We start from the raw sequence: 144,179 nt of genomic DNA on the forward strand, positions 1-144,179 counted from the left end.
TGTTGAGAGGAGGTCCTATAGGGGATTGGGTCAATGCTGTAGAGAGGAGGTCCTATATGGGAATGAGTCAATGCTGTAGAGAGGAGGTCCTACAGGGGATTGGGTCAATGCTGTAGAGAGGAGGTCCTATAGGGGATTGGGTCAATGCTGTAGAGAGGAGGTCCTATAGGGGATTGGGTCAATGCTGTAGAGAGGAGGTCCTATAGGGGATTGGGTCAATGTTGTAGAGAGGAGGTCCTATAGGGGATTGGGTCAATGCTGTAGAGAGGAGGTCCTACAGGGGATTGGGTCAATGCTGTAGAGAGGAGGTCCTACAGGGGATTGGGTCAATGATGTAGAGAGGAGGTCCTACAGGGGATTGGGTCAATGATGTAGAGAGGAGGTCCTATAGGGGAATGAGTCAATGCTGTAGAGAGGAGGTCCTATAGGGGATTGGGTCAATGCTGTAGAGAGGAGGTCCTATATGGGAATGAGTCAATGCTGTAGAGAGGAGGTCCTATAGGGGATTGGGTCAATGCTGTAGAGAGGAGGTCCTATAGGGGATTGGGTCAATGCTGTAGAGAGGAGGTCCTATAGGGGATTGGGTCAATGCTGTAGAGAGGAGGTCCTATAGGGGATTGGGTCAATGCTGTAGAGAGGAGGTCCTATAGGGGATTGGGTCAATGCTGTAGAGAGGAGGTCCTATAGGGGATTGGGTCAATGCTGTAGAGAGGAGGTCCTATAGGGGATTGGGTCAGTGCTGTAGTGGTCTGCTGGTAATGGTGATGTCTGTTTCTACTTTGGTTATTTTCCCTCTAGACCACCAGATAGTGGGTTGGGACATATGGACAGGGATGGACCACCAGCTAGGCACCTTGCTTATGATGAGCCCCAAGGTCTCTGTGTGTGTATGTGTATGATCCCTCTGAGGACAGAACTGATGTAAACATAAAAGGATTTAGGAAGGAAGGAAGGAAATATTGAACGGAAGGATTATATGATTACGAAGTGGCCTAGAGGAACGGCTTTATCTCCTGATAGGGTTCGGTGACCCAATGAACTCTAGGAACTCCTGATGAATAGGACAGGAAGAAGAAAATACTCACCACCGTTAGTCCACAGCCATGTACTGGTGTCCAGTGTTAGTCCACAGCCGTGTGCTGGTGTCCAGTGTTAATCCACAGCCGTGTACTGGTGTCCAGTGTTAATCCACAGCCGTGTACTGGTGTTCAGCGTTAATCCACAGCCGTGTACTGGTGTCCAGTGTTAGTCCACAGCCGTGTACTGGTGTCCAGTGTTAGTCCACAGCCGTGTACTGGTGTCCAGTGTTAATCCAGAGCCGTGTACTGGTGTCCAGTGTTAATCCAGAGCCGTGTACTGGTGTTCAGCGTTAATCCACAGCCGTGTACTGGTGTCCAGTGTTAATCCAGAGCCGTGTACTGGTGTCCAGTGTTAGTCCACAGCCGTGTACTGGTGTCCAGTGTTAATCCACAGCCGTGTACTGGTGTCCAGTGTTAATCCAGAGCCGTGTACTGGTGTTCAGCGTTAATCCACAGCCGTGTACTGGTGTCCAGTGTTAATCCAGAGCCGTGTACTGGTGTCCAGTGTTAGTCCACAGCCGTGTACTGGTGTCCAGTGTTAATCCACAGCCGTGTACTGGTGTCCAGTGTTAATCCAGAGCCGTGTACTGGTGTCCAGCGTTAGTCCACAGCCGTGTACTGGTGTCCAGTGTTAATCCACAGCCGTGTACTGGTGTCCAGCGTTAGTCCACAGCCGTGTACTGGTGTTCAGCGTTAATCCACAGCCGTGTACTGGTGTCCAGTGTTAATCCAGAGCTGTGTACTGGTGTCCAGTGTTAGTCCACAGCCGTGTACTGGTGTCCAGTGTTAATCCACAGCCGTGTACTGGTGTCCAGTGTTAATCCAGAGCCGTGTACTGGTGTCCAGCGTTAGTCCACAGCCGTGTACTGGTGTCCAGTGTTAATCCACAGCCGTGTACTGGTGTTCAGCGTTAATCCACAGCCGTGTACTGGTGTCCAGTGTTAATCCACAGCCGTGTACTGGTGTCCAGTGTTAATCCAGAGCCGTGTACTGGTGTTCAGCGTTAATCCACAGCCGTGTACTGGTGTCCAGTGTTAATCCAGAGCCGTGTACTGGTGTCCAGTGTTAGTCCACAGCCGTGTACTGGTGTCCAGTGTTAATCCACAGCCGTGTACTGGTGTCCAGTGTTAATCCAGAGCCGTGTACTGGTGTCCAGCGTTAGTCCACAGCCGTGTACTGGTGTGAACAACTTGTTGATAATGGTTAGGCTGTGCAGATGAGGTGGTTATAGGATTTGTATTTAGATGCACAACTTCTTCATAAAAGTATTGTTTTACTCTAAAAATAAGAAACCGTTTTACCCAACGTGGCCATATATTAAGACATACAGTACATGATATGATTCATATATGATAAGATATGTTGTTTTTTACAGCAAGGTGATGGAAGACAAATGTAACAACTGACATGTATTGAGTTAGACTTTATTGACAGTCTTTTCAGCTGATATTTATGTAAGGGATTTCCTCCTCTTCTTCCGAAGAGGAGAGGCGAGAAGGATCGGAGGACCAATACGCGGCGTGGTAAGTGTCCATGGTTCTTTTAATAAGAAATACTACACATGAATAACTGAATACAAAAAACAATAAACGTGGAATGAACGAAACCCAAAACAGTACCGTGTGGTGAAAAACACAAGCACGGAAACAAACACCCACAAACACACAGTGAAACCCAGGCTACCTAAGTATGATTCTCAATCAGAAACAACTAGTGACACCTGCCTCTGATTGAGAACCATACTAGGCCGAAACATAGAAATCCCCAAATCATAGAAAAACAAACATAGACTGCCCACCCAACTCACGCCCTGACCATACTAACTAAATTCAAAACAAAGGATATAAAGGTCAGAATGTGACAATTTAGAGAGCGGCCTTTTGTATTGCGTTAGTTAGTTTCATCGATAGCTGTGCGTACAGCTCTTTGTTATCCTGTCTGATAATCTACTTTAGCCTACCACAGTGATATTGATATTCTTTAGTGTTTTCTGTTTTGGTTGTTGAACTATGGCTCATAGTGAGTCACTCCTCAGATACATATTTTACGGATTTCTTCAGATATGATTGTCTCTCTGTTGCAGCATGCATGTTTAATGATTTATTTGTTTTAGGTTTAGGTGCAGTTGTATGCATCATCCACAACCCAGAGTCAGAAAGATTCTCTCTGCCAAGGGTGGTCACAGGTCAGATGTCACACCAATTGCGAGATTGGCTCACTCAACTGCTGTAACTAAAACTACACGTAATGGGGTCATTTTTAAAAAGTACCGGTTCCGTTTTTGGCAAGCTCCCTGTGAAGTGAGTGGAATCTTTGACTGGTGCCACTGTCAGGCTCACACAGCAACACTGTGCCAGTTTGTCTGGCACTTGAAAACAGCTTGATATGTCTTAAGTGTCCCGGGTGAACACATCGATCAAATGACAGCATCACCATCGCTCCGCCTTGCGTTAGAGCTTCTCACAAAGCCAGAGAGAACAGGAACAGGCCCAGATCAATCACTCTGAGTGGGACTTGACTTTTGTTTTCATTTGACTTCATCATTGTTCAGCGTGTCAAGGGGATTGCTGAAGGAATGGCCCATCTGTGCCACTCTGTTCTCTTCCATAGCGGTGGTTTGAGATGATCTCATGGATGGAGAGTAGCCCATTGTTCGATGACAATCCTCTTGCCAATAAAGTCTATTTGCTTTCATCAGAGTGAATGACTCTTTGTTCGTGAAGTGTTCTGAAATAATCCATTTTAATATTCTGAAATATTGGCTAGAGTACGATGGATAAAAGACGGTAATATTCTCCGCTCAATATGGCCAGTAAGAAAACGTGTTGAGGACAGGACCCATTTCATTAGTTATTTTCCTAGTGTGTTAATAAATGGTCAACATTTCCAAACCACATATATAGATTATTTGATTGCTTGTTATCATTGACTCCAGAAACGTGTCGAGACTCACCTCTAGCTTTAAGACACAGTTTGAATAACCAGGGCAGAAATTAGAACGAGGGTCAATAAGAAAGAAAAGACAACAGATGTGAAACTTAGTCTCTGCCAGATCAATGTGATTACTGGCACTTCAAAAGGTACAAGCAGCCAGAGAGACACAACAGGACATTACACCAGAGGAACCAGAAGATAATAACTGTGACCTGCTGCAATATATCATAGGTTTAAGGAGGTGGTTTAATATTATAGTGTGGTGGTTTAATATTATAGTGTGGTGGTTTAATATCATAGTGTGGTGGTTTAATATTATAGTGTGTAGTGTGGTGGTTTAATATTATAGTCTGTAGTGTGGTGGTTTAATATTATAGTCTGTAGTGTGGTGGTTTAATATTATAGTCTGTAGTGTGGTGGTTTAATATTATAGTGTGGTGGTTTAATATTATAGTGTGGTGGTTTAATATTATAGTGTGGTGGTTTAAGATTATAGTCTGTATTGTGGTGGTTTAATATTATAGTGATTTTTTTTATTTTTATAAAGACATCTGATTTACAGAACAGTTCAGAGGGGTGGGACAAGACATCTGATTTACAGAACATCAGAGTGGTGGGACATACCATTTGGTAACCTAATAACCTAATTTTACCCTTTTATGATTCCGGTTGGAATAATGTCTGTGTTGTCTGACAAAAATTACAACATATATCTTCAGCACACCTTTGAAAACCCATCTTTCAGTAATCTAGTTATTTTTCCATCAGCGAGAGGACAACATTGTTTAAAAAACAAGGTTAGAAGCTTAGCCACAAGCCTTTTTAAGAGGACAAAAGGAGTAATGTTGACGACTGTACCACTCCCCCAAAAAATTCAAAGTCACTGTTAATATGGATGTGAGCCTGAAAGCCCCTTTCATGATGAGACAGAACTAATCAACATGCTGCTACTCCCAGGGCTCATGTTTTAGACAAGCAAGACTAATCGCTGTCAGCCCCTAATCTCCCATCCCATCACAGGGTGAAGTAACAGCAGATGTCTCTGACATGGGAAAACACAGATGCGGGTGCTTTTACATGTTCTGATATCAATTTAAAAAGCAGATTTTTCACAAAAAAAGGGGATTTTATTTGTTATGCACATGAATGGTTACGTTGAAGTGACAAGTGTCTTAGGATGTACCAAGTACATGTAGCGTATACATCTATACCTGACCATAACAGTATACAGCTAAGAGTCTATACCTGACCACAACACTACACAGCTAAGAGTCTATACCTGACCATAACAGTATACAGCTAAGAGTCTATACCTGACCACAACACTACACAGCTAAGAGTCTATACCTGACCATAACACTATACAGCTAAGAGTCTATACCTGACCATAACACTATACAGCTAAGAGTCTATACCTGACCACAACACTATAAGACTAAGAGTCTATACCTGACCACAACACTATACAGCTAAGAGTCTATACCTGACCACAACACTATACAGCTAAGAGTCTATACCTGACCACAACACTACACAGCTAAGAGTCTATACCTGACCACAACACTATACAGCTAAGAGTCTATACCTGACCACAACACTATAAGACTAAGAGTCTATACCTGACCATAACACTATACAGCTAAGAGTCTATACCTGACCATAACACTATACAGCTAAGAGTCTATACCTGACCACAACACTATACAGCTAAGAGTCTATACCTGACCATAACACTATACAGCTAAGAGTCTATACCTGACCATAACACTATACAGCTAAGAGTCTATACCTGACCATAAAACTATACAGCTAAGAGTCTATACCTGACCATAACACTTCACAGCTAAGAGTCTATACCTGACCACAACACTATACAGCTAAGAGTCTTTACCTGACCACAACACTATACAGCTAAGAGTCTATACCTGACCACAACACTATACAGCTAAGAGTCTATACCTGACCATAACACTATAAGACTAAGAGTCTATACCTGACCACAACACTACACAGCTAAGAGTCTATACCTGACCAAAACACTATACAGCTAAGAGTCTATACCTGACCACAACACTATACAGCTAAGAGTCTATACCTGACCACAACACTATACAGCTAAGAGTCTATACCTGACCATAACACTATACAGCTAAGAGTCTATACCTGACCATAACACTATACAGCTAAGAGTCTCTACCTGACCACAACACTATATAGCTAAGAGTCTATACCTGACCATAACACTATACAGCTAAGAGTCTATACCTGACCACAACACTATACAGCTAAGAGTCTATACTTGACCATAACACTATACAGCTAAGAGTCTATACCTGACCATAACACTATACAGCTAAGAGTCTATACCTGACCATAACACTATACAGCTAAGAGTCTATACCTGACCATAACACTATACAGCTAAGAGTCTATACCTGACCATAACACTATACAGCTAAGAGTCTATACCTGACCACAACACTATACAGCTAAGAGTCTATACCTGACCATAACACTATACAGCTAAGAGTCTATACCTGACCATAACACTATACAGCTAAGAGTCTATACCTGACCATAAAACTATACAGCTAAGAGTCTATACCTGACCATAACACTTCACAGCTAAGAGTCTATACCTGACCACAACACTATACAGCTAAGAGTCTTTACCTGACCACAACACTATACAGCTAAGAGTCTATACCTGACCACAACACTATACAGCTAAGAGTCTATACCTGACCATAACACTATAAGACTAAGAGTCTATACCTGACCACAACACTACACAGCTAAGAGTCTATACCTGACCAAAACACTATACAGCTAAGAGTCTATACCTGACCACAACACTATACAGCTAAGAGTCTATACCTGACCACAACACTATACATCTAAGAGTCTATACCTGACCATAACACTATACAGCTAAGAGTCTATACCTGACCATAACACTATACAGCTAAGAGTCTATACCTGACCACAACACTATATAGCTAAGAGTCTATACCTGACCATAACACTATACAGCTAAGAGTCTATACCTGACCACAACACTATACAGCTAAGAGTCTATACTTGACCATAACACTATACAGCTAAGAGTCTATACCTGACCATAACACTATACAGCTAAGAGTCTATACCTGACCATAACACTATACAGCTAAGAGTCTATACCTGACCATAACACTATACAGCTAAGAGTCTATACCTGACCATAACACTATACAGCTAAGAGTCTATACCTGACCACAACACTATACAGCTAAGAGTCTATACCTGACCATAACACTATACATCTAAGAGTCTATACCTGACGATAACACTATACAGCTAAGAGTCTATACCTGACCATAACACTATACAGCTAAGAGTCTATACCTGACCATAACACTATACAGCTAAGAGTCTATACCTGACCACAACACTATACAGCTAAGAGTCTATACCTGACCATAACACTATACAGCTAAGAGTCTATACCTGACCACAACACTACACAGCTAAGAGTCTATACCTGACCACAACACTATACAGCTAAGAGTCTATACCTGACCACAACACTATACGACTAAGAGTCTATACCTGACCATAACACTATACAGCTAAGAGTCTATACCTGACCACAACACTATACAGCTAAGAGTCTATACCTGACCATAACACTATACAGCTAAGAGTCTATACCTGACCACAACACTATACAGCTAAGAGTCTATACCTGACCATAACACTATACAGCTAATAGTCTATACCTGTCAACCTGAATACTATACAGCTAAGAGTCTATACCTGACCATAACACTCTACAGCTAAGAGTCTATACCTGACCACAACACTACACAGCTAAGAGTCTATACCTGACCACAACACTATACAGCTAAGAGTCTATACCTGACCGCAACACCAAAAGACTAAGAGTCTATACCTGACCATAACACTATACAGCTAAGAGTCTATACCTGACCACAACACTATACAGCTAAGAGTCTATACCTGACCATAACACTATACAGCTAAGAGTCTATACCTGACCACAACACTATACAGCTAAGAGTCTATACCTGACCATAACACTATACAGCTAAGAGTCTATACCTGACCATAACACTATACAGCTAAGAGTCTATACCTGACCATAACACTATACAGCTAAGAGTCTATACCTGTCAACCTGAATACTCTAACCTCTGTATACAGATACAACATACACTCACTATTGTCCTCACCCTCTCTCTCTCTCTCTCTCTCTCTCTCTCTCTCTCTCTCTTCTCTCTCTGTCTCTCTCCCCCTCCCTCCTTCTCTATCCCCCTCTCCTCTCTCTCATGTTGCTCAAGCCTCCCTGTGCAGTAGTTACATTTTTGTTGTTCTCCCCAACCCCAGCCCTTCTATAGGTATTCTGTTCCAATTATCCTAAGTGTTAACTCCTACCGCCATGCTGGGGAATATTCATATTTGATATACCTCATTAAACATGGTGAGCTGCTTGCTTCTTCTTCTTCTATGGTTTCTCAGCTGCTTAAGCTCTGCATGAACTCCCACTGACTCCCGTTTTCATGCTAAAATAGCAACTCTTTATTGGATTGTCTTCTATGGTCTGTGAATCAAGCTGGCAGAGAGTGATCTTTTTCTCTGTATTCAATAGACTGTGGTGTTACAGGCTTTGTCCCCAAGGGTTAAAACTAGTGCACTATATAGGGAAAGGTTGCCATTTGGGACACAGACTGAGTCATTTCACAGCAGTGTGCCTTTCGGAGTGAACGTTGGATTCCATCTCAACCGCCTTCAAGGGCTCTGGGAACAAAAACACAGACGCTGTGATCGAATGAAAGAACGCGATATACTAACAAAATAAAATGCTTAGGGACAAAAACGATCAACATTCAACCACTAAGAGGATGATTTCTAGCCAGTGAGGGATTGTTGTATTATGAACAAGATGTGGTAGTGTAAAGCTGGTTTAAACACGGTGGTTGTCTGAACAACATGGCTCATACACCAACACGATGCAGCAGTCATAACTGTGTTTTGTGTCGTTTTTCTTTCATCACAATGATAGAAGAGGCTATAATCAGCAGGTACCAACCTTTACAACTGAACAAGGCTGGCCTGAATGACAGAGGGAATGACAGAGGGCATATCCAACAGATTATTGTCTCGACTGTGAATCCTCCTCTCTTCTGTCCTTCTCCTCATATGTCCTTCTCTTACAGGTGACAGTACTTTAGTTCATCGTTAGCTCATCAACCAACCTTGTATAATACATGTGTATTAACGTTGCATTGCTAGTTGTCCTTCAGCTGAACAAACAACAATGATAAATGTTCCCTTTCTACATAAAAAAAAAACTTTTAACGATCCATTAATTGGATGATAATTATGGGCTGTGACGATGAAGGCATAATTAATGGAATATTGTCATAGTCATTAGCTGGCCCTAATCTGTCATTAACTCAGTAGTAGAGACAACAACAAAAAATAACGTTCTCCCATCTCAAGAGGTTACATTGCAAAAAATTACCACAGTAACTGCCTATTATGTGCAAATAAAGTAACAGGGTTGACCTTAACAGGGTTGACCGTAACAGGGTTGACCGTAACAGGGTTGACCTTAACAGGGTTGACCGTAACAGGGTTGACCGTAACAGGGTTGACCGTAACAGGGTTGACCGTAACAGGGTTGACAGTAACAGGGTTGACCGTAACAGGGTTGACCTTAACAGGGTTGACCGTAACAGGGTTGACCTTAACAGGGTTGACCGTAACAGGGTTGACCGTAACAGGGTTGACCTTAACAGGGTTGACCGTAACAGGGTTGACCGTAACAGGGTTGACCGTAACAGGGTTGACAATTTCTTCTTCAATCAGCCATAAATCCCCTTGTGACAGGGGGAGTTGAAGCTTGTTGTGAGCAACAGCGAGGGACGGGCAATTTAATGCAATTTCTAGCCTGTCTATCTATGGGTAACATGGTTGACGAGTCAGGCTCGACCCACTCAGTTTCCCACCACAAAACTCCAGAAAATGGCCAAAAAGGACTAGAAGCAGCTCAGCTGATTTTACACTATGATTTGACTATTAGATGTTCAATGTTTCCTTTGAAAAAAACAAACATCTAAAAAGAAATACCTTCAGCATATTAAAATGAGAGTTTAGTTCACGTGACAGGATCTCCTTAAAATGAGGGACACATGTAAATGAATCACTACATGAAATAAGTCATAATCTTCAGAAGTGACAGGGTTGCTGAAGGGACATGTCAAAATGATGAATTTTGGCACTTTAGCAAACCCAGATTTATTCAATTCTCCACGTGGTCTATATTAAAGGGCACTTCATTTTATATTACAGGCTTTTAAAATGCAATATTGGTGCACAACTTCTACTGAAAATATCAAAGGGACATAAAAGGCACCCATTTTGTGGAAGGACCCAATTATAACGGATGACATCGGCTTGAAATAAAACAAATCAATTAAATGTATAGATGTAATGTGTACTCAATATGATTCATCTCTGTCTCCCATTGCTTATAGAAAGTGACCCAGCAACACTAACTCTGTGCCCTTATCTGTGGTCATTTCGGATGGTCTCCACCCCGTTAGGTCAGAATTCAGCTCACACCATGAGAACAAGTCCATCCTAATTGGCTCAGCCACATTCAAGTCTTCAGAGTGTTGTGTTCTCATTATGGAGCCCATGGATCCTGACCCCTGGACACAGAAAGACAACCGGGCTGTCACTCTCTATGACAGTCTGAGGTTCCCCGGATAGAAGACTGAAAAAAAACTGTTGAGCCATCTAGCAATTACAGAGAGAGAGAATAGTAATAATCTTCTTGGCGTGGGCTTCGTCTGTGTCCTCATCAGTTCTTTCATGCCCTTTTCACACTACTGAGTCAAGCCGAGCTGAACTCTGCGCTGTCCAGGTCTCGAAACTACCATCGTTCGTATGATATTAGGGTCCCCATTAGCTGTTGCCAAGGCAGCAGCTACTCTTCCTGGGGTCCAAACTGAAATAAAACATTACATCATACAAAAACATTGTGCATCATACACATTTACATTGCTCCATTATTACATTACAATTTTACATTACATTACATTACTAAGAAGAATGTGTGTGTGTGTGTGTGTGTGTGTGTGTGTGTGTGTGTGTGTTGTGCCGCAAGGTGTTGTTTTATCAGATTTTCAAATCTGATTTTATTGGTAGCTTGAGTTACCTGAGGTGGCAGAGAATACCATGTAGTCATGGCTCTATATAGTACTGTGCATCTCCCAGGCTCTGTTGAAGAGACCGCTTGTCTTGTGGGGTATTTATGGTTATCTGAGCTGTGTTAACCGATTGAACAGACAGTTTGCTACTTTCAATATGTCAATACCTCTCACAAAGGCCTGTAGTGATTGTCAATCTCTCCTCTACTTTGAGTCAGGAGAGACTGACATGCCTGTTGCTGATGTTATCTCTCCTCTACTTTGAGCCAGGAGAGACTGACATGCCTGTTGCTGATGTTATCTCTCCTCTACTTTGAGCCAGGAGAGACTGACATGCCTGTTGCTGATGTTATCTCTCCTCTACTTTGAGTCAGGAGAGACTGACATGCCTGTTGCTGATGTTATCTCTCCTCTACTTTGAGTCAGGAGAGACTGACATGCCTGTTGCTGATGTTATCTCTCCTCTACTTTGAGCCAGGAGAGACTGACATGCCTGTTGCTGATGTTATCTCTCCTCTACTTTGAGTCAGGAGAGACTGACATGCCTGTTGCTGATGTTATCTCTCCTCTACTTTGAGCCAGGAGAGACTGACATGCCTGTTGCTGATGTTATCTCTCCTCTACTTTGAGTCAGGAGAGACTGACATGCCTGTTGCTGATGTTATCTCTCCTCTACTTTGAGTCAGTAGAGACTGACATGCATGTTGCGGATGTTATCTCTCCTCTACTTTGAAGGGCCAGACGTGCATGTTGCTGATGTTATCTCTCCTCTACTTTGAAGGGCCAGACGTGCATGTTGCTGATGTTATCTCTCCTCTACTTTGAAGGGCCAGACGTGCATGTTGCTGATGTTATCTCTCCTCTACTTTGAAGGGCCAGACGTGCTCTGTTATGGCCCAACTGTAATATGTCTATGTTCTCCTTTAGTAGTTTCTGTAACAGCGCTGAAAGGACATTTTGAAGAGAAGATATCAGAGGCAGCACAGTGGGTTTGGGCCGGCACAATAGTATGAAATGAGTTCAGTTCACAGAGCCTTACAACAGAGCCTCCTGTCACAGCGTCCATTCAAACACCTTTTTCAGCTGCATGTGAACCATTCACTTTGCTCTACTGTTCCGTCAGAGGTTCAAAGAGAAGCAGATTAAAGAGAACCACAGTACCAGGGGTTTCATCAGTGTCTGATGGATTCACGGTAGCTAGCTACGTAGTTCAATTCAACTGTTGGAATTTGAGTTTGAATGAGACAGATCTGGGTAAGAAGGGAGACAGAGAAAGGGTGTGAAGAGTCAAATTCACATTTTCAACCCAAATATCCAACTGGGAGTGGGGCCAATCAGAAGCTGGGAGTAATGGTTAATAATGACCTGTACAGCCGGTCTCTGAGGGTGGGGCCTCACTGTAAGAGCCAATCAGAAGCTGGGAGTAATGGTTAATTCTGACCTGTACAGTCGGTCTCTGAGGGCGGGGTCTCACTGTAAGAGCCAATCAGAAGCTGGGAGTAATGGTTAATAATGACCTGTACAGCCGGTCTCTGAGGGTGGGGTCTCGCTGTAAGAGCCAATCAGAAGCTGGGAGTAATGGTTAATAATGACATGTACAGCCGGTCTCTGAGGGTGGGGCCCTCACTGTAAGAGCCAATCAGAAGCTGGGAGTAATGGTTAATAATGACATGTACAGCCGGTCTCTGAGGGTGGGGCCCTCACTGTAAGAGCCAATCAGAAGCTGGGAGTAATGGTTAATAATGACCTGTACAGCCGGTCTCTGAGGAGTGAGTCGGTAAAAGCTTTCCATATTTTCCATTTCACATTTGTGTAACTGTAGTTAAGTACTGTACCTGGTATATTTAAGCAATAAGGTAGGAGGGGTGGGGTATATGGCCAATATACCACGGCTAAGGGCTGTTCTTAGGCATGACCCACAGCCCTTAGCCGTGGTATATTGGCCATATACCACAAACCCCCGAGGTGCCTTATTTCTATTATAAACTGGTTACCAATGTAATTAGAGCAGTAAAAATAAATGTTTTGTCATACCCGTGTTATACAGTCTGATACGGTCTGATAAAGCCAAGGCTAGCTTTTTCAAGCAGAAATTTGCTTCCTGCAACACAAACTCAAAAAAGTTCTGGGACACTGTAAAGTCCTTGGAGAATAAGAACACCTCCTCCCAGCTGCCCACTGCACTGAGGATAGGAAACACTGTCACCACTGATAAATCCACTATAATTGAGAATTTCAATAAGAATTTTTCTACGGCTGGCCATGCTTTCCACCTGGCTACCCCTACCCCGGTCAACACCACTGCACCCCCCACAGGAACTCGCCCAAGCCTTCCCCATTTCTCCTTCTCCCAAATCCAGTCAGCTGTTGTTCTGAAAGAGCTGCAAAATCTGGACCCCTACAAATCAGCCGGGCTAGACAATCTGGACCCTTTCTTTCTAAAATTATCTGCCGAAATTGTTACAACCCCTATTACTAGCCTGTTCAACCTCTCTTGGATTGGAAAGCAGCTGCGGTCATCCTCCTCTTCAAAGAGGGGGACACTCTTGACCCAAACTGCTACAGACCTATATCTATCCTACCCTGCCTTTCTAAGGTCTTCGAAAGCCAAGTCAACAAACAGATTACCGACCATTTTGAATCCCAACATACCTTCTCCGCTATGCAATCTGGTTTCACAGCTGGTCATGGGTGCACCTCAGCCACGCTCAAGGTCCTAAACGATATCTTAACAGCCATCGATAATAAACAATACTGTGCAGCCGTATTCATTGACCTGGCCAAGGCTTTCGACTCTGTCAATCACCAGACTCGATAGCCTTGGTTTCTCAAATGATTGCCTCACCTAGTTCATCAACTACTTCTCTGATAGAGTTCAGTGTGTCAAATCGGAGGGCCTGTTGTCTCTATGGGGGTGCCACAGGGTTCAATTCTTGGACCGACTCTCTTCTCTGTATACATCAATGATGTCGCTCTTTCTGCTGGTGAATCTCTGATCCACCTCTACGCAGACGACACCATTCTGTATACTTCTGGCCCTTCTTCGGACACTGTGTTAACAAACCTCCAGACGAGCTTCAATGCCATACAACTCTCCTTCCGTGGCCTCCAATTGCTCTTAAATACAAGTAAAACTAAATGCATGCTCTTCAACCGATTGCTACCTGCACCTGCCCGACCGGCTAGCATCACTACCCTGGATGGTTCTGACTTAGAATATGTGGACAACTACAAATACCTAGGTGTCTGGCTAGACTGTAAACTCTCCTTCCAGACTCACATCAAACATCTCCAATCCAAAGTTAAATCTAGAATTGGCTTCCTATTTCGCAACAAAGCATCCTTCACTCATGCTGCCAAACACACCCTTGTAAAACTGACCATCCTACCGATCCTCGACTTCGGCGATGTCATTTACAAAATAGCCTCCAATACCCTACTCAATAAATTGGATGCAGTCTATCACATTGCAATCCGTTTTGTCACCAAAGCCCCATATACTACCCACCACTGCGACCTTGGCTGGCCCTCGCTTCATACTTGTCGCCAAACCCACTGGCTCCAGGTCATCTACAAGACCCTGCTAGGTAAAGTCCCCCCTTATCTCAGCTCGCTGGTCACCATAGCAGCACCCACCTGTAGCATGCGCTCCAGCAGGTGTATCTCTCTGGGCACCCCCAAAACCAATTCTTCCTTTGGCCGCCTCTCCTTCCAGTTCTCTGCTGCCAATGACTGGAACGAACTACAAGAATCTCTGAAACTGGAAAATCTTATCTCCCTCACTAGCTTTAAGCACCAGCTGTCAGAGCAGCTCACAGATTACTGCACCTGTACATAGCCCATCTATAATTTAGCCCAAACAACTACCTCTCCCCCTACTATATGTATGTATTTATGTTGCTCCTTTGCACCCCATTATTTCTATCTCTACCTTGCACATTCCTCCACTGCAAATCTACCATTCCAGTGTTTTACTTGCTATATTGTATTTACTTTGCCACCATGGCCTTTTTTGCGTTTACCTCCCTTATCTCACCTCATTTGCTCACATTGTATATAGACTTATTTTTCTACTGTATTATTGACTGTATGTTTGTTTACTCCATGTGTAACTCTGTGTTGTTGTATGTGTCGAACTGCTTTGCTTTATCTTGGCCAGGTCGCAATTGTAAATGAGAATTTGTTCTCAACTTGCCTACCTGGATAAATAAAGGTGAAATAAACAAAAAATACAATAATATACCACGTCTGCCAGCTAATCAGCATTCAGAGCCCGAGCCACCCAGTTTATATAATATATAATATAATATTACCATCAGGTAATCATTAACAAACCTTCTTCCTATATGTGTCATGTATTGTCATGTTGTGTCTTTCTGTCCTTTCCTTTCACCCTGTCTCCCTCTGCTGGTCGTATTAGGTTACCTTTTCTCCCCCGCTTTCCCCCAGCTGTTCCTTGTCTCCTCCTAACTACCCATTCACCCCGTTTCCCACCTGTTCCCTTTTTCCCTCTGATTAGGTCCCTATATCTCTCTCTGTTTCTGCTCCTGTCTTTGTCGGATTCTTGTTTGTTGTGTTTCATGCCTGAACCAGACTATCGTCCTGTTTGCTGTAACCTTGTCCTGTCCTGTCGGAATCTGCCGGTCTGTCTGAACCTACCTATGTTTGGTTATTAAAGAAGCTCTGTTAAGTTAATTCGCTTTTGGGTCCTCATTCACTCACCGTGACAGAAGAATCCGACCAAGAATGGACCCAGCGACTTCGGATCCTCTCCACTCAGCCGTCGAGATCCAGGGAGCGATGCTAGGCAGACACGAGCAGGAATTGTCTGCTGCTCGACATGCCGTTGAGACCCTGGCCACCCAAGTCTCCAACCTCACAGAACAGGTTCACCATCTCCGCCTCGATCCACCGGCCACTTCCAGGGCTTTCGAATCTCCGGAGCCCAGAATCAATAACCCGCCGTGTTACTCTGGGGAGCCCACTGAATGCCGCTCGTTCCTCACCCAGTGTGATATTGTGTTTTCTCTCCAGCCCAACACTTACGCCAGGAGCACTGCTCGTGTCGCCTACGTCATATCTCTCCTTACTGGACGGGCTCGTGAGTGGGGCACGGCAATCTGGGAGGCAAGGGCTGAGTGTACTAACCAGTATCAGGACTTTAAGGAGGAGATGATACGGGTTTTTGATCGATCTGTTTTTGGGGAGGAGGCTTCCAGGGCCCTGTCTTCCCTATGTCAAGGCAATCGATCCATAACTGACTACTCTATTGAGTTTCGCACTCTTGCTGCCTCCAGTGGCTGGAACGAGCCGGCCTTGCTCGCTCGTCTTCTGGAGGGTCTCCGCGCAGAGGTAAAGGATGAGATTCTCTCCCGGGAGGTTCCTTCCAGCGTGGATTCCTTGATTGAACTCGCTATTCGCATTGAGCGACGGGTTGATCTTTGTCACCGAGCTCGTGGAAAGGAGCTCGCGCTCTCCGTTGCCCCCCTCTCCGCATCACTACCATCTTCCTCTGCCGGCTCGGGAGCTGAGCCTATGCAGCTGGGAGGTATCCGCATCTCGACTAAGGAGAGGGAACGGAGAATCACCAACCGCCTCTGTCTCTATTGCGGTTCTGCTGGTCATTTTGTCACTTCATGTCCAGTAAAAGCCAGAGCTCATCAGTAAGCGGAGGGCTACTGGTGAGCGCTACTACTCCTGTCTCTCCTTCAAGATCCTGCACTACCTTGTCGGTCCATCTACGCTGGACCGGTTCGTCAGCTTCCTGCAGTGCCTTAATAGACTCTGGGGCGGAGGGCTGTTTTATGGACGAGACCTGGGCTCGGGAACATGACATTCCTCTCAGACAGTTAAGGGAGTCCACGGCCTTGTTCGCCCTGGATGGTAGTCCTCTCCCCAGGATTCAGCGTGAGACGCTACCTTTAACCCTCACTGTTTCTGGTAATCATAGCGAAACCATTTCTTTTTTAATTTTTCGTTCACCTTTTACACCTGTTGTTTTGGGCCATCCCTGGCTAGTTTGTCATAATCCTTCCATTAATTGGTCTAGTAATTCTATCCTCTCCTGGAACGTCTCTTGTCATGTGAAATGTTTAATGTCTGCTATCCCTCCTGTTTCCTCTGTCTCTTCTTCACAGGAGGAGCCTGGTGATTTGACAGGGGTGCCGGAGGAATATCACGATCTGCGCACGGTGTTCAGTCGGTCCAGGGCCACCTCTCTTCCTCCACACCGGTCGTATGATTGTAGTATTGATCTCCTTCCGGGAACCACTCCCCCCCGGGGTAGACTATACTCTCTGTCGGCTCCCGAACGTAAGGCTCTCGAGGATTATTTGTCTGTAGCTCTTGACGCCGGTACCATAGTCCCCTCCTCCTCTCCCGCCGGAGCGGGGTTTTTTTTTGTCAAGAAGAAGGACGGGTCTCTGCGCCCCTGCATAGATTATCGAGGGCTGAATGACATAACAGTGAAGAATCGTTATCCGCTTCCTCTTATGTCTTCAGCCTTCGAGATCCTGCAGGGAGCCAGGTTTTTCACTAAGTTGGACCTTCGTAACGCTTACCATCTCGTGCGCATCAGGGAGGGGGACGAGTGGAAGACGGCGTTTAATACTCCGTTAGGGCACTTTGAATACCGGGTTCTTCCTTTCGGCCTCTCTAACGCTCCAGCTGTCTTTCAGGCATTAGTCAATGATGTCCTGAGAGACATGCTGAACATCTTTGTTTTCGTTTACCTTGACGATATCCTGATTTTTTCACCGTCACTCCAGATTCATGTTCAGCACGTTCGACGTGTCCTCCAGCGCCTTTTAGAGAATTGTCTTTTTGTGAAGGCTGAGAAGTGCACTTTTCATGCCTCCTCCGTCACATTTCTCGGTTCTGTTATTTCCGCTGAAGGCATTAAGATGGATCCCGCTAAGGTCCAAGCTGTCATTGATTGGCCCGCCCCTAAGTCACGCATCGAGCTGCAGCGCTTTCTCGGCTTCGCGAACTTCTATCGTCGTTTCATCCGTAATTTCGGTCAGGTGGCAGCTCCTCTCACAGCCCTTACTTCTGTCAAGACGTGCTTTAAGTGGTCCGTTTCCGCCCAGGGAGCTTTTGATCTCCTCAAGAATCGTTTTACATCCGCTCCTATCCTTGTTACACCTGACGTCTCTAGACAGTTCGTTGTCGAGGTTGACGCGTCAGAGGTGGGCGTGGGAGCCATTCTTTCTCAGCGCTCCCTCTCTGACGACAAGGTCCACCCATGCGCGTATTTTTCTCATCGCCTGTCGCCGTCGGAACGTAACTATGATGTGGGAAACCGCGAACTGCTCGCCATCCGGTTAGCCCTAGGCGAATGGCGACAGTGGTTGGAGGGGGCGACCGTTCCTTTTGTCGTTTGGACTGACCATAGGAACCTTGAGTACATCCGTTCTGCCAAACGACTTAATGCGCGTCAGGCGCGTTGGGCGCTGTTTTTCGCTCGTTTCGAGTTCGTGATTTCTTATCGTCCGGGCTCTAAGAACACCAAGCCTGATGCTTTATCTCGTCTCTTCAGTTCTTCAGTAGCCTCCACTGACCCCGAGGGGATTCTCCCTGAGGGGCGTGTTGTCGGGTTGACTGTCTGGGGAATTGAGAGGCAGGTAAAGCAAGCGCTCACTCACACTCCGTCGCCGCGCGCTTGTCCTAGGAACCTTCTTTTCGTTCCCGTTCCTACTCGTCTGGCCGTTCTTCAGTGGGCTCACTCTGCCAAGTTAGCCGGCCACCCTGGCGTTCGAGGTACGCTTGCTTCCATTCGCCAGCGTTTTTGGTGGCCCACCCGGGAGCATGACACGCGTCGTTTCGTGGCTGCTTGTTCGGTCTGCGCGCAGACTAAGTCCGGTAACTCTCCTCCTGCCGGCCGTCTCAGGCCGCTTCCCATTCCCTCTCGACCGTGGTCTCACATCGCCTTAGATTTTGTCACCGGACTGCCTTCGTCAGCGGGGAAGACTGTTATTCTTACGGTTGTCGATAGGTTCTCTAAGGCGGCTCATTTCATTCCCCTTGCTAAGCTTCCTTCTGCTAAAGAGACGGCACAAATCATCATCGAGAATGTTTTCAGAATTCATGGCCTTCCGTCAGACGTCGTTTCGGACAGAGGTCCGCAATTCACGTCTCAATTTTGGAGGGAGTTTTGCCGTTTGATTGGGGCTTCCGTCAGTCTCTCTTCCGGCTTTCACCCCCAGTCTAACGGTCAAGCAGAACGGGCCAATCAGACTATTGGTCGCATCTTACGCAGTCTTTCTTTTCGCAACCCTGCGTCTTGGTCAGAACAGCTCCCCTGGGCAGAATACGCCCACAACTCGCTTCCTTCGTCTGCGACCGGGCTATCTCCTTTTCAGAGTAGCCTCGGGTACCAGCCTCCGCTGTTCTCATCTCAGTTCGCCGAGTCCAGCGTCCCCTCCGCTCAGGCTTTTGTCCAACGTTGCGAGCGCACCTGGAAGAGGGTCAGGTCTGCACTTTGCCGTTATAGGACGCAGACTGTGAGGGCTGCTAATAAGCGTAGAACTAAGAGTCCTAGATATTGTCGCGGTCAGAGAGTTTGGCTCTCCACTCAGAACCTTCCCCTTAAGACGGCTTCTCGCAAGTTGACCCCGCGGTTCATTGGTCCGTTCCGTATTTCTCGGGTCATTAATCCTGTCGCAGTTCGACTTCTTCTTCCGCGATACCTTCGTCGCGTCCACCCGGTCTTCCATGTCTCCTGTATCAAGCCCGTTCTTCGCGCCCCCGCTCGTCTTCCCCCCCCCCCCCCATCCTTGTCGAGGGCGCACCCATCTACAGGGTCCGCAGGATTTTGGACATGCGTCCTCGGGGCCGTGGTCACCAGTACCTCGTAGATTGGGAGGGGTACGGTCCTGAGGAGAGGAGTTGGGTTCCCTCTCGGGACGTGCTGGACCGTGCGCTGATCGAGGATTTCCTCCGTTGCCGCCAGGTTTCCTCCTCGAGTGCGCCAGGAGGCGCTCGGTGAGTGGGGGGGTACTGTCATGTATTGTCATGTTGTGTCTTTCTGTCCTTTCCTTTCACCCTGTCTCCCTCTGCTGGTCGTATTAGGTTACCTTTTCTCCCCCGCTTTCCCCCAGCTGTTCCTTGTCTCCTCCTAACTACCCATTCACCCCGTTTTCCACCTGTTCCCTTTTTCCCTCTGATTAGGTCCCTATATCTCTCTCTGTTTCTGCTCCTGTCTTTGTCGGATTCTTGTTTGTTGTGTTTCATGCCTGAACCAGACTATCGTCCTGTTTGCTGTAACCTTGTCCTGTCCTGTCGGAATCTGCCGGTCTGTCTGAACCTACCTATGTTTGGTTATTAAAGAAGCTCTGTTAAGTTAATTCGCTTTTGGGTCCTCATTCACTCACCGTGACAATATGAGGTGTGATAAGTATGACTGTGTGTTTTGACATGTGGAGGCTGATATCCCATAGCTATTCATTTACCTTGTCGACTGTAGTTTTCCCTGTTCATTTGTTCACACACTTCCAATAAATCCTGACAGACAGACTGATAGACAGACTAGGTAAAGTGGGATTGGGATGGGGGTCGGGAGCGTGGGGATGCCTGTCCATTTAGTGATAGAGAAGATCAAAGGCATCCCATCCAATATTAAAAGCATTAGGAGAGAGAGAGAGAGATCCCCCCCCGTCCCTGTCAATCTCCTCTGTCTGTCTTCAGTTCATGAGAGATACCAGACACACCCCAATGCTGGTCCATTGAACATGACATTACCTCAGGTAAGTACTGCGTCTTCCTCTCCTGCCTCTCTCTCTCTCTCTCTCTCTCTCTCTCTCACTCTCTCTCTCACACACACACACTCTCTGTCTTTTTTTCTCTCTCTCGCTCCTGCTTTTCTCTCTCTCTCTCTCTCTCTCTCTCTCTCTCTCTCTCTCTTTCTATCTCTATCTCTATCTCTGTCTCTCTCTCAATTCAGTTACGATTTAAGTGCTTTATTGACATGGGAAACATATGTTAACCTTGCCAAACAAGTGAAATATATAATAAACAAAGTTAAATTAACAAGACAAAATTAACAGTAAACATTACAAGTTCCAAAATAATAACGACATTTCAAATGTCATATTATGTCTATATACAGTGTTGTTAAAGTACAACATTGTTAAAGTTCAAAATTGAAAATAAATAAACATAAAGGGCTCCCGAGTGGCGCAGCGGTCTGAGGCACTGTATCTCAGTGCAGAGGCTTCACTACAGACCATGGTTCGATTCCAGACTGTATCACAGCGGTCTGAGGCACTGCATCTCAGTGCAGAGGCTTCACTACAGACCATGGTTCGATTCCAGACTGTATCACAGCGGTCTGAGGCACTGCATCTCAGTGCAGAGGCTTCACTACAGACCATGGTTCGATTCCAGACTGTATCACAGCGGTCTGAGGCACTGCATCTCAGTGCAGAGGCTTCACTACAGACCATGGTTCGATTCCAGACTGTATCACAGCGGTCTGAGGCACTGCATCTCAGTGCAGAGGCTTCACTACAGACCATGGTTCGATTCCAGACTGTATCACAGCGGTCTGAGGCACTGCATCTCAGTGCAGAGGCTTCACTACAGACCATGGTTCGATTCCAGACTGTATCACAACTGACAACTGTCATTGTAAATAATAATTTGTTCTTAACTGACTTGCCAAGTTAAATAAAGGTTAAATAAATAAATATAGGTTGTAATTACCATGGTGTTTGTTCTTCACTGGTTGCCCTTTTCTTGTGGCAGCAGGTCACAAATCTTGCTGCTGTGATTGCATGCTGTTACTCTCCGTAGCGCAGCCAATAGTAAGTCAGTCTGATTCAGTGACAGTCAGTGGCAGTGGAAATGTGGAATTGTGGCACACAGTATTATTCATGATTCATCCCCAATGTGCTACCAAAGATAATTGAATACATTTGGTCTGTGGATCAGGATCTGTCACAGTCCAGAAGCAACGCCTAGCCAACCATTTACACAGACCAGAAGCAACGCCTAGCCAACCATTTACACAGACCAGAAGCAATGCCTAGCCAACCATTTACACAGACCAGAAGCAACGCCTAGCCAACCATTTACACAGACCAGAAGCAACGCCTAGCCAACCATTTACACAGACCAGAAGCAACGCCAAATGGTTGGACTGTGGCTACACAGTCCAGCAGCAACACCTAGCCAACCATTTACACAGACTAGTAATATGACTGCTTCATTCAAATCCTTCTGCTGTCAGTAGATAGGGCCAAATGAATCAGGTGGAGAATTTCCAAATCCAATCTCCTTCAAATCTAAATTTGAAATAGAGAAATATATTAAATAAATACAAATTCATCCAAATGCAACAACAACAACAAAAACATTAAGCGCTTAAAATGTCAACGATAATGTGGTGAGAATACTTTGTGACATTTCTAAATGGAAGCAATCTGAGAACAAGAGGTTGAGAGCGTTGGGCTCAGTCGTTCTTTCTCCCAATCCTCAACCTCTCATAGAAAGACAGTTTCTATCTAATCTAACCAACATCCACTCCAAGGTGACTGACGGAATGACTCCTCTGTTGCTGACGTTCTCCCCTTCTGGCTCCAATATCTCTGTCAGAATCAGCTGAAGGATGCTGTGACCTGTAGAATCTCTTTAAAGGAGACCAACCACATCAGAAAACCAATGACCTTGTGTTGGACAGCCTGTGTACTCACAGTACGATGCGTCACAAGACAGAGTTCAGACTCTGAGCACTGACGTGAATAAGCATGCCGTTCAGAGCTGGGCGGCGAGTGGCTGTAGCACTACAGAGAAAGAGCGTTGCTCTATTTCAACCGTCAGTGTTCTGTCAACAGAGGATTCAATGAACCTCTTAGAAGCCTTTTACTTGATGCTCTTTCTGTCACGAATTGACTGTGACTTCTGAGTAGTCATTCATCTATAATTCTGTAGATTGTGCCAGAAAGTCTTGGTGTTTACTCTCTAAATGTGTATTTATATCCATGTGCAGTATGTATCATATACAGAATAACTCACTTCTAACAAATAATTGACTTGAATTGATTTATATCTACGTGAATACAAGAAGCATACACAATGAGGTCACTTCCTGGCATCCTGATCATGAAAGCCATAATATTTTCCTCATTTTGTTACTGAAAACCAAACACACACCACCAGAACTGATTCTGAATGCCTTCTATTCTTCCACATGATGCTGGTGTGTTTATCCTTCAGGTGATGTGAGACGCAGCTGCTGCGTTTCAACTGCATAATGAAACAGCTTCCTGGTGCAACAGGGACACTGAGCAGAGATGATAGGGTCATGATATTACTCTGACACTTCCTGGTGCAACAGGGACACTGAGCAGAGATGATAGGGTCATGATATTACTCTGACACTTCCTGGTGCAACAGGGACACTGAGCAGAGATGATAGGGTCATGATATTACTCTGACACGCATGTCAACCTCCATGTTTCAAACGTGACGAGAACGGGATACATGCCAGTGCTTTTGAGCCAGAGGCGTTTGCAGGGCTTGATGACTAGAGCTGGTGGAGTTTGTCCCAAAATGGCTGACTGACCTCTCATAGCAACGTTATGGATGAAGTAGGTGCTGAATGAGATGTGGGACGATGCTGATTGACCTCTCATAGCAACGTTATGGATGAAGTAGATGCTGAATGAGATGTGGGAGGATGCTGATTGACCTCTCATAGCAACGTTATGGATGAAGTAGATGCTGAATGAGATATGGGACGATGCTGATTGGAATATTATGACGTGGAACCAGGAAATGCATCCAACCAACCACAATACAACAATTTGTTTCATAAAGATAAACAATAATTTATTCACATTTCCTTTGCAAAAATCACAATTAGCACACATTGACCTGCCTATGAAGTTACCAACTACCGATTACTGGAAAGAAGACGATAAACACTGAGCAAAGATAGAAGAGCCGTGTACAATGAAAAGCACCCGTTTGAAGCCCCACCAAATGCCAGAAAGGACTGTTAGGTGAAATATAATGCGTTAGAGACAATAACTTGTGTTATTTTTGACAATACAAAGAGATCTTCAGACAGGTCCGAAAATATGCAGAATATACTAATAAATGTACACTAATTGAAAATAAGCAATACAAAATAATAAATATGTTTTGTATTTATAAATTACATTTAATGTATTCGGGGAACAATCAAATCACTTGAATTAATTATTTAATCAGTAAGAAATGCACTTTTTTCATTAGTGATACTGAATTACCATTGATGAGAAACATTGAGATCACTTTTGCAATGAGATGTTGGGGAAAAACTGTTGACTAGTGAACCCCTCCTTCAAGACTGTTTTAAACTGAGAAACTATTGACTAGTGAACCCTTCCTTCAAGACTGTTTAAAACGGAGAAACTGTTGACTAGTGAAACTTCCCTTCAAGACTGTTTTAAACTGAGAAACTGTTGACTAGTGAACCCTTCCTTCAAGACTGTTTTAAACTGAGAAACTGTTGACTAGTGAACCCTTCCTTCAAGACTGTTTTAAACTGAGAAACTGTTGACTAGTGAAACTTCCCTTCAAGACTGTTTTAAACTGAGAAACTGTTGACTAGTGAACCCTTCCTTCAAGACTGTTTTAAACTGAGAAACTGTTGACTAGTGAACCCTTCCTTCAAGACTGTTTTAAACTGAGAAACTGTTGACTAGTGAACCCTTCCTTCAAGACTGTTTTAAACTGAGAAACTGTTGACTAGTGAACCCTCCTTCAAGACTGTTTTAAACTGAGAAACTGTTGACTAGTGAACCCTTCCTTCAAGACTGTTTTAAACTGAGAAACTGTTGACTAGTGAACCCCTCCTTCAAGACTGTTTTAAACTGAGAAACTGTTGACTAGTGAACCCTTCCTTCAAGACTGTTTTAAACTGAGAAACTGTTGACTAGTGAACCCCTCCTTCAAGACTGTTTTAAACTGAGAAACTGTTGACTAGTGAACCCTCCTTCAAGACTGTTTTAAACTGAGAAACTATTGACTAGTGAACCCCTCCTTCAAGACTGTTTTAAACTGAGAAACTGTTGACTAGTGAACCCTTCCTTCAAGACTGTTTTAAACTGAGAAACTGTTGACTAGTGAACCCCTCCTTCAAGACTGTTTTAAACTGAGAAACTGTTGACTAGTGAACCCTCCTTCAAGACTGTTTTAAACTGAGAAACTGTTGACTAGTGAACCCCTCCTTCAAGACTGTTTTAAACTGAGAAACTGTTGACTAGTGAACCCCTCCTTCAAGACTGTTTTAAACTGAGAAACTGTTGACTAGTGAACCCTTCCTTCAAGACTGTTTTAAACTGAGAAACTGTTGACTAGTGAACCCTCCTTCAAGACTGTTTTAAACTGAGAAACTGTTGACTAGTGAACCCTTCCTTCAAGACTGTTTTAAACTGAGAAACTGTTGACTAATGAACCCTTCCTTCAAGACTGTTTTAAACTGAGAAACTGTTGACTAGTGAACCCTTCCTTCAAGACTGTTTTAAACTGAGAAACTGTTGACTAGTGAACCCTTCCTTCAAGACTGTTTTAAACAGAGAAACTGTTGACTAGTGAACCCTTCCTTCAAGAAAGACTGTTATAAACTGAGAAACTGTTGACTAGTGAACCTTTCCTTCAAGACTGTTTTAAACTGGGAAACTGAAAGCCTCTGAGACACCACTGAATTATTGACATTCTCAGGACTTCAGAATTTTCCAAGAGAACTCTGAGTTGACATTTTCAGAAATGATGAAAGCTCCTTCAGAGATTTAGTGGTGTTTTGACTCACAAGGCCAGCTTGGCATATTGAATGGGTCTTAGAGGGTTGTGCAGTTATATGGTCGATCCTCAGTAAAAGACAAGGAGGATTCTGCACAAGAGTCCAGTGTCTGTTCTCAGGTATATGGTACATTTCTGACCACTACAGTTAATCACTGCCATGCTGGATAAACAATGCAAACATGATAACGTACCACGATGTCTTTGACTTGATTGATGATGATGTGGTTTACAGAGAATTCTGATTTTGATAGAAACATGTTTCATGACATCATAAATGAGCAACTGCAGAAAACATTTCACAGTGCATCGACAACCAGTGTAAAAAAAAGAGTTTACAAAATGTTACTGAGTTTACAAAGTGTGAAAAATATAGGATTTTCCCCATTATAAAAAATGCCACATTGAACGAGGCAAGTAAGGTCATACCGCATGGACGCGATGAGAGAGAGAGAGAGAGATGGGGCAAGGTTGTCCCTAGACACTGCTCTGAGGTCAGTTTTTCATTATCGTCCAAATGGTTAATGCCCGACCCGGGTAGTTTTAAATGATCCTAGATCTGTGTGTACAGGGAAACTTCACCCCGGAGCTGTGGTCCTATACTGTAGTAACAGACAGGAAGGCATTGTGTACTTGTTTAGTCCCCTGGTCCTCAGGTGCTCTGGCCCCGTGACTCATTAGTTCCTGGATGGTCATCCAGTTATCCAGGATCTTCTTGTTGCGTTTCTTCATCATCTTCTTGTGGCTGAGTTCCAGGATGTTGACCTCTTTACGGCCCTCGGCCCCGCTCCCAGGGCCCTCTCTGAGACACTCCAGCCGGCTCCTCTGCATGTACTCCCTCCTCCTCCTCTGCTCCCTGGCTCTGGCCAGCTGCTGCTTTCTCTCCTCTTTACTCCAGTACCGCCCCATCTTCATCTCGGACATAGTGTCGTCATCCGTGGTCATCCCTCCACTACGCTCCTCCCTGATCCTCAGCGCCCGTTCTCGTAGAATCCGGTCCCTCGCCGGTCGCCGGGCTACATACTTCGTCCCGTCGGCTCGAACTTTGACCTTCCATTCGAGGCGTGGTTCCCCCGGGCGGGTGGAGCGGTCCCGGCAGACGCTGAGGAGGCTGAGCTGGGACTGGGAGTAGGTCTCCAGACTGGAGGTCTGCTGGAGGAGCTGCTGCATGTAGCTCTGAAGGTGTCTGGCGTGGGCTGGAGAGGCGCCCTGCTGGGGGGCTGTGTGGTAAGGGGACGGGTAGGGAGGGACCCTGCGTGGCCCCCGGTGGCTCCTGGTGTGGTCGCAGCGCTCGTCGTCTGCAGGCAGGGCCGGGTCTGACTCGGAGGGGGAAGGGTTGGACTGGTCGGGGCTGCTGGAGATGACCGTGGTTCCAGGGCTGGGGTTGGGATCCTGTCGGCTGTGTGTGGTGGTCCCGGTCGAGGTCTCACTCAGGAGCTCTCTGAAAAGAAGATTATAATAATACATTATTATCCATTTTCTATAATAGAAACGTAAGACCCAGGATTGGAACCGACAACCCTCCGGCTGCTGGCCCACCTTTCTAAACTCAAGGCTAAAAAGGGCTTAATAAAACACATTTGATTGATTGTCTACATACCTGTCTGGGATGGGGATGGAGATGGACTGGCCGGAGGCTGCCATGGTGCTCCGGAGGTTCTTCTGGTTGGTGAGGCTGATGCGTCTCTGTAGAGAGTGGTCTGGGGATCTCTCCATGCCTAGAGGAGTGGACCTGGCGCTCTCAGCCGTGTTATAGGCACTGGAGCTGTCCTTGTCCCCCCTTAGCTTGTCGCTGTCCCACTGCCTCTCCCCTGGATGCTCGTTGATATCGGCCAGCTTGGCATGCTGCTCACGCCCATGTTTGGGGCTTCGTCCTGGGGAGCACATAGGGGTGCAGGGGGGATCCCTTTGGTTCTTACGGAGCTGGTGGGCCTGCATGATGCTCTGACACTCCAGCTCGATACTCCTCAGCTCATCGTTCAACATCCTCAGCTCCTGTTCCATCCCTCCACCACCACTGACCCCCACCCCACTCTGCTCCGTCAGGCTGCACTCGATGGTGCTTCTCCTGCTATAGTACACACCACACTCCCCGCTGTTACGGATCTGGCACTTGAGCTCCAGGAGCTGCTTGAAGCGGCTGTCACACTCCAGTCCTAACCCCACTCCACCCTCACCCTCCTGGGCTTGGATCAGACCCCTGGGTCCCTGGGTGTCCGAGGGTACCACCACCCTCCTGCCCAGCCCCTGGCCATGCTTGGCCCTCCATCGGTCTCTGAGGCCCTGGGCAGGCCTCCGGTGGACACGGGCTAGGAGGACTTCCTGTTCGGAGCTCTCCTCGTTGCGCCCCGTCCCCAAGCCGCTGTCTTTGTCCTGAGTATTGGAGGAACACGTGGCCGTGTCTGTCATGACGTCATCCTCCTCCAGCTGCTTGGCCTGGAAAGAGAACAAAGAGTTGTGGTAGAGAAGATGGAAGATATTCTACAACACTAGAGCCTATCAACATGCATCAGCCCACATCATAGTACCAGCTCTTAAGCATTTAGAATAGCAATTGCAATAGAATTGCAATATCTGGACATGTGTATTGTCTAGAATAGCAATATCTGGACATCTGTACTGTTAGAATATCAATATCTGGACATGTGTATTGTCTAGAATAGCAATATCTGGACATCTGTACTGTTAGAATATCAATATCTGGACATGTGTATTGTCTAGAATAGCAATATCTGGACATCTGTACTGTTAGAATATCAATATCTGGACATGTGTATTGTCTAGAATAGCAATATCTGGACATGTGTATTGTCTAGAATAGCAATATCTGGACATCTATACTCTCAACATTGAAATATGATCTATTTGGGAGGGGTGCAACGCAATATTAGGAAAGTGTTCCTAATGTTTTGAACTCTTAAGTATATAATGGACAAATAATATGTCCATCTCATATTATATTCCCCAGGCTGTTCTCACCTGCTCCTCTCCTCCTCCTGTCTTCTGCACCTCCTCGTTCCTCCTCTCCTCAAGGATCTCCATCTTCAGCTCCTCTAGGAGTTCATTGTGCTCCTCATCCAGCCACGCCTCCTCTGGTCTGGTCACCAGGAGAACGATACTCCTGGACTCCTCATTGGACAGGAGAGTGAAAGCTTCCTGCCTGTCCTGTACGTCACAGCCATTGATCTGGTAACACGCACGTAAAGAGATGAGAAAATATATAGTCCACACATACTGATTAAGAAAGAGATCCTGTTACTGTCTGTTACACTCACTGACAACTAAACTCCATCCCGGAAGAAGAATGAATGAAGAAATGATGTAAAACACATACATAAAGAGATTAGAAAGTACTGTATCTAGTACACAAAGATATTAGAAAGTACTGCATCTAGTACACAAAGATATTAGACATTACTGTATCTAGTACACAAGGATGTTAGAAAGTAATGTATCTTGTACACAAAGAGATTAGAAAGTACTGTATCTAGTACACAAAGAGATTAGAAAGTAATGTATCTAGTACACAAAGATATTAGAAAGTACTGTATCTAATACACAAAGATATTAGAAAGTACTGTATCTAGTACACAAAGATATTAGAAAGTACTGTATCTAATACACAAAGAGATTAGAAAGTTCTGTATCTAGTACACAAAGAGATTAGAAAGTTCTGTATCTAGTACACAAAGAGATTAGAAAGTTCTGTATCCAGTACACACTCACTCACATATTGTACATACAGCGATTAAACTCCTGACTGACTGACGAAACCATCCCCCTTTAAATGACTCCCTTCCGCCTCTATACAGGGCACATCACAGTCATTCACTGAACTCCTCCATCACAGAAGATGGAGTGTTTGAGGAAACCATCCCCCTTTTAATCTCTCCCTCCACCTCTCCGTCTCTCTGAGAAAAGCACCTCCAGTCAATTATGAATTCACACTTTCACAGGCAGGCAGAGGATGTCTGGTCTGCTCTGTGTCCTGTCTCTTCTCTGCATTGATTAAAGATGGAGGGCAGTGGGGGCCAGCCACGGCCATGGGAGAGAGAGCGAGAGAGAGCGAGAGAGAGAGAGAGAGAGAGAGCTGCACGGTGTTCATGAAAGGCTGGTCTCAGCGGAGCACTGCGCCCATCCAGACATACAATTAACTGTACTGTGACAGGTGGCGTTCATCTTTCCCCTGCAGAGTAATGGGCTTGTCACAGAGAGATAATGGGACCCAGAGAACACCAGGGCTCAGCCCTCCAATCAGAATACAACCGGGGCTTAGCCCTCCAATCAGAAGAGACTGTGCAGTGTTTGGGTCCACCAGTCACCTAACATCATTACTGCTACTACTGGGAGAGTGTAGAAATCACTGACTACTACTTCTAATCTCTGTTCACACCTAACACAGCTAACACACATCGCACACACACACACACACACACACACGTTTAATTTACTATCCAAGTGGGTACCAAACAATTGATTCCTATTCAAAATTATATTTTCCCTAAACCCTTTACCTAACCCTAAATGTAACCCTAACACTGACTCAAAGTCTAACCCTAATCTTAATTGTAACCCTAACCCTAAACCTAACCCCTAAAACCTAAAATAGCCGTTTTCCTTGTGGGGATCAACGAAATGTCCCTACTTGTCCACATGTTCCTTGATTTACTATCTTTGTGAGGACTTCTGGTCCCCACAAGGATAGTAAAACTAGAAACACACACACACACACACTCTCACACTCTCACACTCAAACCCACTTCCACACTCCTTTCTCTCCCTCTGATGTGACCCGCCAGGTGGCTCTACAGTTCTCAGAGAGAGAGAGAGACCCGCCAGCTGGCTCTACAGTTCTCAGAGAGAGAGAGAGAGAGACCCACCAGGTGTCTCTACAGTTCTCAGAGAGAGAGAGAGAGAGACCCGCCAGGTGGCTCTACAGTTCTCAGAGAGAGAGAGAGAGAGACCCGCCAGGTGGCTCTACAGTTCTCAGAGAGAGAGAGACCCGCCAGGGAGGATGTGGTGCTGCTGTGTGAAAACAACGCTAAGGACTTTCATTTTCCAGCTTAAGTGTAGCCATTAAATATGCATATGATCTGTAGCCCGAAGACAACAACAGCTCTGCTCCTAGAAGAGAGCTTACAGGGAGGGTGCCTTTGAGTGTGTGTGCTTGCGTGTGTGTATGTGTGTGTGAGTGTGTGTGTGTGAGTGTGTGTGTGCTTGCGTGTGTGTGTGTGTGTGTGGTTGCGCTCATGTAATTGTTCTTGAGATTAAAATACGTACCTGTAATATTCGATCTCCTTCCCTAATGCGCCCGTCCCTGGCAGCAATGCTGTTGGGTCCAACCTGAACAAATAAAACAACAAATCAATCCAGACGCCATACACACACGTTACTACTGTTACCATGTCACTGTCTGCTAGAACAGGCAGCTGGATACCCAAGTCACTACTGTTGCCATGTCACTGTCTGCTAGAACAGGCAGCTGGATACCCAAACACTACTATTGCCATGTCACTGTCTGCTAGAACAGGCAGCTGGATGCCCAAACACTACTGTTGCCATGTCACTGTCTGCTAGAACAGGCAGCTGGATACCCAAGTCACTACTGTTACCATGTCACTGTCTGCTAGAACAGGCAGCTGGATACCCAAGTCACTACTGTTGCCATGTCACTGTCTGCTAGAACAGGCAGCTGGATACCCAAACACTACTGTTGCCATGTCACTGTCTGCTAGAACAGGCAGCTGGATGCCCAAACACTACTGTTGCCATGTCACTGTCTGCTAGAACAGGCAGCTGGATACCCAAGTCACTACTGTTACCATGTCACTGTCTGCTAGAACAGGCAGCTGGATACCCAAGTCACTACTGTTACCATGTCACTGTCTGCTAGAACAGGCAGCTGGATGCCCAAACACTACTGTTGCCATGTCACTGTCTGCTAGAACAGGCAGCTGGATACCCAAGTCACTACTGTTGCCATGTCACTGTCTGCTAGAACAGGCAGCTGGATACCCAAGTCACTACTGTTGCCATGTCACTGTCTGCTAGAACAGGCAGCTGGATGCCCAAACACTACTGTTGCCATGTCACTGTCTGCTAGAACAGGCAGCTGGATACCCAAGTCACTACTGTTGCCATGTCACTGTCTGGTAGAACAGGCAGCTGGATACACAAGTCACTACTGTTACCATGTCACTGTCTGCTAGAACAGGCAGCTGGATGCCCAAACACTACTGTTGCCATGTCACTGTCTGCTAGAACAGGCAGCTGGATACCCAAGTCACTACTGTTGCCATGTCACTGTCTGGTAGAACAGGCAGCTGGATACCCAAGTCACTACTGTTGCCATGTCACTGTCTGCTAGAACAGGCAGCTGGATGCCCAAACACTACTGTTGCCATGTCACTGTCTGCTAGAACAGGCAGCTGGATACCCAAGTCACTACTGTTGCCATGTCACTGTCTGCTAGAACAGGCAGCTGGATACCCAAGTCACTACTGTTGCCATGTCACTGTCTGCTAGAACAGGCAGCTGGATGCCCAAACACTACTGTTGCCATGTCACTGTCTGCTAGAACAGGCAGCTGGATACCCAAGTCACTACTGTTGCCATGTCACTGTCTGCTAGAACAGGCAGCTGGATGCCCAAACACTACTGTTGCCATGTCACTGTCTGCTAGAACAGGCAGCTGGATACCCAAGTCACTACTGTTGCCATGTCACTGTCTGCTAGAACAGGCAGCTGGATGCCCAAACACTACTGTTGCCATGTCACTGTCTGCTAGAACAGGCAGCTGGATACCCAAGTCACTACTGTTGCCATGTCACTGTCTGCTAGAACAGGCAGCTGGATACCCAAGTCACTACTGTTGCCATGTCACTGTCTGCTAGAACAGGCAGCTGGATGCCCAAACACTACTGTTGCCATGTCACTGTCTGCTAGAACAGGCAGCTGGATACCCAAACACTACTGTTGCCATGTCACTGTCTGCTAGAACAGGCAGCTGGATACCCAAGTCACTACTGTTACCATGTCACTGTCTGCTAGAACAGGCAGCTGGATACCCAAGTCACTACTGTTGCCATGTCACTGTCTGCTAGAACAGGCAGCTGGATACCCAAGTCACTACTCTTACCATGTCACTGTCTGCTAGAACAGGCAGCTGGATACCCAAACACTACTGTTGCCATGTCACTGTCTGCTAGAACAGGCAGCTGGATGCCCAAACACTACTGTTGCCATGTCACAGTCTGCTAGAACAGGCAGCTGGATACCCAAGTCACTACTGTTGCCATGTCACTGTCTGGTAGAACAGGCAGCTGGATACCCAAACACTACTGTTGCCATGTCACTGTCTGGTAGAACAGGCAGCTGGATACCCAAGTCACTACTGTTGCCATGTCACTGTCTGCTAGAACAGGCAGCTGGATACCCAAGTCACTACTGTTGCCATGTCACTGTCTGGTAGAACAGGCAGCTGGATACCCAAACACTACTGTTGCCATGTCACTGTCTGCTAGAACAGGCAGCTGGATACCCAAGTCACTACTGTTGCCATGTCACTGTCTGCTAGAACAGGCAGCTGGATGCCCAAACACTACTGTTGCCATGTCACTGTCTGCTAGAACAGGCAGCTGGATACCCAAGTCACTACTGTTGCCATGTCACTGTCTGCTAGAACAGGCAGCTGGATGCCCAAACACTACTGTTACCATGTCACTGTCTGCTAGAACAGGCAGCTGGATACCCAAGTCACTACTGTTGCCATGTCACTGTCTGCTAGAACAGGCAGCTGGATGCCCAAACACTACTGTTGCCATGTCACTGTCTGCTAGAACAGGCAGCTGGATACCCAAGTCACTACTGTTGCCATGTCACTGTCTGCTAGAACAGGCAGCTGGATGCCCAAACACTACTGTTGCCATGTCACTGTCTGCTAGAACAGGCAGCTGGATACCCAAGTCACTACTGTTGCCATGTCACTGTCTGCTAGAACAGGCAGCTGGATGCCCAAACACTACTGTTGCCATGTCACTGTCTGCTAGAACAGGCAGCTGGATGCCCAAACACTACTGTTGCCATGTCACTGTCTGCTAGAACAGGCAGCTGGATACCCAAGTCACTACTGTTACCATGTCACTGTCTGCTAGAACAGGCAGCTGGATGCCCAAACACTACTGTTGCCATGTCACTGTCTGCTAGAACAGGCAGCTGGATGCCCAAACACTACTGTTGCCATGTCACTGTCTGCTAGAACAGGCAGCTGGATACCCAAGTCACTACTGTTGCCATGTCACTGTCTGCTAGAACAGGCAGCTGGATACCCAAGTCACTACTGTTGCCATGTCACTGTCTGCTAGAACAGGCAGCTGGATGCCCAAACACTACTGTTGCCATGTCACTGTCTGCTAGAACAGGCAGCTGGATGCCCAAACACTACTGTTGCCATGTCACTGTCTGCTAGAACAGGCAGCTGGATACCCAAGTCACTACTGTTGCCATGTCACTGTCTGCTAGAACAGGCAGCTGGATACCCAAGTCACTACTGTTGCCATGTCACTGTCTGCTAGAACAGGCAGCTGGATGCCCAAACACTACTGTTGCCATGTCACTGTCTGCTAGAACAGGCAGCTGGATACCCAAGTCACTACTGTTGCCATGTCACTGTCTGCTAGAACAGGCAGCTGGATGCCCAAACACTACTGTTGCCATGTCACTGTCTGCTAGAACAGGCAGCTGGATACCCAAGTCACTACTGTTGCCATGTCACTGTCTGCTAGAACAGGCAGCTGGATGCCCAAACACTACTGTTGCCATGTCACTGTCTGGTGGATCATTATCAAACACCTTCATTGCTTTCTCTTCTTGTGAAGATCCCCATCTGAAGATATTGCTTCAACAATACAACGCCGAGCATCCAACCATTCCTCAAAACTTCCATTGAGCTCATCATCACATGGTAATAGGCTGTGTGTCCCCAATGGCACCCTATTCCCTAAATAGTGCACTACTTTTGAGCATGGTCCATTGGGCTCTAGTAGTGTACTATATAGAGTATAGGGTGCCATTTGGGTCGCAATATATAGTTTGAAATATGACAGTATGGATTGTAGTTTATTAGTGTGGTAGCTGTCCACCAAGATAACACTGATGTTGGTGTCAACAACCATCTTCCCGCCTGGTTTAAGAAAAGGGAATGAATCTTCATGAGAAAACTCATTTCAACATTTATTGATTTTCTCATTATTTTGTTTTCAGTTTTTGGGGAGTGCTTGTATCGAATCTCAAATCGTTCCCTTGACGATATGTGTTCAGAGTTTTTTCTTCCTACCTTTGAATTTCAGTTACAAAAAACAAGCATTTCTTTCATCAAAGAACTGAACATCAAAATAAGGAGCTCAGCAAGAGAAAATTAACATTGGAAGTGTATTAATAAGTCAGGAATGATTCAGCTGAAAATGTGTAGACATTTCTAATTTCTATAATAACATTTCATATTTTTCACAGGCAATCCCTGTGGATACGTTTTTGAGGGAATCTAATCTACTTGGTATGATTTCAATACCGCTTCCATTTCTCTGCAATTACTTCAAACGCTTTGTAGTTCTCAGAGTCAAGATCAAGAGCTATACGTAGGTGTTCAAAACCAACCAGGAAAACAGACCTGTGCTTCCACAAGGAAAGTGACACCAACATTATACACAGAAATACATTTGATTGAGGCTCATTAGCATGTACTGGAATCAAAAAGATATACAGATATACTGTTTAGGTTTATAACATGATGTTAGAGGGGTATGAGGCAACTGCAGGTGCTGTTCCTACTTTACCTGAGGTAACGCTTCAGCTTATTGAAGAGGAAGCTGGTGTAAGAGCAAGGCAATACCGCACACACACACACACACACATACAAACACCCCCCCCCCCCCCCAGTTTCCCCCCCCAGACACCACCAGAATGAGAGCTTTAGCTTTACTTTAGTCTGAGAGACATTATTTCCACTCAGCTGTCTCTCTGCTCTTTGTTTCAGTCTTTGGTATGCAGAGGCGGTGGTGGGAATATGTGTCATTTTACACTCTGCAGGAGGAGGAAGGAAGGGTGTCACTCACTGTGGACTAATTAAAATCCTCAATTAGAATATTGAACAGAACGAGGGGAGTATTTCAAACTTCTCTTGCTTTCCTCTCCTCTCTCTCCATGCATGGTTCATTCTCTTGCTTTCCTCTCCTCTCTCTCCATGCATGGTTCATTCTCTTGCTTTCCTCTCCTCTCTCTCCATGCATGGTTCATTCTCTTGCTTTCCTCTCCTCTCTCTCCATGCATGGTTCATTCTCTTGCTTTCCTCTCCTCTCTCTCCATGCATGGTTCATTCTCTTGCTTTCCTCTCCTCTCTCTCCATGCATGGTTCATTCTCTTGCTTTCCTCTCCTCTCTCTCCATGCATGGTTCATTTGGAGCGAAAGAGATATTATTGGCAAACATTCAAACACCTCCTCATTCCTTAACACCTTCTAATTCAGTTGAAGTCAGTCAATATTCCACAACATTATACGATATCAAATGGGAATTCACAGTTATCTTTTAATTGCTTCTGACTGTAAAAGGTAATTGATTATGTGGTGGGATTCCTTCTTTGATTTATTCTAACACACCGTGTCTCTTCCCTTCCTGTTAACCAAGCCCTTCCTGTTAACCAAGCCCTTCCTGTTAACCAAGCCCTTCCTGTTAACCAAGCCCTTCCTGTTAACCAAGCTCTTCCTGTTAACCAAGCTCTTCCTGTTAACCAAGCCCTTCCTGTTAACCAAGCTCTTCCTGTTAACCAAGCCCTTCCTGTTAACCAAGCCCTTCCTGTTAACCAAGCTCTTCCTGTTAACCAAGCCCTTCCTGTTAACCAAGCTCTTCCTGTTAACCAAGCCCTTCCTTGGGAGTGCAGTTTGTCATATGACCGTGTACCAGAGAACCAGACTCAGGAGGGGGGCATGGATAGATCTGTGTCCCACCAAACAGGACACTTCTCTGGGGAAGATCGAGTCTCCTAACGGGGAATTCCGACCAGAGTTAAGCGCGCATTCATGGAACATAATTCCCTTTTTTTATGCACTTTTCTCCCCATGCGTATTCTGACCTTGAATTTAAGCATGAGAATAGCACGCTATTTATTCGCTATTTGTTCGTGTTTAAGATGAAAGAAATGAAGGTGTAGCGGAGGTGTGTCTACAGATACACCGTATTCTGACCTTGACATAATTCCCTCACAATTCCACCACCCTTATGCACCACGAAATGAATGAATGTGGTCGAGCAACTTGTCAGTTCCAAGTGTAAAAACATCTACTTTCTTTGTTCAGATAGAAATAACACCATTCCCCACGTACTGTCATGTACGAATTGATAAGACCTTTTGATAAGACCTATTGATAAGACCTATTGATAAGACCTATTGATAATATCTATTGATAAGACCTATTGATAAGACCTATTGATAAGACCTATTGATAATATCTATTGATAAGACCTATTGATAAGACCAATTGATAATATCTATTGATAAGACCTATTGATAAGACCAATTGATAAGACTTATTGATAAGACCAATTGATAAGACCTATTGATAATATCTATTGATGAGACCTATTGATAAGACCTATTGATAAGACCTATTGATACGACCTATTGCCGTTTGATGTTTCAGGCTGGGTTTCTGTGTAGCACTTTGTGACATCGGCTGATGTAAAAAGGGCTTTATAAATACATTTGATTGACGGGAATTTGATTGATATTTTAAAAAGTTAATTTATTTTATTTAACCTTTATTTAACCAGGTAGGCCAGTTGAGAACAAGTTCTCATTTACAGCTGTGACCTGGCCAAGGTAAAGCAAAGCACTGCGACAAAAACAACAACACAGAGTTACACATAAACAAACATACAGTCAACAACACAAAATAAAATAAAAATAGAAAAATCTATGTACAGTGTGTGGAAGTGTAGAAGAGTAGGGAGGTAGGCAATAAACAGGCCCTAGGGGAGAAAATAATTACAATTTAGCATTAATACTGGAGTGAAAGATGTGCAGATGATGATGTGCAAGTAGAGATACTGGGGTGCAAAGAGCAAGAGGGTAAGTAATAATATGGGGATGAGGTAGTTGGGTGGGCTATTTACAGATTGGCTGTGAACAGGTACAGTGATCGGTAAGCTGCTCTGACAGCTGATGCTTAAAGTTAGAGAGGGAGATATAAGACTCCAGCTTCAGAGATTTTTGCAATTCGTTCCAGTCATTGGCAGCAGAGACCTGGAAGAAAAGGTGGCCAAAGGAGGTGTTGGCTTTGGTGTATATAGTGAAATATATCTGCTGGAGCGCGTGCTACGGGTGGGTGTTGCTATGGTGACCAGTGAGCTGAGATAAGGTGGGGCTTTACCTAGCAAAGACTTATAGATGACCTGGAGCCAGTGGGTTTGGCGATGGATATGCAGTGAATGAATAAGCCATTTCAAATATAACATTGTTTTAGTTCCATTTCACCTTATGATCACTGGAGACAAATGTGAAACCAGTCATATGGCAGCAAACTGAAACATAGCTACCGAGTTGATTTAGGATTTCTAGAATGTTTTAATTATATGCCTGGACTGTTCACTGTGTTTTTTGCAACTTGTATCATGTTAAATATTAATGACTATCGGTAAACACCTTCAGGTAAACTCACATTAATTTACAACTGTCCCTTTACTGTTTGTTTCCTTACATTTTGCTAGAGGATTGCTAGCAATAGTAGAGCATATTAGGCTAACGTATTACAAGCTGTGCAGTAATTTAGGACGTAGCCTATTTGAATCAATTCTGGAACTCAGAGCACACGTAGCGGGTTAAACCTGGACCCTGGTGCACGGTTCACGACGACTGGACCGCTGTCATCACGGTTCTATGATCAGTGAGGATTATTACAGTAGATTTATAGGACTAATGTTCCACCCCTATTGTACACTTTTCTCACCTTTCAATATGTCATGAATTGAACAAGTGAATATGGAAAATTTAAGAATGAATCAAACCACTGTATTTTTGATTCACCAATATATGTTGTGCGTAAAGGCTCGCCAAACTTTTATGAAATTATTCATAAATACTTTCCTAACCCTAAATAATATACAAGATCAGAATATTTTAAAATCAACCAATTGGTGGTGAACAGGACACGAATATGCATACATTTACAATATATGGTTTTCTTTCATTGATTCCTAATATTCTGAACCGTTCTCTCCATCTATTCTAGTAAGCCTGTCGAGAAAATTATAATATAAGGTACACCAACTTTAAAGGAATGGTTGGTTATACATAAATGTACTGAAACCCCTATGAAACGAAAACTCCACAGGAAAATCTGATGGACAGCAAGTGGGAGTTTTTTCAGCAGTTGAATTAAATGTATTCAGCTAGGAAGCCACGCCTGCAAAGCCCGTTAACACCTGCATGAAGTCTGATTATCAGCTACTGAGAAGTGCGTAGGAAAGGCGTATTGGTCTGAATTGGTTCCATGGCTCCTAAGGATGCTGATGGTGGTGGTGGTTCTTACGTGGCTGACGTAGATAGCTGTATCCTCTTCATCGTCAGTCCGATAGCACAGCGTCAGACCCAACTTCTCCTGACTGTTGAGCCGACAGAGCTCTACCTGCTATAGAGACAGAATTCACAATGGAGAGGAGGAGGAGACGAGGAGAGCAGAGAAGGAGGAGAGGAGGAGGAGAGCAGAGAAGGAGGAGAGCAGAGAAGGAGGAGAGGAGGATGAGAGCAGAGAAGAAGGAGAGGAGAGGAGGAGAGAAGGAGGAGAGGATTAGGAGAGGAGAGAAAGAGGATAGGAGGAGGAGAGAAGGAGGAGGAGAGGAGAGGAGGAGGAGAGTCCAACAGAGATGTGTTACCGGCACAGACTTCATAATGACCTTGTTGGGCCCATATTCCAAAAACGTCTCAGCGTAGGAGTGCTGATCTAGGATCAGTTTAGGCTTTCAGTTTATAATTAATGGGCAGGGGGGATCTGATCCTAGATCAGCCCTCTCTGAAATGCTTTATGAATACTCTGAGCTTACTCTCTGAGAATTGTCACTGAGCTTGTTGCCAAGAACATACGGTACTGACTTCATTCATCGTATAGGAAGTAGGTTAGTGACACAGAAGGGTGAATTATCCTTTTCAAAAGTGAGATAAGTATGAGATAATTATACAGAAGCACTCAAAATCGGACGCTTCCAACATTAAGGCCCTCTGGTCATTTTTACTGAGGATATTCAGCTTGGAGCCAGTGTTGATCCCCGTTGCTGAGTAGGCTGTGGTTGCCACAGTGAGGAAATATTCACCATTCACTCTAGTGGGGTTCAGACACCAGTCCCTTCAAGCCTTGTTCCAGTTGTTCATGAAAGGGGAATGTCACCCTGGCCTTGCCATGGCATATAGCCATGACTATATTAACAACATGATGTTTTCATCATAAACATCACAATTATCTAGCTAGAACTCTGGCAGTTTCATTTCACTGTTAGTATCGGGAAGTTTTGACTTAATGTGTATTGTCTGCTCACAGCGAACTACAAAGTTCAGCATTCATAGCGAATGCTGATACCGCCTGCTAGGTAGAGGGGGCGTGCCCACAAACTTGAATAATGCCATTGTTTACCTCGAATGACCAACACAGAGTAATCTCAGAACATTACTTTGTAAACTTTTGTTTTTCACTATTGTTTGTTATCATGCCCATGTGGCGTTCTGTGCCTTGCTGTGCTCAGTACAACAAACGCAAAAATGTGTTACCTTCACTGTTCTACCTACCAGAGATTCACCCTGATTCTCCTAGTGGCTTGCGGCTATCAAGAATGATGCGGTGACCAAAGATTACCAGAGGGATTATCAGACTGGACTGTTAGGAAATCCATTTCGACGCCAGCTGAGACGTGATGAGATACCATTGATTTTTTTCCCTTCACAGCAAAACGGATTATTCTCAATTAGAAGTAAAAATAGAATTGTTGATATAGTATCTTTAAAAAAAAAACTTATTGGAGAAGGGACAGGAGCCAGACCACGAAGCACCACCCAACACAAGTTGTAGTCTTTACGAGACTGGAAACAATGCTTGTATATTTAGCAATGAATTGGACGATAGGAACATCGCTGAAAGACGTCCACTGGCCCTGTCCAACAAGGACAACCACATCTACATCCACAAACACATATAGTGTGATCAGTTTAACATAGAGCCTTATAGTGTGATCAGTGTAACATAGAGCCTTATAGTGTGATCAGTTTAACATAGAGCCTTATAGTGTGATCAGTTTAACATAGAGCCTTATAGTGTGATCAGTTTAACATAGAGCCTTCATGAAAAACCACAAAGTAGGATTACATTCATTTTCAGATTTCGCCCCCCCACCATCAATACACCGGAAGCTGTCATAGGGTGTATCATTCAGAGTGTGACCTGCCTTCCTCCTGGGCAGTTACAGTGGGGCAAAAAAGTATTTAGTCAGCCACCAAGATGAGAGAGGCCTGTAATTTTCATGATAGGTACACTTCAACTATGACAGACAAAATGGGAAAAAAATCACATTGTAGGATTTTTTATGAATTTATTTGCAAATTATGGTGGAAAATAAGTATTTGGTCACCTACAAACAAGCAAGATTTCTGGCCCTCACAGACCTGTAACTTCTTCTTTAAGAGGCTCCTCTGTCCTCCACTCGTTACCTGTATTAATAGCACCTGTTTGACCTTGTTATCAGTATAAAAGACACCTGTCCACAACCTCAAACAGTCACACTCCAAACTCCACTATGGCCAAGACCAAAGAGCTGTCAAAGGACACCAGAAACAAAATTGTAGACCTGCACCAGGCTGGGAAGACTGAATCTGCAATAGGTAAGCAGCTTGGTTTGAAGAAATCAACTGTGGGAGCAATTATTAGGAAATGGAAGACATACAAGACCACTGATAATCTCCCTCGATCTGGGGCTCCACACATGATCTCACCCCGTGGGGTCAAAATGATCACAAGAACGGTGAGCAAAAATCCCAGAACCACAGAGGGGGGACCTGGTGAATAACCTGCAGAGAGCTGGGACCAAAGTAACAAAGCCTACCATCAGTAACACACTACGCTGCCAGGGACTCAAATCCTGCAGTGCCAGACGTGTCCCCCTGCTTAAGCCAGTACATGTCCAGGCCCGTCTGAAGTTTGCTAGAGAGCATTTGGATGATCCAGAAGAAGATTGGGAGAATGTCATATGGTCAGATGAAACCAAAACAGAACTTTTTGGTAAAAACTCAACTCGTCGTGTTTGGAGGACTGTGAAGCAAGGGGGTGGAAACATCATGCTATGGGGCTGTTTTTCTGCAAAGGAACCAGGACGACTGATCCGTGTAAAGGAAAGAATGAATGGGGCCATGTATCGTGAGATTTTGAGTGAAAACCTCCTTCCATCAGCAAGGGCATTGAAGATGAAACGTGGCTGGGTCTTTCAGCATGACAATGATCCCAAACACACCGCCCGGGCAACGAAGGAGTGGCTTCGTAAGAAGCATTTCAAGGTCCTGGAGTGGCCTAGCCAGTCTCCAGATCTCAACCCCATAGAAAATCTTTGGAGGGAGTTGAAAGTCCGTGTTGCCCAGCAACAGCCCCAAAACATCACTGCTCTACAGGACATCTGCATGGAGGAATGGGCCAAAATACCAGCAACAGTGTGTGAAAACCTCGTGAAGACTTACAGAAAACATTTGACCTCTGTCATTGCCAACAAAGGGTATATAACAAAGTATTGAGATAAACTTTTGTTATTGACCAAATACTTATTTTCCACCATAATTTACAAATAAATTCATAAAAAATCCTACAATGTGATTTTATGAAAAAAAAAATCTAATTTTGTCTGTCATAGTTGAAGTGTACCTATGATGAAAATTACAGGCCTCTCTCATCTTTTTAAGTGGGAGAACTTGCACAATTAGTAGCTGACTAAATACTTTTTTGCCCCACTGTATGTGTGAAACACATATCACTGTCCTATAAATGCCTCAGACATGATGAAAACAAGCCCAGATTCCCCCAGGGAGAAATCCCCCTTTAACTGACACATACTTTGGTGCCTCAACTTTACTGAGACTAACATGTTGATCAACAGCTCATAGGGAGTAACACACAGTTCTCCAGTAAGTCTCTGCAAAGGGTGATGTAATATGTGTGTGTGTGTGTGTGTGTGTGTGTGTGTGTGTGTGTGTGTGTGTGTGTGTGTGTGTGTGTGTGTGTGTGTGTGTGTGTGTGTGTGTGTGTGTGTGTGTGTAACGGATCTTGTCCTCCTCTTCTGAGGAGGACGTAGCGAGAAGGATCGGAGGACCAAAACCCAGCGTGGTAAGTGTTCATGATTAAATATTTAATGAATCACAACTGAACACAGAAAATACAAAAACAATAAAGTGAACGAAGGAAAACCGAAACAGTCCTGTCTGGCAACAATACACAAAGACAGAAAATAAACACCCACGAAACCCAGGTGGGAAAAGGCTACCTAAGTATGATTCTCAATCAGAGACAACTTTTTTTTAAATTTACCTTTATTTAACTAGGCAAGTCAGAACAAATTCCTATTTACAATGATGGATCTAGGAACAGTGGGTTAACTGGTCTAGGAACAGTGGGTTAACTGGTCTAGGAACAGTGGGTTAACTGCCTGTTCAGGGACAGAATAACAGATTTGTACCTTGTCAGCTCGGGGGTTTGAACTTGCAGCCTTTCTAGTCCAACGCTCTAACCAATAGGCTACCCTGCCACCCCAACTAACTACACCTGCCTCTGATTGAGAACCATACTAGGCCGAACACAAAAACCAACATAGAAAAACAAACATAGACTGCCCACCCCAACTCACGCCCTGACCATACTAAAACAAAGGAACTAAGATCAGAACGTGACTGTGTGTGTGTGTGTGTGTGTTTGTGTGTATTTAAATGTAAACCAACTGTATCACTCAAACAAATTCAACAAGTAACCCAGTATCACCATGACATGCTGTGACATTGGTACTAAAGCTGCACCATTCCACACCAGTTAAGACTGCAATTGATGTTGAATTATTGTCTGATAAATGACATTCCACCTCCTGTGGTCTTTGCTTATTCTTGTTGTGTGGTTCCTAATCTCCCCTCACCATGGTAACACATGTCCACTGCCCAGAGGGTGGTCTGTACATCAATAGCACTAAAACCTCATATCAAATAAAACACAGATGGGTGTCCCACTGGGGATGTCTTTGATGGTGGCACTGATGGCATTTACTACACAGCGTGTTCCCTTAATGTTGCAGGTGTATTAACCCCTGTCTGTTTGGTCACTGCTGTGTTGGGAAGAAACAGAAAGATATCATTTTACAGTTTGACATTTTGCTCTGCCAAAGTTATTTTACGTGTGGAGTTACAGTTGGATGGCAGGGGGTCAAAAGAAGGGACTATATCAGGGATACCCTAATTAAAGGGATAACCTCATTAAAGGGATAGCCTAATTAAAGGGATACCCTCATTAAAAAGAGAGGCTAATTAAAGGGATACCCTCATTAAAAAGAGAGGCTAATTAAAGGGATAGCCTAATTAAAGGGATAGGCTAATTAAAAGGATCGCCTAATTAAAGGGACAGCCTAATTAAAGGGATAGCCTAATTAAAGGGATAGGCTAATTAAAGGGATATCCTAATTAAAGGGATAGGCTAATTAAAGGGATAGGCTAATTAAAGGGATAGCCTAATTAAAGGGACAGCCTAATTAAAGGGATATCCTAATTAAAGGGATAGGCTAATTAAAGGGATAGGCTAATTAAAGGGATAGCCAAATTAAAGGGACAGCCTAATTAAAGGGATAGCCTAATTAAAGGGATAGCCTAATTAAAGGGACAGCCTAATTAAAGGGATAGCCTAATTAAAGGGATAGGCTAATTAAAGGGATAGCCTAATTAAAGGGATGGCCTAATTTCCAAAGGATTCTGGCTGGCAGTTGGGAAAGATTTTAAAACAAATATTAATTTATTTGACATCTAGCTACAACAAACAGAGGACAAACAGAGGAGGGAGGGCACTTTTGACTAGGACTCAGCTGTTATTGGCGAGTAGACTCCACACTTCCACACAGTTTAGAACAGGGTCAGAACGGTCGAGAAAAGTGGTTGACACGAACGCACCATCACTGTTGATTAACTACCATGTACTGAGAGATCAGAGAACACTAGCTCACTACTGCCAGAGGGCATTACTAGAGAGAACAATCCCACTGAGTAGTACAGGACACAACCTTGTAATCTGGAGACGTTTGAGCTTAGATTAGAGACTCCCTCCTAGAGTGACAAATCACAGTGTGTCGTGCAGACAGTACATTAACTCTTATAGGGCTACAGGACACAACCTTATACTCGTCAGCACGGGACCTAGTAATAATCTGTGGATGTACTGAGGTTAGAGAGACCACGATAGTCTTGATTAGAAGATCATCTGTATCTGTGTGTTGTTTTTATAGCGAGCCACTGGGAAGAAAAACCTCCCACAGCTGCCCTGTAGCTGTCCTTAAGTTACACGGCAGTAGTGTGAAGCCAGGCTAAACACATCCTTCACAGCTAATGTTCCTGAGCTGCCGGGGCTACTGAGGAGCAAGGGCATTCAGGGTACAGTTAGATACACTTGACTGAACAAAGAGTAACTGAGGGCCAGCTGTGTGAGGGGAAGGAGTAGCCATAACAACAGTAATCAGGTCACGACCTGACACTGACCCTGCCTCAGTTGGGCTGGCCAGACTGTGTGTGTGTGTGTGTGTGTGCGTGTGTGTCCACCTGCCTGCGAGTGTGTGTGACTGTGTGTGCACTTGTGTGTGTGTGTGTGTCTGTGAGTGTGTGCTCGAACTTCACGCTGTCTCTCATCCCTCTCTCACACAGAGAGACATCCATCCATTTAGTCAGAAGTGGCCGTTAAACCACAGCTGACAGCAGAGGAACACTAATGACCCAGAATCCTGTGCAGCGAACCACGGGCACCCATTATACGAGCAGCACCACTGCACAAACACACACACTACCACGTCACCCATCACCTCACGTCTCCCACGGTCACTGCCTCTCTGACACAAATTACAATCTCCACCCAGCCTCCCAGACAGGCTATTTTTCAACACTCCAACTGTATCTGAAAAGTGTCATTGTTTATAGGGAAAACATACCAACTTGAGGTAATAAGATTCATGCCGTTATTTTAATCTTTATCATTCCGATGACATAATGAGCTACGGGGGAGACGTGTTTGTAATTATCTTTGCAGTGAATAAGTAGGGAACACTGTATTTGACCAAGAGACAGATGACTTGTCAATATAACCGCTGTGGGAGAATTGTCATCGCAGGAACTTGTGTGGCTCCATATTGATTTACCTCATACTCAAACTCCTCTGGCCTGTCCACTTCAGCTGGGGTGTTGGAGAGGTACTCTGGACACTCGTAGAATTCATGCTCCATGGTGTGGATGGAGTGACAGCTGAGGAGAGACAGAATGAGAGGAAGAGAGAGGGGGAAGAGGAGATGTGTGAGTTGCAAGCTGGTTTCAACACCTTTCTCCCTGTGTGGTGCATATTGGTCGCTAACATAAAATCCATTTTACAACCTCCAGGAAAGCAACTAATGACAGGGATCTATACACACATCGTTTCATTTTAAACATGGACACATTTTAACAAGACAAAAAACCCATGTAAGTGACAGAAGCTGTGAAAAGACAGCTTTGTCTCCTCTGTAATTGATTGATTAACAGATGGTTACCTGGCACCTATACAGAGACATGTCAGCCCTGGTATAACCAGCCCACAGTAACATCACTATTGTTTAGAATCACAACAGCATCCATTCTGCCTCCCCCTTATCAGCCGTATCACAGACCAGGGAACGGATGATTTTTAGTTTATAGGACATAATGTATTTCATTTCTGGCCCAGTAAAGACCTATAAATAGACTGAGAATGAACGTAGCGCTGTATAACAGTCACTCCGTTTGTTTTTAATCACCTTGTAAACTCTTAAAGGGAATGGATGCAGCAGTCTGGCTGCACTGCAGACACAATGATTACATGCCAGTTGGAGAGCATCCTAATGACATTAAAGGGATGTGATCAGCTGTACTGGGGAGGGGGCTGTAATGCTGCTGTCCTCCATGATACAGTAGAGGCTCTGATCAACCACATCAGGTTGATGTAACCCATAATAAAGCATCTCCATCTTGAGGAGAACTATCCAAGGGGACACTCATACAAATGTAGACATTCCCCACAGTAAGTCACTTTGGATAAAAGTGTCTACTAATGGCACATATTATTACATTATCCACATGTTATTCATTCATATTCAAGGGGTAACCCACGTTCTCTCTGAATAAAGGGGTTATCTATTAGAAAGTTCCGGCAGAAAATTCAGGCCAAACCCATGAGTCACATACAGGACATGTATTACTCAGACAGAGTTCTACAACAATGGTTCTCAAATCCTGGCTCCCTGTATATTAACCACTAGTGAGGTTATCTCTATGGCAACATGACCGACAGCAGGAAGGGGCAGATAACAGGTTAGGGTTAGAGTTGAGGGTTAGGGTTGAGGCTAGGGTTACGGTACATTTTATGGTTAGGGTTAGGGTAAGGGATAAGGTTCATGTTAAGGTTAGGGTAAGTTTTAAGGCTAGGGTAAGGGATAAGGTTAATGTTAAGGTTAGGGTAAGTTTTAAGGCTAGGGTCAGGGTAAGGGATAAGGTTAATGTTAAGGTTAGGGTTAGGATTAGACGCCCCTCACCTGTCTGACAGCAGAAAGGGGCAGATGTCGGGTACAGGTGGAGTAGCAGGCCTCAGCTTAGCCAGGGCCATGATGTGTTCAAAAGTGATGTCCGTCTGCGTGCACACGTCCACCACGTGAACTTCCTGTAATGTCTGATGTGAGTGTGCGGGGTTGCCATGGCGACGGACGACCTGCACCACAATGGGGTCTCTTCTGATGACCTCCACCATCTCGTCATGGCTGGCCTTGGAGTAGTCCCTGCCATTCACCTGAACAGGGAAGAGATAGAAGAGTCTTAAACCTATGTACACAGTACAGGAATAACTAGGTGTCTATGGGGTGGGAGACAGAAGAGTCTTAAACCTATGCATACTGTACAGGAATAACTAGGTGTCTATGGGGTGGGAGACAGAAGAGTCTTAAACCTATGTACACAGTACAGGAATAACTAGGTGTCTATGGGGTGGGAGACAGAAGAGTCTTAAACCTATGCATACTGTACAGGAATAACTAGGTGTCTATGGGGTGGGAGACAGAAGAGTCTTAAACCTATGCATACTGTACAGGAATAACTAGGTGTCTATGTGGTGAGTCAGTATCACAAAAGCTAGACTCTTCCCACAGCCAAGTCCCTACCATTCCCAAGTCCCTACCATTCCCAAGTCCCCACCATTCCCAAATTCCTACCATTCCCAAGTCCCCACCATTCTGAAGTTCCTACCATTCCTAAGTCCCTACCTTTCCGAAGTTCCTACCATTCCCAAGTCCCTACCATTCCCAAGCCCCTACCATTCCCAAGTCCCTACCATTCCCAAGCCCCTACCATTCCCAAGTCCCTACCTTTCAGAAGTCACTACCATTCCCAAGTCCCCACCATTCTCAAGTCCCTACCTTTCAGAAGTCCCTACCATTCCCAAGCCCCTACCATTCCCAAGTCCTTACCTTTCAGAAGTCACTACCATTCCCAAGTCCCTACCTTTCCGAAGTTCCTACCATTCCCAAGTCCCTACCATTCCCAAGCTCCTACCATTCCCAAGTCCCTACCTTTCAGAAGTTCCTACCATTCCCAAGTCCCTACCATTCCTAAGTCCCTACCATTCCCAAGTCCCTACCATTCCCAAGTCCCTACCATTCCCAAGTCCCTACCTTTCAGAAGTCACTACCATTCCCAAGTCCCTACCTTTCCGAATTTCCTACCATTCCCAAGTTCCTACCATTCCCAAGTCCCTACCATTCCTAAGTCGCTACCATTCCCAAGTCCCTCCCATTCCCAAGTCCCTACCTTTCCGAAGTTCGTACCATTCCAAAGTCCCTCCCATTCCCAAGTCCCTACCATTCCGAAGTTTCTACCATTCCCAAGTCCCTACCATTCCTAAGTCCCTACCATTCCCAAGTCCCTCCCATTCCCAAGCCCCTACCTTTCCGAAGTTTCTACCATTCCCAAGTCCCTAGCATTCCCAAGTCCCTTGCATTCCCAAGTCCCTAGCATTTCCAAGTCCCTAGCATTCCCAAGTCCCTAGCATTCCCAAGTCCCTAGCATTCCCAAGTCCCTAGCATTCCCAAGTCCCACCAGATAGAGATGGAGGTGTTCTGTTAGTCGTATGTCGGGAGCACACAGAGAAGCAGCATATGTGATACTGTAGAGTGCACCTAGTGATCCAATTACAGCCTGCTGAGTACCAGTCTGTTTCTGCATCAGCCAACACCTTTGTCATTGTCTTGCCAAGGCAACAACATAAGCCATTTGAAAACCCTATTATATACTTGTATTTCAGAGAAGCATTACAATGCTACGATTTCACACACTGATCCTCCTTTCTTCTCCATTCTTATTCATATCCAGTACTGAACTGACTTACTGAGCCCTCCTACCCACCACCGAACAGAACAGTGGACCCCTGGGACTAACAGTTCAGTAATGATCCCTGAGAGCCTGGGTGAGACTGGAGAAGAAAAGCCTGTCAGTTTTAAAGGGCACCTGCTGTCTCTCCAGGGGAGGGGGAGGTGGAGAAGGCCAGGGTGGAGGCCTCTTCCCCTGGGTTGGACTGGTCTGAGCTCTGGGTCTCTGTCTCTGGGTCTGATCATCACAGCACTGTGGGGTTCAAACTAGATGTCTGGGTTTCAGTGGGAGGTACACTCATCATACCATACCATGCCAAGTAACACCTGAGCTGAGGCTAGGGTTAGGGTTGAGGCTAGGGTTGGGGTTGAGGCTAGGGTTAGGGTTAGGGTTGAGGCTTGTGTTAGAGTTGAGGTAAGGGTTGAGGGTTAGGGTTAGGGTTAGAGTTGAGGGTTAGGGTTAGAGTTGAGGGTTAGGGTTGAGAGGATTTCTGTTGGTGTCAAACCTTGGGTTGCACGGGCCTATTGCAACTTCCTTCTCTGTCTGTATATTGCAAGTCAGTCTGGTCTGAGGCAGAGAGCTGAGGCTAGGGTTAGGGTTGAGGTAAGGGTTGGATGTCCCTCATCTGTCTAATGGTCTGCAGTCATCTGTGACCTCAGATACACGGTTTATCCAATTACAGAGCCTCATTACAGTACAGATGTCAAATTCATGTTCAATCAATCACATCCTCAGATTTATTTTCAACACGGATTGTTGAAATGTGTCAGGATGCCAAACTGGGGCACGCACACACACACACACACACACACACACACACAAACATACGCACATGGATACACATGTACGCACCCACTGATACACACACACACACTTACTTACCTAACCCTAACCCAGAACTGAATGAATCTATCTATTATTAAATGAGATGCAGAAATAAAGAAATAGATGGTTGCTCTATTCAGCTCTGTAATGAGTTAGAAACCAGCTCCATTTATCTCTGTAATGAGATTGAAACCAGCTCCATTTAGCTCTGTAATGAGTTAGAAACTAGCTCCATTTATCTCTGTAATGAGATTGAAACCAGCTCTGTTTATCTCTGTAATGAGTTAGAAACCAGCTCCATGTATCTCTGTAATGAGATTGAAACCAGCTCCATTTAGCATTGTAATGAGATTGAAACCAGCTCCGTTTATCTCTGTAATGAGATTGAAACCAGCTCCATGTATCTCTGTAATGAGATTGAAACCGGCTCCATGTATCTCTGTAATGAGTTAGAAACCAGCTCCATGTATCTCGGTAATGACTTAAAAACCAGCTCCATGTATCTCTGTAATGAAATAGAAACCAGCTCCATGTATCTCTGTAATGAAATAGAAACCAGCCCCATGTATCTCTGTAATGAAATAGAAACCAGCTCCATTTATCTCTGTAATGAAATAGAAACCAGCTCCATGTATCTCTGTAATGAAATAGAAACCAGCTCCATTTATCTCTGTAATGAAATAGAAACCAGCTCAATGTAGGCAAGAGAAGCCATAAGGATGATAGACAGATACAGCACATGGTACATGTAAGGTACATGTAAGGTGTGTGTGTGTGTGTGTGTGTGTGTGTGTGTGTGTGTGTGTGTGTGTGTGTGTGTGTGTGTGTGTGTGTGTGTGTGTGTGTGTGTGAGTGTGTGTGTGTGTGTGTGTGTGTGTGTGTGTGTGTGTGTGTGTGTGTGTGTGTGTGTGTGTGTGTGTGTGTGTGTGTGATGCATGACAGAGTCTGCCCAGATGAAGCGGGAGCAGATCAGGATATCCCCTGAGTGTCCACAGCTGACCCAGAGGGAGAGGGAGCAGATCAGGATATCCCCTGAGTGTCCACAGCTGACCCAGAGGGAGAGGGAGCAGGTCAGGATATCCCCTGAGTGTCCACAGCTGACCCAGCACACAGCACAGAGACGACAAAACTAGCTAGCCACTGACTGATTAAGTACTGTAAAACCATGAAACCTTAGTTGACCTGAACTACCCTCACTGTCAGAGTTACTTCCTGGATCAGCACCCAGCAGACACCACACAATGTAGAGAACGTAACTGACAGAATAAAACAACTAGCTGTTAATTTACTGAATCTAAACCCAGAGACCTTGGTGGACCTGAGCTATCCTTACCTGACTGACTATTAGATCTCCTGACTGACTGTTAGATCTCCTGACTGAGTGTTAGATCTCCTGACTGAGTGTTAGATCTCCTGACTGAGTGTTAGATCTCCTGACTGAGTGTTAGATCTCCTGATTGACTGTTAGATCTCCTGACTGACTGTTAGATCTCCTGACTGAGTGTTAGATCTCCTGACTGAGTGTTAGATCTCCTGACTGACTGGTAGATCTCCTGACTGACTGTTAGATCTCCTGACTGACTGTTAGATCTCCTGATTGACTGTTAGATCTACTGACTGACTGTTAGATCTCCTGACTGAGTGTTAGATCTCCTGACTGAGTGTTAGATCTCCTGACTGAGTGTTAGATCTCCTGATTGACTGTTAGATCTCCTGACTGACTATTAGATCTCCTGACTGAGTGTTAGATCTCCTGACTGAGTGTTAGATCTCCTGACTGACTGGTAGATCTCCTGACTGACTGTTAGATCTCCTGACTGACTGTTAGATCTACTGACTGAGTGTTAGATCTACTGACTGAGTGTTAGATCTCCTGACTGAGTGTTAGATCTCCTGATTGACTGTTAGATCTCCTGACTGACTATTAGATCTCCTGACTGACTGTTAGATCTCCTGACTGACTGTTAGATCTCCTGACTGAGTGTTAGATCTACTGACTGAGTGTTAGATCTACTGACTGACTGTTAGATCTACTGACTGAGTGTTAGATCTCCTGACTGAGTGTTAGATCTCCTGACTGACTGGTAGATCTCCTGACTGACTGTTAGATCTCCTGACTGACTGTTAGATCTACTGACTGAGTGTTAGATCTACTGACTGAGTGTTAGATCTCCTGACTGAGTGTTAGATCTCCTGATTGACTGTTAGATCTCCTGACTGACTGTTAGATCTCCTGACTGAGTGTTAGATCTCCTGACTGAGTGTTAGATCTCCTGACTGACTGGTAGATCTCCTGACTGACTGTTAGATCTCCTGACTGACTGTTAGATCTACTGACTGAGTGTTGGATCTACTGACTGAGTGTTAGATCTCCTGACTGAGTGTTAGATCTCCTGATTGACTGTTAGATCTCCTGACTGACTATTAGATCTCCTGACTGACTGTTAGATCTCCTGACTGACTGTTAGATCTACTGACTGTTAGATCTCCTGACTGAGTGTTAGATCTCCTGACTGAGTGTTAGATCTCCTGACTGAGTGTTAGATCTCCTGATTGACTGTTAGATCTCCTGACTGACTGTTAGATCTCCTGACTGACTGTTAGATCACCTGAATGACTGTTAGATCTACTGACTGACTGTTAGATCTCCTGACTGACTGTTAGATCTCCTGACTGACTGTTAGATCACCTGAATGACTGTTTGATCTACTGACTGACTGTTAGATCTCCTGACTGACTGTTAGATCTACTGACTGACTGTTAGATCTCCTGACTGACTGTTAGATCTCCTGACTGACTGTTAGATCTCCTGACTGACTGTTAGATCTCCTGACTGACTGTTATATCTACTGACTGACTGTTAGATCCTCCAGGGTGAATGGGTGAATGGCTGAAGCCTTAGATCCACTCTGTTTCGTCTCAGTTGTGATCCATGCTCCGTTTGGATCTCATAGGATCGCGGTGCAACTTCTCTCTGCACACACCCTTGCTGCATCCAGGTTCCTGTAGTGGTGTCTCGGAGTCGTACATGATCTCCAGGTTTCAGTTCAGGTAAGTGTCTTGCACTCTTGTCGTGTCGCTGTTTTTGTTTGTCTTTCTGTTTTTCCTTCGCGAGTTTGACTTTGTGAGCACCTCTGGGTGTTAACAAGTCCTCATGGATGGGTAGGTTGGTTCTGATGCGACGTCCCATCAACATTCGTGCAGTTGAAAGTCCGTTCTGCAGCGGTGTGCTGCGGTAGATCATCAGATTTTTTAGGAAATCCTCCTTTCCATCGTGTGCCTTTTTCATCAGACCTCATCAGACAATTTTGACTGAACTCTCTGCTAAGCCGTTGGACCTTGGGTAGTTAGGGCTGGAGGTGTTGTGTCGGAATCCCCAGTCGTCAGCAAACGATCGGAATTCAGAACTTGAGAACTGTGGGCCATTGTCCGAGTACAGTTCAGACGCAACCCCATGTCTTGCAACGACTGATTTCAGGTAGGTGATTACAGCTTTGCTGGAGGTAGTTGGCAGTGTTGCTACTTCAGGGTAGTTTGAGTAGTAGTCGGTAACAACATTGTGACTTATGCCGTTGCAGTCAAAAAGGTCAACTCCAACTTTGTAGTAGGGTCTGTTGGGTACTGGATGAGGCATTAGCGGCTCTGCTTGCTGCTTTGGCCTGTAGGTCAAACATAGTTCACATGAAGCAGTGGTCTGCCTGATTTCCTGGTTCATTCTTGGCCAGTACATTACTTCTCGTGCTTGTCATTTGCATTTTTTCTCACCCAAGTGGCCCTCGTGTATTTTCTGTAGCATTTCTTTGCATAGTGTCATGGGAATGACAATCTTGTTGCCTTTGAACTCTATGTCATCCACAATGGTGAGCTCTGCTCTGCACATCCAGTAATCCCGTATTCTCCTTGGACAGTTGTTTTTCTGTGCGGGCCATCCTATCAGTGTTGTTTCTTTCAACTCTGTCATTCTTTGGTCAGCTGCGGTCTCTCTTTTGATCTGCTCCATTCTCTCTGAAGACACAGGAAGTGATGCTACGATCATGTCGACGTAGGCCTGAATCTCAGTGTTTTTCTGTGTGCCGAAGCTCTCCTTCTTGTCGACTGCTGCTCGAGAAAGAGAGTCGGCGGCAAACATGAACTTTCCCGGGGTATAGATCATCTTCACATCATACTTTTGCAGTCTGATCAACATTCTCTGGATTCTCATTGGACAATCATTCAGTGGCTTAGACATGATTGACACCAATGGTTTGTGGTTTGTTTCTACTTCGAAGTCTTGTCCGTAGACGTATTGGTGAAACCTTTCGCAAGAGTTTGTGCTCGCCAGTAGTTCTTTCTCTATTTGTGCATACCTTGTCTCTGCACCTGTCAAGGATCTGGACGCATAAGCAACGGGTTGCCATGTGTCGTCATACTGTTGCAGAAGAACTGCTCCCAGGCCAAACTGTGATGCGTCTGCAGAAATGCTTGTGCTTTTCTCTGGATCATAGAACCTGAGCACTGGCTCTTCTGTGATTGTCTTCTTTAGGTTTTTGAAGCAGTTTTCCTGGTCATGGAACCATTCCCATTCATTTTTCTGTTCCAGAAGACATCTGAGTGGAGCGGACTGTGCTGACAGTTAGGGTATGAACTTTGCAAGGTAGGTGATCATGCCCATTAAGTGTCTCACATCGTCCTTGTTCTTCGGACGCTCCATGTTGTTGATGGCTGATGTTTTCCTCGGGTCTGGTTTGACTCCGTCCTCTGAAAGTACATCTCCCACGAAGGTAAGTGTTTTCACACCAAACTCGCATTTGTCCTTGTTTAGTTTTAGGTTGACTTTCTGTGTCAGATCCAGCACTTGTCTCACTCTCGCATCGTGTTCTTCTTTTGTGGACCCCCAGATGATGATGTCATCCATCATAGTCTCCACTCCTGGAATGTGCTCGAAGATCATGTGGATTGTCTTGCGGTAGACCTCTGGCGCTGAAAGAATCCCATATGGTAGACGAAGAAATCTGTACCTGCCCTCAGGTGTGCCTCAGGACTACCTGACATGATGACTCCTTGCTGTCCCCAGTCCACCTGGCCGTGCTGCTGCTCCAGTTTCAACTGTTCTGCCTTATTATTATTGGACCATGCTGGTCATTTATGAACATTTGAACATCTTGGCCATGTTCTGTTATAATCTCCACCCAGCAGAGCCAGAAGAGGACTGGCCACCCCACATAGCCTGGTTCCTCTCTAGGTTTCTTCCTAGGTTTTGGCCTTTCTAGGGAGTTTTTCCTAGCCACCGTGCTTCTACACCTGCATTGCTTGCTGTTTGGGGTTTTAGGCTGGGTTTCTGTACAGCACTTTGAGATATCAGCTGATGTACGAAAGGCTATATAAATACATTTGATTTGATGAATGTGCATAGCCTTGAGCTTGCATCATCTAGCTTCATTTGCCAGAATCCTAATGAGGCATCAAGCTTACTGAACCACATTGCTCCAGCAAACTGTGACATTATCTCTTCTCTGGTTGGCATCTTGAAATGCTCTCTCTTGATTGCTTTGTTGAGATCTCTCGGGTCTAGACATATCCTGAGATCGCTGTTCTTTTTCACCACAATAACCAGTGAGCTTACCCAGTCTGTAGGTTCATCCATTTTTGTGATGACGTCCATCTTTTCCATGCGTCCGAGTTCCTCTTTGAGCTTTTTCCTCAGTGCAAATGGAACTTTACTGCATGCATGCACAACTGGAGTCATTTTGTCAACAGTACATTTTGTGATCTCCTGGTAAACATCCAAGACCCTCAAACACATCCTCATACTCAGCCAGTAGTGATTCTTGGTCATTTTCAGTCTGTGATGTCACTACATACACTCTTTTCAACAAATTGAGCTTTTCACGTGCATTGATTCCTAGAATAGGCTGTACACTCTTTTCCACAATCAGCAGCTGTGCTCTGAACTGCTTTCCTTTGTGCTGTAAAGTTACTATGCAGCTCCCTTTGACTGGTACGTTCTCCCCAGTATAACCAGTAACCTTCATTTCCACCGGGTGTATTTTGCTCTTCACCTTCAGTGTTTTGTAGTCATCCAGAGATAACAGGTTTACCTGTGCTCCAGTATCAAGCTTGAATGGTATTATAGATTCATTCACCTTCAGTGTTTTGTAGTCATCCAGAGATAACAGGTTTACCTGTGCTCCAGTATCAAGCTTGAATGGTATTATAGATTCATTCACCTTCAGTGTTTTGTAGTCATCCAGCAACAACAGGTTTACCTGTGCTCCAGTATCAAGCTTGAATGGTATTATAGATTCATTCACCTTCAGTGTTTTGTAGTCATCCAGCGACAACAGGTTTACCTGTGCTCCAGTATCAAGCTTGAATGGTATTATAGATACATTCACCTTCAGTGTTTTGTAGTCATCCAGCAACAACAGGTTTACCTGTGCTCCAGTATCAAGCTTGAATGGTATTATAGATTCATTCACCTTCAGTGTTTTGTAGTCATCCAGCGATAACAGGTTTACCTGTGATCCAGTATCAAGCTTGAATGGTATTATAGTTTCATTCACCTTCAGTGTTTTGTAGTCATCCAGAGATAACAGGTTTACCTGTGCTCCAGTATCAAGCTTGAATGGTATTATAGATTCATTCACCTTCAGTGTTTTGTAGTCATCCAGCAACAACAGGTTTACCTGTGCTCCAGTATCAAGCTTGAATGGTATTATAGATTCATTCACCTTCAGTGTTTTGTAGTCATCCAGCGACAACAGGTTTACCTGTGCTCCAGTATCAAGCTTGAATGGTATTATAGATTCATTCACCTTCAGTGTTTTGTAGTCATCCAGCAACAACAGGTTTACCTGTGCTCCAGTATCAAGCTTGAATGGTATTATAGATTCATTCACCTTCAGTGTTTTGTAGTCATCCAGCGACAACAGGTTTACCTGTGCTCCAGTATCAAGCTTGAATGGTATTATAGATTCATTCACCTTCAGTGTTTTGTAGTCATCCAGCGACAACAGGTTTACCTGTGCTCCAGTATCAAGCTTGAATGGTATTATAGATTCATTCACCTTCAGTGTTTTGTAGTCATCCAGCAACAACAGGTTTACCTGTGCTCCAGTATCAAGCTTGAATGGTATTATAGATTCATTCACCTTCAGTGTTTTGTAGTCATCCAGCGACAACAGGTTTACCTGTGCTCCAGTATCAAGCTTGAATGGTATTATAGATTCATTCACCTTCAGTGTTTTGTAGTCATCCAGCAACAACAGGTTTACCTGTGCTCCAGTATCAAGCTTGAATGGTATTATAGATTCATTCACCTTCAGTGTTTTGTAGTCATCCAGCGACAACAGGTTTACCTGTGCTCCAGTATCAAGCTTGAATAGTATTATAGATTCATTCACCTTCAGTGTTTTGTAGCCATCCAGCGATAACAGGTTTACCTGTGCTCCAGTATCAAGCTTGAATGGTATTATAGATTCATTCACCTTCAGTGTTTTGTAGTCATCCAGCGACAACAGGTTTACCTGTGCTCCAGTATCAAGCTTGAATGGTATTATAGATTCATTCACCTTCAGTGTTTTGTAGTCATCCAGCGACAACAGGTTTACCTGTGCTCCAGTATCAAGCTTGAATGGTATTATAGATTCATTCACCTTCAGTGTTTTGTAGTCATCCAGCAACAACAGGTTTACCTGTGCTCCAGTATCAAGCTTGAATGGTATTATAGATTCATTCACCTTCAGTGTTTTGTAGTCATCCAGCGACAACAGGTTTACCTGTGCTCCAGTATCAAGCTTGAATGGTATTATAGATTCATTCACCTTCAGTGTTTTGTAGTCATCCAGCAACAACAGGTTTACCTGAGCTCCAGTATCAAGCTTGAATGGTATTATAGATTCATTCACCTTCAGTGTTTTGTAGTCATCCAGCAACAACAGGTTTACCTGTGCTCCAGTATCAAGCTTGAATGGTATTATAGATTCATTCACCTTCAGTGTTTTGTAGTCATCCAGCAACAACAGGTTTACCTGTGCTCCAGTATCAAGCTTGAATGGTATTATAGATTCATTCACCTTCAGTGTTTTGTAGTCATCCAGCAACAACAGGTTTACCTGTGCTCCAGTATCAAGCTTGAATGGTATTATAGATTCATTCACCTTCAGTGTTTTGTAGTCATCCAGCAACAACAGGTTTACCTGTGCTCCAGTATCAAGCTTGAATGGTATTATAGATTCATTCACCTTCAGTGTTTTGTAGTCATCCAGCGACAACAGGTTTACCTGTGCTCCAGTATCAAGCTTGAATGGTATTATAGATTCATTCACCTTCAGTGTTTTGTAGTCATCCAGCGACAACAGGTTTACCTGTGCTCCAGTATCAAGCTTGAATGGTATTATAGATTCATTCACCTTCAGTGTTTTGTAGTCATCCAGCAACAACAGGTTTACCTGTGCTCCAGTATCAAGCTTGAATGGTATTATAGATTCATTCACCTTCAGTGTTTTGTAGCCATCCAGCGACAACAGGTTTACCTGTGCTCCAGTATCAAGCTTGAATGGTATTATAGATTCATTCACCTTCAGTGTTTTGTAGTCATCCAGCAACAACAGGTTTACCTGTGCTCCAGTATCAAGCTTGAATGGTATTATAGATTCATTCACCTTCAGTGTTTTGTAGTCATCCAGCGACAACAGGTTTACCTGTGCTCCAGTATCAAGCTTGAATAGTATTATAGATTCATTCACCTTCAGTGTTTTGTAGTCATCCAGCGACAACAGGTTTACCTGTGCTCCAGTAACAAGCTTGAATGGTATTATAGATTCATTCACCTTCAGTGTTTTGTAGTCATCCAGCGTCAACAGGTTTACCTGTGCTCCAGTAACAAGCTTGAATGGTATTATAGATTCATTCACCTTCAGTGTTTTGTAGTCATCCAGCGACAACAGGTTTACCTGTGCTCCAGTAACAAGCTTGAATGGTATTATAGATTCATTCACCTTCAGTGTTTTGTAGTCATCCAGCGACAACAGGTTTACCTGTGATCCAGTATCAAGCTTGAATGGTATTATAGCTTCATTCACAGTCAAGGGCACAATCCATTCTGCATTTACTGCATTGCATATTTCCACAGAATCAACAAAGAATTCTTCAATCTCCTTCTTCACTGTGTGAACCTTTTTCTTTGTAGCCTCAGCTTTTACAGCATTTTGAGAAATTATTATTTTTCCCACAGTTGTTACATGATTTGCCATATGCAGGGCATTTTTTGGGGCTTGTGGATAAATCCACATTTTTCACATGTAGTGTTTTGATTTCTCTCTTTTGCTTGTTTTTGTTTTGTAAGGCGTTATGTGTGGTGCTCCTCTCTTGTTATTGGATACACTGACGTCTCTTCCCTGCTCAGCTCTTTACCTTGTGCTCTGGTGGTTTCAGCTGCTCAACACATATTCACTGCTTTATCCACAGTTAAATCTTACTCACGCAGCGATCTCTCCTTGAGTCTATTATCAACTATGTCACAGACTATCCTGTCTTTCACTAGTGAGTCTTTCAGATTTTCAAATTCACACGTTTTGCTCAGTGCGTTCAGCTCAGCCAAATACTGGTCAAAACTGACTCCTTGTTTCTGATCATGAGAGAAAAACTTGTATCTCTCAAACTTGACTTTCTGGCTTGGTACAAAGGACTCCTCAAATTTAGCCATTAGCACAGTCAATGTCAAGTTTGCCTCGTCTTGCTGAAAGCTATTGTAAATGTCCAATGCATCCTCTCCAATAACATGCAGAAAAATGGACCACTGGCTGCTAGGGAGATATTGAATCTCTGCTTGAAACGTTTACAATTGTCAGCTAAATTGCCTGTTAACTGCATAGGAGTAGGAGGACTAAGGCTATCCATGACGGAGAACAGGAACAGTGTCAATTTCCCTTACTTCAGTATGTCAACTTGCTCGTCAACAGATTCCATTGCAGCCTCACTCTAGCTGCTGTCACTCTCGCTGCTGTCACTCTCGCTGCTGTCATTCTCGCTGCCGTCATTCTCGCTGCTGTCATTCTCGCTGCCGTCGCTCTCGCTGCCGTCATTCTCGCTGCCGTCGCTCTCGCTGCCGTCGCTCTCGCTGCCGTCGCTCTCGCTGCCTTCGCTCTCGCTGCCGTCGCTCTCGCTGCCGTCACTCTCGCTGCCGTCACTCTAGCTGCTGTCACTCTCGCTGCTGTCACTCTAGCTGCTGTCACTCTAGCTGCTGTCACTCTAGCTGTTGTCACTCTCGCTGCTGTCACTCTAGCTGCTGTCACTCTAGCTGCTGTCGTTCTCGCTACTGTCACTCTCGCTGCTGTCACTCTAGCTGCTGTCACTCTCGCTGCCGTCACTCTAGCTGCTGTCACTCTAGCTGCTGTCACTCTCGCTGCTGTCACTCTCGCTGCTGTCACTCTAGCTGCTGTCACTCTAGCTGCCGTCCCTCTCACTGCTGTCGCTCTCGCTGCTGTCACTCTCACTGCTATCACTCTCGCTGCTGTCACTCTAGCTGCTGTTACTCTCGCTGCCGTCACTCTCGCTGCTGTCACTCTAGCTGCTGTCACTCTAGCTGCTGTCACTCTCGCTGCTGTCACTAGCTGCTGTCATTCTCGCTGCTGTCACTCTAGCTGCTGTCACTCTAGCTGCTGTCACTCTAGCTGCTGTCACTCTCGCTGCTGTCACTCTAGCTGCTGTCACTCTCGCTGCTGTCACTCTCGCTGCTGCGGCTCATTGTCCTCGCTCTTGCAAGCTAGCATCTTCGACTTCTCACGTCACTTGACTTGTGGTAGAATGTTCAATTTTAGTCACGGAAATTTGCAGAGTTACTCCTTTCTTTTCTCTGTCTCGTCATAGCGACTACCAATCTGACACCATGTTCCTTATTTAATGACAAACTGGGGCGTAGGTTTAACTACTTTTAATGAACATATACTTTAGCTAGAAAACTCCATGTTTAGCCATGCAAGGCATTCTTCAACCACCTGCCCCAGCATAGCCTGCTGGGTAACGTAGTCTACATGTTATTAACACATAACAACACAGTATCTATGGTATTGTCAGCGGTTTGACGACTGGATTGATGTCTGAGAGTAATGCTTTTTTGATCGAAGCTTACTTTCTCATAACGTCAACACAGCTTCCTAACGTGTGCAACCTGAAACGTACACACAGACATACTGTATCTCGTCTCATACGGTAAGGAAACATACAGAGAACACCACATGAGGTACTTCCTGGTTCCCTCGAGGTAAAGGTTACTGATGTCAATACAACATGGCCCCCATGGACCTGTGTGTGTTTGAAGTGAGAGCTCTTGTCTTCCCCAACCCCAGTCTGTGAAGGTCAGTAGTTATTGTGGTCTACCACAGGGTGTAGGGGTCAGGAAGAGACCCTGACAGGAGACAGGGCTATCAGGGTAGTAGTCCTATATTGATTATAGACCTTAATAATATCAGGCTACTCAAGTAAAATGTCAAATGATTTCATCAATAGACCTGTTCTGTGTAGCTCTGGTTGAGAGCTAGCCTTGTCTCCAGCCTTTCCTGTTGAGGTCTGTTATCTCAAGATAAGAGCAGAATATGTTAGCCAGTGATGCTCCACTACAGTCTATGAGACTGTATCCTGTTTACAGACATTAAACACTTCATGTGTTGCATAGACTGGTATTCAGTGATTTGGCCCTACAGACAGTAAACTCTTCACGTGTTACATAGACTACCCTGGAGCGCCAAGTGGACCAGATGATTGAGTAGAAATAGAAATATGTTTGTCAAAAAATGTCTACCCTCTTCAATGACATCACACTTGCAGCACACGATCTTATCAACTAAGATGGCTATAAATGGTGTTGCCTGTTGTCGATATGAACAGGTGAGATAAGTAGATAAGTGTGAGTGTGTGTGAGTGTGTGTGTGTGTGTGTGTGTGTGTGTGTGTGTGTGTGTGTGTGTGTGTGTGTGTGTGTGTGGGGCACATTGAGATAAGAGCTTGATGGAAACCTCTCAACCTCGCAGCTACGGCTGACAGATAGCATGCCTTTGTGAGCTAATGGAAACAATCACGCACGCGCACGCGCACACGCACACACACACACACACACACACACACACAAACACAGTTTAAACCTGCATTACGTCAACCCTAACAGCGTCAAACCGCGGCTGCTGGTTGTTTAGATAGAGACAGTTTCTCTGCATATTGAAAGAGATTACAATAGACTGCAACACAATGAGAACAGCAGGCTGTTTCCTCTAGAGAACCAGACAGTCTATTCAGCAGGGACCATATGCTTCTCCTCCTAAAGATACTGTGTTCCAAATGGCCCCCCTAGTCCCAATATAGTGCACTTCTTTTGACCAGGCTCTGATGAAATGTAGTGCACTGTAAAGTGAATAGGTTGCTGTTTGGGATGCTCAACAGCATTGGTAAGAGTACAACAATTACCTTGATCTTCGTACCCTCTGATTCAATTGAAGTTCAGATATTTTTTTCTAATAATGGATATCCAATGTTGCGATGACGACAGACACAGGATGATGGATTTTATTTCCATGATGATGAACGGAGAGACACTCAGCTGGCCAGGGCCAAACAATCTCCAAACCTAATTTAGTCAACAGCGTATTGAGAATGAGTCCTATCTCATCTGACTGGGGAAGTCTGGAATCTGACATGTCTCGTTTCAATAATAACAGTGTCTTGACACAATATGGCAACCGGTTCCAATATGAGAGAGATGATGGTTTGATGATCAGTTGTTTTTAATCAACTGTGTAGTGCAAGGGCAAAAACCAGACTGATCCTAGTACTGCATGGGGAAAGGAGCCACTACCTAACACAAACTGATCCTAGTACTGCATCCTCAACCAGACTGATCCTGGTACTGCATCCTCAACCAGACTGATCCTGGTACTGCATCCTCAACCAGACTGATCCTGGTACTGCATCCTCAACCAGACTGATCCTAGTACTGCATCCTCAACCAGACTGATCCTGGTACTGCATCCTCAACCAGACTGATCCTGGTACTGCATCCTCAATCCTCAACCAGACTGATCCTGGTACTACATCCTCAACCAGACTGATCCTGGTACTGCATCCTCAACCAGACTGATCCTAGTACTGCATCCTCAACCAGACTGATCCTGGTACTGCATCCTCAACCAGACTGATCCTAGTACTGCATCCTCAACCAGACTGATCCTGGTACTGCATCCTCAACCAGACTCATCCTGGTACTACATCCTCAACCAGACTGATCCTGGTACTGCATCCTCAACCAGACTGATCCTGGTACTGCATCCTCAACCAGACTGATCCTGGTACTGCATCCTCAACCAGACTGATCCTAGTACTGCATCCTCAACCAGACTGATCAAGGTACTGCATCCTCAATCCTCAACCAGACTGATCCTGGTACTGCATCCTCAACCAGACTGATCCTGGTACTGCATCCTCAACCAGACTGATCCTAGTACTGCATCCTCAACCAGACTGATCCTGGTACTGCATCCTCAACCAGACTGATCCTAGTACTGCATCCTCAACCAGACTGATCCTGGTACTGCATCCTCAATCCTCAACCAGACTGATCCTGGTACTGCATCCTCAACCAGACTGATCCTGGTACTGCATGGGGAAAGTAGCCACTACCTAACACAAACTGATCCTAGTACTGCATCCTCAACCAGACTGATCCTGGTACTGCATCCTCAACCAGACTGATCCTAGTACTGCATCCTCAACCAGACTGATCCTGGTACTGCATCCTCAATCCTCAACCAGACTGATCCTGGTACTGCATGGGGAAAGTAGCCACTACCTAACACAAACTGATCCTAGTACTGCATCCTCAACCAGACTGATCCTGGTACTGCATCCTCAACCAGACTGATCCTGGTACTGCATGGGGAAAGTCGCCACTATGCAGATCTGACACTGCTTCTACACATACAAGAATTCAATCAAAAGTGAAAATGGGCTAAAGTAATTTGGAAAAATATTTTATTTGAAAACTCTTACATTAGCACCCAACAACTTGCAGCTATGTAATGTCTGGGTGAAACTGCTTTAAAAGGTCTGGTATTTGGGCAGTAATACATTCTTCAAAGTTAATGCTGCTTCTCGTTAGCGTCATTAGAGTGAAATGGATGAAGCAGAGAGCAGAGAGATCCGAGGTGGTTCATATCATTCAGAGTCACTACATCCATGTCAGCAGAATAGCGTTACTCTGTCAACCTTTCTGAAATCACTATATTTAGCCCCAGTCTCTTCTGCTACATCAGGGATCATCAACTAGGATCAGTTACGGGATGATTTTTGTAGACTGCAAATTGACCACAAGAAGCCAAAACAGATATAATATTTGATTAAAACATAATAATTTACATTTTTATACAATCACGTCTCTCTATTATGCGAGGGAACCCTGCCCTGCATCCTTTATTTACCTCCCCCTCTGTCACGCCCTGATCTGTTTCACCTGTTCCTTGTGATTGTCTCCACCCCCTCCAGGTGTTGCTTTCCCCCCCAGTGTATATATCCCTCTGTTTCTTGTCTCTCTGTGGCTGTTCGTCTTGTATGTTTAGTCAAGTCAACCCCCTGTACTCCTTTTCTATTCTCTTTTGCTAGTCCTCCCGGTTTTGACCACTGCCTGACTCTGGACTACTTTCCCACCTGCCTGATCAGCCTGCCTGCCCTGACCTTGAATCTGCCTGCCCGTAGGTACCTATTGGACTCTGAACTGATTTTGATTTGCCTGTACACGACCATTCTCTTGCCTACCCCTTTTTGTATGAATAAACATTGTAAGACTCCAACCATCTGCCTCCTGTGTCTGCATCTGGGTCTCGCCTTGTGCCTTGTGCCTTGTGCCTTGATCAGCCGTTATCAACAGCAACCCTGGAGCGATTAGGGTTAAGTGCCTTGCTCTGGGCACATCAACAGATTTTTCACCTTGTCAACTCGGGGATTCAAACTAGGGACCCAAAACTGCCTGTGGCTTACTTGGAAAGTTGTGTTTTGAGGGAGGATACAGTGTAGTGTTTAATAACTCATGCATTGATTGCATTTCCTGTTACACTTGAAAACATTATTAGTGGGAGACTGCTAAAATCCCCATCAGGAGGCTGAAAAGATCCTACAGTTGCACCATTGAGAGCATTTTGACTGGCTTCATCACCGCCTGATATGGCAAATGCACTGCCCTTGACCGCAAAGTGCTACAGAGGTTTGTGAGGACAGACCAGTACATCACCGGGGACAAGCTACCTGCCATCCAGGACCTCTATATCAGGCGGTGTTAGAGGAAGGCCCGAACAATTGCCAAAGATGCCAGCCACCAAAGCCATAGACTGTTCAAATCAAATCAAATTTCATTGGTCACATACCCTTGCAATAACATCTGCTAAATATGTGTATCGAAATGCTTGTGTTTCTAGCTCCAACAGTGCAGTAGTATCGAACAATTCACAACAATACACACAAATCTAAAAGGAAAAGAATGGAATTAAGAACTATATAAATATTGGGACGAGCAATGTTGGAGTGGCATTGACTAGAATAGAATAGAATAGAATACAGTAAATACATATAAAGCAGTATGTAAACATTATTAAAGTGACTAGTGTTCCATTTTTAAAGTGACCAGTGATTCCATGTCTATGTATATAGGGCAGCAGCCTCTAAGGTGCAGGGTTGAATAAACGGGTGGTAGCCGGTTAGTGGTGGCTATTTAACAGTCTGATGGCCTTGAGATAAAAGCTGTTTTTCAGTCTCTCTGTCCCAGCTTTGATGCACCTGTACTGACCTCACCTTCTGGATGGCAGCGTGGTGAAGAGGCCGTGGCTCGGGTGGTTGATCTTTTTGGTCTTCCTGTGACATCGGGTTCTGTAGGTGTCCTGGAGGGTAGGCAGTGTGCCCCCAGTGATGCGTTGGGCAAATCGCACCACCCTCTGGAGAGCCCTGCAGTTGTGGACGGTGCAGTTGCCGTACCAGGCGGTGATAAAGCCCGACAGGATGCTCTCAATTGTGCATCTGTAAAAGTTTGTGAGGGGCCAAAGCAAATTGAGGTTGAAGAGGCCCTGTTACACCTTCTTCACCACACTGTCTGTGTGGGTGGACCATTTCAGATTGTCAGTGACCTGTACGCCGAGGAACTTGAAGCTTTTCACCTTCTCCACCGCGGAGAAGGTGCCCCACCCGTCGATGTGGGGCATGCTCCGTCTTCTGTCCATGATCAGCTCCTTCATTTTGTTGACGTTGAAGGAGGGGTTATTTTCCTGTCACCACTCCTTCAGGGCCCTCATTTCCTCCCTGTAGGCTGTCTCGTCATTGTTGGTAATCAGGCCTACTACTGTTGTGTCGTCTGCAAACTTGATGTTTAAGTTGCGTGACCACGCAATCATGGGTGAACAGGGAGTACAGGAGGGGGCTGAGCACACACGCTTGTGGGGCTCCTGTGTTGATGATCAGCGAAGTGAAGGTGTTGTTTCCTACCTTCACGACCTGGGGGTGGCCCGTAAGGAAGTCCAGGATCCAGTTGCACAGGGCGGGGTTCCGACCCGTGGCCCCAAGCTTAATGATGAGCTTGGAAGGTGCTATGGTGTTGAAGGTTGAGCTATAGTCAATGAACAGCATTTTTACATAGGTACAGTGCCTTGCGAAAGTATTCGGCCCCTTTGAACTTTGCGACCTTTTGCCACATTTCAGGCTTCAAACATAAAGATATAAAACTGTATTTTTTTGTGAAGAATCAACAACAAGTGGGACAAAATCATGAAGTGGAACGACATTTATTGGATATTTCAAACTTTTTTAACAAATCAAAAACTGAAAAATTGGGCATGCAAAATTATTCAGCCCCTTTACTTTCAGTGCAGCAAACTCTCTCCAGAAGTTCAGTGAGGATCTCTGAATGATCCAATGTTGACCTAAATGACTAATGATGATAAATACAATCCACCTGTGTGTAATCAAGTCTCCGTATAAATGCACCTGCACTGTGATAGTCTCAGAGGTCCGTTAAAAGCGCAGAGAGCATCATGAAGAACAAGGAACACACCAGGCAGGTCCGAGATACTGTTGTGAAGAAGTTTAAAGCCGGATTTGGATACAAAAAGATTTCCCAAGCTTTAAACATCCCAAGGAGCACTGTGCAAGCGATAATATTGAAATGGAAGGAGTATCAGACCACTGCAAATCTACCAAGACCTGGCCGTCCCTCTAAACTTTCAGCTCATACAAGGAGAAGACTGATCAGAGATGCAGCCAAGAGGCCCATGATCACTCTGGATGAACTGCAGAGATCTACAGCTGAGGTGGGAGACTCTGTCCATAGGACAACAATCAGTCGTATATTGCACAAATCTGGCCTTTATGGAAGAGTGGCAAGAAGAAAGCCATTTCTTAAAGATATCCATAAAATGTGTCGTTTAAAGTTTGCCACAAGCCACCTGGGAGACACACCAAACATGTGGAAGAAGGTGCTCTGGTCATATGAAACCAAAATTGAACTTTTTGGCAACAATGCAAAACGTTATGTTTGGCGTAAAAGCAACACAGCTGAACACACCATCCCCACTGTCAAACATGGTGGTGGCAGCATCATGGTTTGGGCCTGCTTTTCTTTAGCAGGGACAGGGAAGATGGTTAAAATTGATGGGAAGATGGATGGAGCCAAATACAGGACCATTCTGGAAGAAAACCTGATGGAGTCTGCAAAAGACCTGAGACTGGGACGGAGATTTGTCTTCCAACAAGACAATGATCCAAAACATAAAGCAAAATCTACAATGGAATGGTTCAAAAATAAACATATCCAGGTGTTAGAATGGCCAAGTCAAAGTCCAGACCTGAATCCAATCGAGAATCTGTGGAAAGAACTGAAAACTGCTGTTCACAAATGCTCTCCATCCAACCTCACTGAGCTCGAGCTGTTTTGCAAGGAGGAATGGGAAAAATGTTCAGTCTCTCGATGTGCAAAACTGATAGAGACATACCCCAAGCGACTTACAGCTGTAATCGCAGCAAAAGGTGGCGCTACAAAGTATTAACTTAAGGGGGCTGAATAATTTTGCACGCCCAATTTTTCAGTTTTTGATTTGTTAAAAAAGTTAGAAATATCCAATAAATGTCGTTCCACTTCATGATTTTGTCCCACTTGTTGTTGATTCTTCACAAAAAAATAAAGTTTTATATCTTTATGTTTGAAGCCTGAAATGTGGCAAAAGGTCGCAAAGTTCAAGGGGGCCGAATACTTTCGCAAGGCACTGTATTCCTCTTGTCCATATGGGCTAGGGCAGTGTGCAGTGTGATGGCAATTGCATCATTGGGGCGGTATGCAAATTAAAGTGGGTCTAGGACGTCAGGTAAGGTATAGGTGATATGATCCTTAACTAGCCTCTCAAAGCACTTCATGATGACAGAAGTGCTACGCGACGAGATTCATTTAGTTCAGTTACCTTTGCTTTCTTGTGTACAGGAACAATGGTGGACATCTTGAAGCAAGTGAGGACAGCAGACTGGGATAGGGAGAGATTGAATATGTCCGTAAACACTCCAGCCAGCTGGTCTGCGCATGCTTTAAGGACGCGGCTAGGGATGCCGTCTGACCGGCAGCCTTGCTAGTGTTAACAGCCTTAAATGTCTTACTCTCGTCGGCCACGGAGAATGAGAGCCCACAGTCCTTGGGAGCGGGCCGCGTTGGTGTCACTGTGTTATACTCAAAGCGGGCGAAGAATGTGTTTAGCTTGTCTGGGAGCAAGACATCGGTGTCTGCAACGTGGCTGGTTTCCCCTTTGTAATCCGTGATTGTCTGTTGACCCTGCCACATACGTCTCGTGTCTGAGCCGGTGAATTGCGACTCCTCTTTGTCTCTGTACTGACGTTTTGCCTGTTTGATTGACTTACGGAGGGAATAACTACACTGTTTGTATTCGATCATATTCCCAGTCACCTTGCCCTGGTTAAATGTGGTGGTTCCCGCTTTCAGTTTTGTGCGAATGCTGCCATCTATCCACGGTTTCTGGTTTGGGTAGGTTTTAATAGTCACAGTGGGAGCAACATCCCCGATACACTTCCTGATGAACTCAGTCACTGTGTCTTTGTGTCTGTGTATGTGTCAATGTTATTCTCAGAGGCAACCCAGAACATATCCCAGTCCGTGTGATCAAAACAATCTTCAAGCATGGATTCCGATTGGTCAGACCAGCGTGGAATAGTACCTTCCGGCAAACGATTCTTGACCATCGGCTCTACCCCCAAGCCAGACTGCTAAATAGTCAATTAATGGTACCCAAAACTATCTACACTGACTCTATCTTGCACTGACCCTATGCACACTGACCCTATGCACACTGACCCTATGCACACTGACCCTATGCACACTGACCCTATGTACACTGACCCTATGTACACTGACCCTATGCACACTGACCCTATGCACACTGACCCTATGCACACTGACCCTATGCACACTGACCCTATGCACACTGACCCTATGCACACTGACCCTATGCACACTGACCCTATGCACACTGACCCTATGCACACTGACCCTATGCACACTGACCCTATGCACACTGACCCTATGCACACTGACCCTATGCACACTGACCCTATGCACACTGACCCTATGCACACTGACCCTATGCACACTGACCCTATGCACACTGACCCTATGCTATCCTACACTCGCTAGATTATATACATTATACAAACTACATACACACTCCCTCACACACTACATTAATACTCCCACACTCCCCCACACACTACATTAATACTCCCACACTCCCTCACACACTACATTAATACTCCCTCATTCACTCACACACTACATTGACACTCCACACTGGTACTGCTACTGCTACTGGTACTGGTACAGGTACTGCTACTGGTACTGGTACTCCCTGTATATAGCTCCACATTGATCTGGTACTGGTACTCCCTGTATATAGCTCCACATTGATCTGGTACTGGTACTGGTACTCCCTGTATATAGCTCCACATTGATCTGGTACAGGTACTGGTACTCCCTGTATATAGCTCCACATTGATCTGGTACTGGTACTCCCTGTATATAGCTCCACACTGATATGGTACTGGTACTGGTACTCCCTGTATATAGCTCCACATTGATCTGGTACTGCTACTGGTACTGGTACTCCCTGTATATAGCTCCACATTGATCTGGTACTGGTACTGGTACTCCCTGTATATAGCTCCACATTGATCTGGTACTGGTACTGGTACTCCCTGTATATAGCTCCACATTGATCTGGTACAGGTAGTGGTACTGGTACTCCCTGTATATAGCTCCACATTGATCTGGTACTGCTACTGGTACTGGTACTCCCTGTAGATAGCTCCACATTGATCTGGTACAGGTACTCCCTGTATATAGCTCCACATTGATCTGGTACTGGTACTGGTACTCCCTGTATATAGCTCCACATTGATCTGGTACTGGTACTGGTACTCCCTGTATATAGCTCCACATTGATCTGGTACTGGTACTGGTACTTCCTGTATGTACTGTTGCTCCATTCTTGTGTATTTTATTTTATTCCTCTTGTGTTGCTTTTTTATTTTTAAAGTCTGCGTTGTTGGGAAGGGCTCGTAAGCATTTTAGGGTAAAGTCTACACCAGTTGTATTTTAGGGTAAAGTCTACACCAGTTGTATTTTAGGGTAAAGTCTACACCAGTTGTATTTTAGGGTAAAGTCTACACCAGTTGTATTTTAGGGTAAAGTCTACACTAGTTGTATTTTAGGGTAAAGTCTACACCAGTTGTATTTTAGGGTAAAGTCTACACCAGTTGTATTTTAGGGTAAAGTCTACACCAGTTGTATTTTAGGGTAAAGTCTACACCAGTTGTATTTTAGGGTAAAGTCTACACCAGTTGTATTTTAGGGTAAAGTCTACACCAGTTGTATTTTAGGGTAAAGTCTACACCAGTTGTATTTTAGGGTAAAGTCTACACCAGTTGTATTCGGCGCATGTGACAAATACAATTTGATTTGATTTGACTGTTAATTATTTCCATGATATGCTGTTTTGCACCAATTAATCACAGTGACAAGGTATGCTAATCAGACAGAGGGGGGTAAACTGAGACTGGAGAACCCTAGAGGTGTGTCCAAAATGACAACCTATTCCATAAATAGTGGGGGCCCTAGTCAAAAGTAGTGTGCTATATAGGGAATAGGGTGCGATTTTAGACACTTGTCCAAGTGGAGGGTTTACACTCCATAGAGCTCTGTGGAACACCTTAAAACACAGCCATCGCTATTCATAGTAATGGTGGTGTGTGTGTGTGTGTGTGTGTGTGTGTGTGTGTGTGTGTGTGTGTGTGTGTGTGTGTGTGTGTGTGTGTGTGTGTGTGTGTGTGTGTGTGTGTGTGTGTGTGTGTGTGTGTGTGTGTGTGTGTGTGTGTGTGTGTGCGCAAATCTACGCACACACACGTGTGTGTCCTTGATGATGAGTGTACCATGTCATGAGTGTCCTTCACGGTAACACAGATACAGACCTCTACTACACCACAGCTGAATATAATCAATTAGTTCTGCATTACAAAAAAAACACATGAAAACATGAAAAAGACAATCTATGTAATTCCTGGACTGATGTAAAAACCCTCTGGTCAATCCAGCCAACATCACACACCACAATATGTATGGATTAGAGAGGCAGTGTGTTCTGGGAAACACACTGATAACACTCTCTCACTAACCACTTCATCACTCACTCCCTCTCTCACTGGTCTCTCTAGATTGGTCTCTCCCTCTTCTCTTGTTTGCTGTTAGCGAATTTCTCTCTCTCACACACACACACTCGCGCTCTCTCTCTCTTAACAACCCAAACTCCTCAACCCAGTTCCAGGAGCAGCATAGGAGACATCCGGGGAGAAGAGAGGCAGGGTGAGTGAGAGGGAACCAGACAGTCTGATCAGCCTAGTCACCATCACCTCCACCGACCAGGCCTTCTGATGTAACAACAGGAAATCAAAGGTTAGCGTCTGTTGTTGCAGAACACACTACAGATGTCGGCTCTTAATTTGAACCCCCTGTTGTTGCGGGAAGTGTCAATTTTAAAAGGCTTCTAAAGTTTGTCATTTCCACTTTAAAATGTATCATCCCTTTTAAAAAATTCCATTCATTATAATCCACACAATAATTCACATTTCCTGTTGCTGCAGGATCATTTTCTTGCTGTGAGAAACTGGTCAAATTAAGATCCTACATCTGTATGGGTCTCATCATCAAATTGTCTCTCCCATTATGCCTCTGTGAATAGTAGACAGGAAGGTTTTTTCCTTCACTATAGAAGAAAAGGGTCCTTCTTTCCTTCATTATACACTTCAGAAACCCTCCACACTCCTGATTCAAGGTAGAACAGGCAACGAGAATCATCTGGGATTTCTCTTCTATTGTGCTTTTCAAGGTGCCATGACTGGAGGCTGTGTTTATGCCTGAGAATCTCCATGTTGCCCGCTACACGCTTAGCACCAATACCGTAATCAAGGAGCAAACACACACACACACACACACACACACACACACACACACACACACACACACACACACACACACACACACACACACACACACACACACACACACACACACACACACACACACACACACACCCTACAGTAGTAGAAGTGACAGTAATTCAGTATTCACATTAGCATGTTCCTACAAACAAATGCAAACTTCACCGTTTTCTTCATGTTTCTATCATGGTGTGAAAAATGTGTTTGGGTTGTGTAGCATCGTAAATCATGGCAGGGCAATGTGTCTGTCTGCCGTATAACTAATGGGGTTATCAGAGCTAGAGGATCACCCGAAGCAGCCACGGATGGTGTGGGTTATGACAAACTGCATCAACAAACCATTAACCAGGCGCCATAGCAACCACAATACAATCACACTAGACGCATACACCCGCACATGTATACACACACACACACACACACACACACACACACACACACACACACACACACACACACACACACACACACACACACACACACACACACACACAGACACACACACACACACACACACACACACACACACACACACACACACACACACACACCCGTTATCCACCCAAACAACCATTCACACATCACACCGCCCTGGCGATGCATAAATTACTAGGCTTTTGTCTCAGTGGGGTGTAAAATGTGTTGTTTTTTGGACGAGGTATGTGGTCGTGTGGATACTGGCAACTGGATAGTAATCTCTCCACCACACTACTCTGTTGGCAAGTGAACTCATCAGGGTTTATGTCTCTCTCTCTCTCTCTCTCTCTCTCTCTCTCTCTCTCTCAATATTGGCTAGCAGAAGAGCGGACACATTCCTTGCTTTACACTAAATCCCTCTGGCTGGTGTCAGTCGTGGTGAAACAAACAAACAGGGTCCGTGAAAAGCCTCTGCATCCATTTCCAGTATGTCTGTTGTATTATTTCTCTACTGCTTACAACCACATTGAACAGGACTTTGTCTTGTGTTAACACATCTAGCTCTGTTTACCTCATGGGACTTACATCCAGGAAGTGTGTCACTTCTGTGTCTTTTATACACCCCTCCCTCCCTCCCTCCCTCCCTCCCTCCCTCCCTCCCTCCCTCCCTCCCTCCCTCCCTCCGGCTGGGTTTTATCCCCTCTTTAGATTTATATCCTGATAGAGTAATGAATGTGGTCTGGTCAGTGCCAGGATCTCCGTTGTGTCCTGATCCTCCCACCATCATTACTCCTCCATTCATCTCCCTGCTGCCATTAAAACAACAGCCACACAATATCCCTCCCTGCCAGCCGAAGCCACCACATAACACAGGCAATGTGTTTGAATTAGACCTCAGAGGGTCAGCGATTAGGCCCACATTAATCACCCAGCCTGGGGTTCAGACAGAGGGTAGCTACCCCTCTACCATACTCCTCTGTGATGGAGGGATTGGTGGAGGAGGAAAGGAGAATAGAGGGATACTATGGGAACCCACAGAGTGATGGAGGGGGGTCTGGTTGACTGGACAGAACAAGCGTTCATATCGTATTCATTTTCTTTCTAAATTAAAGTGTTTTATTCAGCCTGCCTGTCTTGGGTTGGGGTTTGCACTTTTGGAACTAGCCCATTAGTTCCTTTGTGCCTGGTAAGCTAAATGAAGAGCAGACAAAGGAGAATTAATCGTAATACTGGTTGAACTCAGGTCTGGCTGGACAGTGCAGGGATAGTAATACTGGTTGAACTCAGGTCTGGCTGGACGGTGCAGGGATAGTAATACTGGTTGAACTCAGGTCTGGCTGGACGGTGCAGGTATAGTAATACTGGTTGAACTCAGGTCTGGCTGGACGGTGCAGGGTGGATGGGGGCACCCTGCTGTTTTATTAGCGAACCATCGTACCGAACGGACACACACTGGCTCAAGCTGGCAGGCCATTACAGGGTACTTCTAGGGCCTGTAGCGAGCTTGTACTGTGTTTGCTTGTTTGTGTGTTTGTGTGTTTGTGTGTGTGTGTGTGTGTGTGTGTGTTTGTGTATGACCTTTTAATCTGTGTCAAACCTCCCTCTCAGACTTGACCCATGGTGAGGTACTCTTGGTGTCAGCCCTGTAGACACCCCTATGTCTCATGGTGTCAGCCCTGTAGACACCACTATGTCTCATGGTGTCAGCCCTGTAGACACCACTATGTCTCATGGTGTCAGCCCTGTAGACACCACTATGTCTCATGGTGTCAGCCCTGTAGACACCACTATGTCTCATGGTGTCAGCCCTGTTGCTCTGCCTCTCTATGTTGTTCTCCAGTCTCTCGTTTGAGAGAGAAACAGGTTTGTTTTTAGTTGACAGCAGCTCTGTGACTGAGGCTGAGACAAGCTCTCTACACAGGGTTAATAGAGAGACTCCAGGTGCCAGACACCACTGGAAAGCCAGGGGAGAGTTTTTAAGTTCAGCTTCTTTTTGTCAGCCATCTTGTGTTATTTGGTGGGGAACGGGGTGGAACGGGGGGGGGGGTCCCAAATTTGGTTGGGAGCAAAATAGCTTTGTGTACAAGGGGTGGGGGCATAATTAGAGAACATGCCAAAAGCTTATAAAGTGAAACATTTTGCTGCTGAGAAAGAGACAAATGTATGCGCATAAAATGATGAAGGTGGAATTCACCTAATAAGCCTGGCTGCCTCAACTATCACATTTCTCCCCACCTCTTTTTATTTTAATGTCATGCATATTTCTACTGGAAGCACCTCTCTCATTAGCATATTCATAACTACTGCTTCCTCCCTTCCTTTAACCCACCCGATAGTTTCCTGGGAAAAGAAACCACTTCACACTTCAGCGAGCCTGAACAGAAGAGGGGATATACCCGGAGAGAAAATACCACCGGAAAAGAGCAGTTATTCAACAGCAAAGAAAAAAACTTGTAGAAGACGAATTGAAACTCTAATTCCGCTCCGTTCAACCACCTCAATCATCACTTAACATTACATTCATAGTGCTTTCTTTACTATGGATGAATGTGTGAATGGAGTGAGATAATAAAAATGATTATTATGTGATGATAAATTATGATAAACGTTGCTTAGGATAGCTTAAACAAAGAACAACACACGCACATATACGCACACACACACACACACACACACACACACACACACACACACACACACACACACACACACACACACACACACACACACACACACACACACACACACACACACACACACACACACACACACACACACACAGCTACAGTAACGTGTGTCCTGACTTCCTATAGTAACCCATAATAATAACTGTAGCTGGTCTCTGGTTCCAGCAGAGTGAAACCTCTGTTAGTGGATAGAACAGATGGTGGGATGATATTCTATCTGTAAGGCGACACAGAGCCCTGTCCTGAGAGGGACTAAAATCTACTACACACACACACAAACACACACACATGCACCAACATGAAAAAAAACAACAGTTTACTATAGAATACTACAGTACTTACTATATAATTCTGTAGTAAACTGTAGTATACTGTAGAATACTATACTACACACTGTAGAATCCCTCGAGTATCCTAACTATAGAATGTTGTAGTATACTGTAAAATATTATAGTAGATACTTCAATATTATTCCCCAAAATACTACAGTCCGCAAAAACACTACACTTTTAACTATAGCAAATCCATTGTATTTATCTTGCGTATACCCTAACCATTCCCCTCCCCCCATCTCCCAATTTGTGCCACACATAAGTGAGAAACCGACATGCCAAGTATAGACCATATATTGTGTTCCCTATAAGTAGAACAGAGCAGAAGCGCCAACCTACAGTATGTGTTCACACTCCAGTCCTGTCTACCTACAGGCTATGGAAAATTAGCTCCTTTAGTATTTCTCCAGTTTCCTCAAGGAGAAAACCTCCACTTCTATGTGGAAGATAATAAAACAAGAAAATCGGCAGGAAATACTACAGTATACTACAGTCTGCAAACACACTACACTAATATTGTATATTCTACACCTTTCTTTTAATAGAGTATTTATAATATAGTTAACTCTCTTTAATGACCCGGACGAGAGGGATTTACTCCAGACACCCGAACAGGCCCTCATCCCCGTCATTCGCAGGAGAATAAAAGGCAAGAGGTATTGCGGAAAGAGATCGGGGTGCCTTGTGGGGATCCCTTACGGATGGCCAATGTACAATGCACAATCGCTGGATAATAAATTGGATGAACTAAAAGCACGTATATCCTACCAACGGGACATTAATATATTCCGGGATATCCTACCAACGGGACATTAATATATTCCGGGATATCCTACCAACGGGACATTAATATATTCCGGGATATCCTACCAACGGGACATTAATATATTCCGGGATATCCTACCAACGGGACATTAATATATTCCGGGATATCCTACCAACGGGACATTAATATATTCCGGGATATCCTACCAACGGGACATTAATATATTCCGGGATATCCTACCAACGGGACATTAATATATTCCGGGATATCCTACCAACGGGACACGGCTGAACGATGACATGAATAACATACAGGTGGCGGGTTATACACTGGATCGGCAGGATAGAACAGCTTCCTCTGGTAAGACAATGTATATTTGTAAACAACAGCTTGTGCACAATATCTAAGGAAGCCTCAAGGTTTTGCTCGCCTGAGGTAGAGTATCTCATGATAAGCTGTAGACCACACTATCTACCTAGAAAGTTTTCATCTGTATTTTTCATAGCTGTCTACATACCACCACAGACCGATGCTGGCACTAAGACCGCACTCAATGAGCTGTATACGGCCATAAGCAAACAGGAAAATGCTCATCCAGAGGCGGCGCTCCTAGTGGCCGGCGACTTTAATGCAGGAAAACTTACATCTGTTTTACCTCATTTCTATCAGCATGTTAAATGTGCAACCAGAGGGGAAAAAACTCTAGACCACCTTTACTCCGCACACAAAGACGCGTACAAAGCTCTCCCTCGCCCTCCATTTGGCAAATCTGACCATAATTCTATCCTCCTGATTCCTGCTTACAAGCAAAAAAAAATAAGCAGGAAGCACCAGTGACTCAGTCAATAAAGAAGTGTTCAGATGAAGCAGATCCTAAACTACAGGACTGTTTTGCTATCACAGACTGCAATATATTCCAGGATTCTTCCGAGTACACCACATCAGTCACTGGCTTTATCAATAAGTGCATCGATGACGTTGTCCCCACACTGACCGTACGTACATACCCCAACCAGAAGTCATGGATTACAGGCAACATCCACACTGAGCTAAAGGGTAGAGGTGCCATTTTCAAGGAGCGGGACTCTAACTCGGAAGCGTATAAGAAATCCCGCTATGCCCTCCGATGAACCATCAAACAGGCAAAGCATTAATACAGGGATAAGATTGAATCGTACTACACCGGTTCTGACACTCAGCGGATGTGGCAGGGCTTGCAGTCTAAATACTACAGTGTTCACTGTAGTGAATACTACAGCAAGGTCTGCAAAAACATTACACTGAATACTATAGTAGTTTACCATAGTATACAATAGTATTTTACCATAGTATACAATAGTATTTTTTCATGTGGGCACACACATGCACGCATGCACAAATACACGCTTACGCAAACACATGCGAACACATCAAAACACACACACACGCACACACACACACACACACACACACACACACACACACACACACACACACACACTAAAGCGCAGTTGGTTAAGTGGGAACCCAACACCAGACTGTACTGTCATGTAATACCTCATTAGTACACTTGGTTAAGCCTCAACTTCACGTGAGCATGTGGACAGGCACGCCTGGGCATGAAGTGGGACGTGGTTCGGGCGGCAGAGGCACACACACAGAAACACACACACGTGATGGAAAAGTGACATATGAAGAACCTGCTACCTCTTAATGGAGCATCTGTCCATTTAAACAGACGGAGCCCAGAAGACCAGAAGTGTATCCACGAGCTACAGTATATTATGAGGTTATAGTAGCACAAGGTTAGCTTCAAACTGAATCAGAGACAGACGCCACAGACAGGGGAAGGGGAAATTAGCCCTGTCCTGAGAGGGACTAATATCTATCAGACAGGGGAAGGGGAAAAACTATTACACACACACACACACACACACACACACACACACACACACACACACACACAGGTGCCATCTCCAAGGGTGGCTTGTGTAAATCTGCGTTATTTTGGCACTGACAGGCAGACGGACAGACGGACAGACGGGGGCACCAGAGGGGAACGGACACGAGACGTGGAGTCTGGTTACTGATAAGTGAGGAGCCACACTTCGGGATGTGGGGGTGGTGGGGCTGAAGGGTGAGATGGTAGTAACGGCCTACTGTTGGTCACATCACATCCAGAATAACACAGCAAAGCTTTTGGGTTACATACTATATCAAATAAAGAGGGGATATAGTTCAGACGACCTTACAGCACAAAGGCCTTTTTCAGGACCTAGCAACACCTGTCTAATTCCCATCACATCCAGTCACTGTGAACAGAAGCACACAGCCACCTCCAACCCCCACAGACTCCACACGGAACAGAGTCAGAAATATCAGTCCCGGGCCGGGATTCGTAAAGCGTCTCAGAATAGGAGTGGTGATTTAGGGCAGGATAATGTTGTCTTTTTACATTATGAATGGACAGGGAAAGACATGATCCGAGATCAGCACTCCTTCTCTGAGATACTTTACAAATACTGTCCCTGCAGTCATTCTGACCAGTCATAACAGTCCAGCAGTTTGTTCGTTAGTTAGTTAGTTAGTTAGTTAGCTAGTTAGTCAGTCAGTCAGTCAGTCACATCTCATGGCAGCCGATTTGTCCCTGAGTGACTATGGTAACCACAGAGGTTCTGATAAAGCCTGATAGGACCTCTTCTGTCTGCTGCCTTCGTGTAGGAGTGACAGTTTTACACTGCTGTTAAAAGACGTACGGTGTCATGCTAATGCCTTTCCAATTTCTAGAGGCTGGCTTTGTTGCTTCTACATTCAGAATCCTTATCGTCTCCTCCTCCACTCCTAGTCTGTCTAGATGGAGGGATGGAGGGAGGGGAAGGACTGTCCCCATCGTGGCCTTTAAGCTTGGTCTTATCAGGACAGGAGCAGGGGGTCTCTGTAACCGGTGGAGCGAAACGACTTGTGCCCTATCCTGCCCTGACTTCACGACCCCCCTCACACACACACACACACACACACACACACACACACACACACACACTAAAGCGCAGTTGGTTAAGTGGGAACCCAACACCAGACTGTACTGTCATGTAATACCTCATTAGTACACTTGGTTAAGCCTCAACTTCACGTGAGCATGTGGACAGGCACGCCTGGGCATGAAGTGGGACGTGGTTCGGGCGGCAGAGGCACACACACAGAAACACACACACGTGATGGAAAAGTGACATATGAAGAACCTGCTACCTCTTAATGGAGCATCTGTCCATTTAAACAGACGGAGCCCAGAAGACCAGAAGTGTATCCACGAGCTACAGTATATTATGAGGTTATAGTAGCACAAGGTTAGCTTCAAACTGAATCAGAGACAGACGCCACAGACAGGGGAAGGGGAAATTAGCCCTGTCCTGAGAGGGACTAATATCTATCAGACAGGGGAAGGGGAAAAACTATTACACACACACACACACACACACACACACACACACACACACACACACACAGGTGCCATCTCCAAGGGTGGCTTGTGTAAATCTGCGTTATTTTGGCACTGACAGGCAGACGGACAGACGGACAGACGGGGGCACCAGAGGGGAACGGACACGAGACGTGGAGTCTGGTTACTGATAAGTGAGGAGCCACACTTCGGGATGTGGGGGTGGTGGGGCTGAAGGGTGAGATGGTAGTAACGGCCTACTGTTGGTCACATCACATCCAGAATAACACAGCAAAGCTTTTGGGTTACATACTATATCAAATAAAGAGGGGATATAGTTCAGACGACCTTACAGCACAAAGGCCTTTTTCAGGACCTAGCAACACCTGTCTAATTCCCATCACATCCAGTCACTGTGAACAGAAGCACACAGCCACCTCCAACCCCCACAGACTCCACACGGAACAGAGTCAGAAATATCAGTCCCGGGCCGGGATTCGTAAAGCGTCTCAGAATAGGAGTGGTGATTTAGGGCAGGATAATGTTGTCTTTTTACATTATGAATGGACAGGGAAAGACATGATCCGAGATCAGCACTCCTTCTCTGAGATACTTTACAAATACTGTCCCTGCAGTCATTCTGACCAGTCATAACAGTCCAGCAGTTTGTTCGTTAGTTAGTTAGTTAGTTAGTTAGCTAGTTAGTCAGTCAGTCAGTCAGTCACATCTCATGGCAGCCGATTTGTCCCTGAGTGACTATGGTAACCACAGAGGTTCTGATAAAGCCTGATAGGACCTCTTCTGTCTGCTGCCTTCGTGTAGGAGTGACAGTTTTACACTGCTGTTAAAAGACGTACGGTGTCATGCTAATGCCTTTCCAATTTCTAGAGGCTGGCTTTGTTGCTTCTACATTCAGAATCCTTATCGTCTCCTCCTCCACTCCTAGTCTGTCTAGATGGAGGGATGGAGGGAGGGGAAGGACTGTCCCCATCGTGGCCTTTAAGCTTGGTCTTATCAGGACAGGAGCAGGGGGTCTCTGTAACCGGTGGAGCGAAACGACTTGTGCCCTATCCTGCCCTGACTTCACGACCCCCCTCACACACACACACACACACACACACACACACACACACACACACACACACACACACACGCACACACGCCTTACAACCTCTTTGTGTGTGACCTTTCCCCTATTCTCACTCAAACCTCCCCCTCCTCTAACTCAGTCCTCACACACTCCAGCAGGTCACACCTCAGCGACAGTGTTAGTGTGGGGGTTGAGGTGTGTGTGTGGCAGGCTTGTGACTTCATGTCTCAGACGTCATCTGGGGATCAACAACATTCAACCCTGCTTTATATTATTCATACTGACGCCTGTATGTTCCAGACTCCCCAGTCTGTCTATTCCCCACGGTCACAACGAAGAAGAAATCAAATAGGCCTTTATGCTGTAACTGGAAGATTCATGTCAGAGGTAGACAAACACACTGACACGTTGAACTAACAAGCTGAAGAGTTGCTCTACAGTGTGTCTAGACGGTTCTCATTTCCAACAGCCATCCTTAGAATCTAGGTTCTACAATATTTCACAATGCAACAAGACTTCACCTGATACACAATATACCAACACTGTGTTATGTGTGTGTCTGAATACATCACAGTGGGAGCATGTTCGAGTTGTGCAGACATCATCTTTGTATATATACATTATCTTTGTATATATATATATATATATATATATATATATATATATATATATATATATATATAGATAAATATAACTATAACTGAATTCAGCTTATACACACTACACTACTTGGTGTTTAACCCCTGTGTAGTACATTAACCTTGTGTTAACACTGAATAAATGTTCTAGATTCCCCATTTGGCTCCAGCCCAGAGAAGGTGTTACCCCTTGTCGATTGGGCCATATGCACCTCTAAATCCTATGATAATCACCCTGCCGCGCTCCGCTGATCCATCTAACTCTGATGAAACACACTGGAACAGACACACAATGTATGCTGATAAAACCATGTACTTGGAGAGAATTATCCTAGCAGCAAAGCATTACAGTAGTTATATGTAACCCACCAGTTAAAATCATCTCAATAACTGGAGTGACGGATTGGATTGATTGAATTGACATATTAGACAATCACAATACACATCCACGCACCATTTAAAAGGCAGTGGCATTAATCACAATACACATCCACGCACCATTTAAAAGGCAGTGGCATTAATCACAATACACATCCACGCACCATTTAAAAGGCAGTGGCATTAATCACAATACACATCCACGCACCATTTAAAAGGCAGTGGCATTAATCACATTACACATCCACGCACCATTTAAAAGGCAGTTGCATTAATCACAATACACATCCACGCACCATTTAAAAGGCAGTGGCATTAATCACAATACACATCCACGCACCATTTAAAAGGCAGTTGCATTAATCACAATACACATCCACGCACCATTTAAAAGGCAGTTGCATTAATCACAATACACATCCACGCACCATTTAAAAGGCAGTGGCATTAATCACAATACACATCCACGCACCATTTAAAAGGCAGTGGCATTAATCACAATACACATCCACGCACCATTTAAAAGGCAGTGGCATTAATCACAATACACACTAATTATATCCTTAACAAAAGAGCATAGGTAAATACCACCAGTTCACATAATAATGGTCAATCTTGTCCTAAAACAGAAGTTATAATTACAACCACATTACAAGATATTACAACCATATTACAACCATATTACAACCATATCACAACCATATTACAACCATATTACAACCATATTACAACCATATTACAACCATATCACAACCATATTACAACCATATTACAACCATATTACAACATATTACAACATATTACAACCATATTACAACCATATTACAACATATTACAACCATATTACAACCATATCACAACCATATTACAACCATATTACAACCATATTACAACCATATTACAACCATATCACAACCATATCACAACCATATTACAATCATATCACAACCATATTACAACCATATTACAACCATATTACAACCATATTACAACCATATCACAACCATATTACAACCATATTACAACCATATCACAACCATATTACAACCATATTACAACCATATTACAACCATATTACAACCATATCACAACCATATCACAACCATATTACAATCATATCACAACCATATCACAACCATATTACAACATATTACAACCATATCACAACCATATTACAACCATATCACAACCATATTACAACCATATTACAACCATATTACAACCATATCACAACCATATTACAACCATATTACAACCATATTACAACCATATTACAACCATATTGAAATCATATTACAACCATATTACAACCATATTACAACCATATTACAACCATATTACAACCATATTACAACCATATTACAACCATATCACAACCATATTACAACCATATTACAACCATATTACAACCATATTACAACCATATTACAACATATTACAACATATTACAACCATATTACAACATATTACAACCATATTACAACCATATTACAACCATATTACAACCATATCACAACCATATTACAACCATATTACAACCATATTACAACCATATTACAACCATATTACAACCATATTACAACCATATTACAACCATATTACAACCATATTACAACCATATTACAACATATTACAACATATTACAACATATTACAACCATATCACAACCATATTACAACCATATTACAACATATTACAACCATATTACAACATATTACAACCATATTACAACCATATTACAACCATATTACAATCATATTATAATAATATTAGAACCATATTACAACCATATTACAACCATATTACAACCATATTACAACATATTACAACCATATTACAACCATATTACAACCATATTACAACCATATTAGAACCATATTACAACCATATTACAACCATATTACAACCATATTACAACATATTACAACCATATTACAACCATATTACAATCATATTATAATAATATTAGAACCATATTACAACCATATTACAACCATATTACAACCATATTACAATCATATTATAATAATATTAGAACCATGTAACAAATATATATAAACCACATTACAAACATGTTAAAATCATATTGAAACCACATGATTTGACACATGGACTGTTTTTCCCATTGATTTCACACCTCGTCTCCAGAGGAGACCACAGGAGAGAAAAGGAGTCACCTCATCTTCCTCTGCTACATACAGTAGTCGATTTAAACCTGCACTGCTGTTGTCTGTTTAGGACCATAATGATGTGTTAATGAGAAGCTTCTTCTGTTTGTCTGTGGATGTGGGACTAGTATAGGGAATAGGGATAGGGTTAGTACAGGGTTAGGGTTAGTACAGGGTTAGGGTTAGTACAGGGTTAGGGTTAGTACAGGGTTAGGGTTAGTACAGGGATAGGGTTAGTACAGGGTTAGGGTTAGTACAGGGTTAGGGTTAGTACAGGGTTAGGGTTAGTATAGGGTTAGGGTTAGTACAGGGTTAGGGTTAGTACAGGGTTAGGGTTAGTACAGGGATAGTGTTAGTACAGGGTTAGGGTTAGTACCGCCTGGTCCCAGATGGATGGACAGACAGCTACATATGTTTCCTTGTCCCTGTGTTTTTGCTCAATGTTCAAAGTCCCCAATTCAAGCTGTTCCAAGTCAAGGCGTCATTTGTGTGCATACAATGCCATGCATTTACTATCTAACTACCCCCCAACACTCACATTCACACACACACACACACACACACACACACACACTGAGACACACACACAGCTGCATGCATGCATGCGTGCACATGCACACACACAACTTACACACACGCACACACACACACACACACACAAAGACACACACACACACACACACACACATACACACACACACACACATATACAGTCACAACACACTTCAGTTGTTATTAGTGTAAAGATGTGGGCTAGAACAGCCAGAGAGGATGTGTTAACAACAGTTTCTCCCTTCACCACCTCTCTTTCTGTCCTTTTCCCCCTAAGACGTCATCAGAACTACAGCTAGTATTTGCAGTGAGATGACAGAGATAGATAAAGGTGGCTGATAAAAACATATTTGGTGAGTACCTCACCATGGGTCAAGTCTGAGAGGGTTTGGCACAGATTAAAAGGTCATACACACACACACACACACACACACACACACACACACACACACACACACACACACACACACTCAGTCCTCCAGAGTGTATGGAGATAAAAACAGAGGAAAAGAAAACGTAATTTCATCATCAACTCTCTCAGACAGAGGAGGATGGAGAGGAGAGATGGAGGATGGAGAGGACAGATGGGTGATGAAGAGGAGAGATGAAGGATGAAGAGGAGAGATGGGTGATGAAGGATGAAGAGGGGAGATGGAGGATGGAGAGGAGAGATGGAGGATGGAGAGGAGATATGGGAGATGGAGAGGAGAGATGGGTGATGAAGAGGAGAGATGGGTGATGAAGAGGAGAGATGGGAGATGGAGAGGAGAGATGGGAGATGGAGAGGAGAGATGGGAGATGGAGAGGAGAGATGGGTGATGAAGAGGAGAGATGGGTGATGAAGAGGAGAGATGGGAGATGGAGAGGAGAGATGGGAGATGGAGAGGAGAGATGAAGGATGAAGAGGAGAGATGGGTCATGAAGAGGAGAGATGAAGGATGAAGAGGAGAGATGGGTGATGAAGGATGAAGAGGGGAGATGGAGGATGGAGAGGAGATATGGGGGATGAAGAGGAGAGATGGAGGATGGAGAGGAGAGATGAAGGATGAAGAGGAGAGATGAAGGATGAAGAGGAGAGATGAAGGATGAAGAGGAGAGATGGGTGATGAAGGATGAAGAGGGGAAATGGAGGATGGAGAGGAGAGATGGGGGATGAAGAGGAGAGATGGAGGATGGAGAGGAGAGATGAAGGATGAAGAGGAGAGATGAAGGATGAAGAGGAGAGATGGGAGATGGAGAGGAGAGATGAAGGATGAAGAGGAGAGATGAAGGATGAAGAGGAGAGATGGAGGATGAAGAGGAGAGATGAAGGATGAAGAGGAGAGATGGGAGATGGAGAGGAGAGATGGGAGATGGAGAGGAGAGATGAAGGATGAAGAGGAGAGATGAAGCATGAAGAGGAGAGATGGGAGATGGAGAGGAGAGATGAAGGATGAAGAGGAGAGATGAAGGATGAAGAGGAGAGATGGAGGGTGGAGAGGAGAGATGAAGGATGAAGAGGAGAGATGGGTGATGAAGAGGAGAGATGGAGGATGAAGAGGAGAGATGGGTGATGAAGAGGAGAGATGGAGGATGAAGAGGAGAGATGGGTGAGGAAGAGGAGAGATGGAGGATGAAGAGGAGAGATGGAGGATGAAGAGGAGAGATGAAGGATGAAGAGGAGAGATGGGAGATGGAGAGGAGAGATGGGAGATGGAGAGGAGAGATGAAGGATGAAGAGGAGAGATGAAGCATGAAGAGGAGAGATGGGAGATGGAGAGGAGAGATGAAGGATGAAGAGGAGAGATGAAGGATGAAGAGGAGAGATGGAGGGTGGAGAGGAGAGATGAAGGATGAAGAGGAGAGATGGGTGATGAAGAGGAGAGATGGAGGATGAAGAGGAGAGATGGGTGATGAAGAGGAGAGATGGAGGATGAAGAGGAGAGATGGGTGAGGAAGAGGAGAGATGGAGGATGAAGAGGAGAGAAGGAGGATGAAGAGGAGAGATGGGTGATGAAGAGGAGAGATGGAGGATGAAGAGGAGAGATGGGTGATGAAGAGGAGAGATGAAGGATGAAGAGGAGAGATGGGTGATGAAGAGGAGAGATGGAGGATGAAGAGGAGAGATGGGGGATGAAAAGGAGAGATGGGGGGATGAGAAGTCAATAAAACTCATCCTCTGTCTCTCTTGTTTTCCTGCACCACTTGAGACTGAGACTAATAACATTAACACAACACGTCAAAAAGAGTGAACCTATGTTATCTTCTCAGTACCAGACCACTCCTAACTTATGGTCTTCTCAGTACCAGACCACTACTAACTTAGGGTCTTCTCAGTACCAGACCACTCCTAACTTAGGGTCTTCTCAGTACCAGACCACTCCTAACTTAGGGTCTTCTCAGTACCAGACCACTACTAAAGTAGGGTCTTCTCAGTACCAGACCACTCCTAACTTAGGGTCTTCTCAGTACCAGACCACTCCTAACTTAGGGTCTTCTCAGTACCAGACCACTACTAACGTAGGGTCTTCTCAGTACCAGACCACTACTAACGTAGGGTCTTCTCAGTACCAGACCACTACTAACTTAGGGTCTTCTCAGTACCAGACCACTCCTAACTTAGGGTCTTCTCAGTACCAGACCACTACTAACTTAGGGTCTTCTCAGTACCAGACCACTACTAACTTAGGGTCTTCTCAGTACCAGACCACTACTAACGTAGGGTCTTCTCAGTATCAGACCACTACTAACTTAGGGTCTTCTCAGTACCAGACCACTACTAACTTAGGGTCTTCTCAGTACCAGACCACTACTAACGTAGGGTCTTCTCAGTACCAGACCACTACTAACGTAGGGTCTTCTCAGTACCAGACCACTCCTAACTTAGGGTCTTCTCAGTATCAGACCACTACTAACTTAGGGTCTTCTCAGTACCAGACCACTACTAACGTAGGGTCTTCTCAGTACCAGACCACTACTAACTTAGGGTCTTCTCAGTACCAGACCACTCCTAACTTAGGGTCTTCTCAGTACCAGACCACTACTAACTTAGGGTCTTCTCAGTACCAGACCACTACTAACTTAGGGTCTTCTCAGTACCAGACCACTACTAACTTAGGGTCTTCTCAGTACCAGCCCACTACTAACTTAGGGTCTTCTCAGTACCAGACCACTCCTAACGTAGGGTCTTCTCAGTACCAGACCACTCCTAACTTAGGGTCTTCTCAGTATCAGACCACTACTAACTTAGGGTCTTCTCAGTACCAGACCACTACTAACTTAGGGTCTTCTCAGTACCAGACCACTACTAATGTAGGGTCTTCTCAGTACCAGACCACTACTAACGTAGGGTCTTCTCAGTACCAGACCACTCCTAACTTAGGGTCTTCTCAGTATCAGACCACTACTAACTTAGGGTCTTCTCAGTACCAGACCACTACTAACTTAGGGTCTTCTCAGTATCAGACCACTCCTAACTTAGGGTCTTCTCAGTACCAGACCACTCCTAACTCATGGTCTTCTCAGTACCAGACCACTACTAACTTGGGGTCTTCTCAGTACCAGACCACTACTAACGTAGGGTCTTCTCAGTACCAGACCACTCCTAACTTAGGGTCTTCTCAGTACCAGATCACTACTAACTTAGGGTCTTCTCAGTATCAGACTACTCCTAACTTAGGGTCTTCTCAGTACCAGACCACTACTAACTTAGGGTCTTCTCAGTACCAGACCACTCCTAACTTAGGGTCTTCTCAGTACCAGACCACTCCTAACTTATGGTCTTCTCAGTACCAGACCACTACTAACTTGGGGTCTTCTCAGTACCAGACCACTACTAACATAGGGTCTTCTCAGTACCAGACCACTACTGACTTAACGTCTTCTCAGTACCAGACCACTCCTAACTTAGGGTCTTCTCAGTACCAGACCACTACTAACTTAGGGTCTTCTCAGTACCAGACCACTCCTAACGTAAGGTCTTCTCAGTACCAGACCACTCCTAACTTAGGGTCTTCTCAGTACCAGACCACTACTAAAGTAGGGTCTTCTCAGTACCAGACCACTCCTAACTTAGGGTCTTCTCAGTACCAGACCACTCCTAACTTAGGGTCTTCTCAGTACCAGACCACTACTAACTTAGGGTCTTCTCAGTACCAGACCACTACTAACGTAGGGTCTTCTCAGTACCAGACCACTACTAACTTAGGGTCTTCTCAGTACCAGACCACTCCTAACTTAGGGTCTTCTCAGTACCAGACCACTACTAACTTAGGGTCTTCTCAGTACCAGACCACTACTAACTTAGGGTCTTCTCAGTACCAGACCACTACTAACGTAGGGTCTTCTCAGTACCAGACCACTACTAACTTAGGGTCTTCTCAGTACCAGACCACTCCTAACTTAGGGTCTTCTCAGTACCAGACCACTACTAACTTAGGGTCTTCTCAGTACCAGACCACTACTAACTTAGGGTCTTCTCAGTACCAGACCACTACTAACGTAGGGTCTTCTCAGTACCAGCCCACTACTAACTTAGGGTCTTCTCAGTACCAGACCACTCCTAACGTAGGGTCTTCTCAGTACCAGACCACTCCTAACTTAGGGTCTTCTCAGTATCAGACCACTACTAACTTAGGGTCTTCTCAGTACCAGACCACTACTAACTTAGGGTCTTCTCAGTACCAGACCACTACTAACGTAGGGTCTTCTCAGTACCAGACAGCTACTAACGTAGGGTCTTCTCAGTACCAGACCACTCCTAACTTAGGGTCTTCTCAGTATGAGACCACTACTAACTTAGGGTCTTCTCAGTACCAGACCACTACTAACTTAGGGTCTTCTCAGTATCAGACCACTCCTAACTTAGGGTCTTCTCAGTACCAGACCACTCCTAACTTATGGTCTTCTCAGTACCAGACCACTACTAACTTGGGGTCTTCTCAGTACCAGACCACTACTAACGTAGGGTCTTCTCAGTACCAGACCACTCCTAACTTAGGGTCTTCTCAGTACCAGACCACTACTAACTTAGGGTCTTCTCAGTACCAGACCACTCCTAACTTAGGGTCTTCTCAGTACCAGACCACTACTAACTTAGGGTCTTCTCAGTACCAGACCACTCCTAACGTAAGGTCTTCTCAGAACCAGACCACTCCTAACTTAGGGTCTTCTCAGTACCAGACCACTCCTAACTTAGGGTCTTCTCAGTACCAGACCACTACTAACTTAGGGTCTTCTCAGTACCAGACCACTCCTAACTTAGGGTCTTCTCAGTACCAGACCACTACTAACGTAGGGTCTTCTCAGTACCAGACCACTCCTAACTTAGGATCTTCTCAGTACCAGACCACTACTAACTTAGGGTCTTCTCAGTACCAGACCACTCCTAACTTAGGGTCTTCTCAGTACCAGACCACTCCTAACTTAGGGTCTTCTCAGTACCAGACCACTACTAACTTAGGGTCTTCTCAGTACCAGACCACTCCTAACTTAGGGTCTTCTCAGTACCAGACCACTACTAACGTAGGGTCTTCTCAGTACCAGACCACTCCTAACTTAGGGTCTTCTCAGTATCAGACCACTACTAACTTAGGGTCTTCTCAGTACCAGACCACTACTAACGTAGGGTCTTCTCAGTACCAGACCACTCCTAACTTAGGGTCTTCTCAGTATCAGACCACTACTAACTTAGGGTCTTCTCAGTACCAGACCACTACTAACTTAGGGTCTTCTCAGTATCAGACCACTCCTAACTTAGGGACTTCTCAGTACCAGACCACTACTAACGTAGGGTCTTCTCAGTACCAGACCACTACTAACTTAGGGTCTTCTCAGTACCAGACCACTACTAACTTAGGGTCTTCTCAGTATCAGACCACTACTAACGTAGGGTCTTCTCAGTACCAGACCACTCCTAACTTAGGGTCTTCTCAGTATCAGACCACTACTAACGTAGGGTCTTCTCAGTACCAGACCACTCCTAACTTAGGGTCTTAACAGTATCAGACCACTACTAACTTAGGGTCTTCTCAGTACCAGACCACTACTAACTTAGGGTCTTCTCAGTACCAGACACCTACTAACTTAGGGTCTTCTCAGTACCAGACCACTACTGACGTAGGGTCTTCTCAGTACCAGACCACTCCTAACTTAGGGTCTTCTCAGTACCAGACCACTCCTAACGTAGGGTCTTCTCAGTACCAGATCACTACTAACGTAGGGTCTTCTCAGTACCAGACCACTCCTAACTTAGGGTATTCTCAGTACCAGACCACTACTAACTTAGGGTCTTCTCAGTACCAGACCACTACTAACGTAGGGTCTTCTCAGTACCAGACCACTACTAACGTAGGGTCTTCTCAGTACCAGACCACTCCTAACTTAGGGTCTTCTCAGTATCAGACCACTACTAACTTAGGGTCTTCTCAGTACCAGACCCTTACTAACTTAGGGTCTTCTCAGTATCAGACCACTCCTAACTTAGGGTCTTCTCAGTACCAGACCACTACTAACGTAGGGTCTTCTCAGTACCAGACCACTACTAACTTAGGGTATTCTCAGTACCAGACCACTACTAACTTAGGGTCTTCTCAGTATCAGACCACTACTAATGTAGGGTCTTCTCAGTACCAGACCACTCCTAACTTAGGGTCTTCTCAGTATCAGACCACTACTAACGTAGGGTCTTCTCAGTACCAGACCACTCCTAACTTAGGGTCTTCTCAGTATCAGACCACTACTAACTTAGGATCTTCTCAGTACCAGACCACTCCTAACTTAGGGTCTTCTCAGTACCAGACCACTACTAACGTAGGGTCTTCTCAGTACCAGACCACTCCTAACTTAGGGTCTTCTCAGTACCAGACCACTACTAACGTAGGGTCTTCTCAGTATCAGATCACTACTAACTTAGGGTCTTCTCAGTATCAGATCACTACTAACTTAGGGTCTTCTCAGTACCAGACCACTACGAACGTAGGTTCTTCTCAGTACCAGACCACTCCTAACGTAGGGTCTTCTCAGTACCAGATCACTACTAACGTAGGGTCTTCTCAGTACCAGACCACTCCTAACTTAGGGTCTTCTCAGTACCAGACCACTACTAACTTAGGGTCTTCTCAGTACCAGACCACTACTAACGTAGGGTCTTCTCAGTACCAGACCACTACTAACGTAGGGTCTTCTCAGTACCAGACCACTCCTAACTTAGGGTCTTCTCAGTATCAGACCACTACTAACTTAGGGTCTTCTCAGTACCAGACCACTACTAACTTAGGGTCTTCTCAGTATCAGACCACTCCTAACTTAGGCTCTTCTCAGTACCAGACCACTACTAACGTAGGGTCTTCTCAGTACCAGACCACTACTAACTTAGGGTATTCTCAGTACCAGACCACTACGAACGTAGGTTCTTCTCAGTACCAGACCACTCCTAACGTAGGGTCTTCTCAGTACCAGATCACTACTAACGTAGGGTCTTCTCAGTACCAGACCACTCCTAACTTAGGGTCTTCTCAGTACCAGACCACTACTAACTTAGGGTCTTCTCAGTATCAGACCACTCCTAACTTAGGCTCTTCTCAGTACCAGACCACTACTAACGTAGGGTCTTCTCAGTACCAGACCACTACTAACTTAGGGTCTTCTCAGTACCAGACCACTACTAACTTAGGGTCTTCTCAGTACCAGACCACTACTAACTTAGGGTCTTCTCAGTACCAGACCACTACTAACGTAGGGTCTTCTCAGTACCAGACCACTCCGAACTTAGGGTCTTCTCAGTACCAGACCACTCCTAACTTAGGGTCTTCTCAGTACCAGACCACTACTAACTTAGGGTCTTCTCAGTACCAGACCACTACTAACTTAGGGTCTTCTCAGTACCAGACCACTACTAACGTAGGGTCTTCTCAGTACCAGACCACTCCGAACTTAGGGTCTTCTCAGTACCAGACCACTACTAACTTAGGGTCTTCTCAGTACCAGACCACTCCTAACTTAGGGTCTTCTCAGTACCAGACCACTACTAACTTAGAGTCTTACCGTAACTTGCCATTTCAATGTAAATCTCCCATTAAAATCAATATTTAGTATTGTCTATGTCAAGTTAGCAGAAAAACATTTAATTGGGCCTTTTCAAATAAAGTGTTACCATGGAAACATATCCAATATGCTCCACGGGTCCTTCACGCACACTGCAGTGTGCAGTCTTGTATAACATATCAACATGGGAAGGATATATGACAAGGGCTCTGCAGAGGTCAGCTGTTCTCTCTCATTCCCTGGTCTGGCTAGGAGGTAAAACGATCAAATCAGCAGCTACAGGTCAGCTGTTCTCTCTCATTCCCTGGTCTGGCTAGGAGGTAAAACGATCAAATCAGCAGCTACAGGTCAGCTGTTCTCTCTCATTCCCTGGTCTGGCTACGAGGTAAAAATATGAAATCAGCAGCTACAGGCCAGCTGTTCTCTCTCATTCCCTGGTCTAGCTAGGAGGTAAAACGATCAAATCAGCAGCTACAGGTCAGCTGTTCTCTCTCATTCCCTGGTCTGGCTACGAGGTAAAAATATGAAATCAGCAGCTACAGGCCAGCTGTTCTCTCATTCCCTGGTCTGGCTACGAGTTAAACATATCAAATCAGCAGCTACAGGTCAGCTGTTCTCTCTCATTCCCTGGTCTGGCTACGAGGTAAAAAGATCAAATCAGCAGCTACAGGCCAGCTGTATTCCAGCAGAGCAGAACATTGCAACCGTCCACACAGGAGACATGGGGTGCCTCCCAAACGGCAACCGCGTCTCTACTTCCTAAAGTGGCTGAAGAAATGTGGCATGCCGCCCGGGTCCTCTTTACATACTAACGCTGCACCATCAAGAGCGTCTTGACCTGCATCATGGCCTGGTACGGGATATTGCTCCGACCAACGACCCAAGGCCCTCTAGCGGGTGGTAGAGACGGCCCAGTACATCACTGGGGCTGTGTTCCCACCCATCCAGGACAGGTACTTGAAACAGTGCCTGAGGAGCGCCCGCAACATCATCATACATTGCCATCGGGCATGAGGTCTGATACCAACAGGCTCAGAGACAGTTTCTATCTATAAGCCATCAGACTGCTGAACACTTGAACTGGACTGACCACCTGCACTGACTCTCTGCACTTTAGCACACATCTGCTGCTACCAGACACTTACTATACTGCTACATTTATACACTTGTGTATGTGTATGTGTCCCTGCGCGTGTGTCGCTGCATGTGTATGTGTGTCCCTGCATGTGTGTGTGTGTTCAAAGCCAGTGGTTACACTCAAGCCAGCAGACAGACAAGTGTTGCCTGTCATGTACCCGTCCCAGTAAATGTGCTTGTCTCTCCGTTTCAGAAATCACTGCTGTGTTTGTCAGGCTGATCTAGCTGCTGGTGGACACCAGATCAATCAAACGGCATGTTTTCCATTCCTCACCTTTCTTCTTGGGCGTCACATTTATTGAGCCAGGGACATCATTCACAGAACTGCTTTGGCAGGGGAAGATGGATGATTACATTTGTGGCTGACAGTTTGGGAGATGGAGAACGCACCAGGGTTCCCAGGTAGAAGAAGAATAGGTTTAGGTGTAGATTAGTACACACACACATGCAGACAGGGAGGGAGGGAGGCAGAAAGGGAGGGAGACAGTGAGACAGAAAGGGAGTGAGACAGTGAGACAGGGAGGCAGAAAGGGAGGGAGACAGTGAGACAGGGAGGGAGACAGGGAGGGAGACAGGGAGGCAGTGAGACAGGGAGGGAGGCAATGAGATAGGCAGGGAGACAGGGAGGCAGTGAGGAGGCAGTAAGGCAGGGAGGGAGACAGGGAGGCAGTGAGACAGGGAGGGAGGCAGGGAGGGAGACAGGGAGGCAGTGAGACAGGGAGGGTGACAGGGAGGGAGACAGGGAGGCAGTGAGGGAGACAGGGAGACAGTGAGACAGGGAGGGAGGCAGGGAGGGAGACAGGGAGGCAGTGAGACAGGGAGGGTGATAGGGAGGGAGACAGGGAGGCAGTGAGGAGGCAGTAAGGCAGGGAGGGAGGCAGTGAGGAGGCAGGGAGGCAGGGAGGCAGGGAGGGAGGCAGTGATGAGGCAGGGAGGCAGGGAGGGAGACAGGGAGGCAGTGAGGAGGCAGTGAGGGTGACAGGGAGGCAGTGAGGAGGCAGTGAGGAGGCAGGGACTGTGACAGGGAGGCAGTGAGGAGGCAGTGAGGAGGCAGTGAGGAGGCAGGGAGGGAGACAGGGAGGCAGTGAGGAGGCAGTGAGGAGGCTGTGAGGAGGCAGGGAGGGAGACAGGGAGGCAGTGAGGAGGCAGTGAGGAGGCAGGGAGGCAGTGAGGAGGCAGTGAGGAAGCAGTGAGGAGGCAGTGAGGAGGCAGGGAGGGTGACAGGGAGGCAGTGAGGAGGCAGGGAGGGAGACAGGGAGGCAGTGAGGAGGCAGGGAGGGAGACAGGGAGGCAGTGAGGAGGCAGGGAGGGAGACAGGGAGGCAGTGAGGGAGACAGAGAGGCAGTGCCTATTTAACAAGGCAAGTCAGTTAAGAACAAATTCTCATTTTACAATGACGACCTATCCCGGCCAAACCCTTCCCTAACCTGGACGACGCTGGGCCAATTGTTCACCGCCCTATGGAAATGTGCATGCACATATATATTCTCTCTCTCTCTCTCTCTCTCTCTCTCTCTCTCTCTCTCTCTCTCTCTCTCTCTCTCTCTCTCTCTCTCTCTCTCTCTCTCTCTCTCTCTCTCTCTCTCTCTCTCTCTCTCTCTCTCTCTCTCTCTCTCTCTCTCTCTCTCTCTCTCTCTCTCTCTCTCTCTCTCTCTCTCTCTCTCTCTCTCTCTCTCTCTCTCTCTCTCTCTCTCTCTCTCTCTCTCTCTCTCTCTCTCTCTCTCTCTCTCTCTCTCTCTCTCTCTCTCTCTCTCTGAAACCCACTGTTGATTGTGATGAGGTAATGCTCCAGCCAGGTTATGTGACTGTCTGACCACAGCTTCCCCTGCTCTGTTTGATCCTCTGTGAGCACCGTAGGAGGTGCAGAGGTAGAGTGGCCCCTCCATGCTGTTGACCAGACTAGGCATGTGGCAGAGCATCTGTCTCTATATGGTGACAATATCGATGGACTGGCCTGAAGACGCTGGGAGATAGTTGGTCCCTTGCGCTATTCGGTCATTTACTGTCAGTTCGTCAGTCAGTTACTGTCAGTTCCCCTCAGTTACTGTCAGTTCGTCAGTCAGTTACTGTCAGTTCCCCTCAGTTACTATCAGTCATTCAGTTAGTCAGTCAGTTCCCCTCAGTTACTATCAGTCAGTCAGTTACTGTCAGTTCATCAGTCAGTTACTGTCAGTTCATCAGGCAGTTACTGTCAGTCAGTCAGTCAGTTACTGTCAGTTCATCAGGCAGTTACTGTCAGTTCATCAGTCAGTTACTGTCAGTCAGTCAGTTACTGTCAGTTCATCAGTCAGTTACTGTCAGTTCATCAGGCAGTTACTGTCAGTTCATCAGTCAGTTACTGTCAGTTCCCCTCAGTTACTATCAGTCAGTCAGTTACTGTCAGTTCATCAGTCAGTTACTGTCAGTTTGTCAGTCAGTTAATGTCAGTCAGTCAGTTACTGTCAGTTCATCAGGCAGATACTGTCAGTTCATCAGTCAGTTACTGTCAGTTCATCAGTCAGTTACTGTCAGTTCATCAGGCAGTTACTGTCAGTTCATCAGTCAGTTACTGTCAGTTCCCCTCAGTTACTATCAGTCAGTCAGTTACTGTCAGTTCATCAGTCAGTTACTGTCAGTTTGTCAGTCAGTTAATGTCAGTCAGTCAGTTACTGTCAGTTCATCAGTCAGTTACTGTCAGTTCATCAGTCGGTTACTATCAGTCAGTCAGTTACTATCAGTCAGACGGTTACTATCAGTCAGTCAAAGAGAGCCTAGATAAACAGCTGAAACACACCTACAACTATCCCAGTGACTCTGCCAGGTCCTCCTGGAGAAGAAGACTGGGATGGTTTTCTCTAGAGAGGAAGACATGCCAGGCTGGTGGGACAAAAGACAAGGAATACATTTCCAATGCCGGTCCCAGTAGGGAGAACCAACAATAAACATTCACACCTCAGTCATGAATCGTCTAGGGCTGGTGAGGCTAGCAGGGTCAGCCAGACAGGAATTGTGTTAAAATGGTTAGAATGTGTGAAAATAACAGAGGGGGGTGGGTGGAGGGTGGACAGTTGAATTAGTCGGGTAAAGGACGATTATTCATGTAACATGAAAGATATAGAATAGTGGCAAAAGTCTGGTGGTATGAGATTCACACCAGTGTATTATCGGAAACAAATGATGGAGTGGAAAGAGAGAGAGACAGAGCGAGAGAGATAGAGACAAAGACAGAGACAGAGAGAGCGTGAAAGAGAGAGAGAGAGAGAGAGAGAATGAGAAAAGAGAGTGAGAGGGGGAGGGGGAGAGAGGGAGGAGTGGGACAGGGAGATAGAGACTGAAGGAGTGGGACAGGGAGATAGAGACTGAAGGAGTGGGACAGGGAGATAGAGACTGAAGGAGTATGACAGGGAGATAGAGACTGGAGGAGTGTGACAGGGAGATAGAGACTGAAGGAGTGGGACAGGGAGATAGAGACTGAAGGAGTGGGACAGGGAGATAGAGACTGAAGGAGTGTGACAGGGAGATAGAGACTGAAGGAGTATGACAGGGAGATAGAGACTGAAGGAGTGTGACAGGGAGATAGAGACTGAAGGAGTGGGACAGGGAGATAGAGACTGAAGGAGTGTAACAGGGAGATAGAGACTGAAGGAGTGTGACAGGGAGATAGAGACTGAAGGAGTGTAACAGGGAGATAGATACTGAAGGAGTGTAACAGGGAGATAGATACTGAAGGAGTGTGACAGGGAGATAGATACTGAAGGAGTGGGACAGGGAGATAGAGACTGAAGGAGTGTGACAGGGAGATAGAGACTGAAGGAGTGTGACAGGGAGATAGAGACTGAAGGAGTGTAACAGGGAGATAGATACTGAAGGAGTGTGACAGGGAGATAGAGACTGAAGGAGTGGGACAGGGAGATAGAGACTGAAGAAGTGTGACAGGGAGATAGAGACTGAAGGAGTGGGACAGGGAGATAGAGACTGAAGGAGTGGGACAGGGAGATAGAGACTGAAGGAGTGTGAGAGAATATGTGAGGGAGAGGGAGGCCTATAAAGAGAGAGATTAACAGAAGCCCTCCCTTTCACTGCTGTGCTCTACCTAACACACAGTAACACTGACACACTTTCAGCCTACTGTGCTAGGAGCGCTCTCCTCCCTGTTCTCTTTCCCTCCTCTCCCTCCATCCCCCGTCTCCCTCGTTCCTTATCTCCCTGAGGTACCTCTGTATAATATCTGAACCCATCTCCTCCTCTAAACAGTGTGAGTAGTAGCACGTTTCTCTATCGCTCTCTCTTCTCTCAGTAAGATGCCTGGTGCTGATGCTCAGAGAACTCCAGGTGATGTTGTGTCTGGATTATAGGTGCTGGGGTATTACCTGGTACTGGATAAACTGTACATACAGAAATACACACACACACAAACACACACACACACACACACACACACACACACACACACACACACACACACACACACACACACAGAGCATTTTCTAATAAAAGTCGATCTTGTCACTCTAGCTATCAGCACCAGAATTCCTCCAGTCCTACATCTGTACTCTTCATCTGAGAACAGTGGAGAGGGACTTCACTGTCATTTCTCAGACAGATGCTGCCAGTTTCCTGGGTCGTACTATAGCCTAGAGATGCCCCAAAGGACCCACCGTGGGCCCTGGCCTGCCTGAGTTTGACAAGGCCAATCTTCCTGTTACCCGACGAGGCAGACAAAAGAGACATTCTCGTCCCAATTAAAGCACAGGAGCGTTTAGTAAAATAGCTTAATGAGCTCGCCGATCAGCGTAGCGTGAAAACAGTCATTAGCAACAGCTTTTAGGTAGCGGGGCTAGCCTAGTGTCTGCCGCACACACTCACTCACACACGCGCATGGCGCAAGCTGCTCTCCTGGTGTAATTATCTTTGATAGAGAGGGGGGGGGGACAGACAGAGAGAGCGAGAGAAAGAGAGAGTGAGAGAGAGAAACAGGGAGAGAGAGAAACAGAGAGAGAGAGAGAGAAAGAGAGAGAGAGAGAGAGAGTGAGCAAGCGAGTGAGCAAGAGAGACAGAGAGAGGCATCTTCCCCTATATTTGGAACAAAGGACTGATAACCCATCCACAAAAGTGGAGACAAATTTGACCCCAATAACTACCGTGGGATTGCGTCAACAGCAACCTTGGGAAAATCCTCTGGATTAACAGCAGACCTGGTCATTTCCTCAGTGAAAACAATGTACTGAGCAAATGTCAAATGGGCTTTTTACCAAATTACCGTACGACAGACCACGTATTCACCCTGCACACCCTAATTGACAAACAAACAATCCAAAACAAAGGCAAAGTCTTCTCATGTTTTGTTGACTTCAAAAAAGCTTTTGACTGAATTTGGCACTCTGGTCAGATGAGACTAAAATTGAGCTTTTGACCATCAAGAAAAACGCTATGTCTGGCACAAATCCAACACCTCTCATCACCCCGAGAACACCATGTTTTCATCGGCAGGGACTGCGAAACTGGTCAGAATTGAAGGAATGATGGATGACGCTAAATACAGGGAAATTCTTGAGGGACACCTGTTTGTCTTCCAGAGATTTGAGACTGGGACGGAGGTTCACCTTCCAGCAGCACAATGACCCTAAGCATACTGCTAAAGCAACACTTGAGTGGTTTAAGGCGAAGAGAGAGAGAGAGAGAGAGAGAGAGAGAGAGAGAGAGAGAGAGAGAGAGAGAGAGAGAGAGAGAGAACGACAGAGAGAGAGAGAGTGAGAGAGTGAGAGAGAAATAGAGAGAGAGACATTACTGTTACATTTGATTGTTTATTTGTTAACATGTGTTTCCCATGCCAATAAAGTCATTGAATTGAAATGTAATGTAATTGAAATTGAATTGAATTGGAATTGAAATAGAAATGTAATTTAATTGAAATGTTATTGAAATAGAAATGTAATTTAATTGAGAGTGTCACACCTTGATCTGTTTCACCTGTCTTGAGATTGTCTCCACCCCCTCCAGGTGTCGCTTATTATCCCTGGTGTGTGTTTCCTGTCACTCTGTGCCAGTTCGTCTTGTATGCTTTTCAAATCAACCAGAGGTTTTCCCATACTCATGCGGTTTTTGACCCTTGCCTGTTTCCGTACGCGCCTGCCTGACTTTTCTGCCTGCCCTGACCTCGAGCCTGCCTGCCACTCTGTACCTCCTGGACTCTGAACTGGTTTGCCTGTCCACAATCATTCTCTTGCCTACCCCTTTTGGATTGTTTAATAAATATCAAGACCCAAACCATCTGCCTCCCGTGTCTGCATCTGGGTTTCACCTTGTGCCCTGAGAGAGAGAGAGAGAGAGAGAGAGAAGAGAGAGAGAGAGAGAGAAGAGAGAGAGAGAGAGAGAGAGAGAGGAGAGGAGAGAGAGAGAGAGAGAGAGAGGAGAGGAGAGAGAGAGAGAGAGAGAGAGAGAGAGAGAGAGAGAGAGAGAGGTGAGAGAGAGAGAGAGAGAGAGAGAGGAGAGGAGAGAGAGAGAGAGAGAGAGAGAGAGAGAGAGAGAGAGAGAGAGAGAGAGAGAGAGAGAGAGAGAGAGAGAGAGAGAGAGAGAGAGAGAGAGAGAGAGAGAGAGAGGTGCAGGGAAGAGAGAGAGAGAGAGAGAGAGAGGTGCAGGGAAGAGACAACACCAGGAGCAGCAGACAGTCCATGTCTCAATTGTCTCAAGGCTTAAACATCCTTCTTTAACCCGTCTCCTCGGTGGATTTAACAAGTGACATCAATAAGGGATCATAGCTTTCACCTGGATTCACCTGGACAGTCTATGTCATGGAAATAGCAGGTGTTCATAATGGTTTGTATACTTAGTGTATGTCCATGACATAGCTAAGTTTGTCGCTGGTATGGGCTAGTAAATATCCTAAACCAAGCTAAAACCTGGGGAGAGAGGGAGGAGAGAATTCACTTTCTGTTTCTTCTGCTGCTGGCTGGCTTGCTAATGTTCACTCAAATACGTTTTTCCACATGTCATTTATGAAATGAGATTTTCCTTCCATAAAGATTGGAATTGTGTCAATATGTTGTGAATATTGTCGAAAAATCCTCACAGCCTGGGGAGTGTAACTTGGTGCGCACCAGCTCATCGTGTACAGTGGCCTACAGCCATGTTCCTCCACCATGTGCAGTAGCCTACAGCCATGTTCCTCCACCATGTACAGTAGCCTACAGCCATGTTCCTCCACCATGTACAGTAGCCTACAGCCATGTTCCTCCACCATGTACAGTAGCCTACAGCCATGTTCCTCCACCATGTACAGTAGCCTACAGCCATGTTCCTCCACCATGTACAGTAGCTTACAGCCATGTTCCTCCACCATGTACAGTAGCCTACAGCCATGTTCCTCCACCATGTGCAGTAGCCTACAGCCATGTTCCTCCACCATGTACAGTAGCCTACAGCCATGTTCCTCCACCATGTACAGTAGCCTACAGCCATGTTCCTCCACCATGTACAGTGGCCTACAGCCATGTTCCTCCCCCATGTACAGTAACCTACAGCCACGTTCCTCCGCCATGTACAGTAGCCTACAGCCATGTTCCTCCACCATGTACAGTGGCCTACAGCCATGTTCCTCCCCCATGTACAGTAACCTACAGCCATGTTCCTCCACCATGTACAGTAGCCTACAGCCATGTTCCTCCACCATGTACAGTAGCCTACAGCCATGTTCCTCCACCATGTACAGTAGCCTACAGCCATGTTCCTCCACCATGTACAGTAGCCTACAGCCATGTTCCTCCCCCATGTACAGTAACCTACAGCCATGTTCCTCCACCATGTACAGTAGCCTACAGCCATGTTCCTCCACCATGTACAGTAGCCTACAGCCGTACGAGTTATAGAAATTGCCATCTTGTGTTCGGGGCTTTTCGGCAGTCTTCGTGTTTTTTATATGCAGGGAGCATAAATTGTACATTTGTAAACTTACAAAGAATTGTTGAAGTTAGAACCCATGTATATTAGTTGATATACAGTCATGGCTAAAATGTTTGAGAATGACACAAATATTAATTTTCGCAAAGTTTGCTGCTTCAGTGTCTTTAGATATTTTCGTCAGATGTTATTATAGGAATACTGAAGTATAACTACAAGCATTTCATAAGTGTCAAAGGCTTTTATCGACAATTACCTTAATTTGATGCAAAGACTCAATATTTGCAGTGTTGGCCCTTCTTTTTCAAGGCCTCTGCAATCTGCCCTGGCATGCTGTCTATTAACTTCTGGGCCACATCCTGACTGATGGCAGCACATTCTTGCATAATCAATGCTTGGAGTTTGTCAGAATTTGTGGGTTTTTGTTTGTCCATCCGCCTCTTGAGGATTGACCACAAGTTCTCAATGGGATTAAGGTCTGAAAAATTGGGCTGACAAGGCTGGAAATTCTCCAGCCTTGTCCTCGTCAACACTCACACCTGTGTTAATGAGAGAATCACTGACATGATGTCAGCTGGGCCTTTTGTGGCAGGGCTGAAATGCATTGGAAATGTTTTTGGTGGATTCAGTTCATTTGCATGGCAAAGAGGGACTTTGCAAATAATTTCAATTCATCTGATCACTCTTCATAACAATCTGGAGTATGTGCAAATTGCCATCATACAAACTGAGGCAGCAGACTTTGTGAAAATTAATATTTGTGTCATTCTCAAAACTTTTGGCCACGACTGTACAGTACAGCAACAACTACATAAATATCTACTAAGGTCCATTATCTGCTACCTGCATTTTAAAACTACAACATTTTCTCTCAGCCTCATCGCAAAGTGTGTAGAATAGCAGGACATTAGATTTAAAACTACAACATTTTCTCTCAGCCTCATCGCAAAGTGTATAGAATAGCAGGAAATTAGATTCAAAACTACAACATTTTCTCTCAGCCTCATCGCAAAGTGTATAGAATAGCAGGAAATTAGATTTAAAACTACAACATTTTCTCTCAGCCTCATGGCAGAATGTGAACAAAAGCATGAGATGAGCTATAATTATTTTTCTTTTTTAAATCACTGCCTCATGGAGAAAAAAAGTGTAGAATTGCAGAAAAGTAGCTTTAAAACTGCAACATTTTCTCTTAGCCTCATGACAAAATGTGTAGAATGACACTGGGGCAGTCCGGCCCTGGGAAAGAATAGGTTTGGACACCTGGTAACCCAAGGTTACTCTTTCTATCAATTAGTGGTTTTGTCTCATGTGCTGTTCTGGGTCTCTGCTGACACAAGCAGACATGAAAACTGAACGAGGAGGGTGGAGTCAAATGCTTCCTCTGGCAGACAGTATCAAACTTAGAGGACAAAAACACTGGATACCTGCTACTCAACAATAACATTCACACCCAGGTGGTACCTTCCGTTCCTATTTTATCAACCCATCGAGAGCTTGGAACTATACAGTTCTATGAGGTTATAACAATTCTTACAGAATTGACTCTACAGTCCCAACTTTCATTGGTTTGAATGAAGTCAGTTATTTTTATATTGAATTATTTTGAACTTCACAGCCTGCGTTGGGGTATTTAATGTACGGTATAGGTAGAGAACATTGAACAGAACAAGACTGGGTCAATAACTCCATTTTGTAAACAAATGACGATAGAACCATAGCAGTAGTTCCAAACTCTTGACATTCCATTCAAGCACAATCAAAGAAATGAATCATGCATTCACTAAATTGCTCATTTCCCATTAAAACAATAAACCAGATGTAAAAATAATACAAGCCATTAGACATTTTGTGTTGTTGTGAAAGGAAAAGGGCTCAACTCTTAATGCTCCGACACTCATTAGTGGTGCCTACAAGAGACTCTGTTTGATTATAAAGGTTTTATAAAGGAAAGAGAAACCACACTGCCACAAACAGGCAGCGATATTTCATATGTTGTGCTTTGATGTACTCAGTATCCCATCCTCCCATGGAAACAGCACGCAGGGAAAGATGAGCAGCAGTGAGAGCATCATGAACCCCTCTGAAGCCAGCAGAGGACAATTACTGAACTTGTTCCTTACATCTTCTGCTGAGGAGAAATAACTAACTGTCCCTTCTGTGTCTCTTCTCTCTTTCCCTTCACTCTTCTCTCGCTCCCTTCTCTCTTCTCTCTCTCCCGTCTCTCTTCTCTCTCTCCCTTCTCTCTCTTCTCTCTTCTCTCTCCCTTCTCTCTTCTCTCTCCCTTCTCTCTCTCCCTTCTCTCTTCTCTCTCTCTTCTCTATTCTCTCTCTCCCTTATCTCTTCTCTCTCCCTTTCTCTTTGAAGAGAATACTGCATATTCTGCCTGCCTGACTAACTGTCTCCCTGCTTAGAAGAAATTGTCTCATTTTCTCTCTCATTTGCTTGCCTTCTAATCTAAAAGTATCCTCTTTCTCTTCCTCTCTCTTTCTCTTTCTGAAAACACCCTCACACGTTCCCACCAAATCGCAAAGATAGGAACCCTTCCTATCTTCCAGTGTGAAAAACATTTCACATCTAGCACAGTGTCAAGTCTCTCTTACCTGTGAAATCTCATACAGCAGCTTGTAGTGTTCCTCCCGTTTCTGTAAAGAGCACAAATTGCAGCCCATTCTAGTTGTCGTGGAGATGACAGGCGGCGGCAGTGCGCGGTGGGTCCCCCAGGGTAGATATGCGGAGGATCACACAGGGGGCTCTGCCTGAAAACCCGGCTCCGTTTTTCATCAGGGTGTCCTTAGAAAGACACTCTTCTCTCACCCTCACACACACAGCGGTACCACAGTACACACACACTCCGATACACCAATACTAAGCTCCAAGCTCCAGGATCCAGCAAAGTGTCTTGTGTTGGGAGTCCTCTCAGAGTGTGTGTGTGTGTGTTGTGTTGGGAGTCCTCTCAGAGTGTGTGTGTGTGTTGTGTGTGTGTTGCATTTGTCAATAGAAGAAGCAATCAGCTCCTCTCTCTCCTCTTTCTCCTCTTTATTTCTCTCTCTCTCTTACACACACTCTCTCTCATTCCCCCTCGTCTCCCTCTCTCTCTCCTCTCTCTTTCTCTCTCTCTCTCTCGCTCTCTCTGTCTGTCACTATGAGCACACATTCATACACACGCTGGGCTTGTAGAGACACACCCCTCTCTCTGTCAGGCTTGCTGCACATCACCACACCTACTGTGGTTCATGAATAATAATCAAGCTCATTGGCTGTTCTGTTAGGGGGAGGGGGGAGGGGGAGGATTCTCAAAGCTCTGATACAATACTGAGCTGGTACTGTGCTTAATGTGTGTGTGAGTGGGGAGTGGGGGGGATCTCTGGGTGTGTGTGTGTCTGCATTTGTGTGTATGTGTGTACGCGTTTCCTTGCATATACAGTATAGTACCTCTAAACAAAGCCATGAAAAGCCTCAACCTTCTTTATTGGACATTCAATGTATTTTACACAATTGAACTGTTACAAAACACAATACATTGACATCTAGATTTCAAACACGGATCAATCTAATCAATCAGATAGCCTTTTCAAAGTGAAAAGTGATAGAAGAGAAGTGGCATTTTGTGAAGTGAAATAGATTTCCAGTCGGCCAGTGATTGTAACTAAACAGATCCTCTCAGAGCTAGTAGACAAGGGCACCCTGATTGACACAGGAAGAGACACAGACGGAGGGTATTGATTGGATCAAATTAGCTTCCACTCCAACTGCCCTCACACTGCAGGAGGGAGGGAGGGAGGGAGGGAGGGAGGGAGGGAGGGAGGGAGGGAGGGAGGGAGGGAGGGAGGGAGGGAGGGAGGGAGAAAGTGGGGAGAGAGAGAGCGAGAGAGAGGGAGGAAGTGGGGAAAGGGAGGGAGAGAGAGAGAGAGAGAGAGAGGGGGGAGAGGAAGGGGGGAGAGAAAGGGACAGAGACAAAGAAAGTGGGGGGAGAGAGAGAGAGAGAGAGAGAGAGAGGTAGAGAGGTAGAGGTAGAAGGGAGTGATAGAGACTAATCCGATGTTCAGTTATACCCCCCAGTCTGGAGAGAGACCAAACATCTGTCTTCACACCATGTTCAGTAAAGGCAGCAGCATCACAGTGACTTTTAAAATGCCCCAGTCCCACCCTTATCCCCCAGAGTGGACGCAGTCAAGGGCATCAGATCACAGGACAGCTCCTATACAGATAACACTGTCCCCATCCGGTGAGGTCACCAACTGACTGACCAACTGTCTCCACTGACCTCTGAAGGTGACTCCTCACTCCTCCCGGGTAACATCACTCTCACTAACTAACGACCTTCAGGGCCAGTTTCCTGGACACAGATTAAGCCTATCTCTGGTCATAAAGCCAATGTCAATGAAGATGATCCATTGAGCGTGCTTTTTAGTCTGGGACGATAGGCTTCATCTGAGTCCGGGAAACAGGCCTCTAGGGTCCACCCCTCCTAGTTTGTTCTATCTGAATGGCACTGGATTGGATACACATGGGACAGGACAGATGCCTCGGCGAGAGTAAATCAAATCAATCAAATCAAATAGTATTTGTCACATGCTTGGTAAACAACAGGTGGAGGCTAACAGTGAAAAGCTTACAGGCCTTCCCAACAATGCAGAGAAGAAAATATAGTAACAAGAGGATTAAATCCACAATGAGTAACGATAACTTGGCTATATACACAGGGCACCAGTACTGAGATGATGTGCTGCCAGCCAGAGGTTGAAAAAGTATTCTATGGTCATACTTGAGTAAAAGTAAAGATACTGTCACGCCCTGGCCTTAGTATTCTGTGTTTTCTTTATTATGTTGGTTAGGCCAGGGTGTGACATGGGTGATTTATGTGTCTTGTTTTGTCTAGGGGTTTTGTAGTCTATGGGGTTGTGTTCAGTTGAGTGTTCTAGGTAAGTCTATGGTTGCCTGGAGTGGTTTTCAATCAGAGGCAGATGTTTATTGTTGTCTCTGATTGGGAACCATATTTAGGCAGCCATATTCTTTAGGTATCTTGTGGGTGATTGTTCCTGTCTCTGTGTTTTGCACCAGTTTCGGTTTTTCCACGTTTTCTGATTTTGTAGAGTGTTCACGTTTTCATCTTTCATTAAAGATGTTTATAAATAACCACGCTGCATTTTGGTCCTCCTCTCCTTCCCAGGAAGAAAACCGTTACAGATACCTTAAAAGAAAACGACTCAAGTAAAAGTGAAAGTAACCCACTAAAATACTACAGCAGGTAGCCTAGCGGTTAGAGCGTTGGAGAGAGATCGAATCCCCGAGCTGACAAGATAAAAATCTGTCGTTCTGCCCCTGAACAAGGCAGTTAACCCACTGTTCCTAGGCCGTCATTGTAAATAGGAATTTGTTCTTAACTGACTTGCCTGGTTAAATAAAGGTAATTATTTTTTATTAAAACTTGAGTATAAGTCTAAAAGTATCTGGTTTTAAATGTACTTAAGGTGTAAAAAGTACTGAATCGTCATACTGGAGTAAAGGTAAATGCTACGCATCAAATTCCTCTATAGTAAGCAAACCAGACGGCACAATTTATATCATTATTTGACAGCTAGGGGCACATTCCAAAACTCAGACATCATTTACAAACAAAGCATTTATGTTTAGTGAGTCTGTCAGATCAGAGGCAGTAGGGAGGACCAGGGACGTTCTCTTGATAAGTGTGTGAATTGGACCATTTTACTGCTCTGGTAAGCATTCAGAATGTAACGACTACTTTTGGGTGTCAGGGAAAATTAATGAAGTAAAATATACATTATTTGTAGAATGTAGTAAAGTAAAAGTTGTCAAAAATATAAATAGTAAAGTACAGATACCCCAAAAAACAACATAAGTAGTACTTTAAAGTATTATTCTTAAGTACTTGACACCACTGTGTGCTGGGGTATGAGGTAATTCACTTAGCCATGTACAGTACCAGTCAAAAGTTTGGACACACCTACTCATTCAAGGGTTTTTCTTTATTTTTTACTATTTTCTACATTGTAGAATAATAGTGAAGACATCAAAACTATCCAATAACACATATGGAATCATGTATTAACCAAAAAAGTGTTAAATTAATAAAAAATATATTTCATATTTTAGATCCTTCAAAGTAGCCACCCTTTGCCTTGATGACAGCTTTGCACACTCTTGGCATTCTCTCAACCAGCTTCATAAGGTAGTCACCTGGAATGCATTTCAATGAACTTGTGTGCCTTGTTAAGTTCATTTGTGGAATTTATTTCCTTCTTAATGCTTTCGAGCAAATCAATTGTGTTGTGACAAGGTAGGGGAGGTATACAGAATATAGCCCTATTTGTTAAAAGACCAAGTCCATATTATGTCAAGAACAGCTCAAATAAACAAAGACAAACAACAGTCCATCATTACTTTAAGACATGAAGGTCAGTCAATGCGGAACATTTCAAGAACTTTAAAGTTTCTTCAAGTTCAGTCGCAAAAACCATCAACACTATGATGAAACTGTCTCTCATGAGGACCGCCACAGGAAAGGCTGACCCATAGTTACCTCTGCTGCAGAGGATCAGTTCATTAGAGTTACAGACTCAGATTGCAGCCCAAATGAAAGCTTCACAGAGTTCAAGTAACAGACACGTCTCAACATCAACTGTTCAGAGGAGATTACGTGAATCAGGCCTTCATGGTCAAATTGCTGCAAAGAAACCACTACTAAAGGATTCCAATAAGAAGAAGAGACTTGCTTGGGCCAAAAAAAACACGAGCAATGGACATTAGACTGGTGGAAATCTGTCCTTTGGTCTGATGAGTCCAAATTTGAGATTTTTGGTTCCAACCGCTGTGTCTTTGTGAGACGCAGAGTAGGTGAACTGATGATCTCTGCATGTGTGTTTCCCACCGTGAAGCATGGAGGAGGAGGTGTGATGGAGTTGGGTTGCTTTTCTGGTGACACTGTCTGTGATTTATTTACATTCAAGGCACGCTTAACCAGCATGGCTACTACAGCATTCTGCAGCGATATGCCATCCCATCTGGTTTGCGCTTAGTGAGATTATCATTTGTTTTATCAACAGTAGGTACTGGTTAGAGTAGATACAGGTTAGAAACCGGTTATAGTGGGTACAGGTTAGAGTAGATACAGGTTAGAGACAGGTTAGAGCAGGTACAGGTTAGAGTAGGTACAGGTTAGAGCAGGTACATGTTGGAGTAGGTACAGGTTAGAGACAGGTTAGAGCAGGTACAGGTTAGAGACAGATTAGAGTAGGTACATGTTGGAGTAGGTACAGGTTAGAGACAGGTTAGAGTAGGTACATGTTGGAGTAGGTACAGGTTAGAGACAGGTTAGGTAAGTGCAGGTTAGAGTAGATACAGGTTAGAGTAGGTACAGGTTAGATACAGGTTAGAGTAGGTACAGGTTAGAGTAGGTACAGGTTAGAGTAGGTACAGATTAGAGTAGGTACAGATTAGAGTAGGTACAGGTTAGAGACAGATTAGAGTAGGTACATGTTAGAGACAGGTTAGAGTAGGTACAGGTTAGAGTAGGTACAGGTTAGAGTAGGTACAGATTAGAGTAGGTACAGATTAGAGTAGGTACAGGTTAGATACAGGTTAGAGTAGGTACAGGTTAGAGTAGGTACAGGTTAGAGTAGGTACAGATTAGAGTAGGTACAGATTAGAGTAGGTACAGGTTAGAGACAGATTAGAGTAGGTACAGGTTAGAGACAGATTAGAGTAGGTACAGATTAGAGTAGGTACAGGTTAGATACAGATTAGAGTAGATACAGATTAGAGTAGATACAGGTTAGAGACAGATTAGAGTAGATACAGGTTAGAGACAGATTAGAGTAGGTACAGGTTAGAGACAGATTAGAGCAGGTACAGGTTAGAGACAGATTAGAGCAGGTACAGGTTAGAGACAGATTAGAGTAGGTACAGATTAGAGTAGGTACAGGTTAGATACAGATTAGAGTAGATACAGATTAGAGTAGATACAGGTTAGAGACAGATTAGAGTAGATACAGGTTAGAGACAGATTAGAGTAGGTACAGGTTAGAGACAGATTAGAGCAGGTACAGGTTAGAGACAGATTAGAGCAGGTACAGGTTAGAGACAGATTAGAGTAGGTACAGATTAGAGACAGATTAGAGCAGGTACAGGTTAGAGACAGATTAGAGCAGGTACAGGTTAGAGACAGATTAGAGTAGGTACAGGTTAGAGACAGATTAGAGTAGGTACAGGTTAGAGACAGATTAGAGTAGATACAGGTTAGAGACAGGTTAGAGTAGGTACAGGTTAGAGACAGATTAGAGTAGATACAGATTAGAGTAGGTACAGGTTAGAGACAGATTAGAGACAGATTAGAGTAGATACAGGTTAGAGACAGATTAGAGTAGGTACAGGTTAGAGACAGATTAGAGTAGGTACAGGTTAGAGACAGATTAGAGTAGGTACAGGTTAGAGACAGATTAGAGTAGGTACAGGTTAGAGACAGATTAGAGTAGGTACAGGTTAGAGACAGATTAGAGTAGATACAGATTAGAGTAGGTACAGGTTAGAGACAGATTAGAGACAGATTAGAGTAGATACAGGTTAGAGTAGGTACAGGTTAGAGACAGATTAGAGTAGGTACAGGTTAGAGACAGATTAGAGTAGATACAGATTAGAGTAGGTACAGGTTAGAGACAGATTAGAGACAGATTAGAGTAGGTACAGATTAGAGCAGGTACAGGTTAGAGACAGATTAGAGTAGGTACAGGTTAGAGACAGATTAGAGTAGATACAGATTAGAGTAGGTACAGGTTAGAGACAGATTAGAGTAGATACAGATTAGAGTAGGTACAGGTTAGAGACAGATTAGAGACAGATTAGAGTAGATACAGGTTAGAGTAGGTACAGGTTAGAGACAGATTAGCGTAGGCACAGGTTAGAGTAGGTACAGATTAGAGACAGATTAGAGTAGATACAGGTTAGAGTAGGTACAGGTTAGAGTAGATACAGGTTAGAGTAGGTACAGGTTAGATACAGATTAGAGTAGATACAGGTTAGAGTAGGTACAGGTTAGATACAGATTAGAGTAGATACAGATTAGAGTAGGTACAGGTTAGATACAGGTTAGAGTAGATACAGATTAGAGTAGGTACAGGTTAGATACAGGTTAGAGTAGATACAGGTTAGAGATAGATTAGAGTAGATATAGGTTAGAATAGGTACAGGTTAAAGCAGGAACAGGTGAGTTGGACACAGTCTGCTCAGGTGTGACAGAAAGGTATTTGTGTTTGGAGCTAGAGGTTACAGGTTGAAGGTTAACCAGAAATGACCAAACTGCAGGGGACATGTGTGTGACTTCAAAGGAAAGCTGACACATTAGAATTACCATAATGTCCTACATAATGCGGTTCACATAAATGGGTCACTTTGTTGGCGAGAAATGACACTGGAGAGGAAAAACGTAGTTGTCTTAAATTTCAGAACATCACAAGTCTGAGGTGTGTGGTGGAATTGTAGGTTGGCAAAACAGAGGCTCAATGGTTCAAAGCCTCCGGTAACCTTGACTACAGACATACCGGTGTGAGAGATGGAGAGAGTGCAACTAATCATGAACAATGATCACGCATCCGGCCTGAAGCAAGCTGCACACTGCTCTGAAGAATATCAAGTACCACCTCACCTTAAATAAGTTACCAATCAAAAGTTGGTAAAGTCTCTCTCTCTTTCTATCAATGTTGCCTTGAAGCTGAACACTACAGTATATCACACTTGGCCTCAGCAGAAAAGACTCATCTCTCTGTCATGTGCGTTACTGAAACACCTTGATGACTCACAGCCCAGCCTTTATGAATGAGACGTGTGTGAAGATCTGAGAACGTTTTTCACACGACCACCAGAATGTCATTCATGAGTTGGACTGTCACAGCGGTTCAGAACAACACAATGACATGAGTTGGACTGTCACAGCGGTTCAGAACAACACAATGACATGAGTTGGACTGTCACAGCGGTTCAGAACAGAACAACACAATGACATGAGTTGGACTGTCACAGTGGTTCAGAACAACACAATGACATGAGTTAGACTGTCACAGCGGTTCAGAACAACACAATGGCTTCACGTCACCGTCTGCCCTTCAGAAGAGGATGCTGCTTCGTGGTGCTTCGTGCTGCTTCGTGCTGCTTCGTGCTGCTTCGTGCTGCGGTGCGATCGTTATGATTATGCTTATGATTGGCTGTGAGTGGTGTGTGAACAACGCACCTTTCACACACCCCTCATTCAGCCGCCATGGTTGTCATACCTACGGTAACAGTATCCATGGTTATGGTCTCCAGGGCATGTACGACGATATAGACAGCTGGGCGTCCCAAAGCCAATGACATTAGAATGGCTGGAGGCTACCGTCTCATTCTCTCTCTCTCTCTCTCTCTCTCTCTCTCTCTCACACACACACACACACACACACACACACACACACACACACACACACACACACACACACACACACACACACACACACACACACACACACACACACACCTCTCAATGGCCTTGAATGATACATAATTGAACGGTATTGAATGATTAATGTGAGTAAAACATGATTAGGGTCTATTTCTAGTGCAGAGGTAAGTCAGGGGGCGGAGTAATGACAGTCATCATACCACCTCTCCATTTTCTTATTCTGGTAATGATGTAACAATCCTTTCTTCTGTAATTACGTTGTAGCCTGGCAATTCATTGTTGTATAATTGCATTGTAAGGCCACATTGTCAAAGCGTCACAATGGCCCTCTATCTGTCTGTCTCTCAATCCTCCGCAGTAGAAAACAAAGCGGTTGAACGAGGTAAAAAAAATGTCAGGGTGACTTTTTACTGATGTAATTATCACATGATGAGCAGAGTGATGTATGGAACAAAATACAAGGAGAATGGAACCACAGGAGACAGAAGACTCAAATGAGATCCATTCAACTGTGGACATTTTGTCTGTTCTGCCCCGTAATGAGCGGACTGCAGCGTGTGAGTTAAGCTCATTCATTACGGAAGCTGTTATGGAAGAGGGGAGCGTTAGTTTATCTGCCTCCACACTCGGTTAAACCTTTTGAGCGGTGGAGCGAGGCACACACACACACACACACACACACTCCCACGCACGCACGCACGCACGCACGCACGCACGCACGCACGCACACACACACACACACACACACACACACACACACACACACACACACACACACACACACAATGCAAACCTCCGGTGGTGACTAGCTGGCTGACGACATTCTGGAACGCAACACAGCTGCCCCGCCACGGGCAGTAGAGTGGCTTTAGTCTACAGCCTGAGGCTGAAAGAGCCAGACCAGCCTCATCACAGGTCCAGAAGTCAACCTAATAGGTGTCACACTGACCACAGATCTGACACGTGGTGTTTGAAGCTTAACGATCATAACAACTAACTGTTTACTACCAGACACTAACACGAGGAAGCCCAACGTTACATTCTGGTCATATTATTTGAGGCAAGAATGATTAAATCATCATTTACAGTATTGAGTAAGGTTGGCCCTTCATTTCTACATAGTCTGACACTAGACTCTGTAAACTGACTCTGGACCAGTTTAACCAAACCGCCACGGTCAGAGAGACAGGAGCTCATCTGCCGTGCAGCTGAGTCTCACGTTTCACCCAGACCATGTGTGAGTGTTACAGATGATGTGTGTGTGTAGTGTGTGTCCCAAGACTGTCTGCGTCGTGGCCCGAGGTGGTGCCACACACACACACACACACACACACACACACACACACACACACACACACACACACACACACACACACACACACACACACACACACACACACACACACACACACACACACACACACACACACACACACACACACACACACAGCTGGCCCCTGTCCTGTCCCTGATGTGTTAACCCAGTACTACTGCTCTAATAAAACTGATTAGAGGGCAATCCCCTGCTGCTGTTGGACCTCCTTGACCCTGCTGCTCCTGGACCCTGCTACTCCTGGACCCAGCTGCTCCTGGACCCCGCTGCTCCTGAACCCCGCTGCTCCTGAACCCCGCTGCTCCTGAACCCCGCTGCTCCTGGACCCTGCTGCTGCTCCTGGACCCTGCTGCTCCTGAACCCTGCTGCTGCTGGACCCTGCTGCTGCTTCTGGACCCTGCTGCTCCTGAACCCTGCTGCTGCTGAACCCTGCTGCTCCTGAACCCTGCTGCTCCTGGACCCTGCTGCTCCTGGACCCTGCTGCTCCTGGACCCTGCTGCTGCTCCTGGACCCTGCTGCTGCTCCTGGACCCTGCTGCTGCTCCTGGACCCTGCTGCTGCTTCTGGACCCTGCTGCTCCTGGACCCTGCTGCTGCTGCTGCTGGGGAAATGGCACAAGTAGTCCTCTTCAACATTCAGCAGCATCTGTGCCAGGACAGCCATTACATAGGCAGGGGTAAGTTCCTCTGATGGTTACCAATCTGTACCACAGCAGGGGGTTGCTGCCTCTCTTTACACCTCTCACTGTCTGCTTGACCTGCTCTTTCTGTAGTTGGATCATTCTCTTTCTGTAGTTGGATCATTCTCTTTCTGTAGTTGGATCATTCTCTTTCTGTAGTTGGATCATTCTCTCTCTCTCTCTCTCTCTCTCTCTCTCTCTCTCTCTCTCTCTCTCTCTCTCTCTCTCTCGCTCTCTCTCTCTCTCCCTCCCTCCCTCTCTCTCTCCCCCTCCCTCTCTCTCTCCCCCTCCCTCTCTCCCTCCCCCTCTCTCTCTCCCTCTCTCTCCCTCTCTCTCTCCCCCTCCCTCCCTCCGTCCCTCCATATATCCCTCCCTTCTCCACTCCTGTGAGTCTAGCAGGTGTCCAGTTGCTCTCTGTGAGCTGTTCATGTTCTGCTGTTGCAGCTTTTTCAGTTCTGTAACGTTGACACTGACCTCGCTCCCATTGTCTAATATGGATTGTGTGTGTGTGCATGCGCGAGTGTATGCGCTTGAGTGTGTCCGTGTATGTGCATATGTATGTTTGCGTGTGTGTGAGCACTGTCAGTGCTGTGCAGAGGAAGGTAACACCAGGCCAGCTGTTGGTCCATTATGCAGGTATCTAACAGGATTATAAAGTCCTATAGCAGATATCCAGGCCAGCTGTTGGTCCATTATACAGGTATCTAACAGGTATATAACAGGTCCTATATCAGCTATCGGTCCATTATGCAGGTGTATAACAGGTCCTATATCAGCTATCGGTCCATTATGCAGGTGTATAACAGGTCCTATATCAGCTATCGGTCCATTATGCAGGTGTATAACAGGTCCTATATCAGCTATCGGTCCATTATGCAGGTGTATAACAGGTCCTATATCAGCTATCGGTCCATTATGCAGGTGTCTAACATGTCCTATATCAGCTATCGGTCCATTATGCAGGTGTATAACAGGTCCTATATCAGCTATTGGTCCATTATGCAGGTGTCTAACATGTCCTATATTAGCTATCGGTCCATTATGCAGGTGTATAACAGGTCCTATAGCAGCTATCGGTCCATTATGCAGGTGGATTATAAAATCCTATAGAAGCCTCTAGTAGACCTCGTAGAGGAACTTAACCTAGCAGATTAAATTTAGAGACACATGGACACATTAGAGCCTCTACCTGAGGTATGTTCAGATGGATTCATTAGAGCCTCTACCTGAGGTATGTTCAGATGGATTGGGACTAAGCGATATTAGACCCTTATATGTTTTATTTATTTAACTAGGCAAATCAGTTAAGAACACATTTTTATTTACAATAACGGCCTACTCCGGCCAAACTCAGACGTTGCTGGGCCAATTGTGTGCCGCCCTATGAGACTCCCAATCACGGTCGGATGTGATACAGCCTGGATTCGAACCACTTGCCTGGATTCGAACCACTTGCACTGAGATGTAGAACCTTAGACCGCTGCGCCACTCAGGAGCCTGTAGATGGATACGGAGTAAGAGATACTGGAACCTCCACCTTATGGATGGATAGATGGATACGGAGTAAGAGATACTGGAACCTCCACCTTATGGATGGATAGATGGATACGGAGTAAGAGATACTGGAACCTCCACCTTATGGATGGATAGATGGATACGGAGTAAGAGATACTGGAACCTCCACCTTATGGATGGATAGATGGATACGGAGTAAGAGATACTGGAACCACCTTATGGATGGATAGATGGATACGGAGTAAGAGATACTGGAACCTCCACCTTATGGATGGATACGGAGTAAGAGATACTGGAACCTCCACCTTATGGATGGATACGGAGTAAGAGATACTGGAACCTCCACCTTATGGATGGATAGATGGATACGGAGTAAGAGATACTGGAACCTCCACCTTATGGATGGATACGGAGTAAGAGATACTGGAACCTCCACCTTATGGATGGATAGATGGATACGGAGTAAGAGATACTGGAACCTCCACCTTATGGATGGATTGATGGATACGGAGTAAGAGATACTGGAACCTCCACCTTATGGATGGATAGATGGATACGGAGTAAGAGATACTGGAACCTCCACCTTATGGATGGATAGATGGATACGGAGTAAGAGATACTGGAACCTCCACCTTATGGATGGATAGATGGATACGGAGTAAGAGATACTGGAACCTTCACCTTATGGATGGATAGATGGATACGGAGTAAGAGATACTGGAACCTCCACCTTATGGATGGATACGGAGTAAGAGATACTGGAACCTTCACCTTATAGATGGATACGGAGTAAGAGATACTGGAACCTCCACCTTATGGATGGATTGATGGATACGGAGTAAGAGATACTGGAACCTCCACCTTATGGATGGATAGATGGATACAGAGTAAGAGATACTGGAACCTCCACCTTATGGATGGATAGATGGATACGGAGTAAGAGACACTGGACCCTCCACCTTATGGATGGATAGATGGATACGGAGTAAGAGATACTGGAACCTCCACCTTATGGATGGATAGATGGATACGGAGTAAGAGATACTGGAACCTCCACCTTATGGATGGATAGATGGATACGGAGTAAGAGATACTGGAACCTCCACCTTATGGATGGATAGATGGATACGGAGTAAGAGATACTGGAACCTCCACCTTATGGATGGATAGATGGATACGGAGTAAGAGATACTGGAACCTCCACCTTATGGATGGATAGATGGATACGGAGTAAGAGATACTGGAACCTCCACCTTATGGATGGATAGATGGATACGGAGTAAGAGATACTGGAACCTCCACCTTATGGATGGATAGATGGATACGGAGTAAGAGATACTGGAACCTCCACCTTATGGATGGATAGATGGATACGGAGTAAGAGATACTGGAACCTCCACCTTATGGATGGATAGATGGATACGGAGTAAGAGATACTGGAACCTCCACCTTATGGATGGATAGATGGATACGGAGTAAGAGATACTGGAACCTCCACCTTATGGATGGATAGATGGATACGGAGTAAGAGATACTGGAACCTCCACCTTATGGATGGATAGATGGATACGGAGTAAGAGATACTGGAACCTCCACCTTATGGATGGATAGATGGATACGGAGTAAGAGATGAATGGATCTCTCTTCATTCTGTCTCCTTCCAGCTCCGTTCCTGCTCCTTCTGTCTCCTTCTGTCTCCTTCTGTCTCCTTCTGTCTCCTTCTGTCTCCTTCTGTCTCTCCCTGACTTCCTTCTTTTACCTTTGTCTTTCACGTCCAGCCTTAACCTTACGGATGGACACAGAGCAGCACCTCTCCTTCTGTCCTCCTCTCCTTCAGTTTCTTCCTGTTTGTCATTGCTTTGTGTTTTCACTAGTGTCTGTACTTCAACCCAGCCCTGTGTGATCTCTGTTAGCCTCACTAACACCTTCTGTCCCTTTCTTCCTGTTTATCCCTGGTTTACACTTTTCACTTTTTTTCTGCTTCACTTACTCCGGCCTTGGTTAAGCACAGCCACAGCCTTGGTTAAGAACAGCCACAGCCTTGGTTAAGCACAGCCACAGCCTTGGTTAAGAACAGCCACAGCCTTGGTTAAGCACAGCCACAGCCTTGGTTAAGCACAGCCACAGCCTTGGTTAAGAACAGCCACAGCCTTGGTTAAGAACAGCCACAGCCTTTGGTTAAGCACAGCCACAGCCTTGGTTAAGCACAGCCACAGCCTTGGTTAAGCACAGCCACAGCCAATTCAGGTTTATCTCCCCACATCTGTTCTTAGTTATTTAAGCAGCGCGGCCTTAATTGATCTCTATCAGTGTGTCGGCTGGGTTGAAAGGCCTCCTGTGGTGGATTAATGTGTCCTAATCTGGCCCCCCACACACTGTGGAAGCCGGTGCTAGAGGGGGAGCGAGTTGTGCCGGAGAGGCCGGATTTGTCACACCCCTCAGAGCCCGGCGCCAGACTCAGAGAAGCCGCGTGAGGTCTCGCTGCTTGGCTCCAGCTGGAGGTTGTTGTAGCATCCTCTACCCTCTTTAACTCCTCATTAGCTCGGATGTTAATGAATAAGTATTTCCTGTCTGCCATAAGGGTGTCTGTTTTACTCCTGATATAAGCCTGGGATACCTAAGCTCCATCACTTACTCTGACAATAGCCCTATCTGTCACGATAGGGATGAGATACGTGTTCTGTGCTCTAAAATAGTCTCAACATCTGCTCATGTCTGACCGACAGAGAGCTAATGTTGACTAAGAGTTAACATCTAAAAGGTGACTGAGTTGGCCTCCCGGGTGGCGCAGTGGCGAACCCTGGGTTCGCGCCCAGGCTCTGTCGTAACCGGCCGCGACCGGGAGGTCCGTGGGGCGACGCACAATTGGCCTAGCGTCGCCCGGGTTAGGGAGGGCTTGGTCGGTAGGGGTGTCCTTGTCTCATCGCGCACCAGCGACTCCTGTGGCGGGCTGGGCGCAGTGTGCGCTAACCAAGGTGGCCAGGTGCACGGTGTTTCCTCCGGCGCATTGGTGCGGCTGGCTTCCGGGTTGGACGTGCGCTGTGTTAAAGAAGCAGCGGCTTGGTTGGTTGTGTATCGGAGGACGCATTACTTTCAACCTTCGTCTCTCCCGAGCCCGTACGGGAGTTGTAGCGATGAGACAAGATAGTAGCTACTACAACAATTGGATACTACGAAATTGGGGAGAAAAAAGGGGTAAAATTCTAAAAAAATAAATTAAAAAAAATACAAATAAAAGGTGACTGAGTTAACTTTACAACTCCCCATCCCTGCTACTAGCGGGGGAGACCAGGCAGAAGACAGACCAGAGGAGGGAGAGCAGACGCCATGGGAGACACGCGGGCAGCATTGATTCTAGCCTGTGTCTGTGTCCAACTGGCTAGGCAGAGGCTGTCTACAACCCAGTCAATGTAGAACAGAGCTGGGCTCCACTAGACCAAGCAAAAACAGATCTATTGGACCCATCTGAACATAGGGCAGAAGGGGCAACCCCTATGGTTTCACACACACGCACACAGTGGATCCCCATGGTCCCGTCAGTAGGTCAGAACACAGTGGATCCCCATAGTCTCGTCAGTAGGTCAGAGCACAGTGGGTTATGAGGGCACTGCTGTCTACTAGTCCCCCAATGACCCATAAAAACTTTACAGTTCCCACAAAGACCATCCTGTATTACGGGGACACATCTTAACAAAGGCTATATGACCTATTCAATATCACTCTGAATCCATTTCACAACAGGTACAGTGGTTACTATATAGGAGCACCGATGGACACGAGCTGGACATGAGCAATGCAGCTAACTTTGGTTCAATCAATAGAAATCAAATAGATGAATGATCAAGACATACTGTATATTCAGAGATACAGGCCATGAGATAGAGAAAGAGAGAGAGGCACAGAGAGAGAGAGAGAGGCACAGAGAGAGAGAGAGAGAGAGAGAGAGAGAGAGAGAGAGAGGCACAGAGAGAGAGAGAGAGGCACAGAGAGAGAGAGAGAGAGAGAGAGAGGCAGAGAGAGAGAGAGGCACAGAGAGAGAGAGGCACAGAGAGAGAGAGAGAGGCACAGAGAGAGAGAGGCACAGAGAGAGAGAGGCACAGAGAGAGAGAGAGAGGCACAGAGAGAGGCAGAGCGAGAGAGAGAGAGAGAGAGAGAGAGGCAGAGAGAGAGAGAGAGAGAGAGAGGCAGAGAGAGAGAGAGGCACAGAGAGAGAGAGGCACAGAGAGAGAGAGAGAGAGGGGGGGGGAGAGAGAGAGAGAGGCAGAGAGAGAGAGAGGCAGAGAGATAATAGTGTGTAGTCTGCTTTCCAGCCGAGTCTGAGCATCGGGTGAAGGTAACGTGATTATGAGAAACACAAATACAATCAGTGTGTGTTAGTTTGAGTTTACATGAAGCCCATAAAACAATGAGCGGATATTTTTGCTGAAATTGAATTGAGGGATTGTATAACAAGATTTACAGAATACGCTCACACCTAGCCAGGTGGAACTGCTATGCCTCCAGTGTACTGCATCTCTGTCATCTACACAATATAGTGAACCAGAATAATTAATCATTTTCTCATTGTGTGTGTGTGCATGTGTGTGTAGGTGTTTACGGTTCATTATATTCTTTCCCTCTTTTCCAAATTCCATATGTTCTGTTCATCACCTCTCCTTGAGCCTGGGGATTAACCAAAACCTCAAACCTAGCTATCTCCAACAGGGAGATATCAGAAACCTCCACCTCAGCTATCTCCAACAGGGAGAGAACATAAACCTCCACCTCAGCTATCTCCAACAGGGAGAGAACAGAAACCTCCACCTCAGCTATCTCCAACAGGGAGAGAACAGAAACCTCCACCTCAGCTATCTCCAACAGGGAGATATCAGAAACGTCCACCTCAGCTATCTCCAACAGGGAGAGAACAGAAACCTCCACCTCAGCTATCTTCAACAGGGAGAGAACATAAACTTCCCCCTCAGCTATCTCCAACAGGGAGAGAACAGAAACCTCCACCTCAGCTATCTCCAACAGGGAGTCAACAGAAACCTCCACCTCAGCTATCTTCAACAGGGAGAGAACAGAAACCTCCACCTCAGCTCTCTTCAACAGGGAGAGAACAGAAACCTCGACCTCAGCTATCTTCAACAGGGAGAGAACAAAAACCTCCACCTCAGCTCTCTTCAACAGGTAGAGAACAAAAACCTCCACCTCAGCTATCTCCAACAGGGAGAGAACATAAACCTCCACCTCAGCTATCTCCAACAGGGAGAGAACAGAAACCTCCACCTCAGCTATCTCCAACAGGGAGAGAACAGAAACCTCCACCTCAGCTATCTCCAACAGGGAGATATCAGAAACGTCCACCTCAGCTATCTCCAACAGGGAGAGAACATAAACCTCCACCTCAGCTATCTCCAACAGGGAGAGAACAGAAACCTCCACCTCAGCTATCTCCAACAGGGAGAGAACAGAAACCTCCACCTCAGCTATCTCCAACAGGGAGATATCAGAAACGTCCACCTCAGCTATCTCCAACAGGGAGAGAACAGAAACCTCCACCTCAGCTATCTTCAACAGGGAGAGAACATAAACTTCCCCCTCAGCTATCTCCAACAGGGAGAGAACAGAAACCTCCACCTCAGCTATCTCCAACAGGGAGTCAACAGAAACCTCCACCTCAGCTATCTTCAACAGGGAGAGAACAGAAACCTCCACCTCAGCTCTCTTCAACAGGGAGAGAACAGAAACCTCGACCTCAGCTATCTTCAACAGGGAGAGAACAAAAACCTCCACCTCAGCTCTCTTCAACAGGTAGAGAACAAAAACCTCCACCTCAGCTCTCTTCAACAGGGAGAGAACAAAAACCTCCACCTCAGCTCTCTTCAACAGGGAGAGACAGAAACCTCCACCTCAGCTCTCTTCAACAGGGAGAGAACAGAAACCTCCACTTCAGCTATCTTCAACAGGGAGAGAACAAAAACCTCCACCTCAGCTCTCTTCAACAGGGAGAGAACAAAAACCTCCACCTCAGCTCTCTTCAACAGGGAGAGACAGAAACCTCCACCTCAGCTCTCTTCAACAGGGAGAGAACAGAAACCTCCACCTCAGCTATCTTCAACAGGGAGAGAACAAAAACCTCCACCTCAGCTCTCTTCAACAGGGAGAGAACAGAAACCTCCACCTCAGCTATCTTCAACAGGGAGAGAACAAAATCCTCCACCTCAGCTATCTCCAACAGGGAGAGAACAGAAACCTCCACCTCAGCTATCTCCAACAGGGAGAGAACAGAAACCTCCACCTCAGCTATCTCCAACACGGAGTCAACAGAAACACAGCAGCTGTCTCCAACAGGGAGTCAACAGAAACCCAGCAGCTATCTCCTCCCCAGTGTACCACAGAGAGATCCGGCTCTTTTTTCTCTCTCTTCTCTCTTTTTCATTTCTCACCAGTGTTAATAAAGGGATTATATTGGCTTAGAAACAAGCTGATATCCCTCAGGTGAGGATTGTCATTTAATTTCCTCACCTGATATGATAAAGCAATAGCTGAAACGTTATATGAGTCGCTTATACAGTGCCTTGCGAAAGTATTCGGCCCCCTTGAACTTTGCGACCTTTTGCCACATTTCAGGCTTCAAACATAAAGATATAAAACTGTATTTTTTTGTGAAGAATCAACAACAAGTGGGACACAATCATGAAGTGGAACGACATTTATTGGATATTTCAAACTTTTTTAACAAATCAAAAACTGAAAAATTGGGCGTGCAAAATTATTCTGGAAGGAAAGGTGGCCAAAGAGGTGTTGGCTTTGGGGATGACCAGGGAAATATACCTGCTGGTGCGCGTGCTGTTATGGTGACCAGTGAGCTGAGATAAGGCGGAGCTTAACCTAGCAAAGACTTATAGATGACCTGGAGCCAGGGGTTTGGCGACAAATATGTAGTGAGGACCAGCCAATGAGAGCGTACAGGTCGCAGTGGTGAGTAGTATATGGGGCTTTGGTGACAAAACGGATGGCACTGTGATAGGCCGGGTATGGTTCGGGTATTGCCGGGTATGGTTCACATCCAATTTGCTGAGTAGAGTGTTGGAGGCTATTTTGTAAATTACATCGCCGAAGTCGAGGATCGGTAGGATAGTCGGTTTTAAAAGGGTATGTTCGGCAGCATGAGTGAAGGTGGCTTTGTTGCGATATAAGAAGCCGATTGTAGATTTAACTTTCGATTAGAGATGCTTAATGTGAGTCTGGAAGGAAAGTTTACAGTCTAGCCAGACACCTAGATATTTATATGAACCTCTTGGTTCATGTGATTTCTATCATCCTGCTACACCACCATGTCTGTATCAATTATCAGTTCATTTGACTATTCTCTCATCATTGATTTGATTACTTATTTAGTAAATGTTTGTTAATCACTATAAATCACTATAATAAATAAAATATTTTTTTCTTGTGAACTAGGAGGTTGTGAGTTCAAACCCCAGGTGAGGACACATTGAATACTAATTACTGCCTAAGTAAACATGCATGTAATCATGGTTGTTAAATATGCAAGTATTGTAACTGGTAACTGTAACATGTAACTGGTCTGTCACGCCCTGATCTTAGAGAGCTTGTATTGTCTCTATTTTGGTTTGGTCAGGGTGTGATTTGGGTGGGCATTCCAAGTTCTTTTTTCCATGTTTTGTATTTCTTTGTTTTGGCCGGGTGTGGTTCTCATTCAGGGACAGCTGACTATCGTTGTCTCTAATTGGGAACCATATTTAGGTAGCTTTTTCCCACATGTTTTTTTGTGCTTAATAATATTTAGCTGAAATAAGATTTTTTGTACAGTGTATTTGTGTATTTGTAAATATTGTATTGTTGAACATTTCTTAAATGTTAAGTAAATGCTTGTTTTACTTGTGGTAAAATCATTAAGTAAAAATAAAAAGATCCATTGCATTTAAAAAGTCCCCACTGTAAAATATAGCTTCTGTATCTACTAATGTGGCTGCAAATCTTGGCTGCTCTGTTCAGTGTCAACCAATAGGGCACTTTGTATAGATTGACCTTGTAAATGCGTTAAACAATCTGAACTGTTCTGAGAACGAACGTAAGGTTGTGACATTGGATGTAGCTTGACCTTTAACCCTGGAGCCAGGGGGCAAGAGGGGTCGGGTGACCCTACTCTTTACTATGCTAATGAAATGGAAGGTATCTGCTCACTTACAGAACTCTATACACACACACACACACACACACACACACACACACACACACACACACACACACAAACTCACTGTCATTCACTAAGCCCTACACACGGTGATCCATTCAATTACAACACAACACATCCTCTCAGTGGAATTCCTTTGTGAGTATTTTCTTTGCCGCAAAAAATGAACCTTAAGGACTTTGGTTCACCGGTGAGCGAGCAAAGAAAGACCAGAAGGTTTTGAAGAGGTAGCAGGAAAGTTATTTTAAAGACCTTCAAGAGCAACTCCACCCCTTGTCATCCTCATGTTCATTATCTCCAGCACCATACCGGTGTCCATGTGACAACGACGTGTTTCTATGATCTGTGGTTAAAAATAAAAGAAGGTGCTAGTTGCCATGGTGCCATAGTAGCAGCCTAAGCAGAGAGCTCCTGTAAGTGTAAATATGTACACATTGAGTCGTTTTTAAGTGTTTTTAATTGCTTTTTAATCACCTGTTTTGTTTTTGATAACGTTGAGCTCTTATTGCATATGATGGTTTTGATCCACAGATTTTCAGATTGACTAGCATGTCTGTTTTTAGCTAGATAGCTAGCTGGCTAATGTTTTTGTTTACATGATGCATCGAGACACTGTTCCAGCTTTTTGTTTCACCTGGTTGCTGGTTCCTGATCTTCTGGACACATCATTTGAGGAGTCACCTGCAGCTTGAGAGGAATGGGAGATGCAGTAGTGGAATGCAGTGCTGAGGCAGAGGGCTCGTAGTGAGGACGACTTGGTACTACCATTAACTGTGTGTGGTGAGCTTTCTGGTGCCCAGAGCTGCTGAGGCATCACCCAAGTGGGTGCCACACATTGTGAAGGAGGAGAAGTCCCGTGGCTACACGATTCAAATCAAATCAAATGTTATTGGTCACATACACATGGTTAGCAGATGTTAATGTGAGTGTAGTGAAATGCTTGTGCTTCTAGTTCCGACAGTGCAGTATGATCTAACAAGTAATCTAACAAATTCACAATGACTACCTTATATACACAAATGTAAAGGGATGAATGAGAAAATGTACATACGGAATAAATATATGGATGACAGGTGGCCATGCGGCATAGGCAAGAAGCAGTAGACGGTATAGAAAACAATATATACAGTTGAAGCTTACATACAGCTTAGCCAAATACATTTAAACTCAGTTTTTCACAATTCCTGACATTTAATCACAGTAAAAATTCCCTGCCTTAGGTCAGTTAGGATCACCACTTTATTTTAAGATTGTGAAATGTCAGAATAATAGTAGAGAATGATTTATTTCAGCTTTTATTTATTTCATCACATTCCCAGTGTGTCAGAATTAGTATGGTAGCATTGCCTTTAAATTGTTTATTGTTCAATTGTTTCGGGTAGCTTTCCACAAGCTTCCCACAATAAGTTGGGTGAATTTTGTCCCATTCCTCCTGACAGAGCTGGTGTAACTGAGTCAGGTTTGTAGGCCTCCTTGCTAGCCCACGCTTTTTCAGTTCTGCCCACAAATTGTCTGTAGGATTGAGGTCAGGGTTTGTGATGGCCACTCCAATACCTTGACTTTGTTGTTCTTATGCATTTTGCTACAACTTTGGAAGTATGCTTGGGGTCATTGTCCATTTGGAAGACCCATTTGCGACCAACCTTTAACTTCCTGACTATGTCTTGAGATGTTGCTTCAATATATCCACATAATTTCCCTGCCTCATGATGCCATCTATTTTGTGAAGTGCACCAGTCCCTCCTGCAGCAAAGCACCCACACAACATAATGCTGCCACCCCCGTGCCTCACGGTTGGGATGGTGTTCTTCGGTTTGCAAGCCTCCCCCTCCAAACATAACGATGGTCATTATGGTCAAACAGTTCTATTTTTCTTTCATCAGACCAGAGGACATTTCTCCAAAAAAGTACAATCTTTGTCCCCATGTGCAGTTGCAAACAAAAGTCTTGCTTTTTTATGCCGGTTTTGAAGTAGTGGCTTCTTCCTTGCTGTACGGCCTTTCAGGTTATGTCGATATAGGACTCGTTTTTAATGTGGACATAGATACTTTTGTACCTGTTTCCTCCAGCATCTTCACGAGGCCCTTTGCTGTTGTTCTGGGATTGATTTGCACTTTTCTCAACAAAGTACGTTCATCTCTAGGAGACAGAACGCATCTCCTTCCTGAGCGGTATGACGACTGCGTGGTCCCATGGTGTTTATACTTGCGTACTATTGTTTGTACAGATGAACATGGTACCTTCAACCATTTGGAAATTGCTCCCAAGGATGAACCAGACTTGTGGAGGTCTGCAATTTTTTTCTGAGGTCTTGGCTGATTTCTTTTGATTTTCCCATGATGTCAAGTAATGAGGCACAAAGTTTGAAGGTAGGCCTTGAAATACATCCACAGGTACAACTCCAATTGACTTAAATGATGTCAGAACTTCTAAAGCCATGACAACATTTTCTGGAATTTTCCAAACTGCTTAAAAGCACAGTCAACTTAGTGTATGTAAACTTCTGACCCACTGGAATTGTGATACAGTGAATTATAAGTGAAATAATCTGTCTGTAAACAATTGCTGGAAAAATTACTTGTGTCATGCACGAAGTAGATGTCCTAACCGACTTGCCAAAACTATAGTTTGTTAACAAGAAATTTGTGGAGTGGTTGAAATGTAAATGTAATGATATGTAAACATTATTAAAGTGGCGTTATTTAAAGTGACTAGTGATACCTTTATTAAATCCATTTATTGAAGTGGCTAGAGATTTGAGTCTGTATGTTGGCAGCAGCCACTCTAAGTTAGTGATGGCTGTTTAACAGTCTGATGGCCTTGAGATAGAAGCTGTTTTTCAGTCTCTTGGTCCCTGCTTTGATGCACCTGTACTGACCTCTGCTCTCCCTCTGCTGTTTCCTGAAGTCCACGATCATCCCCTTTGTTTTGTTGACATTGAGTGAGAGGTTATTTTCCTGACACCACACTCAGAGGGCCCTCATCTCCTCCCTGTAGGCTGTCTCGTCGTTGTTGGTAATCAAGCCTACCACTGTAGTGTCGTCTGCAAACTTGATGATTGAGTTGTGGCATGGCATGTGGCATGGCATGTGGCATGGCCACAGTCATGGGTGAACAGGGAGTACAGGAGAGGGCTGAGAATGCAGCCTTATGGGGCCCCAGTGTTGAGGATCAGCGGGGGGAGATGTTGTTTCCTACCTTCACCACCTGGGGGCAGCCCGTAAAAAGGTAGAGGACCCAGTTGGGGGGGTACTATGGTGTTAAACGCTGAGCTGTAGTCAATAAACAGCATTCTTACATAGGTATTCCTCTTGTCCAGATGGGCTCAGGCTGATTCCCAGAGTAGCCCTCTGCAAGATCGTCACCAGACTCTTCATCAATAATCTCCCTGACCACCTTCCTCTGATCAAGCCATGAACTGTCCCTCTCCATCTTTGGAGGATGCATGCACTCAAAGACTTGGCCACTAATGGTTAACCTAGCTAGCTACAGCTAGGCTACTCATGATGATGTATTGGTTAACCTAGCTAGCTACAGCTAGGCTACTCATGATGATGTATTGGTTAACCTAGCTAGCTACAGCTAGGCTACTCATGATGATGTATTGGTTAACCTAGCTAGCTACAGCTAGGCTACTCATGATGATGTATTGGTTAACCTAGCTAGATACAGCTAGGCTACTCATGATGATGTATTGGTTAACCTAGCTAGCTACAGCTAGGCTATTCATGATGATGTATTGGTTGAGCTAGCTAGCTACAGCTAGGCTACTCATGATGATGTATGATGATTCTCTGTGACATCACAACGTAAGATTAAACGTAATAAAAATGGTGATTTTCAAAACCTGCAATGAGTTTCTAGCCAAAGGAGGGTATTTTCTTGTTCCCCACATCACCGCGAATCTCAGAGTGTTTGAAAATCACTGTTTTTAAAATGTTTTCACTTTTGACGATGTTTTAATGTTTTAACTTTATAACTTTATACATTTTTTTCTACAAAATGTAGAAATGCATCGCTGTCACACATCACACTAGTATTGGGCTGGAGATAATGAAAATGAGTTTGAAAAGTGGTGGACTTTCCCTTTAAGAAATTCTGTTTTATTTGTCCTCCCACAGGATATGGTTTGGAAAACAGTTTATAGTCACACACAAATCACCTGGTTTACTGTTTACTGCTCTCTATGGAACTCCTCAAATGATGATTTAATGTTTTATATTTAACCATCCTGGTCTGTTGAGTTTATGGCCCAAAACCAGCCATGGTTTAATATGCTGCTTTACAGCCAGACTGACTGTAAAATAAGGTGAGTTCAGCCTATAGGTTTTATCTGTACAGGCTGATGTCAACAGAGACACAACAACAGTCCTATATACCATAAACCATAAACGCTGCTTGCACTGGCAGTTAGCCAGGTCGTCAACCTGATGGGACGCAAATATCAATCAAGTCAAAATGTATTGGTCACATACACATATTTAGCAGATGTTATTGTGGGTGTAGCAAAATGCTTGTGTTCCTAGCTCCAATAGTGCAGCAGTATCTAACAGTGCAGCAGTATCTAACAGTGCAGTAGTATCTAACAGTGCAGTAGTATCTAACAGTGCAGTAGTATCTAACAGTGCAGTAGTATCTAACAGTGCAGTAGTATCTAAAATAATTCACAACAATACATACAAATCTAAAAGTAAAAGAATGCAATTAAGAAATATATAAATATCAGGATGAGCAATGTCGGAGTGGCATAGACTAAAATACAGTAGAATAGAATACAGTATATACTGTACATGATGAGTAAAGCCATATGTAAACATTATTTAAACATGATTAAAGTGACTAGTGTTCCATTATTAAAGTGGCCAGTGATTCCAAGTCTATGTATAGTCGGACGGGGCCATAGTGTCTCCCGACCCCTCCTGTCTCAGCCTCCAATAATTATGCTGCAATAGTTTATGTGTCGGGGGGCTAGGGTCAGTCTGTTATATCTGGAGTATTTCTCATGTCTTATCCGGTGTCCTGTGTGAATTTAAGTAGACTCCCTCTAATTCTTTCTCTTTCTCTTTCTCTCTCTCGGAGGACCTGAGTCCTAGGACCATGCCGCAGGACTACCTGGCCTGATGACTCCTTGCTGTCCCCAGTCCACCTGGTCGTGCTGTTGCTCCAGTTTCAACTGTTCTGCCTGCGGCTATGGAACCCTTACCTGTTCACCGGACGTGCTACCTTGTCCCGGACCTGCTGTTTTCAACTCTGTCTCTCTCTCTCTCTCTACCGCACCTGCTCTCTCTAACGCTGAATGATCAGCTATGAAAAGCCAACTGACATTTACTCCTGAGATGCTAAACTGTTGCACCCTCTACAACCACTGTGATTATTATTATTTGACCCTGCTGGTCATCTATGAACGTTTGAACATATTGGCCATGTACTGTTATAATCTCCACCCGGCACAGCCAGAAGAGGACTGGCCACCCCTCAGAGTCCTCTAGGTTTCTTCCTGTGTTCCTGCCTCTCTAGGGAGTTTTTCCTAGCCACCGTGCTTCTACATCTGCATTGCTTGCTGTTTGGGATTTTAGGCTGGGTTTCTGTATAGCACTTTGTGACATCAGCTAATGTAAGAAGGGCTTTATAAATACATTTGATTGATTGATTGATATGTATATATGGCAGCAGCCCTATAAGGTGCAGGGTTGTGTAACCGGGTGGAAGCCGGCTGGTGGCTACCATGGTGTGATGTGTTTTTAAAAGCCCACTAAGTCCTGACTCTCACCAACCATCTATCTGGGGAAGCCTAAATATTGGTTTTCTAGTTAAAAAGAGAACCCCATACTCTACACTAGATGATAGAGTGTTTGGGTGCTACCATCGCACTCTCACTCTCTCCCCTTCTCTGGAGGACTCATCGCCGTTGCCGTGGAAACCAGAAACTGATGACAGAGACCTCCTCTGCACTAGATTCATCTCTGGAATGGCTGCAGTGGCAACAGTGGTGTTACAGCTACTCACAGAGCAGCCATGTGTAGCAGCATAACTCACTGTTCTGCCGGTTACACAGAAAGACAGAAATGTGTTTATTTAAATAGGTGCTTCTTCACCCACTCAACCAACTGCCAACATGACACAGGACGTGTTTCAGTATCTTCAGATCTAGTGTCACAATCAGGGTTGGAAGGGAAAGAAAGGACAACGGTTGGTTTCAAGCACTTTTACAAAGAGTAGAAAAGGAAAGACAGGTGACTGGCAGGAAGCTTGTTGTGCTAAACAAGAACCCTTGGAAAGATCAGCGCAATTTGGTCTTGGCTATTGCTGCATTGACTTCGACCACCTTTTCCACCTTTGCGGTCAGCTTATTCCCAAACTGATTTGTCCGAAGAGAACATGTTGAATCAACTCCAACTAACACTACAATGCAAGTGATGAAGTGACTCTGAAAAGGAGCCAACAGGTCATAGCTTCTTCATTGTTGCCCCCCTCCCTGGTCCAACACAACCTCTGAGATACAAAGAGAGTCATTCCTCTGATGTTGGCATTGGTGGTGACCCCACCAGGCTATCCATCAGTGTACTCCTTGAGGCCATTTTGGGGTCAAAGTATGTCCCTGTGGGGGTCCCCCGGTCAGAGGGAAAAAAACTTGAAAACTGAATAACCTAAACATGTTCCCGAGCACCCAGCGTGTGACAGGGTCAGTTAGGGGTTAGCTAATGGTCAGAGTTCACCTCTCAGCCAATGAGAGCATACCGTGAAGCCTCCAGGCGGGACAAGGTTATTGGACAGCAGGGCAATAGATAGATACTCATGGGAGTGTACTCTCGGGGGATGTGTTCTAGCCCAGTGCACACTGGAGATTAACCTGGAGGAGACCCAGAGGAAAGGGGCAGTGGTCACAAATCAGACATGGTTAGAGAACCACGGACAGACTACAGCTCTCCTCAGAACAGCACCTTGCTGAAAGGGAGCCAGAGACACATTTCAGCTCCTTCATCCAACAACGATCGTATCACAGCCCTCTACAGCCATTGAGAAGTACAAGAAAACAGATTTCTCTTCACTGAAAAGAGAAAAACTACAAACTTTTTGCCCCCAACAATCTCTATTCCTCACTCCTAAACTCACATCAACATCAGCCTCCAGATGTAACCCTGGAGGCGTCCTGAGACAGTAAAGCCCTGGGCTTTGGCTAAAGCCATGAGCCAACAGACAGCAGCCAGGAGAAAGGTTAATACCTGTTGCTTAGTGCTTCATCGCAGGGTCTGATGCTGGGCTCCCCCAGGCTCACCCTGCCCACTCTACCCATGATTTAGTGTCTGTCTCTGGGCTGGTGGTTGGAGGTTGGCTAGGGCGCGGGGCGCGGGGGGCTGGAGCTGGGGGTCACTGGAGGTTGTAGGAGTACTGAGCCTACTGGCTTAGAGCCAAAGCAGGGAGAAGTTTATCAAACGAATAGCGGTGGGCACTCACTCACATCTCAATGGGAGACGGTCTGGCAGCTGATGCAGTTATCCAGCATCATAGTACTATGTATTAGGAGGGGGTTCTCAATGGCAAACGATACTCATAGTTCTGCAGATATCCTGTTCATAAATAAGTCAATTATCTGATATTAGGCCTCAAGGCAATTATCCCATATACAGAATGCCATTAGAACATCTCTGTTCTTCTCTAATACTAGATACTAGAAGGGATAATATAAACCTAGACCCTCTTGGCAGTAAAAGTCATCCATTTCTCCATTTAACATAAACCTGCAATGAAGCTCATCCAAAACTATTACAACATGTTGAAGCATCAAAAACGTGCCTTTAAAGGTTTTGGACTTCCGACTACAGCAAGCCTAACACGGCTTCAGTCTTTTCTACTACTGGCAGTCCCTTAATGACAGCCCATTATGACCAGTTAACAGACCACTCCAGACCTCCGAGCAGGTCTCTGTCCTGATCATCAGTCCCACTCTTCCATCTCTCCTCGCTCTCCTCCATCTTTCCATTGCTCCAAATACCCGTCCGTGTAAAGCCATCAACCATCACTCCATCCCTCTACCACTACCTCGCTCTAACCCAACCACGGCTGTAATGACAGCCATTGTTCTCATTAAATAGAGAGTGAGGGATGGAGGGAGAAAAAGAGAGTGACAGAGACAGCGACAGAGAGGGAGAGGGAGAGAGAGAGCGCAAAAGGAAGAACATAAGTGTCAGACATGGAATGTGTGACGCTTCCGGAACATACAAATGCTCTAACCTCTTATGTAAATAATGATGTCACATCTTTGCTGATCTCTGAATACTGACAGGTGTTCCCACTTTAGCTGCTTCATCTACCATCAACAACACTGGGTATTCACATCCTATTTGAGAACGATTTGAATGGGCCGGGCATTCTTTATAAGTAAGATTTTAATGGGCCGGGCAATCTTTATAAGTAAGATTTTAATGGGCCGGGCACTCTTCATAAGTAAGATTTTAATGGGCCGGGCATTCTTTATAAGTAAGATTTTAATGGGCCGGGCAATCTTTATAAGTAAGATTTTAATGGGCCAGGCATTCTTCATAAGTAAGATTTTAATGGGCCGGGCATTCTTCATAAGTAAGATTTTAATGGGCCGGGCATTCTTTATAAGTAAGATTTTAATGGGCCGGGCATTCTTCATAAGTAAGATTTTAATGGGCCGGGCATTCTTTATAAGTAAGATTTTAATGGGCCGGGCAATCTTTATAAGTAAGATTTTAATGGGCCGGGCATTCTTCATAAGTAAGATTTTAATGGGCCAGGCATTCTTTATAAGTAAGATTTTAATGGGCCGGGCATTCTTTATAAGTAAGATTTTAATGGGCCGGGCAATCTTTATAAGTAAGATTTTAATGGGCCGGGCATTCTTCATAAGTAAGATTTTAATGGGCCGGCCATTCTTTATAAGTAAGATTTTAATGGGCCAGGCATTCTTTATAAGTAAGATTTTAATGGGCCAGGCATTCTTTATAAGTAAGATTTTAATGGGCCAGGCATTCTTTATAAGTAAGATTTTAATGGGCCGCGCATTCTTTATAAGTAAGATTTTAATGGGCCAGGCATTCTTTATAAGTAAGATTTTAATGGGCCGCGCAATCTTCATAAGTAAGATTTTAATGGGCCGGGCAATCTTCATAAGTAAGATTTTAATGGGCCGGCCATTCTTTATAAGTAAGATTTTAATGGGCCAGGCATTCTTTATAAGTAAGATTTTAATGGGCCAGGCATTATTTATAAGTAAGATTTTAATGGGCCGGGCATTCTTTATAAGTAAGAATTTAATGGGCCAGGCATTCTTTATAAGTAAGATTTTAATGGGCCAGGCATTCTTCATAAGTAAGATTTTAATGGGCCGGGCATTCTTTATAAGTAAGATTTTAATGGGCCGGGCAATCTTCATAAGTAAGATTTTAATGGGCCAGGCATTCTTTATAAGTAAGATTTTAATGGGCCGGGCAATCTTCATAAGTAAGATTTTAATGGGCCGGGCATTCTTTATAAGTAAGATTTTAATGGGCCGGGCATTCTATATAAGTAAGATTTTAATGGGCCGGGCATTCTTTATAAGTAAGATTTTAATGGGCCGGGCATTCTTTATAAGTAAGATTTTAATGGGCCGGGCATTCTTTATAAGTAAGATTTTAATGGGCCAGGCATTCTTTATAAGTAAGATTTTAATGGGCCGCGCATTCTTTATAAGTAAGATTTTAATGGGCCAGGCATTCTTTATAAGTAAGATTTTAATGGGCCGGGCAATCTTCATAAGTAAGATTTTAATGGGCCGGGCATTCTTTATAAGTAAGATTTTAATGGGCCAGGCATTCTTTATAAGTAAGATTTTAATGGGCCGGGCATTCTTTATAAGTAAGATTTTAATGGGCCGGGCAATCTTCATAAGTAAGATTTTAATGGGCCAGGCATTCTTTATAAGTAAGATTTTAATGGGCCGGGCATTCTTTATAAGTAAGATTTTAATGGGCCGGGCAATCTTCATAAGTAAGATTTTAATGGGCCAGGCATTCTTTATAAGTAAGATTTTAATGGGCCGGGCAATCTTCATAAGTAAGATTTTAATGGGCCGGGCATTCTTTATAAGTAAGATTTTAATGGGCCAGGCATTCTTTATAAATACGATTTTAATGGGCCAGGCATTCTTTATAAGTAAGATTTTAATGGGCCAGGCATGAATGCAAGTGAGCCTTGGTGTCTTTACCAAGCATGCTATTACCATATTCTAAGAATGTTATATTCCACACGGAAGCTAATTGCTTTATCTGAACCGTGGACACCAGCTGTGCACTCATATACAATCACAGCAAGGTATGGAAAAATTATCCATTTCACCAGTTATTTAACCTAGCACATTTTACCCCATGTTTCTCTATTAGCTGTAAGTACTCTCACGTTTAGATAAATTATTGCACAGAGTGAGTGCATTCTACCTTCACGACAAGTGTCGTGGGGAGGGCTCTGTGGCTAAGGAAACGGCTTTGACCGCCGGCTGTGAGCCCATGTGTATAACCATACATCCGTTTCTATAGACCATGAACAAAACGCTCCATGTTTGGTAGATTTCTTATTCATGCTGAATCTTTATGAAAACATGAATGTATCGAAGACATGTGGTTTAGAAATGTAGTACATTGAGTCTATCATATAAGTACAACGAGTCTATCAATTTACAGTAGATAGGAGCTTAGCTAGCACATACTGTATGGAAAACTCCCCCATCTGAAAACAGCTGTACTGTCTGTCTGCCAGAGACACAGTGAGACAAATGATAGCAGGTCCGGACAGCATGTGAAGTATACACCATGTTTATCTCCCTCTGTCATGGTCCCCTGCTTCCAATGTATGACAATATCCTGGTGGTGGTGTCCTACAACAGCTGTACTATCAGCCCTAGAATATGAGGGTTTCACTATACCAGTAAGGGATCCTTACAGACATGAAACACATGCTATCAGTCATACTGGTCGAGGTCCCCAGTCAACCAAAACAATGTATTCCATCTCTAGCACGTTTAGAGTCAGGGAGCAGCTTTTTAGCGGCTCAGCAATGGAATTCATTGACAACTCTCATTATAAAAAAGACAACCTATGATTTGTAGAGATCTTTGGAATGAGACTTTTTTCTATTATGTCCTAGACAGGTTCTAATTGGTGGATTTCTAGCCCATGGTGGCCTGATGGTTGACCCTGTGTCTCTGAACAGCATCATGCCGTGGCTCATAAAGTGGGAGTCAATGGAGATCAGCAGAGGACTACTATAAGAACACTGCTGTGGCCCTGAGAGAAGTAGATTCCTGTCTCTCCAGCAGACCTGGATTCAAATACTATTTGAAATCATTCCATTCCTTGGTCTGCCTAGATTGCTACATGGCCGATGTTTGTACTGCTGCCACTATTCAAATGGTTCTCAATCAAACCCAGCTAAAGTTTCTGAAATGATTTCAAATAGTATTTCATCCCAGGTCTGCTCTCCAACCAATCCCTCTTCTCTGATTACAGTGATCAGGCCATATCAACCCCTCTCCTCTGATTACAGTGATCAGACCATATCAACCCCTCTCTTCTGATTACAGTGATCAGACCATATCAACCACTCTCCTCTGATTACAGTGATCAGACCATATCAACCCCTCTCCTCTGATTACAGTGATCAGACCATATCAACCCCTCTCCTCTGATTACAGTGATCAGACCATATCAACCCCTCTCTTCTGAATACATTGATCAGACCATATCAACCCCTCTCCTCTGATTACAGTGATCAGACCATATCAACCCCTCTCCTCTGATTACAGTGATCAGACCATATCAACCCCTCTCTTCTGATTACAGTGATCAGACCATATCAACCCCTCTCCTCTGATTACAGTGATCAGACCATATCAACCCCTCTCCTCTGATTACAGTGATCAGACCATATCAACCACTCTCCTCTGATTACAGTGATCAGACCATATCAACCCCTCTCCTCTGATTACAGTGATCAGACCATATCAACCCCTCTCCTCTGATTACAGTGATCAGACCATATCAACCCCTCTCTTCTGATTACAGTGATCAGACCATATCAACCCCTCTCCTCTGATTACAGTGATCAGACCATATCAACCCCTCTCCTCTGATTACAGTGATCAGACCATATCAATCCGTCCCCTCCTCTGTGATCCAACTAGCCGAGGATGTTGGTGGTAAAGATCCATAATGAACCAACACATGTCCTGTCATCACACACACACACACACACACACACACACACACACACACACACACACACACACACACACACACGCACACACACAACTCACTGTCATTCACTAAGCCCTACACACTGTGATCCATTCAATTACAACACAACACATCCTCTCAGTGGAATTCCTTTGTGAGTATTTTCTTTGCCGCAAAAAATGAACCTTAAGGACTTTAGTTCACCGGTGAGCGAGCAAGCAAAGGTCACACAGGTCCTGTCCCATCACCTCATTGTCACAGAGTCCCATCAGAGTCCCATAGCAGCCATTTGCTCATTGGCCTGTTACGGCCAATAGACCCAGCAGTAATTGACTATTTCACACCAGTGAGGCTGAAGGTGGTCGATGGGGAAAGGGCCGAGAGTGAGTCCATCAGTGTCTTGTACCGAGCACATCCATCAATTAAACAGTGCAGAAGGGGAGTTCCTGGCTCTACGTCAAACACCCCCACCTCTCCACTCCACCAACCCTAACTCTACTCACACTGCCCCCTTCAGCAGTACCTTTTCAATGTGTGTGTGTGTGTGTGTGTGTGTGTGTGTGTGTGTGTGTGTGTGTGTGTGTGTGTGTGTGTGTGTGTGTGTGTTGGGGATTGACTGTATCATATGGCATAACAGACAAAGTTGCCAGCTCACACACTATTTTTGTGTGGCAAAAGATTGATCAATGAATCAATGTACATGCAAAACACAGATATTTGCAAATATTTTTTTTAATCTACCTGCAGTAGAGCATGCTGGGAAATATGTTGAATATAATGATTGTATACATTTTCCATTTTAGGGTACCACCTCAGTGACAAAGCCCTTACATCCTTTTAGGAGGTAATTCCTCATTGTACCTTACAGTGGATATTAAGGGTTGGTTTTTATCCTAAGAAACAGAAACACACCTTCACATTGTACCTTACAGTGGATATTAAGGGTTGGTTTGTATCCTGGGAAACAGAAACACACCTTCACATTGTACCCCTTTCTTAGAGAGTGAATATATATTCAATATAGAGGGTACACAAATGAACCATCATACTCATTATCCACACATGTACCCTACAAGGTACCAAACAATACCCTGTGACATCATGTGCTCTCTAGAAGGTACCAAACAATACCCCGTGACATCATCATGTGTATCTCTAAAAGGTACCAAACAATACCCCGTGACATCATCATGTGTATCTCTAGAAGGTACCAAACAAAACCCGGTGACATCATTGTGTATCTCTAGAAGGTACCGGACATGGATTCTGATCTTTTTGTAACCCAGGGAACAATACCGTACCCTCATTACTGTTTAACAGAGAACAATACCATACCCTCATTACTGTGTAACAGAGAACAATACCATACCCTCATTACTGTTTAACAGAGAACAATACCATACCCATATTACTGTGTAACAGAGAACAATACCATACCCTCATTACTGTGTAACAGAGAACAATACCATACCCTCATTACTGTGTAACAGAGAACAATACCGTACCCTCATTACTGTGTAACAGAGAACAATACCGTACCCTCATTACTGTGTAACAGAGAACAATACCATACCCTCATTACTGTGTAACAGAGAACAATACCGTACCCTCATTACTGTGTAACAGAGAACAATACCGTACCCTCATTACTGTGTAACAGAGAACAATACCGTACCCTCATTACTGTGTAACAGAGAACAATACCATACCCTCATTACTGTGTAACAGAGAACAATACCATACCCTCATTACTGTGTAACAGAGAACAATACCATACCCTCATTACTGTGTAACAGAGAACAATACCGTACCCTCATTACTGTGTAACAGAGAACAATACCGTACCCTCATTACTGTGTAACAGAGAACAATACCATACCCTCATTACTGTGTAACAGAGAACAATACCGTACCCTCATTACTGTGTAACAGAGAACAATACCGTACCCTCATTACTGTGTAACAGAGAACAATACCGTACCCTCATTACTGTGTAACAGAGAACAATACCATACCCTCATTACTGTGTAACAGAGAACAATACCATACCCTCATTACTGTGTAACAGAGAACAATACCGTACCCTCATTACTGTGTAACAGAGAACAATACCGTACCCTCATTACTGTGTAACAGAGAACAATACCGTACCCTCATTACTGTGTAACAGAGAACAATACCGTACCCTCATTACTGTGTAACAGAGAACAATACCATACCCTCATTACTGTGTAACAGAGAACAATACCGCACCCTCATTACTGTGTAACAGAGAACAATACCATACCCTCATTACTGTGTAACAGAGGACAATACCATACCCTCATTACTGTGTAACAGAGAACAATACCGTACCCTCATTACTGTGTAACCCTGGGAACAATACCATACCCTCATTACTGTGTAACAGAGGACAATACCATACCCTCATTACTGTGTAACAGAGGACAATACCGTACCCTCATTACTGTGTAACAGGGAACAATACCGTACCCTCATTACTGTGTAACAGAGAACAATATCATACCCATATTACTGTGTAACAGAGAACAATACCGTACCCTCATTACTGTGTAACAGAGAACAATACCGTACCCTTATTACTGTGTAACAGAGAACAATACCATACCCATATTACTGTGTAACAGAGAACAATACCGTACCCTCATTACTGTGTAACAGGGAACAATACCGTACCCTCATTACTGTGTAACAGGGAACAATACCGTACCCTTATTACTGTGTAACAGAGAACAATACCATACCCATATTACTGTGTAACAGGGAACAATACCATACCCTCATTACTGTGTAACAGAGAACAATACCGTACCCTTCTTACTGTGTAACAGAGAACAATACCATACCCATATTACTGTGTAACAGAGAACAATACCATACCCATATTACTGTGTAACAGAGAACAATACCGTACCCTCATTACTGTGTAACAGAGAACAATACCATACCCTCATTACTGTGTAACCCTGGGAACAATACCGTACGCTTATTACTGTGTAACAGAGAACAATACCGTACCCTCATTACTGTGTAACAGAGAACAATACCATACCCTCATTACTGTGTAACCCAGGGAACAATACCATACCCTCATTACTGTGTAACAGAGAACAATACCGTACCCTCATTACTGTGTAACAGAGAACAATACCATACCCATATTACTGTGTAACAGAGAACAATACCGTACCCTCATTACTGTGTAACAGAGAACAATACCATACCCTCATTACTGTGTAACCCAGGGAACAATACCATACCCTCATTACTGTGTAACAGAGAACAATACCATACCCTTATTACTGTGTAACAGAGAACAATACCGTACCCTCATTACTGTGTAACAGAGAACAATACCATACCCTTATTACTGTGTAACAGAGAACAATACCGTACCCTCATTACTGTGTAACAGAGAACAATACCATACCCTTATTACTGTGTAACAGAGAACAATACCGTACCCTCATTACTGTGTAACAGAGAACAATACCATACCCTCATTACTGTGTAACAGGGAACAATACCGTACCCTCATTACTGTGTAACAGAGAACAATACCATACCCTTATTACTGTGTAACAGAGAACAATACCGTACCCTTATTACTGTGTAACCCTGGGAACAATACCATACCCTTATTACTGTGTAACAGAGAACAATACCGTACCCTCATTACTGTATAACAGAGAACAATACCATACCCTCATTACTGTGTAACAGGGAACAATACCGTACCCTCATTACTGTGTAACAGAGAACAATACCATACCCTTATTACTGTGTAACAGAGAACAATACCGTACCCTTATTACTGTGTAACCCTGGGAACAATACCATACCCTTATTACTGTGTAACAGAGAACAATACCGTACCCTCATTACTGTGTAACAGAGAACAATACCATACCCTTATTACTGTGTAACAGAGAACAATACCGTACCCTTATTACTGTGTAACAGAGAACAATACCAAACCCTCATTACTGTGTAACCCAGAGAACAATACCACACCCTCATTACTGTGTAACAGAGAACAATACCATACCCTCATTACTGTGTAACAGAGAACAATACCGTACCCTCATTACTGTGTAACAGGGAACAATACCATACCCTCATTACTGTGTAACAGAGAACAATATCATACCCTCATTACTGTGTAACAGAGAACAATACCGTACCCTCATTACTGTGTAACCCAGAGAACAATACCATACCCTCATTACTGTGTAACAGAGAACAATACCATACCCTCATTACTGTGTAACAGAGAACAATACCATACCCTCATTACTGTATAACAGAGAACAATACCATACCCTCATTACTGTGTAACAGAGGACAATACCGCACCCTCATTAAATCAAATCTAATTTTATTGGTCCGATACACATGGTTAGCAGATGTTAATGCGAGTGTAGCGAAATGCTTGTGCTTCTAGTTCCGACCATGCAGTAATATCTAACAAGTAGTCTAACCTAACAATTTCACAACTACCTTATACACACAAGTGTAAAGGAATGAATAAGAATATGTACATAAAAAAATAGGAATTAGCGATGGCCGAACGGCATAGGCAAGATGCAGTAGATGGTATAGAGTAGATGGTATTGTTCCCATTACTGTGTAACAGGGAAGCCATCCACAACTATCCAGCCTCATGAATAAATGTTTCATCCCATTCACAGACTATAGAACCTGAATCCACCTGTGGTCATCAGACCAGCTCAGTACCATACCGCCGCTTGTATGTCCTGTGTTGAATGAAAAAGCCAATAAACTGCACTGCCTTTACATCAATTAAATGACAGATCACTTCCATGCGTTATCTCTGTGTTAACGATGCACAATACATTTATGAATCTATACATTTTCCCAGAAGTTGTAAAAAGCTTTTCTTACCAAAGTGGCTAGTTTTAGTTGGATACAAATGCTGAATCCCAAATTGCAACCTGTTCCCTATGGGCCCTGGTCGAACGTACTGCACCATGTCGGGAATAGGGTGCAATTTGGGATGCATACAAACAATGTCCATTTATCTTTTTAATGGGCCAGATAAATTATGTAGAGTTGAATTGTAGTGGCAAAATAAATGTAAATTACTGACTCAAATTAGCTGAAATTGGATTCCGCCCCACACTGACAACAACACACACATGCACACACACACACACACACGCACACACACACACATATCCATGCATTGCTTGGATGTGGTCAACGTTCTTGTTAGTAGATTCCCTAATCAAATCAATACTATGCTATGAAGGCCAGTCTGTCTTACCAGTTTATCTAATTGATATCAATGTTGATGGACATAGTACAATTGTGCGCACACACTCTCTCTCTCTCAGGATGTTATATAGTCCCCAAAGAGGGGTGTTATATAGTACCCAAAGAGGATGTTATATAGTCCCCAAAGAGGATGTTATATGGTCCCCAAAGAGGGGTGTTATATAGTCCCCAAAGAGGGATGTTATATAGTCCCCAAAGAGGATGTTATATAGTCCCCAAAGAGGGGTGTTATATAGTCCCCAAAGAGGGGTGTTATATAGTACCCAAAGAGGGATGTTATATAGTCCCCAAAGAGAATGTTATATAGTCCCCAAAGAGGGGTGTTATATAGTACCCAAAGAGGGGTGTAAACAATTAACCTGAACACAATGTTCTATATTTGGAGAAGACAAATGAATCTCCACAAAGAATGTCATTATAGAGGGAATTATTATGTTTAATGAAGCAGCAGACCACAGTGACCTCAAAGTCCTTCACAAACAAAGCACTGCACACTGTGATTGGTGGCTCACCCAAAATGCTCCTTGTATAAAAAAATACAAATAAAATGGAATATGAATGTGCCTTTCTATAGACCAATCAAACGCATGTCCTTGGTCCTACACATCAGACGAATAAAGTGCCGCCCAAACCTCAACAAATAAATATTTATCTAAATTAATTTGTATTAGACACTGAGGCCAGACTCTTATAGCTACAACATAATTTGTCTATTTATTTAATCAATCAAGGAGACCCCAACCCTAAAAAACCCTGAGAGCTGTGAACTGAGTAATCCATCCTGACTGACCCATGTTAACTCTTTAAACCAGTCTTTAGTCTAAACCAGTCTTTAGACTACAACAGTCTTTAGTCTAAACCAGTCTTTAGACTACAACAGTCTTTAGTCTAAACCAGTCTTTAGTCTAAACCAGTCTTTAGTCCAAACCAGTCTTTAATCCAAACCAGTCTTTAGTCTAAACCAGCCTTTAATCTAAACCAGTCTTTAGTCTAAACCAGTCTTTAATCTAAACCAGTCTAAACCAGTCTTTAGTCTAAAACAGTCTTTAGTCTAAACCAGTCTTTAGTCTAAACCAGTCTTTAGTCTAAACCAGTTTAAACCAGTCTTTAATCTAAACCAGTCTAAACCAGTCTTTAGTCTAAAACAGTCTTTAGTCCAAACCAGTCTTTAGTCTAAACCAGTCTTTAGTCTAAACCAGTCTTTAGTCCAAACCAGTCTTTAATCCAAACCAATCTTTACCAGTCTTTAGTCTAAACCAGTCTTTAATCTAAACCAGTCTAAACCAGTCTTTAGTCTAAAACAGTCTTTAGTCCAAACCAGCCTTTAATCTAAACCAGTCTTTAGTCTAAACCAGTCTTTAATCTAAACCAGTCTAAACCAGTCTTTAGTCTAAAACAGTCTTTAGTCCAAACCAGTCTTTAGTCTAAACCAGTCTTTAGTCTAAGCCAGTCTTTAGTCCAAACCAGTCTTTAGTCCAAACCAGTCTTTAATCTAAACCAGTCCACACCAGTCTTTAGTCTAATCTAAACCAGTCTAAACCAGTCTTTAGTCTAAACCCGTCTTTAATCTAAACCAGTCTAAACCAGTCTTTAGTTTAAACTAGTCTAAACCAATCATTAATCTAAACCGGTATTTAGTCTAAACCAGTCTAAACCAGTCTAAATTACCTTACCTCTCAATTGCCTTACCTCCCTAATCTTACTTCATTTGCACACAAATGTCTATTGTGTTATTGACTGTACGTTTGTTTATTCCATGTGTAACTGTTGTTTGAGTCGCACCACTTTGCTTTATCTTGGCCAGGTCGCAGATGTAAATGACAACTTCTTCTCAACTGGCCAACATGGTTAAATAAAAGTGAATAAAAAAAAGTTTATGTTTATTTGTATCAGTCTTTAGGGGATCCAA

General features: G+C 44.6%; 1 protein-coding gene across 1 annotated transcript; it reads right to left on the minus strand.

Annotated features, from left to right (window-relative positions):
• Positions 1 to 24,039: 24,039 nt before the first annotated feature.
• LOC118938840 (PDZ domain-containing RING finger protein 4-like) lies at positions 24,040 to 105,578 on the minus strand. Its single transcript, XM_036945235.1, has 8 exons — positions 105,140 to 105,578; positions 47,866 to 48,116; positions 46,465 to 46,567; positions 39,600 to 39,698; positions 31,298 to 31,360; positions 28,997 to 29,203; positions 27,618 to 28,453; positions 24,040 to 27,458 (listed from the first exon to the last, which is right to left on the minus strand). The coding sequence occupies exons 1-8, from the start codon at positions 105,206 to 105,208 to the stop codon at positions 26,615 to 26,617; spliced, it is 2,472 nt and encodes an 823-aa protein (XP_036801130.1). The 5' UTR covers positions 105,209 to 105,578; the 3' UTR covers positions 24,040 to 26,614.
• Positions 105,579 to 144,179: the final 38,601 nt, after the last annotated feature.

Source organism: Oncorhynchus mykiss, chromosome 15, assembly GCF_013265735.2.
Source record: "Oncorhynchus mykiss isolate Arlee chromosome 15, USDA_OmykA_1.1, whole genome shotgun sequence".
Taxonomy (NCBI): domain Eukaryota; kingdom Metazoa; phylum Chordata; class Actinopteri; order Salmoniformes; family Salmonidae; genus Oncorhynchus; species Oncorhynchus mykiss.

Bases quoted from the DNA above. Each gene is read 5' to 3' on its own strand.
- LOC118938840 (XM_036945235.1), bottom strand. From the start codon at position 105,208: ATGGGCTGCAATTTGTGCTCTTTACAGAAACGGGAGGAACACTACAAG. The intron at 29,204-31,297 runs GTACGTATTTTA...GCGTGTTACCAG, and splicing joins AAGGAGATCGAATATTACAG to ATCAATGGCTGTGACGTACA. The intron at 28,454-28,996 runs GTGAGAACAGCC...TTCTCTTTCCAG, and splicing joins CAGGAGGAGGAGAGGAGCAG to GCCAAGCAGCTGGAGGAGGA.